Here is a 121,896-nt window from a genome sequence, read left to right as displayed (position 1 = left end):
ACATAACAGTAACAATGTCATTTCCCTTTTTGGGTGTAGTATCAATTACATATTTCTACATTTTCCAGGTTCCTAGTTGGTGCGCAAGCTGCTTAGGCCAATCTTACAAATCCCAAGGTTGGGCCAGGCTTCCTTTTGGTGTGGATTGGGAAGCTGAAAACATATTTCAGTTTAGCTCAACTGGCGTCAGTACTGGTTTACCCCTTAGTCAAATGTAACTTGTGTTAACCTGGTTACACTTGCTGTTAACGTCCCAAAAAAGGAAGACCATTTCACTCTCCAAACATTTATTCACAACATAACAGAGAAAACAAAGTGGTCACTCCCAAAAAAAGTGATAAAGTGATAAATTCAAATACAACACATACCAAGAAATAATTAAATAAAAACAAAAAATCAAGAACTGGTTGACGAAGGACCATGCCAACATGATTCCACAAACATGGCGTTGCGATATGGGTTCCAGAATATATGCCCAAAAGGACCAGATCCAGGTTTGGTAAGGGTAGCAGGAAGTAGTGAGCGTTGGAGTGCCAAAGATTATGTGAACAAACAGAAGATGGTGAGAAAAAAAAAAAAAAATTAGATGTTCGCAAACAAACACAAATACATTAGGTATAAACACTGGAGTTTTGTTCAAACTTACCTAAAAAATCTGGCCACCACATCATCGCGTATGGCCCCCCCACATACTGACCTTCGACCAACCTCGGGGGGGCCATCCTCAGGTAAGGCATCCTCTGGCTGCATTGGGACACCACTCCTTATGGCAATGTTGTGAAATATCCCACACAGGACCACAATTTTAGACACCATATCCGGCACATACATGAGCTCGCCACCAGAGCGGTGGAGGCATCTGAATCGGCCTTTTAAAAGGCCGATACAGCGCTCCACCACTTGCCTGGTGGCTGTAAGTGTGGAATTATATGCACTTTGTGGCCCTGGTGTGGGAGCCAAATAAGGAGTGAGCAGCCAGGACATGCAAGGATATCCACTGTCTCCTGTGAACAAAAATAGACCACATCAGGAACACTGTGTATCAAGCTTAACATTGTTATGTACTAAAGGTCTCCACTTACCCAGAAGCCACGCATCACCAGCTTGTAGGTTGGTTAATTTCTGCCATATCCCTGATTGCCGGATGACGAAGGAGTCATGAGCACTTCCGGGTAATTTAGCATTCAGGGACAGGATCTGGAGGGAGGCATCACATACCACCATTACATTCAGGGAGTGATAGTGTTTACGGTTTCTAAATATTGCCTCCAGCCGTGCTGGAGGCTGAAGTGGTATGTGAGTACCATCCACAACCCCTATGATGTGTGGGAAGCCAGCTATTTGGTAAAAATTGGCCTTGGCCACACTAAGGGCACCCATATCCAAAGGCATTTTAATAAAATGATGGAGGTGCTTGAAAAGTGCCTCCATCACTGCCCTCAGGATCCGGGAAAAGGAGGATTGGGAGATGCCCGCCACTATTCCCACCGTTGTTTGAAATGATCCTGAGGCACAGAAATGTAACACCACCATAAATTGCGTCAGTGGTGGTATTGCTGTTGGACTGTCAATTTGCCGCTCAAGATCACTTTCTATTAATGAGAGAGTGTCTATGATGATTTTGGGAGGTAGACGGTAGCGTCTTAAAACCTCATCATCGGGCATTCCAAAAAGGGTGACACGTGTTCGAAATATCTGGGGCCTTGCATGCCTACGATGCCTACGCCTGGGACGAGTTTGAGGTTGGTCGTCTTCCGGGAGCAGGGCCAGAACAATTCGCCCCAGATCTACCTGAAATTCAAAGTTTACAATGTAAGGCTTTTGAGCCACCCCAAAAGTAACAAAAAACAACTTAGCTTTCTGATACCATCCATAGCTGCTTACATGCCGGGGTATTGTCATGATACGTATAAACTGTAAAAAAGCCAAAAATGAGACATCAAAAATTTAGAGGGTGAATTTTTGTTTTTCAAATTGTTGCAAGCCAACACATAAAATAGGCGAAACACACATTTGGCCATCGATGAAAACGACATTGCACACCGTACGTCAAATAGGGTTCAAATGGACCCCAAAAATGGAAAAGGGAAAAGCAAAACTGGTTTACATGATGAATAAGCCGCCAAAAATGCGTTAATTAGTTCGCAAATGCAAGTCACTACACCAACAGTCAAAAATGCGGTAATTAATTCGCAAATGCAAGTCACTACACCAACAGTCAAAAATGCGTTAATTAGTTCGCAAATGCAAGTCACTACACCAACAGTCAAAAATGCGGTAATTAATTCGCAAATGCAAGTCACTACACCAACAGTCAAAAATGCGGTAATTAATTCGCAAATGCAAGTCACTACACCAACAGTCAAAAATGCGTTAATTAGTTCGCAAATGCAAGTCACTACACCAACAGTCAAAAATGCGTTAATTAGTTCGCAAATGCAAGTCACTACACCAACAGTCAAAAATGCGTTAATTAGTTCGCAAATGCAAGAAAAAAAATGGACTTACCCAACTCGAATATATAAGATTTCCAAAACAAAGGTCTTTGGGTCCGAAAGCCAAAACAAACTAAAAAAGATGAAATTAGTGTTAAAAAAAAATAGCTAACCAAAAAACAGAAGTAGACACCAATTGGCCACAAATTAGACTGCACAAAACTTACCAAATCAGGAAAGGATGGGGAAAAAAGCAAAAAAATGCGAACGGAAAACCAAAACAACTGTAGCAAAACCAAACAAAAAACCAACTCTGCCAAATCCTCCAACCGCAAACAACCAAATCCAAACAACTTAACCGCCAACAATCCAACAACCCAACCTCGACTCCACACACACCAAGCCATAAATAGTGTTTATTTTCCCGCACAAATTAAGGATGAATCATAGGGACGCACAATCAATGATGCGGCCGCAAACAAAAGACGCATGTATAAATACGTCACGAAATCACATTGAATTTCTGGTTGATTTCATTCTGGAAGCAGAGACATGGCTTCAGACCAGGGAAACAATGGCCAAAAATCCGGCGGTAAGGCCTTCATGCATTTTGTCTCAATGATTATTTTAAAACAAATATATTGGTCAAGTTGTGAAGTGGCTAAATCTGCATATTTACCCAAATAGGTGAGGAGGATGACATGGAAGAGACTGCTGGCCCCAGTCAACCCGCCAAAGCTGCCAAAAAAAAAAGGCAGCCACATTTCACAAGCAAGGAGATGGAGGTTTTGATCCAGAAGTGCGTTGACATCCTGCCCCAGGCAGCCAGGAATATGAGCCAAAGCCAGAAGTGGAGAATGTGGGAGGAGGTCGCCGTTGCTGTCAATAGGGTGGGTGATTATGTCCGTCTAGCCCGGGATGTCAAACGGCGGTAAGTAAACACTTTCCCATCCTATAAACAAACCCCATTGTAAAAAAAAGGATAATGGGTCCAATTTCATTCCACAGATGGGCAGACTTCAAATATCGTCTCAAGCAAAAACTTGCCGACAGGGCTAGGCATGCAAGGGGGACAGGTGGGGGTCCCACCCCTGTGTCATTGGAGTTGACAGACTTAGAAGAGCTGGCACAGGGGTGTGTGCAGGCTGTGGAGGTGTTTGGCGTGTCCAACATGGATACGGACATGCCAGACTTTGCGGCTCCTCATGTTGGCCAAGGTAAGTCTTGTGATGTCACCAACTCTGAAATGCTATTGTGCCAATATGTAGATTCTAATGTGAGTCTTTTCGCAATTTTCCTAACAGAGACAGAGGCGGATGAGTCTGCTCCAGAGGGGAGCCTTGGCCGCAGAATTTCTGCTGGCTCTGCAGGGGAGGAACCAGTACATCCGGCTGAGGACCCTGCAGAAGCCAGTCCAGGGCGTGCCCCCTCGCAGGCAGTGGGCCTCCTCACAGAACTCAATTTTAAATCGGATTGCCATACGGAGATTCTGCAGAGGATGGACGCCAGTCTGATACGGGTGGCTGAGGCCCTGGAGCAAAATGCTGCGGCCAACGTGACCATTGCTCAGGCCCTGGCGGAAAATACCAGGGCCAACATCCGCATCGCCGATGCCCTGGAGCAGCTCGTTCGCCAGCACATGGTGGAGCCGACCTCCCTTCCTGCCGGAACATCCGGATCCTACACCTCTGGCACAACATCAGCCAATCCTCCAAATGTGCCTAGCCCTGTGCCTAGTCCAGAGGCCACAACATCTGCCTCTGGACAGGCCAGCCCGATGGCATCCCGGACCCGGTCTGGCGCCCACCCTCACCCAGCCAAACGGGCGAGAAAACGGTGACAGCAATGGCGACTTTTCCCACACTCCTTCTGTGCTTGGCTCATATTCCTTTCTGGTCAAAACTTCCCTCTCCTTTCTTGTGAAATGTTTTTAAATTTTGTATTTACGTTTATGTTAGCAGTTATGTTTTTTTTTTTTTTTTTAACAAATATCTTTGCCACAAAAAAAGGCAACAAAATATTAGGCCAATTTGTTTGGGTTTAAACAATAAATTTAAAACAAAAAACTGAGATTGTATTGTGACATTATTGTACAAATGGGTTACATTTAATCCTGGCCCTAAAGGCCAAAACTGACCCTCTTAAAAAAAAAAAAAGGCCTCTTTAAGGAACGTTTAAAAAATCACATAGCGATGCAAATTCCACAGTAAACCAAAAAAAAGGGGAGCTAATTAAAACATGATGACATTATTGTTACAATAGGCCATAACCAACAAATTGTGGCCAAAATAAAACACCAAAAATGTACGCTAATTGATTGTGTAATCATGACATTAGCAGCTCTGATTTCCACCTGCGTACGCTTTTGTGCTATCCCAATAAACTGCTTTCCAAACACATACCAAGCCGGTTTTCAATCCAACACTAATTACTTTACTGACCAGCCGCGATTAATCGCAGCACCATCGTTGAGTCCCGGGACGGAGGAGAAGGCCATCGCCAATGTGGTCGAGTAATCCTGACCCTAAGCTGTGCGAGCATTTTGAAGGGAAAGCGGATGTTCCAGTGACGTATGAGACGGTCCGAACACATTTGACGTTCGCATCTGCTAATGTATGTACGCCCCAAAAACGCCTCGCCACGCCTGCGTTTTTTCATCTCCACCCCCGTCAACACCCAAAAACGCCCTGTTCTGTCAATCACATTTGACATGTCACTTCCTGTACGCTATTTTAGGAACGAGAGAAAAAAAACTCGCAATCTGCCGTACGCACATGCGCAGTGTAACACCGACGCATGCGCGGTTAGTCAACATCGGAACGCAACGAGCGTACTGTTGTTAACGTGCGGCTCTGAATTAGGGCCAAAGTCTTCTTCACCACCTCCCCATCACACATTTGCTTTGCAAGAAAAGGCAACTTGACATCATTCACATCTGTCTTGTCATTTTCTAATACTGTAGTACCTATGTATTGCAGATTGATGCAATTTAGTAGTAATTTTTATTGATGTTTTGGATTTCATTTACATTTACAAGAAAGGTTATATTTTATGTTATGATATGTGAGTGCATGGGATCCCTCATCACATTTGTTGAAATATGTGTTTGTGCAATTTGTTATCAGCTACCTGTTATACTGCTGGCTACTGTATTCACAGTAATAGGGCCCATACATCATCAATCACACAAAAAAACTACATTTTAACGATTCTACGTTTTTTTCCTCCCTGATTTAACGGTTCTCCAATCCACTGATATGTGCCATACATAGCCGATATGCACCAGCCATTCGCAGATCATTTTCACCAAAGAATGGACCTGCCAATCTAAAAAGGCTCATTGTTTTACTAGTAATGGTTTGCAAAATGGCTGAGTGGTACCATACATTGGCAATCTACAGCTCCGATTGCTTGGCGAAATCCACTATGTTAAACTACTTGATTTACTGATTCTGACCACTTTTTGGCCGGAAATTGGTTATCGCCAGTGAACCCCATATAATACCATTTTTTTTTTTTACACAATCATCTGCAAGCTGCAGAATTGCCCCAATTGTTTACTATTGTATGGGTCCCTTAAGTTCTGTTTATGCTGCAGTAAAACTGAGCATGCTTAATATTGTTGTGTTGTTAGTGTTACTAGCGTTGGAAGGCACACTAACAATGAGAGGGTCATTCTGGACAAATGCAGAAATTACAAAATATGAAAAGGTTGGAAAAGGTTGAAAAGGTCATTTTGTAACAATTCTATGTATTTTAAAAACTGTAATAAGCTAGAAAAGACTCAATTTGAATAATAATGACTTTATTTCTTTATTATCAATACATACAGTTTGTGATATAAATAAATATATAAAATATTAACATTGACCGTAAAGTATTAAAATGTCTTCAAAAGTAATATTTGTATGGAAAATAATGTAAAAAGGTGACATAACTAAATAATTATATATATATGTGGCTAGTAGAGGTGACATCCAGTAACGGCAGTAACATTGCTTAACATTGACTTGAACAGGACAAAAACATAATCGCTTTTTTGCTTTAATGGCTTTGAACAAAATTATTCTGAACCAAAAACATACGAAATTACTAGTAAAATCATAACAGAAACATGTTATGGGTCATTTGTAAAAAATGTGATGTAACTGGTTTATTATAAGTGTAACTTATTGCTCTATTTGCAGTAAATAAAAACTGTGCAAGCTATAATAAAAGCACCATTAATGACTAACATACAAAAAAGTCAGATTAGTTTTCACTTGGAAACATCTGCAGTCTTTTTTATAAATATATTTACAGATTTTTTTCACTTTAGTCCTTTTTCATTAAACTTTCTTTATTTGTCTTTATACTTTTTTATAAATAATACATTTCACTCAAATTAGCACCATTTAATTAGTATGTCTTTGATATGTATGCAATTATGCAATTAATTTCACTTAAAATATCATAAAAACCATCTTACCTTAGAGACAAAATTAGTAATAGTAGTAGTAGTTATAATAGCACTAGCAGTAGTAGTAGTAAGTAGTAGTAGCAGTAGAAGTAGTAGCAGTAACAGTAGCATTTGTAGTAGTAGCAGTAACAGTAGTAGTAGTATTAGAAGTATTAGCAGTAGTGGCAGTAGTAGTAGCAGTTGTTGTAGCATTTGTAGTAGTAGCAGTAACAGTAGTAGTAGTAGAAGTATTAGCAGTAGTGGCAGTAGTAGTAGCAGTTGTAGTAGCAGTAGTAGTAGTAGCAGCAGTAGTTGCAGTAGTAGCAGTAGTAGTTTGAGCAGTAGCAGTAGTAGCAGTGGTAGTAGTAGTAGCAGTAGTATAGTAGCAGTAGCAGCAGTAGTAGTAGCAGCAGCAGCAGTAGCAGTAGTAGCAGTAGTAGTAGCAGTAGAAGTAGTAGCAGTAACAGTAGCAGTTGTAGTAGTAGCAGCAGTAGTAGTAGTAGTAACAGTAGTAGTAGTAGTAGTAGTAGTAGTAGTAGCAGTAACAGTAGTAGTAGTAGTAGTAGTAGTAGTATATGTATGATATGTATGCAATTATGCAATTAATTTCACTTAAAATATCATAAAAACCATCTTACCTTAGAGACAAAATTAGTAATAGTAGTAGTAGTTATAATAGCACTAGCAGTAGTAGTAGTAAGTAGTAGTAGCAGTAGAAGTAGTAGCAGTAACAGTAGCATTTGTAGTAGTAGCAGTAACAGTAGTAGTAGTATTAGAAGTATTAGCAGTAGTGGCAGTAGTAGTAGCAGTTGTTGTAGCATTTGTAGTAGTAGCAGTAACAGTAGTAGTAGTAGAAGTATTAGCAGTAGTGGCAGTAGTAGTAGCAGTTGTAGTAGCAGTAGTAGTAGTAGCAGCAGTAGTTGCAGTAGTAGCAGTAGTAGTTTGAGCAGTAGCAGTAGTAGCAGTGGTAGTAGTAGTAGCAGTAGTATAGTAGCAGTAGCAGCAGTAGTAGTAGCAGCAGCAGCAGTAGCAGTAGTAGCAGTAGTAGTAGCAGTAGAAGTAGTAGCAGTAACAGTAGCAGTTGTAGTAGTAGCAGCAGTAGTAGTAGTAGTAGTAGTAGTAGTAGTAGCAGTAACAGTAGTAGCAGTAACAGTAGTAGCAGCAGTAGTAGTAGTAGTAGTAGTAGTAGTAGTAGCAGTAACAGTAGTAGTAGTAGTAGTATTAGCAGTAGTAGCAGTAGTAGTAGCAGCAGTAGTGGCAGTGGTAGTAGTAGTAGCAGTAGTATAGTAGCAGTAGCAGCAGTAGTAGTAGCAGCAGCAGCAGTAGCAGTAGTAGCAGTAGTAGTAGCAGTAGAAGTAGTAGCAGTAACAGTAGCAGTTGTAGTAGTAGCAGCAGTAGTAGTAGTAGTAGTAGTAGCAGTAACAGTAGTAGTAGTAGTAGTATTAGCAGTAGTAGCAGTAGTAGTAGCAGCAGTAGTGGCAGTGGTAGTAGTAGTAGCAGTAGTATAGTAGCAGTAGCATTACTGGGCACATTTCCAGTTACCAGGTTAAGAAAATCTTGCTTATTTTTTAGCTTGTACTATTATGGGACACCAGCAAAAATTAGCAAGATTTTCTTGATGAGTAGTATCGGAGTGCATGGGTCTGATAACTATTAATAACATTATTGTTATTACTAACAGTTACTTATACATTTGGTTGTGTTTTACAATTGGAAACAATACAGTAAAAAAAACAAGACTGGGTAATAACAGACAGAGGTAAGAGGGCCCTGCTCGCAAGCTTACAATCTATAGATAACTAACTGTCAATCTATAGATAACTAACTGTATCTGCCCTATCAGTACATTAAATGCCACTGAGATGTCTTTCCCAAAATAAAATGATACAAGGCTGAGTGCTTTCATCTGGGATACACAACTTCGCAGGACTTGTGATATTCTTATCTACATTAGAAAGTATGTCATACCTTATAACACAAGGGTCGTAACAGTGTAATTTGAGAATACCGATGTGATATTGTCACAGTTGTCTGGTATTTACTAAACACACGATTGTTATTGGTTTTACATACTAACAATGTAATGATATTTATTCTATCTGTATAAAGAACATGCATGAGGTCATCACAGCTTAAACATAACCAGTATATTCAATTCCAACACTGGGCACGTTTCAGCTGTCTCTTGCTGTCAGCCTTATTTATTAATAACGGTTATTTTTAGTGTCCATATGTTACGCAGCAGAGTATATTTAATCACTCACATCAGGCTCTGCCCCAGTGGAGCTTACAATTTACATGTCCTACTACTTGAGCACCCAGTCTAAGGGTATATTCATTAGAAGCCTACCACAGGGTTTCCCGAACTCTGTCCACAAGGCACCATAGCGGTCCTGGCTTTAAAGATATCCATGCTTGTGCACATATAGTATAATCAAACTGACCGAGGTACTAATTAAGTCACATGTGCTTAAGTATGGATATCCTTAAATTTTGGACTGTTAGAGTGCCTTGAGGACCGGATTTGGGTACCAGTATGTGTTTGGAGACTCCGATCCATCTGATCACAAAACGTACTAAATTGACCTAATCCTGTTACTTCTATTGGATATTTGTCATACAGGAAAAGAACTTCTGTAGAGCATGTGTTAACAGAATTTGGACAGATATCTTTCATATTCCCATTTTATTACTTCAGGAGTTTTAATGTTTAGTAAACAATTTGCTCATTTGTTGCAGCCACTACACTAAAAATAGCTCAATATGACTCTTATTTACTCGCAAAGTGCAAAATGTGCAAATACACAATAATCAATAACAAGCAACCAGACGTGTGCATTTACTGTCTAACAGTGCTTAGTGCTTGTTCTAATTCCTAATTGAGTGCCTATCTGACTGCACATTTGTATATAGGGATAAAAGCTTGAAATATTAACTATACAAGTCAGCATATACAGCACATGAAGAAATTCACCTAAAGCTCTTTAGGAATAGACACAATACATTGAAAATGTAACAGTTTTTTTTTTAATCCCTGCAGGTTGCATAAAACACAGCTCTGGCACTGATGAAATCTCGGATTTTCAGGACCTCATCTTCCAACCCCTCAAGCTCGGAAAATTTGTCTATCACAGATTGCCGCCCCTCTAGCAGCTCACTTTCAATTTCTGAAAAGAAAGAAAGATTGATTAGAAACAGGCATGGCAATGATGGTGGAGGTTTCCCAATGGCATCAGGGATCATCAGCTTAATAGTAAATGCACGCTCAATGACAATAACCAGAGTGCATTGTACAAGAAAGGGGAATTATTAAAACATGCGGAGGAAGTAAATGATTACTAATTCCAGGTCACCTTTAATAAATGCTGGTAGTATGTAGGATGTGCTGTGGGGGCTGAGAGTGGGCTGCTAAGGCTATAGACAGTTACACCCAGGGTAGATAGTACCTGCAGCTGCTTGGACAACAGGGACTCCCTTATAAAATACCTTTCCTGATTTATCATCCAAAAAAATGTTTACTTTCCCATTAATAGGGGAAAAGAGAGTTATGATGGTTGGATTCCATTTTCCTCCATCTGCTAATTTATCTTAATGTAGATATTACTCTTACTGGTAGGGATTGTCCCTTGTGGGTTAATTCAGTCCACTTAGAAGAATTAATTTATTTGCACTATAACCAAATATAACTGGTGTCTGGTGTGCTTTAATTAATAATTGGGGTCTGACTTTATCCAATGTTTAACAGAAGATGAATAACAAATTCAGTTCCCATTTAATCACAGACTGGGCAGCAGTCAGTCTGTGATTAAATAGAAGGAGCCTATGACTGTATTAGAATCAGCATATTGCTCTGATTCTTAGATGCTTGTACAAATGTGTGGGAAGCTGGCTGCTGAATATAAAAGCAGTAGACGTCAGACCCTGCCAGTGCCATTCAATATGTTGCTTCCATAGTAAGCAGCTGTTCATTAAATTGCTTAAATATTAACTATTTTGCTACGCAAAGAGGAAAGCTCTATTTAAAATATAATAACCTGTTAGCATTTGTCACTTATACCCATTTTACACCAGAGCTAAAACCCGGGTTATTGCAGGGTTAATTCAGGTAGCTCCTTGGTGTAAAAGGGGAAAGGGATCGATTGCTGGGTCGACCGGGCAATCCAACCCAGGTAACTTGTAGGGTTTAACACGGGATTAACTCGTGAAACCCTGCAGTGTAAATGGCGTGATCCGGGTCAGGGTGACCTGGATCGTGCCAAATGCCTGCCGATTGGCCGGCTTCAGTGGCGCTTGGAGATGATGTATTCTCCAAGCGTTCACTTCAACGCCGGAAAAGCCGAGTCTCTGCAGACCAGGCTCCGGTGTGAACGGCGCCGTTTAGGGAATATCCTGGGTCAGCGCCGTGGAAATTCGAATTGGAACCCTGTTCCAACCTCAGGGTCAGACCCGGAATTCCGGTATAAAAGCAGTATTAGGAACATTTGGCTTGTTCTGTGGGACCAGCACACATGGATACACTATGTCTTACCTTTCATCCTTTTTATCATTCCCTCTGATTCTTGGAAAAGACGGTCGGCCTCCATCTTGATGTTTGCAACCTTTTCTCCTTGAACCCCAAGGTTGGAGGCTTGGCCTAAGCGTCTCTTAAACAGCGCATATTTTTCCTTCACAACAGCTAGACCCTGTGTGTCAGATAATCAATGTAATTACTATTTAACAATTTTATAGAATCGGTTAAATTGCTTTATAAAGCATAAAATATATTATTGCTTTGCAAATGTCCTTACTCCCTATTTACAAGCTGTCAATGTGGACAGCAATTAAGAAGTAAGTAAGACTGTGGAGTTGCTATAGCAACCAATTAGATATTTGTATGTACCGTATCTCCCAAACTGCACCAGAAAAGCCAACACCAGCTTCTTTGTAGCAGTTTTCACATTTGGCTTGTTCACACCCATGAGTTTTAGGTTTCAAGGAAAATGCACAGAAAATACTTATTGTATTCATGAGATCTCCAATGGGGAAAACTATGTCAATGGATGAAAACTGGCACATGCAACATGGTACATTGACAATACTTGATTTTAAATGTAATGTAGTTTTCAAACATTAATTGGAATTTAGAACACCAATGTTTATTCCCTATATTGATTGTGCATTAAGCACTACACATTCTACCTAATACTGTGCTGACAGCAATTCTACTTGTAGAAATTTGTGGGATGGTTGATTATCTTTCACTATTGTGTTACATGTCTAATAATAACTATTATCCAGCATCTTCTCCTACTGCCCTTTCTGCCAGCATCGCACTGTAGGTTTTAAATACCCCATGAAAAGCATTTAGATAATAAATGGTAAATAAAAGGAAATGATGGAGACCATACATGGAAAAAATATTGCCAGTACCTGTTGTGCATCCATAGCCTTTCCGTGAGCTCCCTCCGCTGCCTGCTTGGCCTGACCGGCTTGCCGTAAGCTCTCCGCAGTTCTCTCACGCAGTTTCTCTACTCTTTGTGTGAAGGTCTGAAGCTGAGAACGCATGTCTGTCAGCCCGCTCTCTGCAGGGACCAGAACTTGCTCAATCTGCAAAGATAATTTATTCTGATCAGTTTGGTGTAGTACAGGAGCAAATAAACTGTGCATAGACAACAAAAGTTGTAAAATGTATGATATTCAGTTACAACTAAAAATGTCTTAAAAATATGTTTACTATCCCCAATTTCCACTTGGAGCCGTTCCTGGGGGAACTATTCCACGCTGAGCACATTAAGATGCACCATCGGCCGCATTGGTTGCACAATAGGATGCCCCATCGGAGATAGCACCAGCCCTATGGTAGATGCAATTTCTCTATTTCAACATGGCTGTCATGCAACTGCGCCCAAGTCTGGCTAGCCACCCCCGTTTGCTGCGGAGGAGAGGTAAGGAAAGAGAGGCGGTCATGGGCTGACACTATTACGAGCCTCAGGACAAACCACCCTCCTCAAGAGCATCTGTATACCTATACCTTTTCCTGCTACTCAGGGCTACCATCACAACGGCCCCTTGCAACTAACGTTTACTGGAGACCTTTCGGTCCAAAAAAAACAGGACACCATCAGCGTAGTGGCTCTCCTGGACTTTAGGAGGCACCTGCCGCTGCAGCATATTGAGCTGAACCAGCGCTCATCCGAGATTTGGAAATCCATGATACCAGCTATATACACCTCCGTATGGAGATTTTAATAATAAGGATTGTGCTCAAGTAAAAAAAGTGTGGAGTTAAGATTCACTCACCATCATTTTTTGGATTGCAATCCAGTGAGCTTTATATGCTATATATTAAGATAGATATATGCGTTTTTTTTCCATAGTCAAATATATTAACCGGACCCCAATTTGGGAGGTCTTTTATATATATATATATATTACGAGTAGTGTGATGTGACCATTTAATTATGTTATGTCTTTTTAACACGTTTTATTGTCATATGACATTATTTAAATTGTATAAAGATTGAATATTTTCATGCTACATCTTGGTGCCCTGAATCTCTTTTGTCTCTGCCATATCTGGTTATTATTATTATATTTTTTTCATATTAGATCACTAGCGCAACACCAGCAGTATTTATTAGGATGCTGGAACAGCTTTATAGCAGGTATTAACCAGGTTTTCTCTTGGAGCAAAGTAGGAGACTCTTGTCTCCCACCATGTAACTCTTGCACAGTAAAGACAAGATGACCCCTGCACATGCTCAGTAGTGAGCCCTGTGACCCTCTTTGAACGGGGCATGAAGCCTCCCTGGATGGACAGGAAGACTGGATTCTGTACTGGTGAGCACTCCTCTTTTAACAGTAGTGCCAAATGAAATATGTTTTTGCATGCTGGTATAAAAGTAGTCACGCTAATGCATCTATTCCAGTATTCTGCAAGGAAGATCCCTGATATGTCCATTTCCTGACAGCAAATGATGCCTATGTTTGCACCCCCACAGATGCTGAAATCCATGCATCTCCTCATAATACTGGAAGCCATTGTAGGAAAGTAGCTGCATGATGTTACAATAGTGTATTTGTGCTGATAATAAGCCCTTTTATGGTCTATAATGATCCTTATTATGTTTTATTGAATAAAATTGTTATATATTGCTTGTGATTTAACAGAGTAAGCTGAGAGACTAGCTACTGTCAGCACACATGGCATCTGAGTAATGAATGACTTGTCAGGCAATGGTTAATAAGCAAGTTTGCACAGTAAAAAGGGTTTAATGGTAATCTTTATTATAGCATGTCCAGGGCCCACAGTGGTCCTAGTTATGGCCTGCTTTTTGCTGTGTCTCACCTCTTGCATACGATCCTGGATTTGGCGCAAAGATGAGCCTGACCCACGGATTTTGTCCTCCGCCTCCTGTAGGGCTTTCTTTGCTTGTCTTATATTCTCTACCACACCATCCACATTATCTTCAACATCTTTAGCTTTCTTACTAAGGGTTAGGAATGAAAAAAAAAACTGCTATTAACGTATTGATTTACACAACTCTTATATTAGTCACTGTTGCATATACTGCTGTAATATGTGATATACAGCAAGCCAGCACTAAATTAAATACATTATTCAATACATGCTGTTACTGTACAGTGCCATGGACAGTGTATATGGAACAAATGTATAAGTAAATCAATAAAAATCTGCATTTGTGTACAATGCAGCATGCTACAGTTGTCATGACGATGTTGGCGCAGACTGCAGAGGCACACTATCATCCCTATTTAAAGTATAATCTCCTACGGTAAAAATAAAGCTAGTATATGAGAATTAGCCTGAGTATATTGCAGCTTTATCAAGCATTGATGTGCTGTTTGATTCTAAATCATCTATAGCAGAGGTTCCTGGAGTACAAGTAACGATGTTCAGGGTTCATGCAAACATTTTTCTGTAATGGCGGGGCAGGGGTGACACGGGACGGGGCTGGGCAGCGCTGGGGCAGGGTGGATTGGGCGTATTCCAGGTGATAAAAAGACTCTCTCTCTATCCCCATGTAACTCATTAGGATCCTGCTCACAGGCAGGAAAATACAGTGACAGGATCACTGGTGTCTTCTGAATAAAAGCGATTGTCTGGATTTACTTAGATCCAGATCATTTCTGACTATTACACAGGATTATGATATTCATATTTACCAGTTTCCAGTTGATTTAAAATTATAAATTTGTAAAAAAATATAATCATTAAAGTAAAAACAAGAAATGAAAAGGTCCATCCATGTATGCCTGTAATTGTTAGAATGTAGCTTAAAAAAATATTACATAAATTTTTCTAATTTCTTTAATTTTAATATACAAGAAATACATCTGTACAATGTATTCTATTCTTGTGTCTTGTTTCTCTTCAAATGTTGTTTATAGCAGCACGTTTATTGCTTTTATCTAAACATTTATCCAATAAAATATTGAGCTGCCCAGGTGTACGCGGGGGGAAAATGACTGAGAAACAAAAAGAAAAAATAACAGCGCTGTGGATGACCCAAATCAATGATTAAACATTAAAATAATGGTATTGATAACTATTTCCCAAAAAACAATGTATAAAAAAATATACTGTATATATAAAAATATATAATAAATGATATATAAAAAACAGTTATGCCATATGATGATTAATGATAAATGTACCAATTTATTACATAAAATGAATTTAAATAAAAACAAAAATTAGTACATATAAAAAATGACACCGATGTGAAATTAATAAAGAGTGTTTGTTAATGAAAACACCACAATTAATAATAAAATGGTTTTGACAAAATGATAAGTCCGTATCCAATTGTGCAATGTAGGAGACAGAAAAAAAGGAGAGACACTGAGGTTTATGTCCAGATCCAACTGTGTTTAGATGAACAGGTGATTCCTGAATAGATGGTTAGTGATGTGCAGCACTTAAATTTATCCAACAAGTGCAAAGATGTTCAGTATTAATATACTTAAAAGTAGGGGTGAGCGGGTTCGGATTTCTGAAATCCGAACCCCCCGGGCTCCCCCAGATCCAAGGCTGATCCGAGTAAGGCTTGACTTTTCCCGCCTGACTCGGATCTGAAATCGAGGCAAAACATCATCATCCCACCTTCCGGGTCTCGCGGGTTTTGGATTATATATAAGGTACCCGCGTCGGCGCCATTTTCTCACTCGGCTGTGGACAGTGAAGAGGGAGGGTGAGAGTTAGGGCTCGCTGGGCTGTGTAATGTTGTGCTGTGCTGTGCTGCGCTGTGCTGCTGTTGTCCATAGGGGCTGTGTCCACTCCTCCAAAGTCCATAGGGGCTGGCTGTGTTGTGCTGTGCTGCTGTTGTCCATAGGGGCTGTGTCCACTCCTCCAAGTCCATAGGGGCTGGCTGGACTGTGTTGTGCAGTCAGTTGTCCATAGGGGCTGTGTCCACTCCAAAGTCCTGTGCAGTGTCCCAGTCCTAAAGGGGTGCTGTAGTGTTGTCCACAGGGTGCTCTGTCCATCAGGGGTGCTCCCCCCAAGTGCAAAAAAAATAAATATTTTTTCTGTGTTTGTGAATTGTGTGCGCAGTAGCCGCACGTGTATCAACAAAGTAGCGCCAAGCGTGCGCCTGTGTCATAAATAAAGGGCCGGCTGGCTTGACCGTTAAAGGGTGCTGTAACCCCCAAAGTGCGCTCCAAACAAAATAAAAAAATATTTTCTGTGTTTGTGAATTGTGTGCACTGTGGCTGCATGTGCATCAACAAAGGAGCAGCGCCAAGTGTGCGCCTATGTCCCATAAGTAAAGGGCCGGCTGACTTGTCCATTAAATAGTGCTGTAACCCCCAAAGTGCACTCCAAACAAAATAAAAAAAATTCCCTTTTTTTTCTGTCTTTGTGAATTGTGTGGGCTATAGCTTCACCTGCATCCTCAAATCAGCAGCGACAAGCGTGCGTCTCTCTGTTAAAGCGTGGTGTAACCCCCAAAGTACACTCCAACAAAAATAAATCATTTTCTTCTGTGTTTGTGAATTGTCTGCACTGTACGTGCATCCTCAAAGCAAAAGTGACAAGCGTGTGTCTGTCTGTTAAAGGGTGGTGTAACCCTCAAAGTACGCTCCACAAAGAATAAAAAAAAATTTTTTTTTCTGTCTTTGTGAATTGTGTGGGCTATAGCCGCACCTGCATCCTCAAAGCAGCAGCGACAAGCGTGCGTCTGTCTGTTAAACGGTGGTGTAACCCCCAAAGTGGGCTCCAACAAAAATAAAACATTTTCTTCTGTGTTTGTGAATTGCCTGCACTGTATGTGCATCCTCAAAGTAGCAGCACCAAGCGTGCGTCTGTCTGTTAAGGGGTGGTGTAATCCTCAAAGTGCGCTCCACAAAGAATAAAAAATTATTTTTTTTCTGTCTTTGTGAATTGTGTGGGCTATAGCCGCACCTGCATCCTCAAAGCAGCAGCGACAAGCGTGCATCTGTCTGTTAAAGGGTGGTGTAACCCTCAAAGTGCGCTCCACAAAAAATAAAAAATTCTTCTTTTTTCTATCTTTGTGAATTGTGTGCACTGTAGCTGCACGTGCATCAACAAAGGAGCAGCGCCAAGCGTGCGCCTGTGTCCCATAAGTAAAGAGCCGGCTGGCTCATTTCTTAAAGGGTGGTGTAACCCACAAAGTGCACTAGTCTCCAACAAAAATAGAAAAATATTTTCTGTGTTTGTGTGCGCCTTACCCGCACGTATTTATCAATATAACATAAATGGAGGACCAAACTTTCTTCAATAAAAATAAAATAGGGAAAGATCAAGAACCACTTCCTCCTAGTGCTGAAGCTGCTGTCACTAGTCATGACAAAGACGATAACATGCCATCAACGTCATCTGCCAAGGCCGATGCCCAATGTCATAGTAGAGGGCACATACAATCCCAAATGACAAAGTTCAGGAAAATGACCTTAAAAAAAACATTTAAATCATCTGAGGAGAAACGTGAACTTGCCAATATGCCATTTACGACACGGAGTGGCAAGGAACGGCTAAGGTCTATCCCTATGTTCATGACTAGTGGTTCAGCTTTACATGACGATGGAAGCCCTCTCCTCCCGCTAAAAAATTCAAATGAGTTAAGCTGGCAAAAGCACAGCGAAGAACTGTGCGTTCTAAGAAGATATCACAAATCCCCAAGGAGAGTCCAAGTGTGGTGGCGGTTGCGATGCCTGACCTTCCCAGCACTGGACGGGAAGAGGTGGCTCTTTCCACCATTTGCACGCCCCCTGCAAGTGCTGAAAGGAGCACCCACAGTCCACTTGCTGATATGCAAATTGAAGATGTCACTGTTGAAGTACAATAGGATGAGGATACTGGTGTAGCTGGCGCTGAGGAGGAAGTTGGCGAGGAGGATTCTGATGGTGATTTGGTTTGTTTAAATCAGGTTCCGGGGGAGACAGATGTTGTCCGTGGGATGAAAAAGCCCATCACGGTCATGCCTGGGCAGAAGACCAAACATTCCACCTCTTTGGTCAGGCAATATTTCTATCCAAATCCGGACAACAACTGTCTTGCCATATGTACCATATGTAAAGGTGAAATAAGTAGGGGTAGGGACGTTAACCACTTAGGAACATCCTCCCTTATACATCACCTGCAGCGCGTTCATAAAAAGTTACTGTCAAGATCAGAAACTTTGGCTAAGATCGTAAGCAGTCCAGGGACACCTAAATCCCTTTGTCCTGTTGTATCCAAGCGCCTGCAAACCACACTGTCAACTCCCTCCTCGTCAATTTCCTCCTTAGTCAGGATCAGAAGTAGTCCTGCAGGCCATGTCACTGGCATGACTGACTCTCCTATCCGGGATTCCTCCGGAGGATCCTGCATTGCTACTCCTACTGCTGCCGCTGCTGCTGTTGCTGCTGCTGGGAGTCGTTCATCATCCCAGAGAGGAAGTAGGAACACCACTACTTTTACTAAACAATTGACCCTCCAACAGTCCTTAGCGAGGAGGATGAAGTACGACAGCAGTCACCCTGAAGCACAATGTATAACTGAGGCCTTAACTGCTATGTTGGTGTTAGAAGTGCGTCCGGTATCCGCCATTAGTGCAGTGGGATTTAGACAATTGATGGAGGTAGTGTGTCCCCGGTTCCAAATCCCTTCTAGATTCCACTTCACTAGGCAGGCGATACCGAGACTGTACAGAAACGTAAGAAAAAGTGTCCTCAGTGTCCTGAAAAATGCAGTTGTAACCAATGTCCACTTAACCACGGATATGTGGACAAGTGGAACAGGGCAAACTAAGCACTATATGACTGTGACAGCCCACTGGGTAGATGTATCACCTTACGCAGCAACAACAGAGGCACACTGCCGACAACCTCTTAGAGAAACTGAGGGAAATCATCGCCCAGTGGCTTACCCCATTTAGACTCTCCTGGGGATTTGTGATATCTGACAACGCCACCAATATTGTGCGGGCATTACATCTGGGCAAATTCCAGCATCTCCCATGTTTTGCTCACACAATAAACTTGGTGGTGCAGAATTTTCTGAAAAGCGACAGGGGTGTGCAGGAGACGCTTTGGGTGGCCCGAAAAATTTCTGGCCACTTTCGCCATTCAGCGACTGCGTGCCAAAGACTGGAGCACCAGCAAACACTCTTGAACCTGCCCCGCCATCACCTGAAGCAAGAGGTTGTGACCCGGTGCTTCAGAGGATGGAGGAGCAGCAAAAGGCCATTCAAGCCTATACATCCACCTATGACATAGGCATAGGAGGGGGTATGCACCTGACTCAAGCGCAGTGGAGAATGATTTCCGTGTTGTGCAAGGTTCTCCAGCCTTTCGAACTTGCCACACGTGAAGTCAGTTCAGACACTGCCAGCTTGTCAGGTCATTCCCCTCATCAGGCCTTTGCAGAAGCAGCTGGAGAAAGTGAAGGAGGAGCTAAGACGGAGCGTTTCCACTCAGCATGTGGGATTTGTGGATGAAGCCCTTCATTCGCTTTGCCAGGATTCCAGGGTGGTCAATCTGTTGAAATCAGACCACTACATTTTGGCCACCGTGCTCGATCCTAGGTTTAAAGCCTATGTGGTGTCTCTCTTTCCGGCCGACACAATCCTGCAGAGGTGCAAAGACCTGCTGGTGAAAACACTCAGCTGAATCGGAACGTGACACGTCAACAGCTCCTTCTTCATTTTCTCCTGAAACTGGGGCTGCCAGGAAAAAACTTAGGTGTCCTAAGCAACCCGCTGGCGGTGATGCAGGGCAGGCAGGACCAAGTTTGGACATCTGGTCCGGACTGAAGGACCTGGCAACAATTTCTGACATGTCTACTGTCACTGCATATGATACAGTCACCATTGACAGAATGGTGGAGGATTACATCGGTGACAGCATCCAAGTAGGCATGTCAGACAGTCCGTACCTGTACTGGCAGGAAAAAGAGGCAATTTGGTGGCCCCTGTACAAACTGGCTCTATTTTACCTGAGTTGCCCCCCCTCCAGTGTGTACTCTGAAAGAGTGTTTAGTGCAGCCGGGAAGGCGTAGGAGGTTGCTTCCACAAAATGTGGAGAAGATGATGTTCATAAAAATGAATTATCAACTCTTCCAGGGAGACCAGCCTCCAGAACGTACAGAGGGACCTGTGGTGGTGGATTTCAGCGGAGACGAATTAATACTCTGTGAGGATGAGGATGTACACAACACTGAAGAGGGTGAGGAATCGGTGGATGAGGAGGATGAGGACGACATCTTGCCTCCGTAGAGCCAGTTTGTGCAGGGACAGATTAATTGCCAGCTTGTTTTGTGGGGGCCCAAATGAAACAATAATTTCAGCCACAGTCGTGTGGCAGACCCTGGCGCTGAATGATTGGTTTGCTAAAGTGTGCATGTCCTGTTTATACAACATAAGGGTGGGTGGGAGGGCCCAAGGACAATTCCATCTTGCACTTCTTTTTTTTCTTTGCATTATGTACTGTTTGGGGCCTAGTTCTTCAAACTGCCATCCTGTCTGCCACTGCAGGGTCACTCCTAGATGGGCCACGTGTTTGTGCCGCCCACTCGTGTCGCTGAGCATAGTCATCCAGCTACCTCGGTGCAACCTTTTGGACATAAAAACACTATTGTGAGGTGTGAGGTGTTCAGAATAGACTGGAAATGAGTGGAAATTAAGGTTTTTGTGGTTAATAGCATAGGAGCAGAAAAACCCACAAATTCTGTGATTTTAGCTGTTTTTATGCTTTTTTTAAAAAAAAATAAAGATCCAAAACACCAAACCCAGAACCCAAAACACGGAAGGGTGGTTTTGGCAAAACCAATCCAGATCCAAAACACGAAGAAAGATCCAGATCCAAAACCAAAACACAAAACACGAAAAGTGGCCGGTGCATACCCCTACTTAAAAGTATCAGTCACTGTACCCCGACTCCGGTGATGCCTCCCCTCCGTTCAGCTGGTCTCCCATGCTGCACTGCGGGCCGGTCATCAGGTGATCGGGTCCCAGTGCAGTATGGGAGATCATCTGATCGGAGGCATGGAGTACATCACCGGAGGCCCGGATCATGCAGGTAAGTGTAATTAAGGGAGGGGGTCCTCGATCGCGGCAGGCGGGGCATAGCACCGGGGTGGTTAGTAGCGGCGGCCGGTCGGCACATGCGCGGGCACTTTGTCACGGTATTTTTTGCGAAAATACAGTGACTAGTGTGTGGAGGGGATTCGCAGGGACAGAGCTTTATCGCAAGCTCTGTCCCTGCAAGGGATTTGTAGTAAATCCCTGTGATATTGCCTGAATTCGCAATGCAAATTCAGTCATTGATATCACACTACAATCTGCATTCAATATGCGGATTGTAGTAAATAGAGCCCCTAGTCTCTAATGGTGGAGCAGTGCATGGGGAGTCAGGTCTCCCGTATGTAGCAGTGTCTGTCTATTCCCACTGCGTCCTCAGAAGTATAGCGCTGGCGTGAGGTGCCTGCCATGTGTAATGTAGTGGCGTCCTCAGCTTACTGATGTCAATATAGCTGCTTCCAAGGCTAATGATATTCAATGAGCTAATTCACCGGATAATACTGCAGGAGCGCAGAATGGATCCCAGATCAGTGTTCAAAACGATTTTGAACACCCGCGCATCACCGCTCCCACTGGGGACGAGGTGAGAACAAGTATTGCCGGCCAAATCGGGAGCTCCCTACTGTTAACCTGGAGAGGTGGTGAGTTTAATTTTTAAGCTGCTGCAGCGGTGAGTGCCAAAGTGTTTTTCACACTTACCACTATTCTGCTGCCCCCAGTGAGAGTACGGGGTACAGTGACTGATACTTTTAAGTATATTAATACAAAACATCTTTGCACTTGTTGGATACATTTGAGTGTTGCACATCACTAACCATCTATTCAGGCATAACCTGTTCATCTAAATACAGTTGCATCTGGACATAAACCTCAATGTCTCTCTTTTTCTCCGTCTCCCACATTGTACAATTGGATACGGACTTATCATTTTGTCGAAACCATTTTATTATTAATTGTGGTGTTTTCATTAACAAACACTCTTTATTAATTTCACATCCGTGTCATTTTTATATGTAGTAGTTTTTATTTAAATTCATTTTATGTAATAAATTGGGTATATTTATCATTAATCATCATATGGCATAACTTTAATTTATATATCATTTATTATATATTTTTAGATATATATTTTTTTATACATTGTTTTTGGGAAATGGTTATCAATACCATTATTTTAATGTTTAATAATTGTGTCATCCACAGTGCTGTTATTTTTTGTTTTGTTTTTCACTTTTGGTTGTTTACCTTTTAACAGCAGCGTGGTATATTACTCTTTGTTTCTAGATTTGTGTATATTAGATATCTTATTTTTCAGCGCCTGTGGCGATAATCTTTTTTTCTTGTTGGAAAATGACTGAGACCCACTGATCTATAGCAGGGCTTCATTTAGGTAATTCCATTTCTCTCACTCACTTTGACTTCAAATAAAAAGAAACTGAGATCATAATAGTTATTCATTAATACTATAATCAGTAGTATAGGGCCTGATTCAGAGATGTACACTATAGCACAGCCACAGCGTATTTGTATGCAGTAGCTGTGCTAAAGTATGCAAAAGCCACAGGAGGCATCTTAAGTGATAAGACGCCCACTGCCTGCTTCTCTAATCCGCTGCTGCAACAGGGGCTCAACAGCATCGGATCAACTGCATGACCATCGGACATCTGAGTAGCCCTCAGGTTCCTCAGGATGTCTGGCAAAATCACGCTGATGGGGCCAGTGAAGCTGTGTCCAAGGGCGCAGTCCTGGCATTGGTACGCCCAGAAAATGGGACTGACACACTCATGTTTTCTGGTATGCTCCCTGTCGTCACCTCCAGACGCCAGCAGCAAGTCAATCATGTTACGACTTTGCAGCACTGAGACTGATGTCACTGCACATGCGCAGATCAGCAAACATCGGAGATTTACGTAGAAATCGACATTATGTAAATCTCTAAATTAGGCCAATAGTGATTTAGATATTCACTTTCCATAAATATTGATTTACACAGCATGCAATTAAACACACCAAAATGTGTATGACCTAGGAAAGCTAAGCCAATTACTAAGACTTATGGGGATAATGTAATAGGGTGAGAGGTTAGATAATGTGAGAGTTTAGCAGTAATCTCTCACATTGGTCAAGTTTTATCTTCAAAATGGGGAAAACATTTGGATGAGAGTCTAAATAGAGTTTTTTAATCTAATAACCTGCGAGTTTACATGTTCTCAGACTCTATTACATTGGCCGAGTGTAAAAAGTGTGAGAGGTTACTGCTAATCTCTCACATTTTCTAATCTCTCACCCTATTACATATGGCCCATGATGTTCAGGCTTCTCTTAACCTCCATTTTTAAAATAGGATAGATAAGCTCCGTCCTCATGCAGACACACACTAGGGCAATGGCACTCCAGTCCTCATGTACTCCCAACAGGTCATGTTTTGTGGATTTCTTTAATCATGTACAGGTGAGTTAATCTATTTTGCTGAGTCACTAATTATCCCACCTGCTTCCACAGATATATGATGATGATAATATTATTAAAGTTATCTTATATTTCCATTATATATCCTAGAATGGATGTACATACCTGGCTTCCTCTGCCTCACTCTGCAATTTCTTTGCTCTGGCAATATCCTCTTTTGTCTGTGACAACACCACATCCACATTTGGCAACTTTCCTGCTATGCTGCGAATTTCATTCATCTTCCTCTGGAGAGAGGAGGCATCCACAGGTAGTTTGAGGGACAAAACGTACTCGCTGACCTCTTGGATAGTGGCAGGATCAGTGGAGGGCTCTGAGAACAGAAACATCCAATATCACTTACCATATTTAAATATGGATGGAAAATGGTGAGGTCTGGGTGTAGCTTTTTTTCTACAATCTTTTGATGTTGTTTCATAATTATTATGTTATTATATGATATTGCAACATTTTAATGTTGGTTACCTTGCAAAACCACACTCCAGATATTAAGCCTCTACATACAGTCATTTTAAAATATATCCTATCAGCACAATTTAAAAATGTTTATGCTTTCAATTCTTATGCAAAATAGTTTATTTCAATCTCCAAACTGTGCTCTGGCCCAAAAATTAGGTTCATATGATCACTATTATATGTTTTATGTTTTTGGTGCTATTTTATATATATATAAAAAAGTAAATTTTAGGTCAGATGATCCTCTATGGTAACCCAATGTTATCTAAATGCAAGCACTTCTACATGAACATACTGCACATTTCTCATGTGAAAGAAGAAAGGAAGTAAATTCTAGAGAAGGCCTTTCCAACCTGTGGCTCTCCAGGGACTGGGTATGGGATCCCAGGGCCGTAGCTAGGGTAGTATGGCCAATGCCATCGCACAGGGCACCACATGTCAGGGGGCGCTGTTTGGGCCTGTCAAACTTCTGTTTATTATCATTCTCACTTGTAGCTTCCTCTAATTTCATCCCCAGCATCTCCTGGCCTCCCCTATCTCTTCCCTGGCCCTTCCCCATGAGGCCATTCCCCTTTTTTGAGTGTATTATGTCCCTTTGAAAAATGAGGGGGGCGCCAATGCTCTTTCTGGCACAGGGCACCAAAAATTCTAGTTACAGCTCTGTGGGATCCCGACAGTCAGAATACCAAAAGCAGCATTCCAACAGTTAGAATCCCGACAGAATTTGTTAAGTATTATAACCCTTACCCTACCCCTAACCCACTGTTTCCACAACCTAACCCTAACCATTTCCTCCTGCAGCCTAACCTTAACCCTCTCCCCCCCGCAGCCTAACCCTTACCCTCCCCTTCAATGCCTAACTCTAACCCCTATCCCTAAATCTAACCCTAATACTCACTGTCGGGATGTCAGCGGTCTGGATTTTGGAGCTGGGATTCCGACTGCTGCTTGGATTCTGGTGCCGGGATTCTGACCGCTGGCATCCTGACCGCCAGGATGCCAACTACATTCCCTCTCCAGCTGTTGTGAAACTAGAAGTCCCAGCATATCCTCCCACGACAGCTGGAAAAGCATGCTGGGACTTGTAGTTTCACAACAACTGGAGAGCCACAGGATGGCCAGGCCTGTTCTAGACTATATAATATATTTTACAAACTCACACATTTGTTAGAACTATGTGACCGTAGGCTGAATAGTTTTAGCACATGATGTCTAGGAATAGGCCTTGTAGTGGCTTTTGGAGATGTTGGAGGGGGAGGACAAACAAGTCTTGTGGGGCATTTTCTGAGCCAGTGTTACCAATTTATTTTACTCTAAATCATTTAGAGAAATGAGTAAACTACCAGGCGCCTCCTATTGTTATGAAGAGATATTGTTCGGCAAAGTAATCCCACAAATGCTGTCCTGTTATTAATATGATAAGCTGACATTGTAAAAAGTCAGCAGCTCAGCTTATTGCTCAGACATGTGGTCTGATTAAGGAGTCTGCACAGGTAACACCTGAACCTGGAGCACGTGGGTGAGACAGATTATGATGTCTGTAGGACACAGACATCCAGTGCATTGTAGAGTGTCTGCTTAGTGTAGTGTCACAGCTGCAGAATAATACGGTCTGGAACTGCACATAACTTAATAAGTAGTATTATTTTCTATGGGACATCTCTAATTAATTTGTAAATTGCAATTATGTTGCTAAGATGATTCACAGTTACTTACAGTTTATATTGTGATAATGCTCTGTAAACACTGTTTTAATTAGCAATGGAATCTATTTTTCATTAAGTAGATTTATCATCAACACTTAATCACTGAAACACTGGCTACTACAGCAACAATTTCTCAGTTAAACCTGTCTCCTAAACATAATGGACCAAATTTACCCAGCACAATTGATGGTACCATCATATTGGACAAGTCTACCTTTATTTCCGTCACACTGCATGCATTGATGGCTGTGGAAGAGTGGAAGTTTGCACTGATGGGGGAGTTGAGTTCCCCATTGCATACAGTTATACAGAGCAGAGCACAAACTACATGCCATTTTGCAGAGCATAATTGCTGAATATAGATGATGGATAGGGTGCAATTTCCCTGTTGTGTGGATGGGATACATGGCTATAGCCACAGCACAAACTGATTTGTTCTTTTTGTACCAGCTCATAGCGGTTGCAGATCGAGTCTCGTCCTATACCTTTTAATGGGATGAATTTTGTTCGAACTGCACTTCCACAGAGAAATGCTTTCCTAGAAGCATTTTACCAAATGTAAAAGGAAGCCTTAAACAAACAATGCAGGCAATTAATTATGAGAGTCCCCCCCCCCACACTCTCATGAATAATGCAAGCAATAATTGAGGATAAAAAAGGGTTGCTCTAAAATGGCAGGTGATTGGATTTTTGCGCATAGCGTAACTGTGCTAATATTTGTTTTACTGCACTAACTGAGGCGTGAAGAGTAGGCTGCACATTTATGCAAGCTAGGAACAAAACTGCAAACCAAGTTTTCATGTGCTGGGTATCCAATGCAATTTGTGAATGAAGTCCAGTGGCAATAACAAGTTTGTGGACTGAGCCATGATATATCCCGCTATTGTACCAATTTCAGAGCTTTCCCCAAGGTCCTAATAGTCAGGACCTTTGTTGCCACTAGCAGACATGTTGGAAGGTATGTCCCATCCCTATGGTAATGAGATCTTTTATACACTTATTATTAAATCACATGGCAATGTAGAAGTCATTTTTTTAGGAGGGTGCTTGGGATTGGTTTAGCGAATCAGAAAGGCTAAGAACAAAATCAATATGGAGCTTGGGATTGGTTTAGCGATTCAGAAAGGCTAAGGACAAAATCAATATGGAGTGATCACGCTCCCCTTCGTGTGCACATTGCCTCAGGAGGACAATAGTCTGATTTAGAGTTGTACGCTATGCCAATGTTTTCGCAGTTGATCTTTTTTTTTTGCTACACGAAACGCTTAGGAAAGTCTTACTGCGCACGCACAAGCTGCTGTTTGAGACAGCATTGGCAATGTCTCCATGATCGCAAGGTCCTGATATCTGTGATTTTCATACATAACTTGCGAGTACGATCGCATCTGTGAATGCAATAGCGTACAGTTCTGAATCAGGCCCAATGTTGGGAGGTATGGCAAAATTCAATCTATCATTTTCAATTTATTGAGAACTAGTAGTTAGTGACATCACTGTAGCAAAGTGGCTCAGTAATAGCTTGTCTCAGCGAGCTGAAATCCAATAAAATGGGTGCCTAAATGAGTAGTGTAAGTGGTGGATACAATTTAAGGGCTAGCATATGACAACAATGCAGATAACCTTGTACTTTTAGTGTGCAGATTGAAATCACTCTACAACATTGGTATATAGATGACAGGGTTAAAGGAACAAAACTATAAGACTGTAAACACATTGCAACATACCCAAAATGTAAATCATTGGGGAGTATGCTATTAAAAAAAAAAAAGTGTATATAATGATAGTAATATACTGTAAGGCATGTGTATGGAAATGTTGAGTGATTTATAGATACAGTATTGTTCTCTCCTCTTGAATCTCACCTGTCAAGAAGTCTCTAACTTGCTGTATGAACTGTCGGGTGCTTCCTATATCCTGTTCCATGCGATTCCTGGTCCTGGTCACTTGTTCTGTCAGATGTTGGGCATTATCTTTAATCTGATTAGCTGTTTTTTCTGCTTCCCGTATCTATTAAATAGATATTATATGACCGGATTTATTTTTTCAATTTTAGCCACTTTAAGAACTATTAATTAGTGTGTAAATCATTAAGTGAGGATATAGAAATTAGCAATGTATGTTATTTGGGGTATTTCTTCATTTACAAAACAGATTACTTTTTAAAATACCTTTCTTATATTTACATTTTAGAAATAACTGTTGTTAATAAATAAGCTTACATTTTCTGTACTAATTTGCTATACATGCAAATTGTACCAAAACAATGTTCTAAATGTAATATTTACAAGTGTATACTTTCAGGTGATCTAAAAAGTACAGGTTTTGATCTAAGAAATAATACTGTACTTGACTTCTGCCAATCTTATAAAAGAATGCAATCTAGTCTCCTCTGCTGGTAACGCCCCACTCCCTTACCTTATAATCCCTATTGTTGGGTTGACACTCTTGTAGCCTTCAGAGCATTAAGTACTGCAGCTGATACAACCAGCAAGACCTATATTCTGCCTGTAACCACGTTTAATATAACCATTTCTCCAGGCTCTACAACCTGGAGAAAATAACATATGGGATAGTCCAGAGGTAGGATCCCTAACTGACAGGCCCTTGAAGTTGTAATAGCTGAAACACTGACATAAGAATCATTTGCTATATTCAACTTTAATAAACTCTGCTGTGGTAATATGGAAATATACATATGATGCATTGTGTTACATACCAGCTGTGTGTTCTTCAGCAGTTGGCTGTTGAGGTCCTGGAGGTCTTGGGCAGTTTTCTCTGTGTTCCTCAGTGCATTCATGGACAAAGGGATTGCTCCCCTACAAAGGGATCCCACTTTGCACAATGTACTATTGTTCCTTTGACATACCGTTCCAGGACAATTTTCTGGGGTACAAGGATCTGTTCTCATGCCTTCACAGATCTATAATACAAAATGACATGAGGTTATAGTCAACAGTCTGTGTTGTGTTGTTTTGTTATTATTTATTATTACATTTTGTTTATATGGCACCACTAGTGTCCCATAGTCCCATACATCAGTGATAGCATACAAAAACCGATGAAAACACATTACATGGTTATATACTAGTTTACAATTTGACAGATATCACAATTACATGACACAATCCTACCAATTACATGGAGGAGAATGAAGGAGAAAGGACCCTGCTCGTATAGAGCTTACATCCTAGGGGAAAATGGGCAGATACAAAGAGGGTGCGAGGGACAGATTTGTGGGATACAGAGGATGGTTAGTTATGGAGAGGGTTGGCAGGTTTGAGTGACATTTTGGGTTCTAAGGGCACATTTAAAGGCTGGGAGGCTAGACAATTGAGCGTAAGAGGGCATTCCAGAGATTGGAAGCAGGAGAAGAGGATGTAGTTAGTTGTAGAGCAGAGTGGGCAGAAAGGATGGAGTGTGTCTGAAGCAGAGGTTGAAAATGCATGATTGAAGGTTTTGTAGGTAAGTGAGAGGAGTATGAATTTGATTTTGTATAGGATCTGGATCCATGTGAACAGAGGGGGAAGCAAAGGTGAGTGGTTTTGCAAGGAAACTTAGGTAGAGCTGAAGATAGATTGAAGAGGGGCAATGCAGGAGTGGGGTAGGTGAGAGAGGAGTGGGTTACAGCAATCAAGGTGAGAGATGATAAGGAATGAGGTGAAAGTGGCAGGATTGGGAAAATAACTGAATGTGGAGTGCAAAGGAGGTAGTTGAGTCAAGGATGACACCCGGGCAGTGGACTTGGTAGACAGAGGAAAGGTAGGCATTGTCAACCGAGAAGCAGATGGATGGAGGAGAGAGGAACTTGAAAGGGAGAAAGACAATGAGTTCAGTTTTAGAGATCTTGAGTTTCAGGAACCATTAGTTAATCTACTAGGAGATACTCAACAGACGGTTAGTGATATGGAAGAGGACAGACACAAGCAACTCAATGGAAGAGATGAATAGTGGAGTGTCATCAAAATTCAAGTGGCATTGGAAGCTGAAGGAGCTTATTAGCACTCTGATGGTAGAAATAGTGAGGAAGTAGAGAAGGGCAGCACAGACAGATTCTGGGGTAACAAAAGGATAAGAGAGAGATGAGGGGAGGTGGAGGCAGATGTAGATACAAATAAGGAGTCATTTGCTGAAATTAAAGGTGAAACTAATTAGAGTTTAGTGTCATGGAGGCTGATTAAGTGATAATTTTCAAGAGCAGAGGGTGGTCTATGGTGTAGAAAGCTGCTATGAAATCGAGGATTATGAGAATTGAGTACTGATCCTAAGATTTAGCAGTGATGAGGTCATAGGTGACCATTGTGCAGAGCCGTAACTAGACTTTTTGGTGCCCTGTGCCAGAGAGAACATTGGCGCCCCCCCATTTTTTAAATAGGGACATAAAATAGTGCACCTGAAAAGTGGCCAAGGCCTCATAGGGAAGGGCCAGGGAAGAAATAGGGGCCAGGAGTTGCTGGGGATAAAAGAAGAGGAAGCTACAAGTGAGAATGATAAATTGACAGGCCCAAACAACGCCCCCTTCCCTGTGGTGCCCTGTGCCAAGGCACTGGTCGCACTACCCTAGTTACAGCCCTGCCATGGTGAGGGAAGTTCCAGAGGAGTGGAAATATTGGCATATGGATTGTAGTGGGTCTATGAGGGAATGGGAGGATTGGAGGGATCAAGGAGCTTGAAAGCCAAAGGTAGAGAAAGATGGGGTGGATATTCCAGAGAACTGAAGGGTCAAAGGAGGGTTTTTAGAAAATGGGGGAGACAGGAGCAAGTGTGAAGGATGAGAGGAAGGTACCTTAAGAGAGGGAAAGGTTAACAAGATGGGCGAGGTGGGAGGAGGCAAAGGGAAGGAGAGACTAGAGGAGGTGAGAAGTGATGTAACATAAATAGGCGAGATGTTATTGTGTCATATGTTACTTATGATACATGAAAAAAAACATGTTTTATTATAGGTATATATTTGACAGAATTAAGTAAAAGTTAGATTACCCTGTTAATGGTTGGTGTGAGATTTGGGTAGGACAGCTCCTCCTTCAGTGTCTCGAGGTCAGACAGTGCCTCTTGGGTCTTCCCTTCAAGCCCATTTACCCCTTTCCTAATATCCCTGGATTGGGATACATTTGCCCCGGCTGCTGCCACCCTTTCTGCTGACTCCAGTGATGACTGGTATGCAGCACTGACAGTCTTGAATAAACCTTGGAAGAAAACACATGATTCATTCAGATGCAATGTAGAAATCTTCATGTTCTGTGACAGTATGATTCATTTACAAGATATCAGTGTCAGGCATATGTTGGCACAGCATGTAAGTGACACACAGGACACCAGTCTACCTGAGGCATCGGTAGAAATGCTGTTCCCTTGCTCTGTTGTTTTACCCTGATAAAGCACATTAACACTGTTGATCTTGACCCTCAAGGAATTCAAGTCATCTGAAAGGGATTCCAAACCTTCCACAGCCGGCAGGTCGGGATTCAGCTGTCTGACATCACTTCTGCAAAAGAGAAGAAATAAAATATTCTATTTCTCTTCTCTACAAGCATGGTCGCCCACTTGGCAATGAGGTATATATAAATTGTACTTTGAATGAATTCAAAGGAAGGTCAAAAACATTCAAATATACTAAACAGATCGGCATCTGTAATAATTATCACCTTGGGGAAAAAAAAAAATTTGAATTTCAAGAATTTGTAGACCGTTCAGTAATCTTATTATGTACAGTATAACATGATTTAGCACTTGAGACATGAATTATGAAATGAATCATACAGATAAAAAGTGAGACATACTGTAACAGGAAAAGGCCAAAATTGTTGCTGCTGCAAAAATATATTTTTGAATAACAATAACTACCTAGTATTCAAAAATAAAAGTCAATATAGACCCAGTTTATGGGGCTAAATTAGTGGGTTATTATTCTCTAAAAGCTATCTGAGAATATGATTAATAAAAAAAAAATGCAGTTCCATGAATGAAAATAACTTATCTCTCCATGCAATATTAATATTATTTAACACTTTTATGAAAGACATCAATAATCCCTACCGAAGCTATTTCAAAACACCTTTCAACTGCATACCTGCATACAGAAGCCATTAATGCACGCAAGCAGCTAACGCAACTGAATTGGAATAGATGTCCACCTATAATATGTATTTTAAAGTAAACTTTATACCACTTAAATAGTTTCAGACATACTCTCCATACAGCTATTTTGTAATGAATACTGGCAAGAATAATTTACTTTTCACAGTTGCTGATGCATTGGTGTTGTGAGAAACTGTCTGATTGATTTTGATGACAGACAGTCAGCAGCTGTAATTATCATAGGTGGTGACACTTTGAAATTTCTGCTGGCAGGAAAATTATCCATTACGATGGCCCTGGTGGGTGAGTATTTCAAAATGGCAGGATACCTGAGAAATAGACCACTGCTATTCTGCTACTTGTGGTTAGAAGAATCAGGTGGGAGAGGGTTACAATGAAATATTTACTATATGATGGACATCTTTACAGATTAAATGTAAGGAACACCAGTTTTACCAATATGGAATCAATGTTTATGTACTTCTTAGAGCTCCCGCTGCTAGCAATTACACTCAACCATTTCCATGAAAATTTCATGCAGTTTCCTTTTACCTCATTTTTGCCAGTTGGTTTTCCATACGTAAGATCTCACTGTCTGAGATGCTTGATTCACTGGACATCATTTGGATGCGCTTAAGCTCAGATTCAACACCAGCAATCTTCGGTCCAAAGTCCATGTCAAACTGTCCTACATGTCCAGCACTAATGTTTCTCAGTGTTTGCATTTGGGTACCAAAAACTGTAAGCTCATGGTCATAAAACTGGAAGCAGGAGTGGCAGGGTCTGCAATTGGGGAATGTGTCAGTGTATCCTCTCTGGCAGGTATCACACCGCGCTCCCACAAATCCTGACCGGCACAAACATTTCCCGGTTGCCTTATCACAGCCGTTCTCAAGTGTTCCTTGGAAGTCACAGTTGCATCCTGTAATTGTAAATGTAAATTGGTTTCCAAGATTCAGTAAAACAAATGCCCAAGAATATCCCTGATATTGCTGGCTGATTGTGATTCCAATGGAATGGGTATGCAATTCCGGCTGTCGGGATGCCTCCTGTCAAAATACAGACAGCAGCATCCTGATGAATGTATCCCTACAGTAAGTATACTTAGCCTCCACCCTTCTCTCCCTAACCCTCCCTTCTTGTAGCCTAACCCTAACCCTCCCCACCCCGGACCCTAACCCTCCCCATTAGTGCCTAAACCTAGGTCTCCCCTCTTTGTGCCTAAACCTAACCCTCCCCCTTAGTGCCTAACCCTAACACCCCCCAGTGGTGCTTAACCCTAACCCCCCAAGGGGTGCCTAGCCCTAACCTCCCCCCAAAAAATACCTAACACTAACCTAAAGCTAACCCCCCTCCCCGCGGCTAACGGCTAAGACACCCTGGACGTACCTGGTTCAGGCTGGTGTCTGTGTAAGTCACGTGTCAGACTTCCAGCGTCAGGATTCAGACCGGCGGCATCCTGTCCGCGGGTCTGCTAACTACAACCTTGCTGATTTCCCAAAGCAACCTCATCATACACTCTGCATCTGGCCTTATGTAGTAAGGTCATGTACAGAATACTTAGACATAATGGGGCTGATTATGAGTGGACGCATAGTGACTGTGTTTGCTTGAAACTGCTGAAGTCTGATTTACTGCGCAACCATCATCATTAGTATTAGTGCCGTCACGTCAATCATATTGTCGTTGCTCCAAAACGCTGTTTTCACGCAAATACAGATCTTAGAATCAGACTGAGATCTGCAAAAATTGCGAAACTTTACCTCTGCACATGTGCTATATGCTACAATTCACTGTTTGTGTCTGTGCAAACAGATTTGTCTAGATTCAGCCCCAATACATCCCCAAAACCTGGACTGTTAATTTGCCTTAAAGACCAAGGTTGAGAAACACTGTGCTACTGAATAAACAGGTCCTCATGCATGACATCATATAGGTGATGAGCATCTACCACAAACCTCGGCATCCAGACTGTAGGTTTCCGTACATCTTTTCTGGGCACTCAGTACACAGCCGGCCACCAAAGCCATTCCTGCACAGACACTGGCCAGTAACCTAAACAGAGCACATTAAGATTTTGTAAGATATAAGCTACACAGAATATGCCAGGTGTCTGCTAATAAACATCTGTGCCTCAAAGAGCAGTTCTAGTATGATTCAAAACACTACTTAAAATATGTGCTAAACGTATGCTTGGTATGGTGAACTCAATAGATTCTAGCTTGTGTCCCAGAAGCATGTACTATTTTCATATAACAAAAAAAACTATTATTTATTTACCCCATTTTATCTGTATTCATGGTAGGTTCCATAGAGCAATAAGGTAATAGTGCTTCACAATAGGCAGCCTTCAGTCACATGTATTATACAGACCTCTGGTTTGCCTCAATTGTATTTTGCAAATCCTGTGCCCTGATGGACTGAAGACTATTTCTGTTCTAACCTTACTAACTGGATGTCATTCACAGACAGTGTAGATGTACCCTATGAAAATACTAGAGAGCTTAGCTGCCGGGTGGTGTTTTCACGTGTGTTTATCACAATGCCCATATATGTTTTATCTGTCTAAATATTACTGTAGTGACACGGGGCAGGAGGCTGGAGAGACACAGGGGACAGGAGGCTGGAGGGGACAAAGGGGGCACGAGTCTGGTTGAACCTCTCTTGTATGATGATGACATTGGTTATATTATTACACAAACACGCATCTTCCGGAACATGTGATGTCCTACATATATAGTATATACCGACTGAAGACACTGTCTGCCCATAGAGGATCAATTTCATCAGAGGTACCCCATTGCAGAAAAACCGCCATATAGGTAAGGTGTATTTTTATTTCATACACACAAAAAACAGTATAGATTTTATTTTTTAAGGGGGGCATCTAAGGGACTTTTTGCCCTGGTCTTTACTTAGTCTAGAACTGGCCCTGGTGCCTTGCTTACTGGAGCCAATGGTCCTGCCCCTGGACTTGACATCATGGGTTTAGGGGGTGGGGCTGGCACAGGGTGTCACAGAGCCCTGTTACGCAACTGACTATATTTACCACTTCCACAAAACTTATTTGGCTAAAGCCAACCAATGATTAACCAACTAGAAGCCATCATTCTACCTACCTAACAGGGATCTATTTACTAGCCAATCACCACAAATCTGGGCTCTTACATAGGGGTCTATGTACTAAGCCTTGGAGAGAGATAAAGTGGATAGTGATAAAGTATCAACCAATCGGCTCCTAACTGTAACTTTACAGGCTGTGTTTGAAAGATGACAGTAAGGAGCTGATTGGTTGGTACTTTATATCCATCCACTTTATCTCTCTCCAAGGCTTAGTACAGAGAACCCATAGTCTTGAGCTTAATCAGCTTTCACCTACTCTGTATGAACACAGTACAGAACCTAGACCTGACCATGCAGTAACCTGTCAGTCACATGATCTTCTCACATGACACAGCTGTGTACATAACTAAATGCAAAAACTACCCCAATGGTAATTAATATATTGGTAATTAATGCTTTAAATGTCTTCACTTTCTAAACTAATACTCATGTATTATATGGAATAATACACTCATGTAATGTGAAATATAAAGATATAGAAGCGGCCATGGAATGATATCAGCTGTATCAAAAGATTTCATATGGTCAAGCAATTAATTGGTGAAAGTAAACTCCTTATATATTGCAGTAAAGGCATGCATTAATATACAGTAAATGTGATGAATTATATACACTTATTAATATTATTGACATCACCTCTCACCTGATTACACTGGAGACTGTAAGAGTTCCGGGGATGACAGCCACACATCTGACAGCCTCTCCCACTGACAATGTTCCAGTGGTGGGAGGCGCACTGGTCACATCGCCGACCTGTGACATTTGGGAGACACTGACATTGTCCTGTTTCACTGTTACATGGCTGGTCTCTTTCTGATCCTTGTGGGTTGCAGTCACACTCTGAAATAGAATGAAGGAGACTGCTCATATAGGGCCAGACTAATGTGTATCATCACAGTAGTTTAGTTCAGTAATTTATCATTTTTATAATTTAATGAGCAAGCTTTTGAGTTAGGTGTATTGTTAAGTTTGGTATAGTAGTGGCTTGTGCAGATTTAAAATTTAATAGTTTTAAATGTGTACATTGGAGTACAGTACTGTTACATTACAATAATATAAGGCCCAATACTGTATTTACAATACAAAGTTGATGCAAGTACTTAGTTCAGGTTTTTTAACTTGAACTTAAATAATATAGTACTCTGATGCAGGCTCCATTACTATATGAATTGTGTACAATGAATACAGTTGATCTCACTTAGTACATTGTGGGGATATTTTCATTAAAAATGCGAAGTATCCCATCCTAAATATTGTTTCAATAAATAGTAAGAAGCAAAGAAGAGGAAAAAAATCACTTCACATATCAGCAATTAATTTTTTTTCAAATGAACAGTATAATCTAGTACTTAGGGTACTAGTTTATACTGTTACTGTCATCTACTGTACATACTGTATTCCTGTGTTGGGAATGTCTTGATGATATTTACTGCCCCCTGGTGGATATAAAAATCAGTCTAAAAATGCAAAAACATATCCACCCGCAATGGTAAACTAGAGGGATATTTTAGATATGGTTTAATACCTTTGATGGTAAATAATTTTTATACCAGGAGACAAACCCCCCTTCTCGAAAAGTAGTTAAATAGTATATAGGTTAGGGCTAATAATTTTATACTGTACTGCAAGACTTCTCCCTGTCACTTACTGGTACAGCCTTGTGGGTTATTGGCGCTTAGTAGGTAATATCCTGGCTTGCACTGGTCACAGCGCTCTCCACCAACATTTTCTTTGCAGATGCATTGTCCATTCCTAGGATCACAGCTTCCGTTATCTACACTTCCCTCTGGATCACAATCACAGGCTTAAAAAAAATTAGACATCCAAAGTTCATGTGAGAAATAAAATATAAACATGAAATATATGGGATAAAAGAAACGTAGAAACGCAATCTATTTAGTGCATACTGTAGTGCCACAAATGTGATGACAGAGCTACAGACAGAAATGTAGTAGTGACTATGGTCTAGAACAGGGAACTCACATATACAGGCATCCCGGTGATTGATGTCCCGATTTGGATTCCTGTAGTAGTCAGGTCTACACTTTTCACAGTTCTTCCCCGTGGTGCCGTCTGCACAATCCTCACACACACCCCCACTCACTCTGCCACTGGCTTCATATACGGCAGGATCAAAGTGGCATTTGTCAGAATGATTGTTACAGATACACCCTGAGATGGAGAAAGCGCGGATTATTCAAGAGTAAAATTAATACAGAACCACAAGGTGGATCATCATAGATGTACAATGAAGCATTCACAGTTCTAGTTCATTTGTAGTTCTCAGCCAATGGCCTATGGGCCTGATTCAGCAAGGATCGCTATTGTGATTACGCACGCAATTGGCTGATTGTTGTGTACTGGGCATCCGTATGCATCGCAGTGCACGTGCACGAAGACTCCACTGCTATCGGGACTGCGATCGCAGTGACTACACAGACCCATCGCAGAGTGATTGACAGGAAGTACCGTTAGGGGGAGGTGACGGGCATTGGTCGGCGAAACGCAGGTGTCCAGTGCGTTTCAATGCCGTTGCAGTGGCTTGCATAAATTAGCCACTGCGATGCCATACGCAGCTTGGGCTTTCCACTGTGTCCGATGAGGATAGCAATTCCTGAGTAAGGTCAGAGCTTGTGCAAGTGTGCCTGAGGCTGCGACGGTACACAATGTTACCGATGGTTTTGCAGTTTTTCTATGTATTACGGATGTGTGTAAGGTAAAGGGGGCGTCCCTATGTTATGCTGCGTATGACATTGCGATCACAATCATTTCCATATCTTTGCAGTCAGACTGCGTGTGTAATCGCTATTGCAATCGCAATACCGATCCTTGCTGAATCACGCCCTATATATTCTAATAGGGTATTTAAGATTAAATAAAGGGATAGTTTAGCCAGCCTAATAAAACACTATGGGGTCCATTTACTAAGCAATGTTAGGAGACAGAGGGGTCTATTTACTAAGCAGTGTTAGGAGACAGAGTGAAAAGTGATAAGAAAGTGATAAGGTGCCAGCCAATCCGCTCCTAACTGCCATCTCACAGGCTGTGTTTGAAAAATGACAGTTGGGAGCTGATTGGCTGGCACCTTATCACTTCTCACTCTGGGGTCTATTTACTAAGCAGCGTTAGGAGACAGAGTGAAAAGTGATGTCTGTAATAAGGTGCCAGCCAATCAGCTCCCAGCTGTCATCTCACAGGCTGTGTTTGAAAAATGACAGTTGGGAGCTGATTGGCTGGCACCTTATTACAGACTTATCACTTTTCACTCTGTCTCCTAACACTGCTTAGTAAATAGACCCCTAAGAGCCTCATTTCTCAACAAGTTTTATAATTCGCAATGAGTGATAAAACTCGTTACATATGATAAATGGTATTCCAGCCAATCAGCTCCTAACTGTCATTTTTTAAACAGATGACAATTGGGAGCTGATTGGCTGAAACACCATTATCATACGCAACAAGTTTTATCACTCGTTGTGAATGATAAAGCCCAAAATAACATAAAATGTCTTAATAAATCAAAAACTTACAGAAAATTAATCAGAAGGGGACTTTTAAATGTATAAATAAATAGTGGCATGGTATAAATGTAATCAGTGGGGTATACTGTGAACACTTTTACATACATTAAGGGGTATTTAGTATAAATAAAATCACTTGGGAGAACTTGGTAAAAATGTATCATTATGGTTTATGGGGACACAAGAGCACATATAAAAGATGGAGAAATCCTGTACCGTACCATTTGGTCTACACAGTGCAGTTCACATAAGTGCCCACAAGATGGTATTAAGACACTGATTTCAAATGGTAACCATGTCTCCGCTTTAATTCTAAGAGTAAAGTGACACTGTTAGCTATTTAAAGGTTAATAGGCACTTATAATCTACCATGCCAGTTCACAGCTGACTCAGACAATGTTGGAACATACTTTTAATCTTATTTCAATTGGTAGATATAGCCGCACAATCTCCCTTAAATAATTATGTCTAATACAGTCATTTTGTCAGTGAGAATCCTAAAGCTGCATACACACACAACGATTTTTGGAACGATTATCGTTAAATGATATCGTTTAACGATAATCGATTGAAAAAATCGTTCACTTTCTGAGTCAAACGATGAACGATTATCGTTCATGCGTATTCACGTTTGTAGTTTGTAGTTCAGTCAGACTTGTCAACTCAACGATTTTCATTAAGGGAATATGCAAAAATCGTTTGTAGTTCAAAAAAAATTGTTCATTACACTTTAAAAAATCTGACAGATAATCTGACAGAAAATCGTTCATAAAATCGTTCATAAAATCGTTGGTAACAAAATCGTTCTGTGTGTATGCAGCTTAAAATTTAGAGTAGCTTTTAGAGTAGAATGGACGGTGGGCAAGTCTAACTCCTGTTTCTGCCTGCAATAGGGCTTATTATACTTTGAAAAATAGGTCCCTACAGCTTAAGCTGCCAGACAAATATTGTGATCCCATTATTTACCTACATTGCCAGCTACATCATTTGCTAGTGCAGGTGCTGGGCAGGGAAGGCATGCAAAGGGAAGAAAGTAGTAAGTGTCTGAGACCTACTTTTGCACTCATTGGGGTTGTTTTCATGAGCCGGCCTCCAGGGCAAGTCATTGTACTGGTCAGCACAGCGCTCGCAGTTTGTTCCAGCAGTATTATGTTGGCACACACATGTATCATGTACCTAAAGTGATAAAACACAATACATACATTCAATTATAAGTGTAATGTCATCGGCAGGGATATTTTTCTGGAGAAATAGATTCAGGAATTGTGAGTGGAGCTACTGGGGGTGGAGCTATAGAAAAATAATTATATATGTATTATATATACTTATATATATTTTATATACATACAGTATATAGTTTTTAGAAAAGAAGGCACTCAAAAGGTCCTTTAAATTAAAATGTATCTTATGGAAAATACATTTTGGCCCAGGACATTATGTCATAGTTAATGAGAGGTTCAAGCTATTTCCTGCTGAAAAATAGCACTGGTTATGAGTATTATGCAGGGCCGGATTATAGGCAGGGCAGATGGGGCGGTCGTCCAGGGGCCCCCACACTGTGGCAAACATTGCCCTGACTGGAATCACTGTGCACTCTCCCTGGTGCAGCTCCCGGCAGCATCGCAGTGTACTATATCATGTATGCAACGCTGCCGGGCAGGACCGTCATCATGGTTGTACAGAAGCAAGGTGCCCTCACTGATAGAGGACACGCTGGCACTGAACTCGGGGAGTCTAGTAGTTGATTGCTGTACTCTGCTCCTGGCAGCTGCTTGATGATGTCGCAATGCTGCAGCTGCCTGTCAGAGCAGAGAGATGAGCCAGGGAAAGAGCCAGCGAGAGGCAACTGACTCAGCGATGGGTGAGTACATTATGATTTGGCGCTGGAGCACAACAATTACCAGGGGTGGACAGAAGATTTAAGAACTGGCAGAGAGCTCCGTGGGGTGGGGGGGGGAGCATACATTTAAATACATAAAGCGGGTGGTGTAGGGGTTTTTGTGGCGCACAATAAAAATTTAAGCACTAGGGGTGCAGAGGCTGAGCACCTTGGGAGGGGTAGTGGGGCATTGAAAAAAGAATACAGATCTGGAGCAGTGTTTGGAGCACTTTACATAGTTTACATGTGGGGGTAATGATGACCAAAATAAAATAAATAGAGAGAGGGAGGCACAATTCAGGATATATGGAGGGAAGCACAATTCAGAACATATAGGCGGAAAATATACACACCCTGGAGGTGCAAACACATAGCTTGTTTTGTAATTTACTGTAACGGAGGATGGAGGAGTGGGCTGGACAAAATAGAAGGCCGGGAGCTAGAGAAGCTGCCTTGAAAGGTTTGCTGGTCATTGATTGCTGGACTAGAGGGGGGGAGTGGTCAGTAACCAGGAAAATTAAGCACGACTACTATCTGTGACTGAAGAGTCCAGAGACAAGGTATGGGGGATAGTAGTGGCGGCGGTGGAGCGTCAATTTTCTTGGTGGAGGCCCCCACATCTTAGTTGCCCCAGGGCCCCCCACAAGCCTTAATCCGGCCCTGGTATTACGAAACCATACAGCCTCTCATGTATTGATAATTATAATCTAGCATCAAAACACTGTTTCTTAATTTTTCTACTAAGAATTGTAACTGCATAAAAAAAAACATGAAAAAATAATGAAAGTAATAATGCTACAGTATTATGAAGAATGTTGCACTTAGGTTATATAGAAAAGAAGGCTTGTTTCTGAACAAAAGAATGGATGTACTGTGCAATTCATTATGCACAAATGTGTTTATTTGTCTGCCTGGTGAATATATACATGTATGCCTATCACCTGCTTATTTTCAGTGTACATTTGTTTCAGCTAAAATTCAGCTACCTCATGTTTCATTTTTGTCTTAACAGCTTTATCTGGCATTTGGGTTAACTCCAAAGGGGGCATATTTACTAATGTGTGGGTCTTTCGAATTGGAGATGTTGCCCACAGCAACCAATCAGATTCTAGAATCTGATTGGTTGCTATGAGCAACATCTCCATTTCTAAAAACCTGCACTTTAGTAAATATGGGTGTGGATTGAAAGATAGACATTAAAAAGGTCAACAATGTCTAGGTAGACACCAGATGTTAGACAGCCAATAGGTCGACAGGGACAAAAGGTCGACAGCGACAAAAGGTTGATGCAAATATGTCATCACATGTTTTTTTTTCTAACCCTAATCCATCCATCCCTTCTAGTGCCTAACCCTCCCTCCTGGTGCCTAACCCTAATCCTCCCTCCTGGTGCCTAACCCTAACCCTCCCTCCTGGTGCCTAACCCTAATCCTCCCTCCTGGTGCCTAACCCTAACCCTCCCTCCTGGTGCCTAACCCTAACCCTCCCTCCTGGTGCCTAACCCTTACGTCACGTAATTGCCTAACCCTAAACGTCGGGGTAAGTGCCTAACTCGAACTCGAACATTAAACCTAACCCTAATTTTTTGTATCATTTTACCATTTTGTGTCAACCATTTTTGTGTCGACCTTCTGACCATGTTGACCATTTGTACTTGTCAACCTTCTTACATGTCAACCTTTAGTGCATCAACCACTTGTCCCTGTCGACCACTTGTCCCTGTTGACCTATTGACTGTCTAACATCTGGTGTCTATCTAGACATTGTCAACCTTTTTACTGTAGATCGATAGACCAGATCCCAGTAAATATACTCCAAGTTGTTAAAACTGATCCTTTGATATATCAAACAGTGGAGAAGTGGATCAGTACAGAAGTTACCCATAGCATCCAATCAGCATCTACCTATCACTTATTTAAATGCTTCCCCAAAGTTGATTGGTTGAGAGGCAACTTGTCCACTCTTTTCACTGCTTGATACAGGTTTGTTTAGCAGGAGAAAAAGACTCTGAGGGCACAGTGTGCAGCAGCAAGTCCCAAAATGTGTTCTCTACTCCAATTGAAGCTCATTTTCTACATGCATGAGTACAGAGAGATTGTGTCCTGTCTCTTATGTCCCATTTATTACGAACACATTGATCCATCAAATTGCTCCCAGCAAAAACAGCTAATTTTGTCACCCCCCCTCCATTTCTTGCTACCTTTAAATGCAAACCCCTATGCTTGCCAACAAGATTGGACACCAGAAATAAACCCAGGACACCCCAAGTGCCAATGCGATTTGCTCTGCTGGACCCATTTTTGCAGCTATAGTACATAAAAATGACTTCTTGTAACATATCCTTTGTTAGTAACTTATTTTTACTATGACTTTTCAATAACTTGGCCCCTGGGAGCACTGTTTTACCAGACTTTGCAGCAGATTGTATGACAGCTCTCACTATATTAATATGCAGAAAAATATTATTGTCTGTGAATAATAAAATATGCCTTTAGGCTTTTCTGAATTTTAATTGGAAAAGTTAAAATAAATCATATGAATATTTTCCTTTTATCAGTGTCAGGACTCTATTAAGGGCGTTATTGAAAATTGCTGCACAGAATAACAAATCAAGGGGGATATAAAACCGAGAGAGATAAAGGGCTGGATTCAGCACGGATCGCAAGTCTGCACGCACCCGCACGTAGCAACAATATGAAAATATATGTGATCGCAGCACTATACCAAAGACGCCCCCAGCTCATAAAGCCGCCCACTTCCCATTACATACATCCACAAGTTAGCAAAAACATCGGTAGCATCGAGTAACATCGGACCCATATGCAGAGTTGTGGTTGACCTTGACAGGCCACACTACCTGCAAAGCTTCTTGTAGTCATGCAGACCTCAGGCTGCGTATTCTGTCGCTGCCGCTGGGGCTTAATTATGCACGCCCTTATAACGGCGTTCAAGCGTACAGGCACACCTGCATTTCCTTTGACCACCCCCCCTCCTCTCCACCCCCAAACGGCAGTTGCTGTCAATCATTTCTCTGCTACACTGCATATATACTGCGTTCGCATACCCGATCGCTGTGGCCGGCTTGGCATGTGCACTGCGAAGCATACGCATGCGCAGAACACAAACATCGACTGGTTGCGTGCGTCCGCAGCCTTGTGATCCAACCTGAATCAGGCCAAAGTACCAAACAATCAGCTTCTAAACGCCATGTTACAGACTGTGGGGTCTATTTACTAAGCCTTGGATGGAGATAAAGTGAACGGAGATAAGGTAACAGCCAATCATCTCCTAACTGCCATGTGACAGGCTGTGTTTGAAAAAGGACGGTTAGGAGCTGATTAGCTGGTACTTTATATCCATCCACTTTAAGCTTAGTAAATAGAACACCCTTAGCTTGAAAAATGACAGTTACGAGCTGACGGTTGGTACTTTTTCTCTCTCTATTTGATCTCTCACCGTGGCTTAATACAATACATCTCCCCCCAAGTTCTGTAAATCTTCTTATGCAGTGAATAATAAGTCGCTGTTATGGGTTACAGAATCTATATGTATGATCCAGTTTCACACATGTGAGTGTGGGAAGTTATGCTCATTTTACCTGAATGTCACCAAATGGGTCTCTTCCTGGTTCACTGCCGGGCACACATCGGTCTGCATGGCCGTAACAGAAGCAGCTGCCATGAACACGCATCTCATTGATAGCATAGAAGGCGCTGGGCTCTCGATATCTCTGTGGTGGCAGGTGCGTTAGCTGAGTGAAATTAATTCTCAGGTTGGTGAGCTCTCCAAGCTCTGAAAAAGGTAAGGAGATATTTGTCTAGACTTGGTAAACTGTACTTCTGTATTTACTGTAAACGTGCCATACATCATAGAATGCAAATGCAGATTTATGATTTCATACAGTAGACTATTACAAAATGAATGAAAGCTTGTACAGACAAGCATATTTAGGAATCCTTCATGCCACATAAAACAGCACAAAAATCAATGATTTCTGTGTCTATACTTGTCTTCTGTTCACATGCGCTAATGACTGATCACAGGGCCTGATTCATCAAGGAACGCAGTTGCTAATACGCACGCAATCGGCTGATTGTTGCATACTGCGCATGCATCGCACTGCGCGAACAAGCCACTGCGATCACAGTGACTACGCAGACCCATCGCAGAGTGATTTACAGGAAGTGCCGTTTGTGGGTAGTAACGGGGGGGTAGGGTGGACGGCCAAACGCAGGCGTGCCAGTGCATTTGAACGCCTTTGCATGGGTGTGCATAAATTAGCCACTGCAATGCCCTACGCAGCCTAAGGACACATAGCGTGAGATGCAGTTAGCAATTTCTGAGTAAGGTCAGGGCTTGTGCAAGTGTGTGTGAGGCTGTGATGATACTCAATTGTACCAATATTTTTGCAGTCTTGCTAAACATTAGGATGTGTGTAAGGTAAAGAGTGACCGTCCTTATGTAGTGCAGCGGCGGCATTCGCACTGAATTAGCATATTATCGCATTTGAACTGCGTGCGTAATCGCTATTGCATTCACAGTTGCGTTCCATAGTGAATCAGGCCCACAGTGCATGCATAGATTTCTGACAATTTGGGTTAGCTTATGGTTTACATGTGAACAACAGAAATGTGCAAACACCTGGACCGTCAACCTCTGAGAGTGGTGAGTTTTTTATACAACTCAGGTTAATTAACTGTATTAGTGGGAATCAGATCAAATGATGATGATGATTATTATTAAACCCAAATTCAAACATGGAGTAGCATTATGGTCTTGACCAATCTTCACATGACAAGAACGACGACACTACACCTATATGAGATTATAACAAAACAATGCTGAAACATTGCAGGGCCGTAACCAGGGCCGTAGAGAGACTGGCCAGGCCCGGGTAAAGGAGGGGGAGTGGCCTAATCGCGGGAGGCGTGGCCACGCCCCCTTGAAAAAAAAAGAAAAAACAGAACTTTTTCAGCACCGCGTAACGGTGCTGCACGCAGGGGAGGAGGGTGCTGTAAGCCCCCCAGCCCAGCGTAATGCGGAGGGGGGGTCACAATCAGTGTGATCGCTCCCCCCCACAACCATAGGAGACTGCTCCGGCTGCTGTAGCAGCCGCGAGCAGTCTTATACAGCAGCCCAGCACAAGTTGTGTGCTGAGCTGCTGTGAGGGAGGGGGGGCGACGCCGGACTCGGGCCCGCTGGGCCCCTCTACCAAGCCCGGGCAAACTGTACCCGCCCCCCCCCTCTCGGCACCCATGGCCGTAACTAGGGTAGTGCAGCATTGTCACGGCACAGGGCACCGCAGGGCAGGGGACATTGGTTGGGTCTGTGAATTTTCTGTTTATTATCACTCTCACTTGTAGCTTCCTCTTCTGTTATCCCCAGCATATCCTGGCCTCCCCTATCTCTTCTCTGGCCCTTCACCATGAGGCCATGGCCCATTTTTGGGTGCATGTCTATGTCCCTATTTGAAAAATGAGGGGGGCTCGCTCTGGCACAGGGCACCTAAAAGTCTAGTTATGGCTCTGATATATTGTGTTTGCTAACTGGTTGCATGAGCATTGTTGAGTTTGTTGTGAAAAAAGGAGCATATTTTATTCATGGACGTCAATGGCAAATAGTAATATTTGTAAAATGGATACCATATAAAGGGCGCTTAATATTTTTTGCATGGTAACATGAGCCTTGTATTAGGATGACCATCTTCTCTGACACTGGGCTGAATTCTAAGTACCAATGTAACTTTCTGTACTCGTCTCTTTATTGTGTTTCAGAACCGAATGTACTGTAAATAAAGGGATTATGGCAATCCAAACCACTACTATGGTATGATAAAAGACATAGTTTGTATTCTTACGATGGATTTGTTGACTTTTCGATACAGGAACTGAGAAAGTCATTGCCAATGGGCTAAATCGAATCTAGAAAAAAGAAATCAGAGAGGCTATTAATGTACAATTAGGATTATAACTTTCTACTATCCATGTAAACTCTGCAAAAAAACGAACAGTAATCAAGCAGAATATTATCTGTGTCTGAACTGTCCTGCTTTGGTGAATTGCATAGTTCCAACAAATGTGACATCAGACTTCTCATGTAGGTATACACATAATTATGAAAAAAAAATGTATTCACCATTCCTGTGTCTGACAATTCCCAAAAAATAGATAATTGTTACACCATGTAAGTGGTCATGTTTAGCATCTTTATGTGTTTACAATGTCTGATGAAGACGGCATTAGGTACAGTACATACAGTAACATCATAATTGTCCTGACAAAAGTGAGATTGCAGTAAACAGATAGTTTTCTATCAGTATTACCTTTCCCCCATGTATGGGGTTCCCCTGTAGCTCCTGGCACCTCACATCCTCGAGGTTTTGGGGACGGCCTTGTCTTATTTGCGGGAATGAGGCAGCGCAGTTAAAGGCTAAGTACTGATACACTTGCCATGACTTTCCAGAGTCTGAAGATCGCTCAATCAGCATTCCGGCTGGACGTGGGCTCTGTAAGGAACAAGTGAGAGGAGGAGAGGGCCAGAGAGGAGGAGAGGGACAGTCAATTAGGGAAGACAAGCACCAGGATTGAGGAAAGAAAGATCAAGTAAACCATCTTATGTAGTGTTTGAAGTAGCATGCGTCTGTAACACATAGCATCCGTCCTACCCTATCAAGGATTTGCTTCCATTTGTCAGAGATTCCCAACATTATTGTATTGGTATCCCTTATCTCTATGAATGAGGCTCACCACCTATGGTTCTGCGGTTCTATGGTTCTGAGGGGGGGTTATTAATAAATGTATTCAATTTCCGTCATTTACAGTTTTTTCCCAAATTAAACATTTAACAATTAATTGTTAAGTAATTGTTCTGCAATTGTAATGTACTGTCTAATGAATCAGAATTTGGGATCAGGTACAAAATAACAACAAAACGTGATTAGTAACTCACAAAATAGGTGGCAATTGGGCATTTGCATGTAGGATGAGGGTTCTCTGGGTGTTTCATAGACGTGTAGGTGGAATTGCGGCCTATGCTGAGCATACGCAGAGATCTGTCTGATTTCACACGGATTTCTTGCACCAGGTATAGGGCTGGAGCAAATGCATTTTGATAGTGATGACAGCTACTTCACAAGCCAACCTTACATATTGGGAATATCCACATTTATTTCCATGCACACACTGCAGCCACAAGATCAATGGATGCCTTTCTTAAAAACTAGTGTTATGAATTATGATGCAAAACTTGAAGGACATCACCACAATACTAAAGTCAGTGTAAAATATAGACCCGGCTACCAATGGTAGCTAAACTGGTCATCACTTTTTTTGGTGTATTTTGCTATGTGAAAGGGCTAGACCCCACTATTCCACATGCAACCACCTATGTAACATGATTAGAAAGTGGAAAATGCAAATTTCTTCCTGGGGCTTATAAACCTTGTAACACAGGTTGAGTCTGATTCTGAGCCGCACACAAAGTGACTGTAGTTGCATGCTAAGGAGAAGTTCTGTTCAACTAATGTGGGGGCTTGTCCGTGTGCAAGCGAAAAGCCACGCCACCCATTGATTTTACAACACTACAAGCATCATCATTCATATCTGCACTTGCACCAGCCCCATGCTAAGTGCTAGATATACATTTGAAACAGGCTTCCCTTCCCCATACGCACAACTCGCACAGAGCTTTTGAAACATGCCCAAATGACTCCCATGACACTCCCAGAAGTCAGGGTGGTTACGTGTGACCATTTTGATACAGCTCATTTCCCACCCTAAAATGCCCTATTTCATGGAAAGATAGAGCCGGCCAAGTTCAGTCAGACTCAGAATAGGAACGATATACACAAATATGCAGAAATTCACATCTCCGAACATTAACAATCTGTAAATCAGGACAATGTAAGGTAAGTCACCGAACTGCACAGGCCCTAACCCTCTATTGCCAGTACATGAGTGTTTGTGAAACTGTTATTCAAATTGTTGGATAGTCTATCAGCAACTTACTCCACAGATTAGAATGACATGGAATCAGGCATGATGGACACTACCATACAGAAGTTGCCAGGGAAGCTATGGTCACTACAGCTAACACCAGGTAGCTAGCACCTGTTCCTTTGACTTTATAACACTTTAGAATAATATACTATTTGATAGACACTTTCATTAGAGCATAATTGTCTTTATGGTTTTTCTCCCAGTCAATGGGCTATAAAAATGAAAATAAATAAAAACAAAAAGAAAATTCAGAACAAATAATACACAACAAACTCAAAGGGGTATATTTACTAAAGTGCAGATTTTCAGAAATAGAGATATTGCCCATAGCAACCAATCAGATTCTACTTAACATGTATCTAGCACCCTCTAGAAGATAATAGCTAGAATCTGATTGGTTCCTACAGGCAACATCTTCAATTCTAATAACCCGCACTTTGGTAAAAGCACCATAAAAAGTTGAAAGAGAAGCAGGTTTATAGTATAGAAAATACTGTATATAGTTTCATCAGCTCTATAGAGCAGATACAGTCTTTGGCATACTACAAAAACTACATTTGTTTACATGAAAAATGTAGTTATTTTTGGTGTGAGATTGCCTCATTTACCCTATTACTGGCTGTTAGGAATCTTGATGCTATATGTGTCCAATAACCACTGAGTAGTAGTAATTTATGAGGGTGCGACAAATGTAAAAGAGACACAGGTAATGCCTAGTCCTGCATGTGATCACATGTCTGCCTTGGAGGCTGAAAACAAACATGGGACCTACCCTGAAATCCAAAGTGACGTCACTGAGCTGAAACTTCCTATCCAGGTCAAACTGCAGGGAGACTGGATTAACTCCTGTGGAAAGCATAATACATCACAGACACATTTATCAGATTATTCCTAATAACAAACTAAGCATGTGGATTACTGAGTTGCACTAATATAGCTTGTTTTTGCCTTTTTATTGATCACCTTCAAACCATTTAAAAGATCTGCATTTTCAGTAGCAAAGTCTGGTTCATTACATATTTCATTACATAAGATTTGCATTAAAAGCATACATTAGCTATATCACAACTAGGCTGCTTAGTGGTGAGCTATGTTAGAGATTGAAACCACATATTGGGCCAAATGTAATAGGGTGAGAGTTTAGAAAAGTGAGAGTTTCTGACACTTTTTAAACTTTGCAAATGTAATATAGTCCAAAAACAAAGTAACAGAGCGAACTTGCAGGTTTTTTTAGACTTAAAAAACTGTCACGATTTAAAATCTCATTCAGATGTTTTCCTATTTTGAAGATAAAACTCAACCAATGTGAGAGTTTACTGCTAAACTCTCACATTTTCTAAACTCTCACCCTATCACATTTGGCCCATGGTGTCTTCTCATTTCAAAGCAAAAAAACTGAAAATATAGTGATGTTGCTAAAAGTAAATAATGAAACATACATTTAACCTCTCAAATAGCCGGAAACAATTATTTAAAAAAGAAAGTAGGTTGAACATTTTCATAAAGGTGTGTTTGACCCTGTATAACGTTCCTGCATACGTTTGACAGGTGCCTCAGATCCAAAGACCATTCTCCTTCCACTGTCCATCTCTCAAGCATTAAATGGACACTTGTCAAAAGCAATTTAAAAAAAAAAATTATAATTTTTGCATCGACATGATAATGTATGTAAAAGGGCTTTTGTTCCTTCCATAGAAGTCATTGCAGAAAGCGATGCTTGAGAGATGAGCTGCCTACAGTTTCCCTCAACTTAATCTTACAGTCCTATATTGGCCACATGTACAGCAATCTGGAAATATTGGGCCTGATTCATAATTGTACGCTAATCCCAGTGCGACATTTTACACAGCTGCTATGCGAAAATATGTCACAGCTGCCAGGAGATGTACCGAGACTCCCACCTGCGGCTTTGCGAAACCAAGCATCTGCATAAAAAGTCGCAACAACTGCGTAATATGTTGCAGCATCAGTTGCAGATCATTTAATTATCACAGTCCTGAGTAAGCATATGGTCCTGCAGAACAGGCGATGGAACTCAGACGCCGTCATCAGTGAAAGTGTGTACAAAGCCGCAGTCACTGAATCCAACAAGCCTATGAAACGTCTGTGACACGCCCACAATTTTCTAACCACCTCTCTGTTAACACCCATTACCATTACCACCCTCAAACGGCCCCTAATTGTCATACATTAACTTTACTTACACGAAAATCTCTGTGTATGTCTCTCTTTCATATTTTATACATCTCCCTACGACGAGTCCAGAAAGAAGGAGAACAGACCTTCACCTACACTTTAAGGTAAGTAAAGTTAATGTATGGCCCAAGTGCCATAGGATGACAATAAACCTGTTTTCTATACCATATTTTGGGAACTATAGGTGTGTTTCTTTATATTGTTCAACTTAGACTGCTGGGATTGTGCAATAGTAAAGTACCATCTGCCACTATTGTATATGGTCCCTAATTGTCAATCACTCTGCAGCTAAATCCTCTTTGCAAGTGACATCATGGCGGCACCTGAACACATGCGCCATGCGATTTAGACACTGTAATAAAAACATCAGCCAACTGCGGAATTTCGGGATAGCGTACATCTCCGAATCAAGCCCCTAGTGTGTTGGACAGGACAGATGTATTGGGAAAAGATATGAAAACATTTTATACACCATGATCATCAGGAGAGGAGGGGGGGAAAGGAAGTTTTCATCCCCAGAGTTCTATTAACAAGATTCTCCATAAATATTTATTTAGCAGATTACACATATACATTGCCTTCCTTTTAGAACATACCATTCTCAGATTGCCACCAACGAAGGTGACCGATTGGAGACACCACATTAATGATCCGGTGACTCAGTGCTGAATACGGCTCTCTGGAATCACAGCGACAACATTGCAATTGGGTCTGAAAGAGACGTAATATAATTTACATTGTGTGATCTGACCAGCAGCAGAATAATGAAGAATAACATAAGGTTCCGAATAATGCAACAATAAAACCATCACTTGGGCATAAAGATACCTGCAAAATGGATAAAAGCTACAATGCAATATCTACAGCATATTATTTACCATCTAATCACAGTTGGAAAGGGAGAGTAATTTACACAAATCTGTATTTATATATCCAAAGGATGTCAGTATATATCCTTAATATGCAGGTAACTCTATTGGGTACTGTTTTGTCAATGGCCAAATTTATCTCCTAGAAATCATCACTGACAGTGGCATATGTAGATGCAATATACTGACATACAGAGATATGATAACAAAACAATATTTATGTTACAATTATAAATGCCAACTTATTAAATAATTTAATTTTACTTAATGCAATAAGAACAATTATGTTGTTTACAATTACATCATATGGCCAGAATATCTTATATAAAATGTTATGGTATTTTAAATGGAATAAAGTTGAGACAATCTGGATTTGGTCCATTTCAACTTTAAAATATACCAGCTATTACCCACATTGACATTTTATCATCCACCACAAATCCAAACTTGGACACATTTCACAACTTGTTTACCCAGTAGACACTCTCACTCTATCACTCATTCATTCATGAGAATCATGTGCCCAAGTCATCAGTAAGTGTGACCACTCTGTGTAGTGCAGTGTCACACAGTCAACTTTGTGCTTAGTTTCCAAACAACCCAAAAAGGGAAACAAAACAAATTGTTCGAAACAATGTACAAGTACCTATAAAGATACATAATAATTTAAGATGGCATTTGGTGACATTAGTTTGCAAACAACATTTTGCATTGAGGAATGGAAAAAATGGCAGAATCAGGAAGACACTTTGGGCCTGATTTAGAGATTTACGTTAATACAAACACAGCTACGATTCTGCACAGGACGCAGCTGCGAAAATACGCTAATGCCCTCCAGAGTATAGCCGAGCATAGGGATGCCCACTGCTGCCTTCTCATATTTGTCAGACGATGTGCTGTACAACAGTGTAAATATTAGTACCATCGATGTATAGCAGACAGTCACACAGTTCTCATCAGTCGCAAGCACTGCAGCTCTCATGACACGCAGAGAGCTCTCAAACTCCTAAGGCAATCGCAATGGCTAATTTATGCACACCCATGAAATGACATTCAAATGGTCAGACATGCCTGCATTTTTCTAACCACCCCGTTACCACTCCCAAACGCTGACTACCTGTCACTCACTTTGCAAGTGGTTCATGTGTGCGAAAATAATCACAATGCAATCACAGCGCAATAGCAAATAGTCACTCGTTCTGCGAAAATATTGGCATTACGTCTGTCTCTGAATCAGGCCCTCTGATCAAACTGTAAGTATTTGCCTGGTAATACCAGAAAACTTCTGTACACTTTTCCATGATCATTTGGCCACAGACGTTACTAATCTGATGAAATTAATGCCTTTCAGTCCAATTGGAGTATTTAATATATATATTTCTCAATATAGACTATGAAACAGAATTTTTCATTATGACAAACTTCCAGCATGGATGACTGACTGTTATATCAAAGCTTAATGTCAATTTTACAATAAATTGTCATGGTTCATTGAGCTACAGTACCGACCAGCCAAAAATATCCATGAGAAAATGCAATTTTACTCTACTAAAAAACTGACATAGGGTCTGATTCAGAGTTGTATGTTACTTCTGCCGCAGCTTTAGTTGTGCGGAAATTTGCTAATGCACCAGCGGCTGGTACTATACGCAACAGCGGCCACTGATCATGCAAACAACGACTTCCTGAGTGAATCTATGGTCACTCAGAATGGCCGCCGTAACTGAGACGTCAGAGCCATGTTTCCTGTGTATGGGATCGGAGATGCAGGATGTGATATGCCCTCAAAACGGTCAAGACATATCAGCATTTTAGCTGCCACTCCCCATTACCTCCACAAAATGTTCTTTGACTGTCAATCACATTGAGATTAAAGACTCAAAGCGTACAACTACAGTAATGTGCCTTCACGCATGCTCAGTGTGACTCAGAAGCATTAGCAGTGTGACTCAGACGCATGCGCAGTGTGACTCAGATGCATGCGCAGTGTAATTCAGACCCTTACTCAGTGTGACTCAGACGCAAGTGCTTTGTGACTCAGATGCATGCTCAGTGTGACTCAGACGCATGCTCAGTGTGACTCAGAAGCATGCACAGTGTGACTCAGATGCATGCGCAGTGTAATTTAGACCCTTGCTCAGTGTGACTCAGACATATGTGCAGTGTGACTCAGATGCATGCACGGTGTGATTCAGATGCATGCACAGTTTGACTCAGAAGTATACTCAGTGGGCCTCAGATGCATGCGCAGTGTGACTCAGATGCAGGCTCAGTGTAAGTCAGACCCTTGCTCAGTGTGACTCAGATGCATGCGTAGTGTGACTCAGACGCATAGTCAGTGTGACTCAGTAGCATGCGAGGTGTGACTCAAATGCATGAGCAGTGTGACTCAGACCCTTGTGCAGTGTGACTCAGACGCATGTGCAGTGTGACTCAGACGCATGCGCAGTGTGACTCAGACGCATGCGCAGTGTGACGCAGTCGCATGCGCAGTGTGACACAGACGCATGCTCAGTGGGACTCAGACGCATGCTCAGTGTGACTCAAATGCATGAGCAGTGTGACTCAGACGCATGCGCAGTTTAACTCAGACCCTTGCTCAGTGTGACTCAGAAGTATGCTCAGTGTGACTCAGACGCTTGCGCAGTGTGAGGCAGACGCATGCGCAGTGTGATGCAGACGCATGCGCAGTGGGACTCAGACGTATGCGCAGTGGGACTCAGATGCATGCGCAGTGGGACTCAGACGCATGCGCAGTGTGACGCAGACGTATGTGCAGTGGGACTCAGACGCATGCGCAGTGGGACTCAGACGCATGCGCAGTGTGACGCAGACGCATGCGCAGTGGGACTCAGATGCATGCTCAGTGGGACTCAGATGCATGAGCAGTGTGACTCAGACGCATGCTCAGTGTGACTCAGATGCATGCGTAGTGTAACTCAGGCCCTGATTCAGAGCCGGACGCTCTGACAGAGCGCTCGCTCTGAATCAGGGCCGTCCCTCTGAATTTAAGAGCGGCCTCCTGGCTGCTCGCATAGCTATGGGTTACCACCCACAGCTATAGCGAGCGGCCAAAAAGATGGTCACTCACAGACAGCACGCCCCCTTTGGTGCGAGACCCATAGCGACGGCTTGGCCATCGTTATTCGGGTCTCGTGCATGCGCATGACGGAGCCGCCTCCATCGTGCGTATGCGCACTTGGCCAACATCGACCCGCTTGCGATCGCTCAGCGCTCGCGAGCGGGTCTGAATTAGGCCCTCAGACCCTTGCTCGGTGTGACTCAGAAGTATGCTCAGTGTGACTCAGACGCATGCGCAGTGTGAATCAGCGTATGTACGTATAATATAATAATAATAATTAAAATAAAACAACCTGAATTTTAAACAAAATATTTTAAAACATACTGTATGAGTATTTCTTGAATTTTGCTAGATATGTCTGAAACATAATTATAAAATATATTAACTGTAAAATCCATTTAATAAGATACATCTAAAAAACATTTAGATACATATCCATACAGTAGATGCTGTTTAAAGGAGAAGTGACCTTTACTGATGGTTTATATTACAGGGACAACATGTACATGAATCGGCTTCCTATGTCCTTTAGAGTAATAGAGTGAAAGTTATCCACGATAATGAAGTGAAATTTATCAAAGGACCACAAACAAACCTTTGTATTGGCTTTTGCCTGCATCCATTACATGAACTAGGTGAGAGGTTACTGGGTAAAAAGTCAGTCTGTATAAGGAGCAGCCTTTTCTGTGCAATTGCTGTGAGCAGCATGCTAATAATTCCCACAGACACAGCTGGTTTTAGCAATGTACAGTTTCACATTTCTCAAACAGAGTTTTGACATTTGAAATATTTGTACCACCATACTGTAACCTCTGTGCATGTTGTAAAATAAAAGAAATGGAATTTCACCACATTACTTTTTAAAGTCTGTGGGCCTGATTCAGACCTTCTCGCAAGCGGGTCGATAGTCCCCCACTGCGCATGCGCTGCCTCCGGCGGGCGCATGCGCAAGGCCCGTCCAGCGACGGCTGCTCCGTCGCTACGGATCTCGCTACAAGACGAGACGGCTGTCGATGTTGATTGACAGCTCGTCCCGTTTTAAAGGCGGGGAGGGGGGGTGGCAGCACAAACGCAGGCGTTCCCTTAGGAACGGCTGGCGTTTGTGTGCGGCCCTACTGACATCACTAGTGATGTCAGTAGTGGACTTCCTGCTCTATTAGAGCAGGGAGTCCACTCGGGCTTGCGAGAGCTGAGACCCTACCACAGGGTCTCCTCGCAAGCTCGATGGTCGTGATAATCGCGATGGGCTCCTGGTCGCTCGCAAAAGCTGTGGGTGGTCACCCACAGCTTAGCGAGCGGCCTAAAAAAAAAACACCCTGATTCAGAGCGAGCGCTCGCCAGCAGTGAGCGGCTCTGAATCAGGCCCTCTGTGTCAAATAAACAATGTAGGTGACAAGGGGTATCACTGACAAAGTACTTTGTCAGTGATATCCCTTTCACACATAAACCCTGGCTTTAACCCGGCTTGGACCCGGGACACTGAGCCCGGGTTGAAGGCAGCCTGGGTTTTCTGTACTTACCCCCATTCACATATTTGTGACAACCCAGATTATTCCTGTGTCATCAGTCTTCACACCAGACGGTTAGGACTAGAATAGGGAGCTGCAGAGGACCTGTGATGTCACATCCACATGACCGGGGCTGAAAGGGGGAGGGGCAAGTATGAGAACGGGGGGGCCAACAGTGTCCCCTCGCGGGTTCGCTGCGCTTGCCACGCTTCGGGCATGGTGGCTCGCTATTTATTCCCCCTCTATGCCCTAGTGGATGGTAACACAGGAACGGTCCAGCCTCCTGCAGCGGTCATGAGGTTGTTACGTCACATAGGTCCTTTAGCCACATAGGATCTAGCATCAACCCACACCAGACCGGGGTCTCCTGTCAGGCAGTTGATGCTTGGAGATAGCGAAATCTCCAAGCGCCACTGAGCCGACCAATCAGAGCCTTTGAGACATGACCACGTTATGCCATTCACGCTACAGGCGATAGTATAGACCCAGGTCAGTGCACGTGCACCAGCAAAACCGGGGTATTTAGACTACATATGTGTGAAAGGGGTATTAATTGCAAGTGCACCTAGAGGAATGGGGGGACAAAGCACATGAGCTCTACCACCATTTTGGCTTGGTAGTGATGATTAATTGGGGGAGCCGATTTGTAGTGAGGGAGTGTAATTGTGCTGTCCAATAGTTTCTTCTCCCATCTTGGTGACTTTGCTGCCCCACCATCCCTAACTGGTGCCCTGAGGTGAATGCTTCCATTGCCTCCAGGAGTTATACCACCGAGTACGTAGAGGATATAGAACTACAAAGAACTTCAGTGACAGGAGTCCAGTAAAGTTCAATCAAGTACATAATTAACAACATTCTTTAAAGTGCTGTGTTGTTTGTTGCCACTATATAAATAAACATTAATAAATAAGATAGCCTAGTGTTACCAGATGTGTGCATGTTTACACTATTAACCATCTGCACTGAACAATTCCTCTTACGTAGTTTAATTATTTCAATTCTCGCTATTCATGTTTACGCTTAGGGCTTTATATCCTAATGCATATTGGATAGGTGCATTGAAAAGTCAAATACAGTACATAACAATATAATTGTACCATGGTGTTGCCTGTAGTCATGGAATGTCTGCATAGACCGTACCACACATAACATGTTGAGATTCACGGTCGTGGCATCCTGTAATAGCACCATTGTCTCTGGAATGTCTTGTAAAATGCTCGTAACTGTGTGTTTCTATACTATTCATATAACCTAATAAATTAAATTTCTCTGCTGCAAATTGCAGAGAAAAAGTGGCACCCCGTCTTATATGAGAGAGAGAGAGTGTGAGAGAGGGGGAGGGAGGGAGAGAGAGAGAGAGAGAGAGAGAGAGAGAGAGAGAGAGAGCACTAGCATAGTGTTTACAGTGACGTGAGCCGCTGCAGGTGAAGAGCTTCTGATGACTATTGCTTGTGACATTGCTAATCAGGAGGAATTCAGGCAGTCTGAAGTAGCTCACAAATGAGGCACGTCTGTCCTGATAATAAAGGATATAAACAGTTAGGGGTCTATCTGCTAAGCCTTGGAGAAAGATAAAGTGGATCGATATAAAGGGTCTATTTACTAAGCCTTGGATGGAGATAAAGTACCAACTAACCAGCTGCTAACTGCCTTTTTTCAAACACAGCCTGTGACATGGCAGTTAGGAGCTGATTGGTTGGTCCTTTATCTCCGTTCACTTTATCTCCATCCAAGGCTTAGTAAATAGACTGCAAAGTACCTACCAATTAGCTCCTAACTGTCACTTTACAAGCTGTTTTTGAAAAATTACAGTTAGGAGCTGATTGGTTGGTACCTTATCTCCATCCACTTTATATCTCTCCAATTTGCAATTGCAATTCTGTCTGCTCAGCTTGTAACCAATTTTGCTATTTTAATTTTTAAAATAAAATTTATGGTTGTAAAATTGTGTTTCCGGCCATATTCCAGACAAGGAGATACTATAGTACTGATTCCGGCACAGCATTCCATTCCTCTGTCTCACTTACTATAATATCACCACATAGGCAACAAATTCATCAAAGTCCCAGCGGGACTGACCTCAATCAGCTGACTACTACATAATGCTATTTCCACCATGCCTCATAGTAGTAAGAGCAAAATCGTACTCACTCATAAATTGCAGTAACTTCAATCATAATATAACCTTTGTCCTAATATTTTGAATATTTGCTACTTCCTAACAGTTTGTACTGTACTAGTACATATGGTAACACGAGGGGTTTGTAATACCATGATAAGACTTTATAGTTAAAAACAGATTGTTTTACTTATTGTTTTGTATTATAAATAGGGAAACATACTGTATGTTTTGTATTCAAACTTAAAATCTGACAGCTGCAACTAGGCATGTATACCACAGGGTTTCATTTACTAAGCGCTGGCTTTTCAAAGCCACTTGTGGCCACTAAATTTCAAATGCCAAAAATATTATATGCAATATTTTACAATGAATATTATTGCCCTCTTAAATCCTGCAGCCAGAACCGCCAACAAGCGACTGCTTTGAAAAGCCACCCTTGGTCCATGAATTGCTTAGGTATTGCCACATTATGGGCAGCCTCAATGCTTGTGATTATGTAGATGTGTGTTTGAGACCATAGTCATTACTATAACATGTTGAGGAACACTGCTCAGTCCACTGTAAGATCTTACAGGATTTTGTAATTACTTTTGTCCCTTTTTAACAATGACACTCCCATACCACCTGTAGCCATACTAATAATCACACAAGTCAGTCACCACCAAGCAGATATAGAACATCTGTGTGCATTGCACACCTCCCTGTACAGGTTGCATGGTGCACCCTGAAATTTCCACTTTTCTGCAAACAGACTCACAAACTCCTCGGAGCTTGATATACACTACTTGCTCCATCTATTCTAGATTCATCAGTGTAAAAAACTGCTGTTTTACTCTGTACATAGAGGCCTATTTACATTACAAATAATAGGGCTTCTTCCTATTTAACAAGTCCCTTTATTATTCCTTAATGACGATCTATAAATAAAAATATATGTATTTAAAAAAGCATTACATTTTTAGGTAATTATTTCACCTATTCAGAATACACAATGGTGAATGAAGGAATGGGTTTGCCTGATAATAATAATAATAATAATAATAATAATAATAATAATAATAATAATAATAATAATCATAATACCATGTATTTTCTGTATACATGTTATTATGGCCATATATACCTTTCACCCTGTTGTTTCAGTCATGGCAAAGTCCAAAAAATGTCCTTCTAGCATATATAACTACTGTTAACGCTGTAGTAAACACACTATGAGAAATCAAATTAGGACATCGAACTCCAGACATCTGCTACCTGCTATGTGCATATTGCAAAATGTACATAGTACACATAAAATCCATATACATAAGAGCTGCACAAACAAGACTTTACAAAACTTATAGATAAACAGGTATATTCCCAAGAGTAGTTAGCCCCTTACTGGCAATTCCAAGACTCAATAAACCCGATATACTCATCTCTACGTATTCCCATACAATTTATTAATTCTATGCATACATGTCCTTTTCCCCTTGTCTAAGTACTTCTAGCATTTTGTATAAATCTATAACTACATTCAGCAGCATCTGAAATTATTTGCAATTTTCTTAAAAAGTGTTTTAGATCTGTTATGTTTGCATTTTACAATAAAGATTTTATATAATCTAAGATTTGCTGTTGTTTTTGTTGTTGTCCTTAAGTATAGTCCATATCCGCTGGATGCATATTAAGCACTTCTCTGGACAGTAAATCCAACTCTATAACATGTTTATGTGCCTGTGGCTGAGTTGCTTTGTGACCCAGACTGCAAATTTAAATTGTAAGCTAAACTGAGCATGGAGGTTGATTGTTTATACCATGACTATTATTATGGGTAAAGAATATTGTAATATTTACATTATTCCATTTTATATGGTCAGTAGTCACAGCCAACTATTTATCCTGCACTTTTCCTCTCCAGTATGATTAAAGCTGGGTACACACTAGGTCGACGGGTTGCCCAACCCGCCGACCTATCTGACGATTGGTAAGTGTATACACACTTACCAATTTGTCTGCCCAATGTACCTGACTTTACAGCTCAAATGGGTGGGCATTTATATTGCCCGCCCAGTTGAGCTGTCAATCACCGCCAGGTCCCACTGCATGTGTACTGGCGATCGGCGGGCCGCCCGTACACACCAGCAGATGGGCAATATATCTATCAGATATGTCGGCCATCTGCTGTGCTGCACAGTAGATCAGATATGTCTGTGAACGACGTCGTTCACAGACATATCCGCTGTACACACCCGGCAATGCACTATAGATATATCACCCGTTCAAACGAGCGGACGATATATCTATCAGTGTGTACCCAGCTTTATAACAGACCTGCACAGCCTTCCTCTGCACACAATGCTATGCTTGTACTCTCCAGTGTCTTTTGCAGCTGTCATAACGAGCTCACTTTACTCTGTATGTTGAACGCTATTAAATTATGTTGCTATGACAGCAAATATAAAAACATAACATTTGCAAATGAATATGTTGCTGGGCAGTTTCCTGCCCATGTGCACAGCACTCCCTGCACTCATTATAGATACACCAATGTACTAGGGCCAAGCTGCGGAATTTGGTAAATTGGACAATTAAGCAGCCCTTATAGAAACTCACTCTATGTTTCTGCGGCAGACTTGTGTGCAACTGTGTTACATGTAATTACATGTAATTAGTGCAATGCAAGAAAACATTAGTGAAGATAATCTGTTGATTATTTAAAACAAAACCAGGAAAGAATGAATGCTTTAAATTGCAAGTTAGTGGATACTCTTCTACTACATGATCTCTTATGCTGTATGTATGTGGCTTTTGTAACGTAAATGCAAAGTTGCTTTGCTTAAATCTAAGTAAAGTTTACTGAATTATGAGATGTGTAAAAATAACACTTTTTCTTCATTTTTAAGCTAATTATTCTTATTTATTCTGATTAGTTGTGTTCAACATTCATTTGCTCCCATTTGATCTCAAAATATCACTTTTACATAAGAGATGGAAAAACGCAGGCGTGGCGAGGCGTTTTTGGGGCGTACATACATTAGCAAATGCGAGCGTAAAATGTGTTCGGACCGACTCATACGTCACTGGATGATCCTCTTTCCCTTCAAAATGCTCGCACAGCTTAGGGTCTGGATTACTCGACCACATTGGCGATGGCCTTCTCCTCCGTCCCGGGACTCCACGATGTTGTTGCGATTAATCGCGGGAAGGCTGAAAAGCAATTAGTGTTGGATTGAAAACCGGCTTGGTATGTGTTTTGAAATCAGTTTTTTGGGATAGCACAAAACCGTACGCAGGTGGAAATCAGAGCTGCTAATGTCAGGATGACACAATCAATTTGCGTACATTTGTGGGGGTTTATTTTGCCCTCAATTTGGTGGTTAGGGCCTATTGTAACAATAATGTCATCATGTTTTAATTTTCGCCCCATTTTATTTTTGCCTCTTGAATTTGCCTCGTTATATGATTTTTTAAACGTTCCTTAAAGAGCCCTTTTTTTTTTTTTTTTTTTTCCCAGTTTTTGCCTTTTGGTCCAGGATGAAATTTAACCCATTTGTACAATAATTTCACAATCCAATGTCAGATTTTTTGTTTCAATTTATTGCTCAAACAAAATAAAAAAAAAAAAAAAATTTGGGAACATCTTTTTTTGCCAAAGATATGTCCCAAAATCAAACAAATTGGCCCAACATAACTGTTGACATACACATACAAAAAAAATTTAAAAACATTTCACAAGAAAGGAGAGGGAAGTTTTGACCAGAAAGGAATATGAGCCAAGCACAGAAGGATTGTGGGAAAAGTCACCATTGCTGTCATCGTTTTTTCACCCGTTTGGATGGGGGAGGGAGGGCGCCAGACCGGGTCCGGGATGTCATCGGGCTGGCCTGTCCACAGGCAGATGTTGTGGCCTCTGGACTAGGCACAGCGCTAGGCACATTTGGAGGATTGGCTGATGTTGTGCCAGAGGTGGAGGATCCTGATGTTCCGGCAGGAAGGGAGGTCGGCTCCACCATGTGCTGGCGAATGAGCTGCTCCAGGGCATTGGTGATGCGGATGTTGGCCCTGGTATTTTCCGCCAGGGCCTGACCAATGGTCACGTTGGCCGCAGCATTTTGCTCCAGGGCCTCAGCCACCCGTAGCAGACTGGCGTCCATCCTCTGCAGAATCTCCGTATGGAAATCCGATTTGAAATTGAGTTCTGTGAGGAGGGACACTGCCTGCGAGGGGGATTGCCCTGGACTGGCTTCTGCAGAGTCCTCAGCCGGATGTACTGGTTCCTCCCCTGCCGAGCCAGCAGAAATTCGGCGGCCAAGGCTCCCCTCTGGAGCAGACTCATCCGCCTGTGTCTCTGTTAGGAAAAAAGAGAAAAGCCTCACATTAGAATCTACATATTGGCACAATAACATTTCAGAGTTGATGACATCCAAAGATTTACCTGGGACAACATGAGGAGCCGCAAAGTCTGGCATGTCCGTATCCATGTTGGACACGCCAAACACCTCCACAGGCTGCACACACCCCTGTGCCAGCTCTTCTAAATCGGTCAACTCCAATGACACAGGGGTGGGACCCCCACCTGTCCCCCTTGCATGCCTAGCCCTGTCCGCAAGTTTTTGCTTTAGGCGATATTTGAAGTCGCCCCATCTGTGGGAAAAAATGGAAGCCATTATCCTTTTGTTTAAAATGGTGTTTGTTTTTAGGGGGGGCAAGTGTTTACTTACCGCCGTTTGACATCCCGGGCTAGACGGACATAATCACCCACCCTATTGACAGCAACGGCTACCTCTTCCCACATTCTCCCCTTCTGGCTTAGACTCATATTCCTGTCTGCCTGTGGCAGGATGTCCACACACTTCTGTATCAAAACCTCCATCTCCTTTCTTGTGAAATGTGGCTGCCTTTTTTTTTTGGCAGCTTTGGCCGGAATACTGGGCCCGGCAGCCTCTTCCATGTCATCCTCCTCACCTATTTGTGTAAATATTCAGATTTCACAAAATCACAACTTGCCCAATCTTATGTTTCAAATTAATCATTGATACAAAATGCATGAAAGACTTACCGCCTGACTCTTGGGCATTGTTTCCCTGGTCTGTCGCCATGTCTGAGGTCCAATCAAGAAATACCCCAGAATTTGAATGTGTTTTCGTGACGTATTTATACATGCGTCCTTATTTTGCGGCCGCATCATTGATTGTGCGTTCCTATGATCCCTCCTTAATTTGTGCGGGAAACAAAACACTATTTATGGCTTGGTGTGTCTCGAGTCGAGGTGGCGTTTTTGGATTGTTGGAGGTTACCTTGGCTGGAGTTTATTGTTTGCGTATAAAGGAGTTGGCGGTTGGAGATTATTTTGTTTGGTAGATTTTTTTCCGTTCTCTTTTTTGTTTTTTATTTTTTTTACCTCGTTTCTTGATTTGGTAAGTTTTGTGAAGTCTAACTTTTGATCAATTGTTGTTTCATTGTGTTTCTTCATTTTTGTAAATTTTGGATCCATAATTTCATATATTTTAGCTTTTGATTAATTTCGGACCCAAAGACCTTTTGATTTGGACTCTTATATATTTGCTCTTGGTAAGTCCATTTTTTATCTTGTATTTGTGAACTAATTAGCGCATTTTTCACAGTTTGTATAGTGACTTGTATTTGCGAACTAATTAGCGCATTTTTACTACTTACTATTGGGACTTGTATTTGCGAACTAATTTGCGCATTTTTAAATGCTTATTAATCATTTTAATTTTTTTGAGGTTGCCCTTTCGCTTTTTGGGCAAACATTTCAACCCATTTTGATGTACTGTGTGCAATGTCGTTTTGCTCTTTTGCCAAATGTGTGTTTCGCATATTTTAAGTTTGGTCTAGCACAAAATTTAGAAACAAAAATGCACAGAGTGAAATTTTTCAAATAATTTTTGTGATTAATTTCAGTTTGGACGTATCATGACAATACCCCGGCATGTAAGCAGCAATGGATGGTATCATCAAGCTAAGTTGTTTTGAATTTTCTTTTGGGGTGGGTCCAAAGCCTTACATTACAATCTTGCCATTTCAGGTTGATCTAGGGCGGATTGTTCTGGCCATGCTCCCGGAAGCCGACCAACCTCAATCTCGTCCCAGGCGTAGGCATCGTAGGCGTGCAAGGCCCCAGATATTTTGAACACGTGTCACCCTTTTTGGAATGCCCGATGATGAGGTTTTAAGACGCTACCGTCTTCCTCCCAAATCATCATAGACACTCTCTCATTAATAGAGAGTGATCTTGAGCGGCAAATTGACAGTCCTACAGCAATACCACCACTTACGCAATTTATGGCGGTGTTACATTTCTGTGCCTCAGGATCGTTTCAAACAACGGTGGGAATAGTGGCAGGCATCTCACATCCTCCTTTTCCCGGATCCTGAGGGCAGTGATGGAGGCACTTTTCAAGCACCTCCATCATTTTATTCAAATGCCTTTGGATATGGGTGCCCTTAGTGTGGCCAAGGCCAATTTTTACCAAATAGCTGGCTTCCCACACATCATAGGGGTTGTGGATGGTACTCACATACCACTTCAGCCTCCAGCACGGCTGGAGGCCATATTTCGAAACAGGAAACACTATCACTCCCTGAATGTAATGGTGGTATGTGATGCCTCCCTCCAGATCCTGTCCCTGAATGCAAAATTACCAGGAAGTGCACATGACTCCTTCGTCATCCGGCAATCAGGGATATGGCACAAATTAAACAACCTACAAGCTGGTGATGCGTGGCTTCTGGGTAAGTGTAGACCTTTAGTACATAACAATGTTAAGCTTGATACACAGTGATCCTGATGTTGTCTATTCTTTTTCACAGGAGATAGTGGATAGCCTTGCATGCCCTGGCTGCTCACTCCTTACTTGGCTCCCACACCAGGTCCACAAAGTGAGTTTAATACCGCACTTACAGCCACCAGGCAAGTGGTGGAGCGCTGTATCGGCCTTTTAAAAGGCCGATTCAGATGCCTCCACCGCTCTGGTGGCGAGCTCATGTATTTGCCGGATATGGTTTCGAAAATTGTGGTCCTGTGTGGGATCTTTCACAACATCGCCATAAGGAGTGGTGTTCCAATGCAGCCAGAGGATGCCTTACCTGAGGATGGCCCCCCCGAGGTTGGTCGGAGGTCAGTATGTGGGGGGGCCATACGCGATGATGTGGTGGCCCGATATTTTAGGTAATTATTGATCAAACAACAGTGTGTATACCCAATGTGTTACGGTTTTTTAACGTTCATCTTTTTTTATATTAATTCTTGCACCATCTTCTGTTTGTTTGCATAATCTTTGGCACTCCCACGATGACTACTTCCTGCTACCCTTCAAAAACCTTTCTGTGGAAACTTCGGGAATATATTCTGACACCAATATTGCAACGCCATATTTGTGAAATCATGTGGGCATGGACCTTCGTCAACCAGTTCTTGATTTGTTGTGTGTTTGTTTAGTGTTTTTGGTATGTGGAGTTTTTCTGATTATCACTGTGTGTTTTGTTTGTGAGTGACCACTTTGTATTTTGATTTCTGTTGTGAATAAATATTTGGAGAGTGTAATTTGTTTCCTTTTTGGGCACGTTAGAAGCAAGTGTAAACAAAATCCCAAATGTTAATTTTACCTAAGGGGTAACCCAGTAATGAAGCAAGTGGAGCTAAAATGTAATATGTTTTCGGGGTACTAACCAACACAACAAGGAATCGTGTACAATCAGTTGCCTTCGTAAGATTGTCCTAAGCAGTTTGGCCACCAAATAGGAACCTGAAAAATGGTGTAAACTATCATGTTGACCACCACAAAAAAGGAAAATGACATTGGTACTGGGAGGTGTTTCTTGTGCCTGTTTGCATTCAAAATACAACACACAATCTGTAGTGAGTTTCTGGGGCAAACCTTGCTTGAAGAGTCTACTTATGTCAGTGTAAAGAATCTTGGATTTACTCCAAACGCATGAGACAGAGCTTGATTTTAAACAGATTTATTAAGAAACAATTTTTAAAAAAATACAAAAAAAAACTAATTCCGAAGGAGGACCAACAGATGGTCAAGGCCCTGCATTAGCCCGGTGACCTGCTCCCGCATACGGCCCACACAATTCACAATCTGTTCCCGACGCCTCTGTTCCTCTGTGGGTGACAAAAGTTTGGGGATTAATAAATCGATAATGAAGCAACATTGTAAAAAAACAAGCAAACACAAACTTACAAGCTTGTGGGCCAAAAATAAATTACACGGATAAAACCCAGAACCCCAAAATGTCGTATGCCAAAAATACAAGGGCCCTAAAAAAAGGCACACAGGTGTGATATGTGTATGGTGACATCAGCAGGAACAGGTAAAGACAACCCCCAAAAATACCCTAAGGCGAAAAAAAGAAAAAAAAATGGGGACGACACATGATTACATACAAACAGTTTGTGGTGTCCAAAATAAACTTTAAAAACATACCGTTCTCCAAAACGAGAGAGCCAGAAGCCACTCCCTGGACCACCTCGGAGGTGGCTACATTCCCCAACCCGAGGGGCAAGGTGTTTTCGCCATCCTCGGAGGGGGTATTTGGAGGAGGGACGGATGGAGGAGAGGGGGAATTGGGCTGGAGGGGAAGTAGGCCAGAAATTTCGGCCACAGGGTCTGGGGAGGAGGGGGGAATAGAGGAATTGGGGGTTGGAGAGAGGGGCGGGGACCGGCGTCTTGTGTGGCGATGCCGCCGTAGTGTTTGCTGTGCCCCTAAAAAATGACCAAAAAATTGTTGTTAGTTTCAACAGGAAACAAACAAAAAAAAAAAAAAAAAAAAAAAAAACACAATAGGACAGACATGAAAACATGCACATGCAGATATGACTACAATGACACAATAGGACAGACATGAAAACATGCACATGCAGATATGACTACAATGACTCAATAGGACAGACATGAAAACATGCACATGCAGATATGACTACAATGACTCAATAGGACAGACATGAAAACATGCACATGCAGATATGACTACAATGACTCAATAGGACAGACATGAAAACATGCACATGCAGATATGACTACAATGACTCAATAGGACAGACATGAAAACATGCACATGCAGATATGACTACAATGACTCAATAGGACAGACATGAAAACATGCACATGCAGATATGACTACAATGACTCAACAGGACAGATATGAAAACATGCACACGCAGTTAGGGCCCACAAGATAAACTTGAAAACCACAGTCCAGAACACTTACTTTCCGCAATCTGCATGCGAAAGCATGCCAGCAAGCGGGGCGTCCGCCGGTGCAGGTCCGACCACCTGCGCTCCAGCTGGCCAATATGTCGGCGTGAGCAGAAGGAGCGCAGGTGTCGACGTACCTCCGCATATGCGGAACGCTTGCGCCTATTGGAGATGGGTGGAGGCTGACTGGTGATCCTCCTGTCTATCACCTCCGTCAGCACCAGCAGTTCGCGCCTGGTGAATGCGGCGGATCTCATGATGGCAATGGTGTTTTTTTGACAAAATATTTTTAATAAAGCACCACAAAAAAATTTGATTGGCTAATGTATTTGGGAAATTAACAGGACAAATTCTATTGGTTAGTGTATGAGTCATGTGTTCGACAGGGCCACAAATCTCTTGAGAGTTATGATAGGCTTGATGCAGTGACATGCATAAGCAAATTTAAATAAAGAAATGAACCACAGAAAAATTGTGGGGAGACAAACAAATAGAACAATTGTTTAATTGGGGCTAACATGTCTTTGGAACAATAAAAGCGAAGGTTTCAGCCGTACGTATTCTGCGAGCAAATACAAACACGGACAAGATTAAAGTTTATTGCATTGTGTTGAAAAAAAAAAAACAATTAAGCTAATTGATACATTGATTGGCATGATACGATTGAGGGAGGTAGGCCGAAAAAACGAGCAGGTAATCGGAATCTGACAGTCCCACTTCCGGTTTGTACTTGTGCGTGCGTTCCCTTCAAGCCATTTCGGGGATGTACGCTCGCTATTTGGCACGCTCGTTAGTCAGAGGAGGGGTCGCCTGAGTTTGGGGCGGATTTTTAGCTGCGTAGGAAAAAACGAGCGAGTGCTTGAATTTAAATATTTTTTTACGTACGGCGAACGTGCGTACGCCCACTTGCGAGTGGGTCTGAATCAGGGCCATAGTCCCTGGCTATGAAATCATCAGTTTTGCTAAATTATGAATATTAAACTTAAAATTAATACTCACCATCAGTACACCATTAACACAGCTGATGTAAATGTTATCTGGCATGTCATTAATGGAAATGTGCATAGTGTCTTCCTGGGCTAGGGACACCAGTAAAGATTTCTAGCCTATACTCTATAAAAGGGTAGGTGTTGTATCAGTGAGATCATTATCAATTTAATGTTCTCCCTTTAGCTTAGTTCATTCCTCACTGCCTCTGGCATACAGTATAAAGGTTTTAAGCCTAAGCCCACACTGATTGACTTAAACATGGACCACAATAGCCAAGTGGCATTAGTATCACATGGTGGGCTGAGTCTAGATACTAATAAACCACAGCCTACCTGCTAATTACAGTTCTTTTAAAAGAATCATAGAACTTGATCTCTTCCCTAGGGCTTGTCGCTTACCAAATTTCCACTTATTATGGCCATTAATTTCCTTTTGCTTGCAAATTATTATTATTATTATTATTATTATTATTATTATTATTATTAGTCCCAAACAGCCCATGTTTCACTTTTTTGAAAGCAGCAAAGACAGTCATAGTGCTGACTTGTAGGACATACAGTGGTATGAGATAGGTTTTGCCCCTTCCAGATTTCTTCTTTACATATTTGTCACATTTAATTGGTTCAGATCTTCAAACCAAACTGAATATAAGACAAAAACCCTGAGTAAACATCACATAGTTTGTAAAGGACCATTCATTTATTGAAGGAAAAAAACTTATTTAACCCATGTGAAAAATTAATTGCTAGAGATGCTGGTACTGCTTGCATCCTGCACCACTACTCACATGCAGTCAACGACTGGTGACCTCTATGCTCCACTCGATGGGTTGAGTCTGTGTATGCATAACTGTTAGTATGGCTGTATATTTCACATTTCTGCAGAATAAACCACCCCACTGGTTAAGTACTGGGCTGTTCATTGACTCAGGACAACTGCCATACCACTGCCAGTTGTACACACATATTCCAACAAAGATATAATTAAGAACAGTTCAACACACACCAAATGCAGGGTAAATTACGAATGCACAAAATATCCACTACACAACTAAAATGTTTTATTTAAAAGCTTAATATACAATTTTGCCACACAGTTAGCCCCCATGTACCCTTATTCTCATGACATAAATGAGGCTAAAATGGCAAGTGTTTTAGGTGCACCTCTATTTTGTGGTGTGGTCCAGAATAGACGTGCACCTTGATGTACCCTTGGCAGAACATCAAGGTGAATTTTTGTAAAACAAAAGCACATCAAGTGCAATTTATAAATCATCTATATTGTGAACTCGAGTAAATGTTATACAAATAGCATGAATGAGCATCACAGTCAGTAGTGGTCATAAGTTAAATTACCAACAAATGCCCTGTCTGGAGTTTGCATGTTCTCTCCATGTTTGCTGAGTTTCCTATGGGTACTCCGGTTCCCTCCCACAATCCAAAAACATACTGGTCGTTTAATTGGCTCTAGTGTTTCCATGGGATATAAAATATAGATTGTAAGCTCCACTGGGGCAAGGACTGGTGTGAATGACTAAAATATTCTCTATAAAGTGCTGCCTAATGTGTGTGTACTTGATATACAGTATATAACTGTTAATAAATAAATGTAAATTGTGAACTGATAACGGCAATACAGTGGGAACTGTGCACTTGCCACAATTGTAAATAAGTTTACGATTACTTGTTTTTTATAAGAAATAAAGAAGTTTTAACCCTTAAGGCTTGAATCTCGGGATTGTCTAATTTTAGGACAGATTAGCTGCACAACATGTCTCCAGTGATGAAATCTTCTCAGACATTGGACACAGAGTAAATCTACTGCAATCCTGCAGGCATAATGTTTTGTACCGAACAGCTGGGAACAAGTGAGTCATACAAAAAGAAATTCAATGTTGAATTCAAAAAAATAATATGCAGTCTGAAAAGTACAACATTCCCCACAGGGCAGTTACAATGTTAAGTGGTTTTCTATGATATTCTATACATTTTATTATTTATACTATGATGTTTCATTTAACTGTATTATTTTACTTATTTTACAAGTCAGAGGTGTGGGGGGTCCAATGAACGCAATGTTTAAAATAGATATATAAATTTGTCCCCCCCATACTGTAAAATATTAGGATATTATAGAACAGTCACCAAGGATTTCCTTATAAGCACAAAATCTTTAATATAGGACAAATATCTACAAAAGGACTTCTAATCGCCATAACAACTTGTACATTATTCCTGATGGTACTGTACGCAAGTCTTACTAATAAACACTGACGTTATGACATCAGAAATCACAGATTATCAGCCCTATATACTATTACACAGCGATTACAAAGATTTTCTCTCTTATAGCAGATTTTTATATGGCACATTTTCTTAGCAGCGATACTGAATGGCAGTGGTAAGTCATAACGTTTCTCCTGCCAGTTCAGCATGCATCTGTGAGTGTCTGAATCAGCTCTCCGAACCATACTTCCCTGAAGCCAGGAGGCTTAGCACATACCAACATCTAGCAGCTAAAGCTGCAGTCACATACAGCTGCAGACTGAGGTTGTGAAATTCTAACTTCAAAATGACATGATAACATTTTGCTGATACTTGGCACATGCCAACATATCAAATCTACCAGGACCATGTTAAAGCAAAGTATCCCATCTCCTATATTTGACATAGTAAAATATTTGACAGAAACTTATTACAAAATATGGTCATATTTGTAAACATATGTATACATTTACCCTTTTGTAATAGGACTATGGGGCACATTTGTTAATAGGTGAAGAGCCCCATTGCCCACTTTCATCAGTGAGTTATACTACTTTTGCCTGGAGATGAGGGTGAGGGAAGGGGCCATGAGTATAGACCGGGTAAAATGATGGAGTAACTATACAAAACTCAGCACTGGCTGAAAACATTTATAAAAAATATCTACAAAAATATCTCATATAGACGGTGTTGTCATTAAAGGTATTTTTATTACTATCTATTTCAACCCAAAATTATATTGCGCAAAAAAGACATTTAAATAAAAAGTTCAGAGATACGTTTAAAAACATCCACCTCTAGTGTTCCTTGTATGACTTACTGGATTTAGGACCTCCTCCTATATGGTGGGCAGCAATACTCACCAATAGTTGTTAGATTTCCCCAAAGTCCATAAGCACTCAGTCTTTGTATGCAGGTGTTCTAGGGGTGTCCATAGGTGATGAGCAGATGATCCTGAGAAATAGTGGTCCAAGTATATATCCGTGGGTAAGAATCAGCATCCATATATAAATCCAAGGTGGTGGAGATAAAAGCTCAACACGTTTCCCTGGGTAGGTATAACCCTAGATTCCTCAGGATTGCGGCTTATCACTGATGGACACCCCTAGAGCACCTGCTTGCAAAGACTGAGTGCTTATGGACTTTGGGGAAATCTAACAACTATTGGTGAATATTGCTGCCCACCATATAGGAGGAGGTCCTAAAGCCAGTAAGTCATACAAGGAACACTAGAGGTGGATGTTTTTAAACGTATCTCTGAACTTTTTATTTAAGTGTCTTTTTTTGCACAATATCATTTTGGGTTGAAGTAGATAGCAATAAAAATACCTTTAATGACAACACCGTCTATATGAGATATTTTTGTAGATATTTTTATATATGTTTTCAGCCAGCGCTGGTTTTTGTATATTTGTTACTATCAGATTATAGAGGACTCACAACCCTCTTACGAGCTGCTGCTGACAGCGCACATGAACCTACTTTGTATATTTTTAAAATGAGGGAGTGTTCATGCATTTGCAACACATTTAGAAATCATCTGCTGATACTTCTTTAGGAGGCTTATTGTACTAGTGCCTATAGGGAGCTTGGTCACACATATCTGGTGGTAAGGATTGTCTCTTGAGTAGACGCATCCATAGCTTCCCATTGGAAATCAATGTGGTGACCATGTTTTTGCAATTGTGATCTCACATAAAAGAAAGTGATTTTCATTCCATTTGCATGAAAATTGCCATATAATGGTATCTGGCTCATGGGCTATTAGAGCAGGGATGGGGAACCTCTGGCCCGGGGGGCCGTATAAGGCCCCCGGAACCATTTGATCTGGCCTTTGGAGCTTTTTTCTGATAGCCTCATCTGGCCTAGAATGGCACCCTGCAGCCACATTCCATGCAGCAGTGCCGCCTGGAGCAGTCTTAGGATGATTCAGACGGTCACACCGCTGCCCTTCAGGATGATCCAGGCACTGCTGTAATCACTGGCGATTGTGGCCTAGCCCCCGTGTGACTTTACACGAAGGGGGCTTGGCCTGAACCAGGCCCACGAATAATGTTATATATATTAAAATGACCCTCAGCAGAAAAAAGGTTCCCCACCCCTGTATTAGAGGAATAGCTACCTGTTTAGGTATGAGGTTTGGTTAATGAAATTAGTCTCCAGCTTTAAAATAGCTCATGATCAGTATTACAAGTAAGATCTAAATTACTCACACACTATGGGGCATATCCAATTAGCCGAGGGTTTTACCCGCAACTAATTGTCAGGCAAAAGTCCAGCGACGCGGGGATTAGCTACTCAATTAAAGAGCTTTTTCCCCGCGTCATTTGAATAGAACTCCCGCGAGAACTGCGGAATCAGTGTGTTAAACTCTCTCGCGCGAGGTCGAATAGGGAGACCTCACGCGGATTTTACCTCGCACCTACATGAGGTGCAAGGTAAAGTCTGAAAGCGGGGACTCATGCACGGGGTCTCGGGGACACCCGCACGTGGAATCCCCGCTAATTGAATCCCGATCAGCGCGGTAATTAGCCGTGGGGCTAATTGGATATGCCCCTATAACTTCTCCAACAAGTGGGGCCAATGTTTCACACAAAAATATCAACCCAACTTTGTAGCTAACAATTTGTCCTCCAGACTGTGGGCCTGATTCAGCAGCGGACGTAATGCTGATGTTCACACTGTTTCAGTGATTGTTTACTATTGCACATGCGCATAAGTCGCACTGTGCACGTGCCACAATTGCACTGCGAGTACGCATGTACAGAGGATCCATTTGCAAAGTGAATGACAGACAGTCAGCATTTTGGGGAGTGGTAACAAAATTGCAGGCGTGTCGGACCATTTAAACGCCATTGCATGGGCATGCATAAAAAAGCAGTTGCGGCTTCCTACGCAGCATGAGACCTCTCTACGTGTCAGGAGAGCTACTGATTTTAAGACAGGTCAGACAAGCAAGATGGCCTCTCAATGTGCGTCGAAGGGACCAATGTTTACACTGATCTGCGACATTGGATGGATAGGACAAGGCAGTAGTGGGCATCTTTATGCCGGCTGAGCTTTGTCAGGTAATAGCATATTTTAGCAACTGCGATCCGTTAGCGGTTGCAGTTGCGATTGCAATTGCGTCCACTGCTGAATCAGGCCCCGAAAACATAATTTTAAGCAAAAGTTAAGTGTTATGGTGTTACAACGATCAGTTTTGTTATCCTTGAGATTTAAGTTACATGCTGGCCAAATAACATGACAAGAGCTAATAAAACAAATTGACATTGCTGACAGCTGGTGACTGATAGAAACCCACTTCAACCATGCCACTAAATTGATATATTATTAAAATACCAGATCCTTTCCAAGTGTTGTCAAGCATCAAAACTATGGAAATATAATCTGTCAGCGTATTTATATCAAGACACACAACCTCATTACCGACTAAGCATATTTCAAAGCATGTGTTGCTAAATTTGGAGTAGCTGGAACATGGTTTACACAGCTTGTAATAAAGACCTGACTTTGCCTATATGAGTATCTGATTGCGTTTTGGCATTTTGACAAAATGGCTGCCTTCTAGCATATTCCACAGTCACCTTGTTTTGCAAGACTGTAGCCAAACTGGATTGATTCCTAAATTGGAGCCCACAAATTTCCACCATGTTGTATGAAAAGGTCTATGCTCATATATCTTTCAGTCACAAGGGCAACAGGGAGGTCCATTGTACTACCTAATTCCTTGCTTTAGTAACTGAGGCCCTGGTGTGTGCCATTTCACTACACTTCAATATATCAGGTGTAGAACTGTGCCTTGACCACTGTAAATGTTCTCTCTTTCAGAATGACCTTTTGCACATTGTTATAAAACCTTCATATATAATAATAATAATAATAATAATAATAATAATAATAATATTACTCATGCACCACAATCAAAGCAGCCATTGGTGAATCACAATTTCGAGACAGTGGAAGGTGGAGACCTGAAAGAGAAAAGTTGTGGCAGCAGCTGCTGTCACCATATAGGTCTCAGACCCTGCTAAAGGATAACCTCACTGCCTATTAAGAATCCGTTCATCAGCGAACCCAGCAAAGTGAATACGGCTGGTGCTGGCTCCAAGACAGTGCCCTTACCCACTCTAAATGGTGCCCTCCTCTTTACCTCTTTACCTGTTGAACTCCCCACCACACTACTTTTTACCTTAGCAGGAAGGGATTGGGAATAGCATCCTCAGCACCACACTCCAGCTCATCACAGAAATCGGAGAGCAGCATTTGGCAGCTTTACAGGTACGGAGCTCCCGGGTGCATCTCCTCCATGTGAGTGGCTGATGCTCTGTGTGGGGGCATCTGGATGATAGATATTATGTCACTCAGGGCTATATGTACTAACCCGTGGAGAGAGATAAAGTACCAACCAATCAGCTCCTAACTGTACTTTTTCAAACACTGAATCTGATTGGTTGGTACTTTAACTCCATCCACTTATTTCTCTCCAAGGCTAAGTAAATATACCCCACTAGACAGTGTTTTATGTGCCCCCTAACCATTGGTGCTGTAGGCATAATAGTAGCACTGACCCTGGTTGCAACACCAGTTGTTGGGCTTCTATGAATTGTTAGAGAGCAAAATACCTTCCACATGAAACCCAGGTACTGTATGCCAAATCACTGGTCCGTGAGCCACTTATAGATACGGAGCACACTTTATTTAACTGAGACGACTCATAAATAAATGAATATGACCTGGCTCCAAAAGATATACATTATTTATATACAATCTATATACAATCTATACAACATGAGCAAATCATTCTTACAGGTATTACTTCATATAGTTCAGTTTTAAGTTTACAACAAATTTGCCAATTGTTTGATTTTTAATTCACTCATGTCTGAAAAACACATAAGGAAGCCACAAAAATAAAGCAATGTTTTTGAAAAAAAAAGCCAGAGTAGGACAATAAATGAAAGTTCTCTGAATATCGACACCCTATAAACATACGTGCAACATTTAGGCATTGTGAGCTTTTGCCCTCACAGATATTAAAACTCATCCAACTGTTTCACAACATCTTTGTTTCAATAGTACATTTCCTTCTCGACACTATATTACTTTTTGTAGCATTGGCAATGTTAACTATATTTTTATAATGCTTGGACTCCAAATGTCCTTGGTTTTCAAAGCACAATGCTGACTTTCAAAGACGTGTCCCTGACAAAATGCTCTTGATATTTTACATTGAGGGCAGATTGAGAGCATTACTTGCTGAGTAGATGAGAAGTACAACATAGTAAAAATGAGATGGTTACATACCAGTGGCCATGGAACATTTGGACGCAGTGAGAACCATTTTCGGTGGTAACAGTGTGGTGTCTAGTAGGAGGCAACCATGTCGCGGCCAGCGACTACGTCCAACGATGCAGTTGCAATGGCACCGGCGGCCATGTTCTGATGAACATTCTGAGCAACCAGAGGGCTGATGTAATGTCCGATGGTGCAACTGATGTACGTTTGATGGTGTGACTTTTTACGCACATCAGTGGATTAGAGATGCAGTAAGTGAGCGTCTCAGTAGGAGGCCCATCAGCAGCGGCATTAGCATAAATTCGCAGATACGCTGCTCAAAAAGACGCAATTGCGACTGCAATAGCGTCCACCTCTGAATCATGCCCTAAATTAAATATAGGTATGGAGAGGGCACATTTATAAAGGTGTTCTTTACTTTGCAGAAAGGCGCACACCTAGTTAAATAACTTGTTTTTTTCAACAGCTGAGAGCTGGTGGACTTTAGGATTCAACGATTGTTTGAATGGTATGCATTAAACCCTTCAGTTCTAGATTTCAGTGGCAATGCAGATTTGTTGGCACTCTTTTCTTAATGTAAAAAACAATCTCAAACTCCTAAAGTACATAGAGCCGTATTCAATTTGAGCAGAGCCGCGATACTTTTTCACGTCCCGGACTTTTCGCCTACTTTGTAGGCAAAAAAGTATTGCGCACGTGCCCCCTTTACCTTGTATTCAATTTGAAAGTACGTGAAAACGGGACCAGGCGAAACTTGAACAGGTGGAAAGTACTGTCAGAAATGGGGAAATCAGCCTGACACCCCCCAAAAGATGCTCTGACAGGGGGGTTCTCTATGGTACCCCCCGATTTGGCTTGCTGAAGGTATTTGGTGGTTTTAAACAGGCTCAATAGTTGCTAAATAGCGTTTTTCTATACGTGGTGCAGAATAGTATTCAGGAGTATTTTTTCCAGAAAATAAGTTATCCCAGCAAATTTGGGGTACTTGAAAATGGGGGTCAGCATATTTAAAAATTGCTAAAGTGAAGTTGAAAAAATCATGAAAAATCTACCTGCCGCAAGCACCTGCAATCAAAAAAACACTTGGGGCATACTTGGGGACCCCCCCAGAGTCAAGTTTGCTAGGTTTTACCTTTTTTTTTTTTTTTGCCCCCTTTTTCAAAGTCATTGTTTGGGGTGTCCTTAAGTGTTTTTTTTTTTTGACACAGTTTACCTTTGGGGGACTGTCTGAAGGCTGCAAGGGGGTTCCTGCAACATTGCACCCCAAAACCCCAATTCTGCACTGTTTTCCGCCTACTATTCATAGGCGAAACTTTTCAACCTGTAACATTGCATTGACTTTCCACCTAAGTGGAGAGTCTTTCAAATTGATTACAGGGTAAGAGCAAAACAGGCGAAAATGACGTCATCGGCGAAAAAGTATCGCGGATCCGGACTTTTCGCCTCAAATTGAATACAGGCCATAATGTAATAAAATGAGCTCCAATTTATGATGTCCAAACAGATTTAGAGTTGGGATGCATCATAGCTGGACTCTGATTGACCATACTGCTTCCCTATTTCCCTGCTCTTTTAAACCACACACTTATACCCCTGCCCTGCCACTAACTGGCTAGCGGAGCTACCCAGGGGAGGAAGGGTAAGATGGGCTTACCTACCCATCCCCCTTTTCATTTGCACTGTGGACCACCATGCGCCTATCCCCCTTATCGAGCCCTGGTGTTTTCATACTGAAAGCAGAGAACTAGAGTGGAAATGCTAAGTAGTAACACACTGTGTGATCAAATAAATGTGTTTGAAATCAAAATCGTGCCATCTTAATACAGTGTTTAGTCTGGTGTAGAGTTACATGACAGCCTATTGAAAACAGCAGATACTGGGTTAAGTAGTTTTTGGCTCTGATTAGAAAATAACATCTAGCATTTCCAAGCCTATCCCTTAGGCCTCTGGCTTGTAAACTCTTAACTCGCTACTTCTCACGAGGTGGGAGTTATATAAAATAGATATTATGGATTATTTATATGTACTTGCAGAATTATCACATATTAATTTCCATGTCACGGGCATGTCATGACAACTTGCTTTGCTTCATAGTAGGATTATCATATAAAATCAACAGAAACTCTTTTAAGAAAACCTAAATACAAAAAAAAAAAAAAAAAACATGACATGCTTTTGCTTAATACAAGTACAAATTGTGTGATCTAAAAAGTTTCCTAACTTAATATATAAAGAAATATATAAAGAAAAGAACTGTATTATAATATATATATATATATATATATATATATATATTACTAGTTGTACAACAACTGGAGATGAGAAATAGTTTAATAAAATATTTCAATATGTTCTGCACAGCACACGTCTCATGCCCACCTACAGTACTGTTACTGAAATGGGAAGACACTGAAACTAAAACTGGACGATATCCATGTGTATACAAGAAGAGGAGCACATATATAAAGTAAGAAAACCATAAAACAGAAGATGCTCATTTAAAAGCCACCTACAGGAAGTAAAAAGACAAACTGCAGTACGATAACACTGCCATGAAGCGAGGTGTATACTTTGTCTTGGGTTGCAACTCTAGGAGCAGCAGAGACAAGGTTCTAACCTCACCTCCTGGAACCCAACATGCCCCTTTCATCTTCTTTTCACTTCCCCTAGTGTTTGGGTGAGTGGTCGCTCTGCAATAATACATTACAGAAGACATTCGCTAATCTTCCTGCAATCCCTGTACTGTGATGACTGACAATGTGAGTGGTGAAGAGTAATGAGAGCGAGTGAAAATATTCTACCAGTTGTGCTCCTTTTCCTCTCACCATGGGCGGGATGTACTAAAGGAAAATTGCGGTAAAACCCCGTTTTCGGGGTTATTACAGCATTTCCTATATGTACTAAGGGAGGGATGTACTAAAGGAAAAATGCAGTAAAACCCACATTTTCTGGGTTTTTACCGCATTTCCATATGTACAAAGCCCTGGCCACCCTAATATCGGTGCGGAGGGTAACACCAGAAAAACCTGGCGTTACACTATAGAAGCCTGTGGGCTTCTTACCGCACCCTGCACCCAATGCTTCATCGCCACCACGCCGTCGCCCAGCCCTCGCCCTCACTCACCTGAGTGTCCTGTGTGCAGACCTGTGCTCCTCCTGGGTCCTCCTCCTCCTCCTAATCTTCTTCCGGGTGCAGGGAGGAGGAGGAGGAGCCCAGGACTTTCTGCACAGGTCACCAGAAGGAAGTTCCTGGGGTCCCAAAACAGCCATTTTTGGTGGTATCCACAAATCTTAAGTATCCCCTAAATGTATCTAGGGAGGACTGCAGCAGATATCAGTGCTATCTGCTTCAGTCTCTCGTATTCGACTGCAAAAGCAACCCCCATAAGTTTCTATGGGGCTAATTAAGTGGCATATATGCCAAGCTCAGAAATGTGAAGCATTCCAGAGCTTAGCCCCAATAACTAACGTCATCTTCAGATAGCTATTGTAGCCTATGGGCTACAGTCCATGGTATTTTCTGGGAGAGGGATGGCCGCTGGCACATGAGTAGTCAGCAGACCTATCTTGCACATTAGCGTAGAGCTCCTATCCCTGCATATGTTTTATTAATACATTTGGGCAATACGTAATTTCTTATTGCCAAGGTAAGCGGCAATAGGAAATTATAATTATCGGGTCTAAAACGCGATGATACAGATATGTATTTGTAACATTTGTTTATGAGCCACATGTTGCACACTGCTGCTGATCTCCCCAGTAACTTTACATGAGACATTATTGTGCTGCATCTGCTGGAGCTTGCAAAACACCACACTTCCATACTATTCATTCTGGCACAGTTTCCAGACAGCACACATGGAGGACGTGGCATGTGTGGTAAGCATTGACCTCTGTGTCTGTTACAAAACTGAACTCCACGTGCACAGCCAAGTGGCAATATGTCAAGAGATTAATGACCATTTATAGACGGGCAAAGTCCTAAAATTGTATTTTGGTCCAATGATTAAAAGCCACAAACTCTACAAAGAGAGAACACAGTCTGGAGATAACTACAAAGATTTTGCATTCTAATTACTGAACAAATATAAATAATGCATTGATCAAGACTTGCATTTTAAAATGTAGCATGAAACATAATTCTTAAAAGCATGCAAATTATATTGTGCGGATACTATAAATCCATAGACCATGCCCAGCCAAGATGTCGGTCACGATCCACCGGTAGCTCACGGAGCTCCTGCCGGTAGGTCGCGACCAACTTGCTACTGCATCTGGGAACATTCAATGCTGGTCTCTGAAGTGATCAGTGGCTGAAGAAGCCTCTGATCGCTTTAGAGGCCAGCGTTCCCAGCGATGCAGTGCGTGGGTGACGTCATGACATCTATGGCTGGATGTATCAAGTATGATGGTAGCAAGCAGTGTCTACAGCAGGGGTTCACCACCATGGTCTTCAAGGAACACTAACAGTCCAAGTTTTAAGGATAGCCATATTTGAGCACTGGTGTGTTAATTAGTACCATAGTTATTTTGATTTAACCATCTCTGCTCATGCATAGATGTAACTAAAACCTGGACTGTTAGTGTGCCTTGAGGACCGAGTTTGGTAAACACTGGTCCACAGTAATCTTACCCTAGATTAATTGCAGCCCAGATTAAAACCAAAATGCACTAGATTATTGTCTACCCTTCCATAATAAGCAGCAAACCAAAGTTCTTAGCTAATGATTAAATAGTGGCTCCCTTTTGCTTTAAATACATCAAATGGGAATATATATAAATGCTGTGGACAGATTGCAAATATGACTATAATAATGCAAATAGCTTGTAGCAGCCATATTACTATAGCATTAGTGGGAGGGATTCAGATGCAGACAGATCCTCCTCCAAATAGGTGCACGTTCCTATTTCTTGCAGTGAGTATGGGATGCATTTTGCTTCGGGGTGTATTTACTAAGCCTTAGGTGGAGATAAAGTTGACAGAGGTAAGGTGCCAGCCAATCAGCTCCTTACTGTCATTTTTCAAACACAGCCTGTGACATCGCAGTTAGGAGCTGATTGGCTGGTACCTTATCTCCGTTCAGTTTATCTCCAACCAAGACTTAGTAAATAGACCCCTTTGTGTGTGCTTACATGCCCTCTCCAACCATTGTTACACCTAAGAACAAGAGGTTGTAAGTGCAAAATGCATCTTTGTAGGCATGGGAAAGGATGCGGAAGAATTTTTGGTGCAAATGCGGATTTGAAATAACTTACTTTATGGAAAAAATATGTAAATTGCATTTACATCCAATTATTATGTTTGTTGTTCAGATACCCACTGATTAACAATTTTATATAAAGTGTGCAGCAATATATAAATTGGTCAACAAATTATACTAGAAAGAGACTTTTCTCCAAAATTGGTTTAGTCTGCTGAAATATTGCTAAGTATGAAGGTGTTAATCAGATTTTACCTAAGGGCTGCAGGACTGCAGGGCTGCAGCTTCCCCAGTAACATCCTCCACCCACAGGCAAGGCCAAGCAGTGGCATTGACTTCACATTAGAAGTGCTCCCTGCTAACCACAGCTGAACAGGCAGTCCCAGGGGGATGTGTTTTCTCCCACTGGGTCTGCCAGTCCGGACTGCTATAACAGAGAGTGCTTCCCATGGGAAGCCACTCCCTGCAATTATGGCAGCCCATACCAGCTTCTATTGGCTGCAGCAGATGCAGTCCCTAGAAGCCAGAGAGTTTGCTAACTTGTGAGCATGAGCGGGATTGCGATTCTGCGCATGCGCACAATTACAGACCCCCTGCCAGGACAGGTAAGGAGCCGCTGCTGGTGTTACTTTTCAACTATAAGTTGTTCCCAAGCATGGAGCAATAATTAAAGTGTGCCCATTTATCCTCTTTCTACTGTAATACCAACATTTTCATTCTTTTACAGAGCTATAAATATCATCATGAATTGATCAATTATTATTGATTTCTCAACAAAGCTTTGTGCCTGGCTATAGTGGTCTAAGATAAACAATCTGGAAATAAAAAGCATTTAGGGGTAAATTTACTAAGATGTGAGTTCTATTAAGAAGTGATGTTGCCCATAGCAACCAATCAGATTCCAGGTATTATCTTCTAGAAGGTGCTAGATAAATGAGAAGTAGAATCTGATTGGTTGCTATGGGCAACATCACTTCTTAAATAGAACTCCCATCTTAGTAAATTTACCCCTTAAAGTTCAATGTAATGAAGGCAATAGTAATTTGCTGTTTGGCACAGCCTTGGAGTATATTGACAAAGCAAAAGACACCACTTCTCGCAGGGAGTGAGATAAAAATTTGAAGCGGCACTAATATTAAGTGCAAAAAACATCAGGCTTTGCACTTAATATTAGTACCACTTTAAATTTAGAGGTTAAACCTGCTAAGAAGTAGCTCCATGCAAAAACACCACTTCATAAATATACCCCCTTGTCTTACAGTCTTTTTAAGTTCACTTCCAAAATTATAATTTGCTGACCATTCAGCTATCAGTCATGTCTGTCTCATTATTTGAACTTATAGTGGATTGCCAACTGAAACACAAGGCAATCACGTTAACTGAATAGGAGACACATGTAACTCTCTACTCCTCTCTGAGGGATAGAAAGACCAGACGCATTTTACAAAATAAGTCTGCATTTCCTCCCATGTAACTCTGTGCAGGGGGCAGTGTCCTTTGAGCTATTTTCTTTGTGAACTGTTCAGACCTATTTGTTAAGAAAGCTGAAAACCAATCCCCTAGTCATACAACCCGTACTAAATCTTCATCAAGGGAAAGTTATGTAAGTATATGAAAGGTTACTCACTAAAATAGACTTGATGATAATAGCTATATTTAAAAATTTCAAGGAAGACAGATTCGCTCAACAGAATTAACTTAATAGGAAGTTAAAACAAGAACACAGATTACATTTTAATACAATATACTGTATGGTACCTGATTGACACAAATAACAGGATTATGCAGAATAGATAAATGGTTATTGTGAAATGAAACACTGTAACAGTAGAATAGTATATATTTAGCCATCTTGATGTAAATACTTATATTGAACTGTTTTAAATAAATCAAGGGTAAGTAATATATTCCCATGAATCAGAAAACACATGGGCATAGCTAGTGGGTGCAGGCGGTGCCATTGCTATGGGGCGCAGAACTTAGGGGGCCCACCCCTGGGACCTGACTCAACTGCACTCAGGTTATAAAGTTGTCTACCAAGTTTTCTAAGCGCTGTGTAGTATAATGTGATGTGAGGGCAATGTGTGGCATGTGTGCCGGCAGCAGTACAATGCGACATGTAGGGGCTGTTTCTGGGTTGCATGCAGCTGCAGCCACAGCCGCATCTATATGCTAATGCCGCTGCTGATTTCATTAATACTGAAATGCCCACTTGCAGCGTCTTGCAATGGTGCAGTTCCGACTCGATGAGTCTTTAGACGTACCATCTGACGGGACCATCGAAAGTTGCACCAGCCCTATGGCTGAGTATGGCCTCCTGTGTGAGCAGTAGTGCGTCTTTGGACACAGCTGCTTATAACGTTACGCCCTAATCTCTTTAGCCACCCCCCTTGTTACATACCAGGAACGCCTACTGAATTCCACAGACCATGTCTCCTACTGTGCATAAGGCCAGAGTCTACTGTACTGCTAGAGAGAGGAGTGGGCCCACACTCAGCCTGCACATGGGTCCTCTCCTCTCTTAAACTGCATCTGGGTAAGGGCCCTCCAAAATGCTGCTATGGACCCTACAAAGCTCTGACTAAGCCCCTGAGAAAACAGTGTGAGATTCACAACTTAAGCCCATTTACTTACATTATTATTTATTATTTAGTTACATGGTGTGATAAGGTGTCTGCTACATGGAATAAACAATACAATAAATGAAAGCATGGGATAAGATAACTACCAAAACAATAAAAATATAGGCAAGGTGGATGGTATAGAAGTGGAAGGTAGGGTAGAATGAGTCACTATGGCTAGTAAAAGCTATAGTAACAAAAAGTCACAAAGAGCACTCAATGCTGTACCCAACAAATGGGAGGAGAGGCAGAATCAGGATAAGAAAGGTGCTGGAAAACATTGAGAGTGTTAGGAGGAGTGAACTGTGGGCCCTGCCTAAGAGGGATTACAGTCTTTGAAGAAGGAGTCTAACCAGGCAGGTGAAATAGGGGAGAGGGTAGGTGGGTGTTTATTAACTTTGTGCCATAGAAGTAATGATTATGACTTACTTGCCTAGAGGAGAGATGCAGTTGACTGGTGGTGGGGGTGGGGCCCAGTTCTTCACACCATTAAAATCATGCTCATACTGTAGAATTGCATCACATTGGCCCCGCCCCCTCCTCATAGAGCTGCAGTTCCCTCCATTATGCCCCCATCCTGCCCACCTCAATAGGAAGTGGTAGGGATGCAGGACAGCTGTCTACGCTTATGGGAGTCAAGGGGACTCCCTGCAAATTTGGGAGAGTAGACAAGTATGGTTTATAATAATAACTATAATTTAACCAGCAATTTTTAGACAGGACTAACACTAATATATAGAGTTTTTTAGATTCTTGTACAGCTTCAAATTAATATTTTTTAGATTAAGTTAATTAGTGCATATAAACATTATTTTGTTATTTGTTTATTAAAATAAACACCATGGCAAAGTCATACATATAAACACCAAGGGTAGTCAGAAAAAAGATCTTGTGCAAAATATAGCATTCTCTTTGCATACCTCTCCATAGGGAGTGCAGTAGGTGTCTGGCCTCTCCATTCCACAGGTTGAGGACGCACTCAAGTAATTAGTTCTTCCAATAAGAAGATCTCCCACTGCGGGGTAGCATGCTCCATGGGAGCAATCCTGCTGGGCATTCACAAGGAATAGGCAACCTATGACAGAGACAACACCAATTTTAATATAGTAGCATAAGTCTGTAAAAAAAAACCAAAAAAACTAATTTTATATTAACAATAGAATACAAGACCATCGATTATCAGAAGACCTATTTGATAGGGACACCATCAGTTCTTCTGGGCTGACACAAAATTGTTTATTTAGTTGTTATTGGAGATATTTTGGACAAGTCATTGGAAGTCATTGGACAAGACTTTGGAGGTAATTGGTTATAGGAGGTGATTAGATGAGTCATTAGAGGTTATTTGACAAGTCATTGTGGGTGATTGGACAAGTCATTGTAGGTTATTGGACGAGGCATTGTGGTTGATTGGACAAGTCATTGTAGGTGATTGGACAAGTCATTGTGGGTGATTGGACAAGTCATTGGAAGTCATTGGACAAGACTTTGGAAGTAATTGGTTATAGGAGGTGATTAGATGAGTTATTAGAGGTTATTTGACAAGTCATTGTGGGTGATTGGACAAGTCATTGTAGGTTATTGGACGAGGCATTGTGGGTGATTGGACAAGTCATTGTGGGTGATTGGACAAGTCATTGTAGGTTATTGGACTAGGCATTGGAGGTAATTGTACGAGTCATGGCAACTTGCATTAAATTTGTTGCACTATTCAGCTATAATATATATTGAACGGCACGTGTTGCAATTGTTTCCACAAATTTTTATTTTATTAATATTCTCCCATTGTCAAATTGAGTCGTATTGTTATTTTTTTGTATAGAAAGTTATCAAAACAGACATCATAAAACCATACTTTTTCTCCCTTACAAATGATAAAACAGCAGCTTTTAGGAAGAGTATAAATCAGCAAATATACAGGACAAAAAGCTGAAATTACATTTCAGTAACACTTTGTCATTTTATTGACACTGAGGCCTGACTAGCAATGTCACAGCAGACATGCATTTTCAACTTTTTGCTCCTGGGGGAGCTAATTGAGGGACACTGTAGTCAGCACCTTAAAGAGGATGTCTTATTTTGGGTGTTTGCTCAATTTTCCCTCCAACTCTTTAATGGCAGTGTTCCAATGAGAGGGATCTTTGCAGTGGCAGTACTAGTGGTATTATGCTGACCATATGCTGAACATACATTGTCAGATAAAATACCTGTCAGACCGACAGACATTTTATCTGACAGATTGAAACCATCAGATATCGTGGCCATACACTGTGAGCTATGTCACACTATATGGCTAAACAATATCTGGGTTCCTTCAATAGGAAGGAAGCATTTCCCCGTTCCTCCCCTGTGAAGGTAAAGGGCTAATGCCAGGCAGCACTTACACTGGCAGATGCGACCGACCTAAGATCGAATCAGTCGGGAATGCTGGAAGATTTGTCATGCCCAACTGTCCAATCATCATTGTCTGGCAGCGGCTATGCATTATGCGATTATCGGCCTGCTCCACAGATTATCAACTTGTCGGACTGATAATTGCATAATGTATGCCCTGCTTTAGTCCTCTCCTCTGTACAGATCTAGTTAAAACATTAAACAAAATATCTAGGAAAAGAAATCTGCACTTGACATTTGCATAAGAATGTTGGCCATGTTCTCTGATTTCCCTCATAAATGGTAATAATACCTCTTCCAATGAAAGGCATGCCCTGTTTACAACAAAGCAATACAAAAACCATATTACTTAGATAACAACTTGTAGTGGTTATGACCTTACTGAAATATAATATCCTATGAAAGGTTTCATGAGAATGCAATATAAAAATCCTATATAGTGTTAAAAGAAAATAATCCATGCAGAATGGAGAGAAAACTAAATCTAAAGTCTCACCTGATAGTATGATGCTTAACCACATCCTTTGACCTTGAGCTCTACACACCTGTGAATGAAAGAAAGAATGCTCTTTATGGATATAGGATTTTTCGCTTTGAACTTATTTGCTACAGAGAACCAAGATATTTCATAATAGTTTCACAATACATAAGTGATGCTAATTCATGTATAAATTCCTATTAATAAAGGGAACTTTGTCATTTAACTCCCTCCACTCCGGTGTGGTTTCACATGGAAGTAAGACAAAGTATGGTATTGTAGCCAAGTATATACAGGTAAAGAGTGTGACAGAAGCTCGGCTTTGCTTATTATAACACAAGCTGAATGGTGTAGTGGTCACACTCCAAGGTGGCCCCCATAGAGAATGTTTCTAATGGTGAATGTGAGGCTACTTTTCATGCCTGTCTCGGGCAGGTAATACATCTACAGCTCAGATTCCCCGTTCTGCAGATCCGATCTGGCGATCGACGGTCATCGGCGGATTGGGGAAAAACGGCATGTTAAAAATCCCTGACTCACCAATCCCAATCATTTTTGTTGAATCGAGGACTTCTAACATGTTGGACTTCCCCAATTCCCCGATCCCAGCATCGGTAGAACAGAGAATTGGGGCAATCTATTGCAGATGTATAGGCCTCATAAGGCTATGCCAAACACATATTGAGGACAACCTGTGCACTCTCCTAGCTGTCTGTGCAGATGAAAAGGTAGCATCTGCCAAAAATCTAAAAATACTCCAAGAGATAAACCCTGGCCTAAATCCTATTATTATTTCATTATTTATAAGGTGCCAACATATTATCTATATTGTGCTGTATATTGATGGGATCGTGAAATGGTTTTAAGCTGGGTACACACCTGCACAATCAGCGGCTGATCCTGATCAGCTGTGCAGTCTGTCCCCAGTGTGACCCCCAGTCAGCCGTCTGTCAGCCGAGTACACACTGTGCAGACATAGCTCAGTGTGTATGGGCTTCTATGGGATCGGGTTGTCGGCCCGATAAATAAACAGCACGCGAGATTCGACCACGTGATCCCTGCCATTGCAGGAGCGTTATAAGCCGTGTATCGGCTAACGCTCCTGCATCGTGACAGCGTACACACACCTATATAATCCACAGGCCATTCTCTTGATATCGAAAAAACGGCCCAACGATTGTATAGGTGTGTACCCAACTTTACCCAAATGAGATTGCAATCGATGAGGTGTAGGGGATCAATTAATAATAATTGAAGAGGCGAATGGATGAAGGTGTAACAATTTCCTGAAAAATTTATTTTTAAAATGGATGAAGGTGTTATCCCCTAGGGACCATAGTAACAATGTTATTTTAAATGTCGATAATTTATTTACTGATATATTTTGTGGATAGAAGTTCTACAGTATGTCCACTTCTTAAGTCTGTTTTTAGTGGATAATTTATCTTTAGCTTTAAATAAACATACAGTAACATAACACCTGTATCCCCTCGCCTCGTCAGTTATAGCTGGATGTGGGGATGCTGTAGTGTGTTACCATTATCAGACACCAATATTGATCAGCCACTGCCAACTAGTTCCCTATGATGAGGTCTGTGCCATTGTAAAAAGCAGGTTACTTTAATGTACCTGTAGAAATGTTGTCACCTTATCAATTGGGTCTAATATGTCTATTATCGTAGGTGGATATCCACTAAACTGTATATCATTTTCCAACAGACGAGGTAGTTATAGTAAAATGAACCTGACTTTTAAGTACTGCTCTTATCAACTATAGTTTTATTTAAAAAAAAAATAATAACATAAAATTTCGTACAATATCTAATTCACTACATTTTTATGTTATGCCTGTCTACAAAACATCTGCTGAAGTCAGCATTCTTCATATACATATCGGGGATACGACAATACATAGCCATTGTTTGTCTCCATAAGCTTGCATGGAAACTCCCTAACAGGGAGGAAATGTCTCTTCCAACTCCCTGTGGATCAATTCTCTCTTTATGTGAAACTTCAGCCTCAGGTTAATGAAATGAAAATGCAGAGAATAACTATGTATAGCTTGCAGCGCTATTCTAGGACTCACCTGGACTTTCACTTTTCTCTGATCTCTGAGTCTGGGAGCTTGTTTCCTCCTCCACCCAAATGCCTACTGCACTTCTCCTCCTTCAGCTGCCTTTTTAAAGCACGGCTCACCTACAAGCCTCCGCAGTGTATGTGATAAGGGAGTGTGTCAGTATCCTCATCAGACGCACACACCCAAACATGGTTACTCATCACATACCATATCCTAGACACAGCACGCCTGTAGCATAGTACACAGGTACAGATCTAAGGACAGGACCAAAGCACACTGCTAAACATCAGAGTACACTGCTAGTATTTCTGTCATTGTGACATCCAATCATAATGAGTCTACCACTCTCTCACAGGAGTGAACAAAACTATAAGGAGTTACAGGAGAGGAGCTGGAATGTACTGTACGCTCTGTTCCTTTAACATCTATAGATCACATATGACTACAAACTTAGGGACTTGGTGTGAATTTTCAGTTCTGACTGAGGCTCTACTGAATGTTAAATATACTTAAGAGTATCTATAATGTGTTTCTTAATAATGGTCAAGGTTGCAGAACTCAGCAGATTTAAGACTTCATTTGTTGCAGGGGATAAGAAGAGCTACCTACTATGTACTAAGGTGGTAAGTGTGGAACCGACTGTCTAATGATGACATGATAATGACCCAAGACCAAGAGAAAGTTACTACACTTTGGGGAATATTTACTAATTCAAAGGGCCATATCATAATAATGTAGAAAATCAAACTGTGACATGTATTCTCTCTGTAAAACTATGGAAGGGAGATTAAAAGCCCAACTATATCCCCCATTGTTAAATGAACTTTATTTTAGTGTTTTATCTATTTATTTTGAGAGAATGTGTGTATGTAATTGCAGATATACCAATATGATTAACCAGAGTGAGATCATCCTTTTTCAACAAACAGATCAGATGTAGGGTTATGAGCCAGAGTATATGAAACAGATGGGCCCATCCGAAGTGGCCCGCAGTCAAAAGGTTGGGGACATGCACCGCCGCAGCTCTGCTTTGCTAAGCAGAGAGCAGCGGTGCAGGTGAAGCTGAATGGATGCGCGTGACATCCATTCAGTGCAGGGAGACGTCTGAGGGCAGCTCAGCTGCTGACGGAGTGATGGGCTCACCTTAGCCTAACACAAAACAGGAGGCATGCCATGCATGGGGGGGCATAGTCTATGGAAATTAGGCCACGCACCCTTTTCGGGCACTTGCGCCTTTGCAGGGAGTTAGGGGCACAGACCGGTACTGGCACAGGGCGCTGCTCCACCTGGAGCCGTCCCTGATTTCGTCCATAAATTGCAGTGCAACACCAGAGAGTGTTGAGTAAATGTGCACCATGTTGTGTACTGGGAAGACCATCTAAGCAAATCAGTTCAAAACTCAAAAATCAGTTCAAGTGTTCTGCTGTGTGCATATAGTGCGCTTTATATTTGAGGTCCAGATGGAAGTTTGATTACAAAATAAGCGTTCCCTAGATGTTGTCATCTTCCACATTATGGGTAGATGTACTAAGCCTTGGAGAGAGATAAAGTGGATGGAAATAAAGTACCAACCAATCAGCTTCTAACTGACATTTTTAAAACACAGCCTGTAAAGTGACAGTTAGGAGCTGATTGGTTAGCACTTTATCTATCTCATCTTTATCTTTCTCCAAGCCTTAGCACATCTCCCCAATGAGAGAATTAGGACGGAGTGCATTTCATATGCAAGGAGTTAAAGTAAACACCTGAGCCTGTGGGTGTCGGCCTCTAGACAAGAAGGGGCTAGTTGTTTAGTGAGGTAGTGTTGTTGGGTTGGGTTAGGTTTGGTTAGCCTATAGGATTGGCAGAGGGTGGGTCAGTGCTATTTCAGAGTTGCTGCTTGGCAGCCATTTTATAGAAATTTCTCTGGTCGGCTGTTTCCCGCCCTCCCTCCCTTATTCATTGAGTTATTTGGTGTCAGCTTTTCTTGTGGCGGGAAAGAACGGTAGCAGTCGCCATCTGTCTTTGGAGCTTGAGGTGCTCTCCCTTCCAATACATAGCTTAGGCTGATTTTACCCTACTGGGGTCAGCGGCAACCACCTAACCTCACGTTGGGCCTCACGTCGTGTCATTGGGGTGGGTGGTGGATACTTTGGGCGTGGTAATGGGCTGGCTGCTCGCCTCCCATTTAGAAGATCGATGTGAGTATGCAGATGGTGATCTTGCATTGTGGGGCCGTTCTTTCTGCGCCACCATACTTTGTCTGTCTTTCTTTCTTATTCTATTAGTTAGTTCAGTTATACATTAAATAGTTTAATTAGTTTAAAATTAAATAAAGCTGACCTTCCTTTCCCCTTATATAAGTCTCTGTGTCATTATTTCATTATGACTATGGTTGATGATTTACCCTGCACCGTTAGGAGAGAACACTCATCAGGCGATGGGGAGTTTATGATATATTTGCAACACAACACTTGACTACACTAAAGGGCTTTATACTACATAAATCTGACCTCTTTGATGTGGATTAGAGATAGGTGGAGATCATACATGAAGCTACATTTGCCTGTCCAGATTGTAGAATCTGTTAGGTACTGAAGATCATTAACAAGCACAATACAATGGGGGAGATGTAAGAAGCTCAGAAGCGCACGTTATGTGCGCTGATACCGCTTCTACCCGATGTGTGATCGGGGGTTTGGCGGTAAATGACAGGGGCACCATGCATTAATAGGGCCCATACATCAGCAATCAATTGGGGCAATTTCTAGTTTTGCAAATGGCTGTGTAAAAAAAACTGCAATGTTTGGGGTTCAACAATTGCAGATTCCAACCAAAAAGTGATTGGAATCGGTAAATCAAGTTGTCCAACATGTTGAATTTCACCGACCAATCGGGCCTGTAGATTGCTAGTGTATGGTGATTCGCTGACCATTACTAGTAAAATAATGAGCCTTTGTTATTTGTTAGAAATGATCTGTAAATCACTGAAAACTATTGTAACGTATGTGTGCATATTGCTGCATTGGAGAATCGTGAAATCTCTGAGAAAACGCAGAATGGTTGAATTGTTTTTTTTCTGATTGCTGATGTAGGGGCCCCATAACAGGTCATAATGAATGTGGACACGTCCTGAAAGACAAACAGTTGGTTCTCATTGGATGTGGCCGCCCCCAGGAGTGGCCACATAGTGCTACTGTATGTTCATGTCACTGAACTCTCATACCAAGAGGCAGCATTGACTCCTATGTTGCCACATTTAACCAATACTATTTGTTCAAGACTACTACAAATAAATCAAGGTGCCAAAACAAACCTGCTGTAGACTTGCAACACTGAACATAGAATAAAATCAAACTTGACATATACAGTATAATATATTGCTTATGATCTGTCCAACTCTAGCCAGAATGAAACAGAAACCTACTACCATCTTGTCAAGTCGAAGATTTAGCTAAAAACAATTTTGCATACATAAAGATAATAATATGAAGATTTTTAAATAACAAGTTTTTTTTTTTACTATAACAAAACTTTAGAATATTCTTTCCAGTCAGGTATAAGGATAAGAGTTTAATTAAGAAATGCCACAAAACACAAAACAAACAATAACAAAGATACAGTTTTAGACAGTATCAGTATTAGAGGACATTTAGCCAGTATCTATTGTCTTCATGTTAAACTATACAGACACAATATTCTTCATTTCATAGTTATTAATCTCATAAAAAGTCACAGTGGGATTAAAATAGTTAATGTTACATTTAAGATGCAGAGAGCAGCGCCCACATGACATACAGTAAATAATATGCCCTCAAGGTATAAAAGAACTCATGGTCTGACTGTCTGATTTCCTGTACCGCTCAGTGTGTAATCTCCGTATTTCTGCACCTCCCAGGGTGTGTCAGTTGTCTGCATTCAGGTATGGAAAAACAATCTACTTCAGTTACACATAGCTTACAGTGAGGTCACTTCCCTAAGTAACTGCAAAACAAACAATTCCAGGGAAATACAGTTTAGCTGAAGTTATCCTCACCAAGTTAAAATCCTACCAGTGTTATATATACATTCATTAAGACATTAATGAACATCATAAATGTATTGGATTATACATACACAGTGTACCAAGGATGTCTTCAGGTGGGTACACACCTAGCAGATATATCTGTAGATGATGGTCTTTCATATATACTGAATGACCATCATCTTCCAGGCAGCCTCGGGTCCCGCTGGCCAGGGGCGGATTCATGTGTACGGCTGGTTGGCTGATCGTGCGTACAAAATTGCCGATGGACAGATATGTCTGCAGATATATCTGTCCATCGGCTGTGCAGCGCAGTCGACGCGATATGTCTGTGAACAACATTGTTCACAGACATATCGATGGTACACACTGGCTGACGTGCACCAGATATATAGGCCGCTCAATTAATCGCCCAATATATCTGTCAGTGTGTACCCAGCTTTAGAAATTCTGAGACTGTTGGATTTAAAGGCGTATTCCCAGTTAGGTATTACAATCTAACTTATAGTAGCTGCTTGTTCTCCCTGGTAAAGCAATAGCTGCTGGCACATAGGGCCTGATTCAGACCCGTACGCTAAGCCGCGGACGCATGCTATGGGTGATTATCGCCCATCTGCGCATGCGTATGCGGCAAAATATCCATGCTCAAACCAGTCATTGTGTCCGGGAATAGTGCGCTCGTAGTACACAGATTGGACGCTATTTTGAGTGACAGTGCCATTTGTGGGTGGTAACAGGGGAAGGTGCTTGTGAACGGGGGAGTGGTGGTGCGAACGCAGGCGTGACTACGTGTCAAATGGTGTCTTATGGGTGTGCATAATTATCAAAGAAGCGTCATTGTACACGTCACTTAGTTGTATTTCAGCCTGCTGTGATCGCAGTGCTTACAGTGTGGTAGGGTATACCTCAAGCGCTGCTTGCAGCTCCGATGGCTCTCAATGGTTTTGATTAATCATACACTTCCTGGAGATGACGTGTGTTAAGAAAGAAAAGTGGGCGTCTTTAGACTGGCGTGCGTTCGCTCTGCCATCGCTCTCTAAGACATAGAGGGCGTCCTTACACCAGACAGTGCGATCGCGGAATTTGCATACCCGGCCCCTTTTGGCTGCAAGAGACCGCAGCTTAGTGTCCGGGTCTGAATCAGCTCCATAGTGTGGTGTGCCATGGTGAAATTAAAGACAATATTTTAAGCGGGTTGGGTATGCCGCTGGTCAGAATACCGACAGCGGCATCCCGACAGACAGAATCCCGACACCTGTAGGTAAGTATAGTACTACTAACCCTAACCCCTACTCTAACCCTCCCTCCCCGGCGCCTAGACCTAACCTCCCCCGCTAGTGCCTGCCAATGCAAGATAGTAAGCTGTCAGAGGTGAAGTGCAATATAAAAGAGATGTTAAGGTGCCAGAAGTGGAAAAGGTGCAATCCAGAGATAGAGGATGTCCAGATCCAATCAAGAGCTCCATAGTAGAGATGTGCGCCAAAAAAATATATAAACAGCTAAAACCACATAATATGGGCCTATTTTTGATCATACAGCATTATTAACCTTAATTACAATCACTTCCATGCAATTGTAGCTCATAATATTGATTTCACTATTTTTCACCAATATAGGCCAAATGCTGCAGCGAGCTGGCTGGCTAAAATAAGCGACAGATATAGCACATCTATGAAACATTGCCATACAGCAGTGGCAGACAGGATGGCAGTTTAATAATGTCAGTCAGCAATGCCCCAAAGTGTGCAAAATGTAAAGAAAAGAGGTGCAAGATGGAATTGTCCCTCCCACCCACTCTTATGTGGAATATTAAAAAGGACATGCACAGTTTAACAAACCAAGCACTTTAGCGACTAGGACTGACACTTTCGTGGCTGAACTCCTTGGTTTGTTTGGGCCCCCACAAAACATTTTTTGGAAGGACTACCTTCAATTATTAAGGAGGAGGTTGATGATGAGGGTGTTGGTGGTGGAGATTGCATGTGCTGGTTGAATCTGCTGGTAACTGATACTGGACTGCTTGTTATTAATTTACAAATCATTATAATTTTGTTAAACAAATTGCATGAACTCGCTGCAAATAATGTAACAGGGAGGAGGTGCCTAGATGGTTAACGTCCCTTCCTCTGCTAACTTTGGGTTTACAAATGGAACAGATGCCTTCACAACTGTTGTCAGAATTAAGATTAAAATAATTCCACAGTTTTTCTGGCTTTCTTTTTATCATAAGCAAGAACTGCTGCCACTGGTGGCTGAGTTACGCATACCACATCCTCATCAACAACATCCACATTAGCATCAGATAAGACACAAATTTCCCCCTCATCCTCCTGTTGCACTTCCTCCACACTATCATCCTCATTTTCTATTATTTCACCATCTAATACTAGCACAGCTGTCATGGCATCAGTGATCCGCTGTGAAACTGGGTGACAGCTGTTATACTTACTTCCTCTATCAAAGGACTGTTTAATACTCAATTGTTTTTTAAATTACTAGTAGTAGTCTTCTTGGTCCCTTTCTGGGATGAAGATCCACCCCCAGCAGCAGCAACAGGCGTAGCACTCAAGGATCCTTCTGAGGAATCCCAGATAGGAGAGGAGTCAGTCATGCTTATGAAATTGGATGCAGGAGTACTTCCGATCACGAAGGAGGATGTTGATGATGATGATGCAGGTGTTGGTGGTGGAGATTGCAGGTGCTTGGATCCAGATAGAAGGGAGCAGCTAGGTGACACTGGACTGATTGTTGTTCGGTTTTTTTATCCCCAAAGTATTAATAATAATAATTAATAATAATTTTATTTATATAGCGCTTTTCTCCCATAGGACTCAAAGTCGCTTTACAGACATCAGAAAACATGGTACATTGTACAAGGATTTGGTGTTGCAAAAAAAAAGAAAACCACACTGAGATAATTAAAATCAACCGAAACCTAGAGAGCACAATAAGCATATTGCAGGGTTGGTGCAGACATTTGGAGAAATAACTTCCATGGGTTATATGTTACACCCACAAAGGTACCAAAGGAGGCAGCCGTCTTGGGCGCACTATGTAGGAATACCCTGGGTGGAATAGGTCACGCCTAGAAGAGATAACACAAAATGAGTGGTTGCCGCATCCTGATGCTAGGAGTAGGGTCCCAGCATAATAGTCAGGTCCATGTATTTTTCATCCATCCATGAGTGTACCAGGTGAGGCAGCCATGGTGGGCGCGCTATGAAGGTTGCACTGTGGGTGATAAACCATACAAGGACCCAAGGAATATATTGGAAAACTGACACATGTATGGCAGTATGATATACCCTTTGTGAATAGATCCACATGAAGTACATCCTGCCCATGGAGGATGCACTTCAGTGGATGTATAGCACACCAGTATAGCATACAGTGGATGTATAGCACACCAGTATATCATACAGTGGATGTATAGCACACCAGTATATCATACAGTGGATGTATAGCACACCAGTATAGCATACAGTGGGGTGGAAGTACATTTTACAAAACAGGGATTAGTAAATACTGCAAACAGTGCTGCAGTTCGGGCATGAGATTTACGGGTGACTGAAACATTTGAAATATGAAATGCACTGAATTAATAGATCCACGTGTTTGTTCATCCTGCCTAAGAATGAACCATCCGAGGCAGCCATCTGGGGCGCAGTGCGTAGATTACACCTGGCAGGGTGTGCAAGTAGCGGAAGTATAACGTCCAGGTGGAGAAAAAAATAAAAAAGAATAAATGGTGACCGCATTTTAAGTTAAAACCTTGTTAAACTTAATCAGAAATTAAAAAATGATAGAGTGATCTGCAAAAAGCCACAGCATCTCCTTTGCTTGAGTGTGGGGGTTTGTCGCATCCAGCAGTTTGTGGAGTTTGATTTGGCTGCACCATGAGACAGCAGCCAAACCCAGTCTCAGGGGAGTGTAAATGAAGGTGGAGTGGCAGCATTCCTGTGTGTTCGGGAAATGGTTTACATTTTGGTTAGAAAGTAGTCAAAAGTCCAAATCCAGTTCAAACTCCGGTTCTAACTCCATGCATCAGATGGCATGCTTAATATGCAGGCTACAGTGGCAGGCAAGCCTGTGTGTGCAGGCTTTAAAATGAGTCCCTTTTGCAGGAAATGCTGGGTCAGCTGGTACTGTGGGGGGGATTGTTTGAGCAGTTTGTTCAACAAGCTATTTAATGGTGGGGCGAAGATGCAGCATTACAGTTGGAAAACAAACTTTCAATACAGACCATTCTTTCAGTGAAAGACATCAGATATGGAAGATGGCATTAGTTTACCTGGAAAGAGATGAAAGATGGTATTAAAACTCAGCTCCAGTTCTAACTCCATGCTTCAGATGGCATGCTTAAGATGCAGGCTACAGTGGCAGGCCAAGCCTTTGAAATTTGAAATACCCTTTCCAATTTGATGAATGCGCTGCATGTGATGCAACAGGGAGGAGGTTCCAAGATGGTTAAGGTCCTTACCTCTACTCACTGTTACTTGCCAATGGTTACAAGTGGCTTGGCAACCTGGGCAATAACTGTTGCCTGATTTACAGTTTTTACACAAACATCCTCAGCATCAACATCCTCTTCATCATCAACATCCTCATCATCCTTGTTGTTATCGCCAACTACATAAATATCCTCCTCATCCTCCTGGTGCAATTCCACAGAAACATCCTCGATTTCTACGTCAGCATATTGACTTGTGCTGCTCATCCCCACATTTGCAGAGGGCACACAAATGGTGGAAGGAGGATCCAAAAGGTCAGGCTCACACATGGCAACTGCGGACACACTTGGACTCTGCTCTGGGATTTGTAATTTTTCGGAGCACACAGTTGGTTCCGGAGTCTTACTCATCTTAACAATTTTAATTTTTTTGGTACCTCTCCTACAAGCAGAGGGCTAAAATAATCACTAGAACCACCAGTCATAAATAATAAAGGCTAAGGCCTTATTCTTTCCTTGCCACTTTATGTAATGAATGGCATATTGCCAATTTTTTGTTTCTCTAAAGCTGACTTAGCTTTAGATTTTTTTTGCTTTATCAGGGTAAAAGTTGATTTTTTTAGCCTGAATTTTAGCCTGAATTTTTTGCCTTACTTTAGCCCTGGTACATCAGCCTTCATAAATGACGTTGACGGCCTTGCATCATCATAATGACCGCTGCTGGCAGCTACGAGACGGGTATGTGGATCCTGCTCTCCGATTATGTGACTCTCCTCCATTTTCATTGTGGTCTTACAGCAGTGTCACCAAGCAATTATAGCGCAGCTTAATTGTTTGTTTTTTTTCACACTGGGGGTGATGAGCACCCCTGAAAGAGGCAGCAGCCCCTTGACAGACAGCAGCACAGCACCCCTGCACACCTATGTGCCTGCTCTAGATAATACTTCAACCTTATGTCCTATTGAAGAAAAGCACTGGGGACCTATCTATCCTTATTTCAGGACTCCACCAGGTTTCTTACCCACAGCAAGTATGAGCCATCTGTTACTCACCAGGATCAGTACAGCCTATTGTACCTCAGCTACTGTAGTGGCCTGGTCTAACACTGCTAAGGCTACCCCCTCCCTCATCTTCTACACACATTTGTCCAGATTATTATTATTAGTATTATTATTATTATTATTATTATTATTATTATTATTATTATTATTATTATTATTATTATTATTTTGAGGGGGGGTTATATATATCAGTATCTTCTTCCTCTCTATTATTACCGATCATTATCATTGTTGGGATTACAGTACTACCTAATAATGTACATCTGCAATAGAGATGTAATATTGTCACAATAAGGGTACACAGTGTAAATGTTATCAGTGTGTGTCTGTGTGTGTGTATCTGTGTGTGTGTGTCTAAATGTTAACACTGCCCACATTAAATGCATACACAAATGACAGGGTTATTGGGAGCAGAGAGACATTTAGGGCCTGATTCTGAGTGTGGCGCTGTAGCCTGTCTTTTGTCATTTTTGGTTCTGCATCTATAAGCAAATAGCACTACAAACCCTTCCGTGTATAGAGCCATGTGTCTGAATGTGCAAGTACACCCACTTTGAGTGTCTTTAGACGCTAAAATACCACTAAGTGCTTCTATAGACACCACCATCAAGAGTATGGCCTCCAATGTGAGCGATTATGTATCTGGGTTCCCAACCAGTTCAGCATAATGTCATATGTGCTGGGAGGAAGGGGTGGGCACAGGTGACCTGCACAGGGTCGGGTACTTCTATATGCCATAATGACCTATCCTTCTGCTATTTTTCAGTTGATCTTTATTGCATTATTAGGCATATGTTTCTTCCATTTCATAATTTCAATCATTAAAGGCACTTGGGGAGAAATTTATTATCTTAACATTAACAGACATTATGCAGTGCTGTTTATTACTTTGATGTTTGATGTCTTAGGGTCTAATTCAAATAGAGGCAAAAAGCCGCGATTGGCGACAAATTTTCACCGATTTGCGCTTTTCGTCTGTTTTCAAAGTATGTCTGTATTCAATTCCAGGGAGTTTTCACCTAGGCGAAAACTCCATAGGTAAAAAAGTTTCTCCAGCAAAAGGCAGGAGAAAAGACATGCAAGATCCATATTTTGGGGTACAAATGTGGGGGCTTGGTTCAGAACCCTTTGGACACCTCCCCTAATGACTAATTAGTCAAAAAAAAAAATCCTAATTCTCCCCAAAAAAGACAAGTCATTTTTGGGGCGAAAATGTAAATAGTGTTGGAAAATGGGTTGACATGACACAGGTGTTTTTCAGATTTCAGGAAGCTGCAGCAGGTGTTTTATTTTAGATTTTTTAAATCTTTACTTTAGGTACACCAAAATATACTAGTACCCATTTACATGTACCCCAAATTTAACTACGGTACTTATTTTTCACAAGAAAACATTGCATTATATCAATTTTTCACACATATGCAAACATGCATATAACAGCCATTTGACTAATTTAAAGATCACTAAATACCTTATTAGGGCTATTAATACTCTTCTATATTGATTTCCAGGGTCAGTGAGGATTTTTTTGGGGTACAGACTGATTTCCCCAAAATATGCTGTCCTTTTCTCTACTTTCGTTATTAAATACATTTGCCTATCTGCCTTTTTGCCTGTTTTGGAATTAAATACAGAGATAAGCAGGGACGAAAACATTGCGCTTTTTGACGACCTCTGCTTTTCGCCGCTAATTGAATTCGCCCCTTAGGCTGCAATGTATTTAAACAGCAGTCGGTGTGAGGTGTTGTGCAGACTTACTCTTCCAGCCATCTGTTGACCTCCAGTATCATACTGTAGTTCTTTGGGTGCATGCGGAGGACTAAACAATACAGTGATCTTCGGGCCTGATTCAGAGCCTCTCGCAAAAAGCGTGCGCTCGCTCTGAATCAGGGGTGTGTTTTGTTTTTTTTGTTGGGGCCTCTTGGCCGCTTGCATAACTGTGGGTTACCACCCACAGCTTATGCGAGCGGCCATGATGATGGTCGCGATGGTCAAGACCATCGTGACCATCGGGCTTGCGACGAGACCCTTGCGGAGCCACCCCCCTTCCCCGCCTTCCAAACGGGGCAGCTGTCAATCAACATCGACAGCTGCCCCTTTTGGATGCGAGCGCCGGAGCGAGTGCTTTTTGCGCTCGCTCCGGGGCTCGCGCACGCGCAGTGCGCATGCCGAGCGTGTGCACTGGGCCACCATAGACCCGCTTGTGAGCAGGTCTGAATCAGGCCCTTTATCTTCTGGACTGGGTATGTACAAGCCTCTAAGGCTACGAATGTGCATTAACCAGATGGAATTTCCGGACCACGCCAGAACAGTAATGTTGGTGTAATGTTTTTTTGACAAGCAACAAAAAGCTTATAATCGCTTGATAAGCAGCCAGCGCTACAGTATGGTGGCAATGAAATTACACCATATGTTATGTACTGCTGGAGAAATCTTTAATTTAAAAAGGGGTTATCCCCTCTTAGCACATCTGCCCATTGTCTCTGTCAAGTACAGAGGAGAAGATGTATAAAAGTTTGCAAAAGAATGGAGAATAGGACAAGTGGAGAAGCTGCCCATAGCAACCAAACAGCTTCAACATATTATTTTCTAGGATGTACTTGATAAATGCTAGGTAGAAGCTGATTGCTTGCTAATAGCTATGGGCAACTTCTCCAATGGTCCATTTCGCCTATCTTTAGTAGTTTTGATACATCTCTCCCACAGTCTTCTTTCTTTGCTTACAGTTATCGGCCATTCATTACATTTTACAGATGATTTTTCCTGTGTACGTTGTGTGTTTGAGTAATAACTAATCACTTAACACTTAACATTTAACTAGCAACCTCTAGAAGATAATAGCTAGAATCTGATTGGTTGTTATGGGCAACCTCTCCACTTCTACAAACTCTCACTTTACTAAATTTACCCCCTGGTTTCTGGAATTAAAGGCTTAGAGAGAAACTAAATATTCTCAATAAAAAAAATATAAAAGGATACTTTTAAGTTCCACTATAGTGATTGTATCTAAATAACATTTACAAGAGCTGTCACCCACAAAGTATTCTGAGTATAACAAGGATCCAAACTACCACCTACATCCACTGTTTTGCTTTGATTTATATAAAAAAAAATCGCAATATATAAACAGATGTACTCAGGCCTGGTGCTTCCATTAGGCAGCTTTAGGCAGCTGCCTAAGGGCGCCAGGACCTGGGGGCGGCCCACTGAGGCTGCCTTGGAGAGAGGGCATAGTTTTTCCTCTCTCGGAAGCCACTCCTACAGGGGACCCGGTGAATACCTAACGGTGGGTTCCTATTTACACCCACTTCCCCTCCCCCCACCCACGGAGAAGGCAAAAAAAAATACACACATAGAGGCAGCGTAAGCTGTGTCCGGCACCGGCGACATCCCTGTGTCACTGGCCAGCCCACTGTGCTGCTTCACCTCCAGTTTTCAGTGTCTCAGTGTCAGTGTTGATTTTCCCTATGCTTCCCTCCTGTGCATCAGCTGCACAGAAGGGGCGCAAAGGGAAAATCAACAGGTGAAGACAATGGCCCTGATTCAGACCCACTCACGAGCGGCTGTCCGCTCGCAAGTGGGTCGATGGTCTGCACTGCGCATGCGCACGACGGAGGGAGCTCCGTCGTGCGCATGCGCGAGACGCGACGAGCGAAGGACTTTCCTTCGCTCGTAGTGTCTGATCAAAGGGGGCGTGCTGTCGATGTTGATTGACAGCACGCCCCCTTTGGTGGGCGTGCCGGGGGCGTACCTGCCAGACGGAAGCGTTCCCAAGGGAACGCCTACCGTCAGAAGCCGGCCCCACTGACATCACTAGTGATGTCAGTGGGAGTGATTTTGGCTCTGATAGAGAAACTCAACCGCAGGCTTCTGCTCGCAGTGGCGATGGTCGCGATGGTCAAGACCATCGCGACCATCATCCTGCACGCTCGTATATGCTGTGGGTGGTGACCCACAGCTATACGAGCGTCCAGGAGGACGCTCCATTTTAATGGAGGTGGGCCCTGATTCAGAGCGAGCGCTCTGGTCAGAGCGTCCGGCTCTGAATCAGGGCCAATGTGTGCACTTGGAATTAGCCCCGCTAATAAAACATTTATTACTCAACAGTAGACATTTTTTATTGAAATGCTGATTTACTAAGCTCAAGACTGCTGTGAAAACACAGTCTACATTAGAAAACACCATCTTTATTTTCACTTAATGTTTAAAACCTGCCACAAAACCGAACAAAAAAAGGATTTGCCTCTGAAAGGCGGGATTGTGGCAGGATTGGGGTTTAGAAACTAACAAGGATCAACGGTAGGTTCAAGGGACCTTTAGTAAATACTGTAGCTTTCACATAGAACCCAGAACAGCAGGTGACTGCATTTGTTTTGGTGACTGTTCAGACTATGGCCCTCATTCAGAGCCGTACGCTCTGAGCAGAGCGCACGCTCTGAATGAGGGCCGCCCTCCATAATTATGGAGCGTCCTCCTGGACGCTCGTATAGCTGTGGGTCACCACCCATAGCCTATACGAGCGTGCAGTTTGATGGCCGCGATGGTCTTGACCATCGCGACCATCGAAACTGCGAGCCGGAGCCTGCGGTTGAGGTTTTCAACCGCAAGGCCCGGAGTTATTTTGGCTCTATCAGAGCCAAAATCACTCCCACTGACATCACTAGTGATGTCAGTGGGCCGGCTTCTGACGGTAGGCGTTCCTTTGGGAACGCCCCCATCAGGGAGGCACGCCCCCGGCACGCCCACCAAAGGGGGCGTGCTGTCAATCAACATCGACAGCACGTCCCCTTTGATCAGTCACAACGAGCGAAGGAAAGTCCTTCGCTCGTCGCGTCTGGTGCATGCGCACGACGGAGCTCCCGCTGTCGTGCGCATGCGCAGTGCACAACATCGACCCACTTGCGAGCGGACAGCCGCTCGCGAGTGGGTCTGAATCAGGCCCTATGTGCAGTGGCATTACTGTCGGAAGGGTAAGCACTTCTCCCACATTCTGCCCACTTCCTAGTGAAGTGGGCAGAATGGGGAAATGTCCACGGCGATCACGGGTCCCCGTGTAGGGGGCGGGGCTTAATGACGCGTTTCTTCATGAATGGCGTCATTTAGCCCCGTCCCCTATGTAAATGTGCACCAATCGCAGACATTTACTGTGAAGGTGCGGGGCTTAATGATGCAAACTATCAGGCCCCGCCCAAATTACAACTCACTTGCTTCTCCTCCCCGGACATCTCCCAGGGAGGAGAAATTAAAGGTGGGTAACTATGACTAGTGCTCTCTTGCTCTTATGCCCGTCACTCTGTTTGAATTCCTAACCATCTGCTTGTGACTGATTTTGCAATAATCACCGCCTGTGAAACTCGCTCAAGAGACCTAAAACAAAGAAAAATATATAGGGCCTGATATGTGTATGGAAATAAATTTGTATATCTGTATGTACAGTTGTTTGCCTACTGTGGCGTGCCCTCCCCTTAGGGGCCACTTCTGTACAAGCTGTTGTGCTGTTGCTTGCAGAGACTTTTCTTTTTGCTCTGTCTCAATAATACACATACAATCAACCAATTAGAGAGTCAGTGATGCCACTGTGCCCTCCTCTGCTGTCTAGCATGGCTACCCTGTGCTATGCATTTATGTTATTGCCATGTGCCATGCATATATGTTCTTCCTGTGTGTGTCATTCATGCATGCTTATGTTATTCATGTGTGTATGTGTGTGTGTTTCATGCAGGTATGTTATTCCTGGCAGGGGTGAATTTATAATGGATGCGGGTGTGCGGTGTACGCGGGACCCGAGTGCGGGGGGGGGCCCGCACCTCACACCCTGCACCCATATTATCTAAAACTTACCTCTCCGAGGTCCAACGTTGGGTCTCCCAGCGCTGCTCAAATCGCCCGAAAATGGGCGCTGCGGCCATTTTTCCGGGGTTTTGCGCATTCACTTTGAGGAAATCGCCAGGAAAATGTTATTCTAATGTGTGTTACGTATGTATGTTAGTCCTGCGTGTTTTTCATGAATATCTGTTGTTCCTGTGTATATGTGTGTGATGCGTCTATTTTATTCCTGTGTGTATGTATGTCATATTCCTGTGTGTGTATGTATGTCATATTCCTGTGTGTGTATGTATGTCATATTCCTGTGTGTATGTATGTCATATTCCTGTGTGTATGTATGTCATATTCCTGTGTGTGTATGTATGTCATATACCTGTGTGTATGTATGTCATATTCCTGTGTGTATGTATGTCATATTCCTGTGTGTGTATGTATGTCATATTCCTGTGTGTGTATGTATGTCATATTCCTGTGTGTATGTAATCATATTCCTGTGTGTGTATGTATGTCATATTCCTGTTTGTATGTATGTCATATTCCTGTGTGTGTATGTATGTCATATTCCTGTGTGTGGATGTATGTCATATTCCTGTGTGTGTATGTAATCATATTCCTGTGTGTGTATGTATGTCATATTCCTGTGTGTATGTATGTCATATTCCTGTGTGTGTATGTATGTCATATTCCTGTGTGTGTATGTATGTCATATTCCTGTGTGTATGTATGTCATATTTCTGTGTGTATGTATGTATGTATGTATGTCATATTCCTGTGTATATGTATGTCATATTCCTGTGTGTGTATGTATGTCATATTCCTGTGTGTATGTATGTCATATTCCTGTGTGTGTATGTATGTCATATTCCTGTGTGTATGTATGTCATATTCCTGTGTGTGTATGTATGTCACATTCCTGTGTGTATGTATGTCATATTCCTGTGTGTATGTATGTCATATTCCTGTGTGTGTATGTATGTCATATTCCTGTGTGTATGTATGTCATATTCCTGTGTGTGTATGTATGTCATATTCCTGTGTGTGTATGTATGTCATATTCGTGTATATGTATGTATGTCATATTCCTGTGTATATGTATGTCATATTTGTGTATATGTATGTATGTCATATTCCTGTGTGTGTATGTCATATTCCTGTGTGTATGTATGTCATATTCCTGTGTGTATGTATGCCATATTTCTGTGTGTATGTATGTCATATTCCTGTGTGTGTATGTATGTCATATACCTGTGTGTATGTATGTCATATTTCTGTGTGTGTATGTATGTCATATTCGTGTATATGTATGTATGTCATATTCCTGTGTGTATGTATGTCATATTCCTGTGTGTATGTATGTCATATTCCTGTGTGTATGTATGTCATATTTCTGTGTGTGTATGTATGTCATATTCCTGTGTGTGTATGTATGTCATATACCTGTGTGTATGTATGTCATATTCCTGTGTGTGTATGTATGTCATATTCCTGTGTGTGTATGTATGTCATATTCCTGTTTGTGTATGTATGTCATATTCCTGTGTGTATGTATGTCATATTTATGTGTGTGTATGTATGTCATATTCCTGTGTGTGGATGTATGTCATATTCCTGTTTGTGTATGTATGTCATATTCCTGTGTGTGTATGTATGTCATATACCTGTGTGTATGTATGTCATATTGCTGTGTGTATGTATGTCATATTCCTGTGTGTGTATGTATGTCATATTCCTGTGTGTGTATGTATGTCATATTCCTGTGTGTGCATGTATGTCATATTCCTGTGTGTATGTATGTCATATTCATGTGTGTATGTATGTCATATTCCTGTGTGTGCATGTATGTCATATTCCTGTGTGTGCATGTATGTCATATTCCTGTGTGTGCGTGTATGTCATATTCCTGTGTGTATGTATGTCATGTTCCTATGTGTGTGTGTATGTCATATTCCTGTGTGTGCATGTATGTCATATTCCTGTGTGTGTATGTATGTCATATTCCTGTGTGTGCATGTATGTCATATTCCTGTGTGTATGTATGTCATATTCCTGTGTGTGTATGTATGTCATATTCCTGTGTGTGCATGTATGTCATATTCCTGTGTGTATGTATGTCATATTCCTGTGTGTGTATGTATGTCATATTCCTGTGTGTGCATGTATGTCATATTCCTGTGTGTGCGTGTATGTCATATTCCTGTGTGTATGTATGTCATATTCCTGTGTGTGTATGTATGTCATATTCCTGTGTGTGCATGTATGTCATACATGCCTAATCTCAGCCAAATATATATATGCACTGGAGGTCTTATGAAAGTAGTAAACTATTTATTCCCACGTTTCAGGGCTAATATGCCCTTTTTTCAAGGTAACAAGAGGTACAAAAAACACAGTCTTACATTTATATAGCATCACCCATTACTTCTCACTGTAGCTTCGGGAGTTGCCCGCGTCTGCACGTTGCAGCGCGCGTCCCCCTGTGATGACGTACAGGTGCCTGGCATTCTCATGTCTCCATGGTGACAAGACACAGTCTGACCGCACCGTACATCTGAGGTTGAACATATATCAAAACATAAGTGCTCACACCATCACCGCTTATTAAAAATATGGCAAAAAAGCATAATTGCGGTAATTCTCATTCACAATGGAAAAAACACATAGAAGCAGACTGTTGCACACTTATTACTTTCATAAACCCTGAATTTTACACCATCCTTATGGTTAAGTTTCACTGGCAAATAAAGGCACATAAGTCAGTACTAGTCCATGTTCTTAGGAGACCTACTGCACTCAGGATGTATAATCAGTCACTATAACCTGTCATAATGCATTCCAGCATATTTTATCAATAATGATAAAGAGGTTTGCACCCCGAAACGTTGAACAGCTTACCATAATGTCAGTCTGAACATTTGTAGTATTCGGTAGAGTCCCAGAGTGCCGAACATTCTTGCTAGATATATTGGTATCCCACGAGTCTAAGCACCGGACAAGCAGCGTATTTCAGTAGCTGAGTGCCAGTCCATTGTGGATGTAGACATATGCACTTCATTGCAGAGCAGGTCCAGAGAGGCGGCGGCAGCAGGACCAGCATGGACTGGAATGGCACTGGCCGTGTTACCCCCAACGCCCTGGGAAACGGCACCGGTCGTACAGCCCTCCTTATATCCCTAAGATTGAGACCCTTACCACAGCCCAAAGTTTCCATTTCCCTCCTGAGGTACCATAAACCAATGTTGGCTATATTCAAATATGATATGTAATATAGAATACAGTGGGCCCGATTCAGATTCGGGAATAGAGTAAGTAGCTGTGCATCTTGGTAAAACCATGCTGCACTGCAGGAGGGGCAGATTTAAAATGTTCAGAGAGATTTAGATTTGGGAGGGGTGTGTCCAAACTAGGGGTGTGCACCGGCCACTTTTCGTGTTTTGTGTTTTGGTTTTGGATCTGGATCTTTCTTTGTGTTTTGGATCTGGATTGGTTTTGCCAAAACCACCCTTCCGTGTTTTGGGTTCTGGGTTTTATGTTTTGGATCTGTATTTTTTTGAAAAAAAGCATAAAAACAGCTAAAATCACAGAATTTGTAGGTTTTTCTGCTCCTATGCTATTATTAACCTCAATAACCTTAATTTCCACTCATTTCCAGTCTATTCTGAACACCTCACACCTCACAATAGTGTTTTTATGTCCAAAAGGTTGCACCGAGGTAGCTGGATGACTATGCTAAGCGACATGAGTGGGCGGCACAAACACGTGACCCATCTAGGCGTGAAACTGCAGTGGCAGACAGGATGGCAGTTTGAAAAACTAGGCCCCAAACTGTACATAATGCAAAGAAAAAAAAGAGGTGCAAGATGGAATTGTCCTTGGGCCCTCCCACCCACCCTTATGTTGTATAAACAGGACATGCACACTTTAACAAACCAATCATTTCAGCGCCAGGGTCTGCCACACAACTGTGGCTGAAATGATTGGTTCGTTTGGGCCCCCACAAAACAAGCTGGCAATTAATCTGTCCCTGCACAAACTGGCTCTACGGAGGCAAGATGTCATCCTCATCCTCCTCATCCACCGATTCCTCACCCTCTTCAGTGTGTACATCCTCATCCTCACAGAGTATTAATTCGTCCCCGCTGGAACCACAGGTCCCTCTGTACGTTCTGGAGGCTGGTCTCCCTGGAAGAGTTGATAATTCATTTTATGAACATCATCTTCTCCACATTTTGTGGAAGCAACCTCCTACGCCTTTCGCTGACAAGGTTCCCGGCTGCACTAAACACTCTTTCGGAGTACACACTGGAGGGGGGGGCAACTCAGGTAAAATAGAGCCAGTTTGTACAGGGACCTCCAAATTGCTTCTATTTCCTGCCAGTACAGGTACGGACTGTCTGACATGCCTACTTGGATGCTGTCACCGATGTAATCCTTTAACAGACAGACGCACGCTTGTCGCTGCTGCTTTGAGGATGCAAGTGCGGCTACAGCCCACACAATTCACAAAGACAGAAAAAAGAAGAAGAATATTTTTATTGTTTGTGTAGCACACTTTGAGGGTGTCACCACCCTTTAACAGACAGACGCACGCTTGTCGCTGCTGCTTTAAGGATGCAGGTGCGGCTACAGCCCACACATTTCACAAAGACCGAAAAAAAAAGAACAATATTTTAATTGTTTGTGTAGCACACTTTGAGGGTGTCACCACCCTTTAACAGACAGACGCACGCTTGTCACTGCTGCTTTAAGGATGCAGGTGCGGCTACAGCCCACACAATTCACAAAGACAGAAAAAAGAAGAAGAATATTTTTATTGTTTGTGTAGCACACTTTGAGGGTGTCACCACCCTTTAACAGACAGACGCATGCTTGTCGCTGCTGCTTTAAGGATGCAGGTGCGGCTACAGCCCACACATTTCACAAAGACCAAAAAAAAAGAACAATATTTTAATTGTTTGTGTAGCACACTTTGAGGGTGTCACCACCCTTTAACAGACAGATGCACGCTTGTCGCTGCTGCTTTAAGGATGCAGGTGCGGCTACAGCCCACACAATTCACAAAGACAGAAAAAAGAAGAAGAATATTTTTATTGTTTGTGTAGCACACTTTGAGGGTGTCACCACCCTTTAACAGACAGACGCACGCTTGTCGCTGCTGCTTTGAGGATGCAGGAGGAATCTAGACGGGATTTGGAACCGGGGACACACTACCTCCATCAATTGTCTAAATCCCACTGCACTAATGGCGGATACCGGATGCACGTCTAACACCAACATAGCAGTCAAGGCCTCAGTTATACGTTTTGCTTCAGGATGACTGCTGTCGTACTTCATCCTCATCGCTAGGGACTGTTGGAGGGTCAATTGTTTAGTAAAAGTAGTGATGTTCCTACTTCCTCTCTGGGATGATGAACAACTCCCAGCAGCAGCAGTAGCACTAGGAGGAAGTGGTTCTTGATCTTTCCCTATTTTATTTTTATCGGAGAAAGTTTGGTCCTCCATTTATGTTATATTGATATACACTTGCGGCTAAAGCGCACACAAACACAGAAAATATTTTTTCATTTTTGCTGGAGAGTAGTGCACTTTGTGGGTTACACCACCCTTTAAGAAATGAGCCAGCCGGCTCTTTACTTATGGGACACAGGCGCACGCTGGGCGCTGCTCCTTTGTTGATGCACGTGCAGCCACAGTGCACACAAGTCACAAACACAGAAAAAATATATTTTTTTGGTTTGGAGTGTACTTTGGGGGTTACAGCACCCTTTAACGGTCAAGCCAGCCGGCCCTTTACTTATGACACAGGCGCACGCTTGGCACTACTTTGTTGATGCACGTGCGGCTACTGCGCACACAATTCACAAACACAGAAAATAATTTTTTTTTTGGTTTGGACTGGAGTGTACTTTGGGGGTTACAGCACCCTTTAACGGTCAAGCCAGCCGGCCCTTTACTTATGACACAGGCGCACGCTTGGCACTACTTTGTTGATGCACGTGCGGCTACTGCGCACACAATTCACAAACACAGAAAATAATTTTTTTTTGGTTTGGACTGGAGTGTACTTTGGGGGTTACAGCACCCTTTAACGGTCAAGCCAGCCGGCCCTTTACTTATGACACAGGCGCACGCTTGGCACTACTTTGTTGATGTACGTGCGGCTACTGCGCACACAATTCACAAACACAGAAAATAATTTTTTTTTTGGTTTGGACTGGAGTGTACTTTGGGGGTTACAGCACCCTTTAACGGTCAAGCCAGCTGGCCCTTTACTTATGACACAGGCGCACGCTTGGCGCTACTTTGTTGATGCACGTGCGGCTACTGCGCACACAATTCACAAACACAGAAAATTATTTTTTTTTTGGTTTGGAGTGTACTTTGGGGGTTACAGCACCCTTTAACGGTCAAGCCAGCCGGCCCTTTACTTACGACACAGGTGCACGCTTGGCAGTACTTTGTTGATGCACGTGCGGCTACTGCGCACACAATTCACAAACACAGAAAATAATTTTTTTTTTGGTTTGGACTGGAGTGTACTTTGGGGGTTACAGCACCCTTTAACGGTCAAGCCAGCCGGCCCTTTACTTATGACACAGGCGCACACTTGGCACTACTTTGTTGATGCACGTGCGGCTACTGCGCACACAATTCACAAACACAGAAAATTATTTTGTTTTTGGTTTGGACTGGAGTGTACTTTGGGGGTTACAGCACCCTTTAATGGTCAAGCCTGCCGGCCCTTTACTTATGACACAGGCGCACGCTTGGCACTACTTTGTTGATGCACGTGCGGCTACTGCGCACACAATTCACAAACACAGAAAATTATTATTTTTTTGGTTTGGACTGGAGTGTACTTTGGGGGTTACAGCACCCTTTAACGGTCAAGCCAGCCGGCCCTTTACTTATGACACAGGCGCACGCTTGGCACTACTTTGTTGATGCACATGCGGCTACTGCGCACACAATTCACAAACACAGAAAATAATTTTTTTTTTGGTTTGGACTGGAGTGTACTTTGGGGGTTACAGCACCCTTTAACGGTCAAGCCAGCCGGCCCTTTACTTATGACCCAGGCGCACACTTGGCACTACTTTGTTGATGCACGTGCGGCTACTGCGCACACAATTCACAAACACAGAAAATAATTTTTTTTTGGTTTGGAGTGTACTTTGGGGGTTACAGCACCCTTTAACGGTCAAGCCAGCTGGCCCTTTACTTATGACACAGGCGCACGCTTGGCACTACTTTGTTGATGCACGTGCGGCTACTGCGCACACAATTCACAAACACAGAAAATAATTTTTTTTTTGGTTTGGACTGGAGTGTACTTTGGGGGTTACAGCACCCTTTAACGGTCAAGCCAGCTGGCCCTTTACTTATGACACAGGCGCACGCTTGGCACTACTTTGTTGATGCACGTGCGGCTACTGCGCACACAATTCACAAACACACAAAAAATATTATTTTTTTAGCACTTGGGGGGAGCACTCCTGATGGACAGAGCTCCCCCTGGACAACATTACAGCACCCCTTTAGGACTGGGACACTGCACAGGATTTTGGAGTGGACACAGCCCCTATGGAGAACTGACTGCACAACACAGTCCAGCCAGCCCCTATGGACTTTGAAGTAGTGGACACAGCCCCTATTAACAACAGCAGCACAGCACAACACAGCCAGCCCCTATGGACTTTGAAGTAGTGGACAACAGCAGCACAGCGCAGCACAGCACAGCACAACACTACTCTGCACTACACTACACTACACAGCCCAGCCAGCCCTAACTCCCACCCTCCCTCTTCACTGTCCACAGCCGAGTGAGAAAATGGCGCCGACTCGGGTACCTTATATAGGGTCCAAAAACCGCGAGACTCGGAAGGCGGGATGATGACGTTTTGCCTCGATTTCAGATCCGAGTCAGGCGGGAAAAGTCGAGCCTGACTCGGATCGGCCTCGGATCGGGAGGCTCGGGGGGGTTCGGATTTCAGAAATCCGAACCCGCTCACCCCTAGTCCAAACTGAAATATAAATTGCAGTGTAGGAATAAAGGTGTCCAGCATTTGTTGGCTACATGGAAAAGCTGCCAGTATTTACACTAGATGCAAAAAACTAACGAGGTGCACCGACCCCCGTGTTTTGGATATGTATTTTTTCTAAAAAAAAATCATAAAAACAGCTGAAATCACATAATTTGGGCCTATTTTTGTTTCTACAGTATTATTAAGCTCAATAACATTTATTTCAAGTCGTTTCCAGTCAATTTTGAACACCTCAGAGCTCACAATATTGATTTCATCCAGTTTAGGCCATAAGGTTGCATCGAGCTAGCTGGCTGACTAAGCTAAGCGACAGCAGTGGGCGGCACTAATATGTGGCAGTTCACCTTCCAACATGGCACAGAGTGACACTGCAGTGGCAGACAGGATGTCAGTTTAATAAACTATAACAATAAAAATGTCAGGCAGCAATGCCCCAACCAGCACATAATGCAATGAAAAGAGGTGCAAGATGGAATCGTCCTTGGGCCCTTCCACCCACCCTTATGTTGTATATATTAAACAGTACATGCACACTTTAACAAACCAATCACTTCAGCGACAGGGACTGCCAATTGTGGCTGAAGCGATTAGTTTGTTTGGGCCCCCGCAAAACAAGCTATCAATGGGCAGCTGACATTGCTGTCAATGATCTCTCCGTGCACAAACTGGCTTTACAGAGGCAAGATGCTGTCGTCATCATCATCCGACTCCTCCCCCTCAACAGTGCATACATTATCTTCAGACAATATTAATTCATCCCCGCTGGAATCCACCATTACAGCCTCAGGTGCCTCCGTAATTTTTGGACGTAAGTGGCGGTAAAGGTATTTCTCATTAAATTTGTAGTTCATTTTGATGAACATCATCTTTTCCACATTTTGAGGAAGTAGCCTCCTATGTCGATTGCTGACAAGGTTCCCGGCTGTGCTGAAAACTCTTGGAGTACACACTGAAGGGTGGGCAGCTCAAGTAAAGCAAAGCCTGTTTGTGCAAGGGCCAGATTGCCTTTTTTTCCTGCCAGTACTCAAACAGACTGTCTGACATGCCTATTTGGCTGCTATCATTAAAATAGTCCTCAACCATTCTTTGAATGGTGATCGTATCAGATGGAGTCACGGTAGAGGTCTCATTAATTGTAGGCAATTCTTTTAGACCCAACCAGATGTCAAAACTGTTTGTGTTGACTCATCTGCATCACCAGCAGGTCTTATGGGAAAGTTTATTTTTTTTCTGGCAGCTGCACTTGCTGGAGAAACTGATGGAGGAGCCATCGCTGCATCACGTGCCACTTGTGATGACAATTTGCTTACCAACAGCTCTTTGCATCTCTTCAGATCTGTGTCCATTGACAACGTGTGACTTAAACCTAGGACCGAGCACGCTCGCCAAAATATATTGCTCCGATTGGAAGATCCTGACAACCCTTGGATCCTGGCGAAACGAATAAAGGACTTGATTTACAAGTCCGACAAACTTAGTGGAATCACTTCGTTTCAGTTTTTCCTTCAGTTTCTCAAACTGATTTTCCAACAGTCTAATGAGGGGAATTACCTGACTCAAGCCAGCAGTGTCTGAACTCACTTCTCAGGTGACTACTTCGAAGGGTTTCAGCACTTTGCACAACACAGAAAGTATTTTCCACTGAGCTTCAGTAAGGTACATTCCCCCTCCTCTTCCTATGTCATACTTTGTTGTGTAGCTTTGGATGGCTTTTTGCTGTTCCTCCATCCACTGAAGCACATAAAGCGTGGAGTTCGACCTTGTAACAACCTCTTGCTTCAGTTGGTGACAGGGCAAATTAAAAATTTCTTGCAGGTGTTGCAATCTTCTACAAGTGCCTGCTGAATGGCAAAAATGTCCAGAAATTTTGCGGGCCACAGAGAGCATCTCCTGCATGGCTCTGTCATTTTTAAAAATATGTTGCACCACCAAGTCTATCGTGTGAGCAAAACATGGAACGTGTTGGATTTCACCCAACTGTAATGCTCTCACACTATTGGTGGCATTGTCAGAAATCACAAATCCCGAGGAGAGTCCAAGTAGGGTAAGCCATTTTGCAATGACTTCCCTGAGTTTTTCTCAGGGAAGTTGTCAGTGGTATGCCTCTTAGTGAAACAGGCGATCAGGGCCGGCTCTAGGGGTGTTCGACTAGTGCGGTCGCACAGGGGCACCACCCGTAGAGGGTGCACCCCTCCCCAGCATCCCGATTTCAGCAGGACAGTACTGTCCGCAGTACCCCCCGCGGGCCGAAGTGGCCCGCGGGTGGTGAAATCGGGAACCTGTGCGGCGGTGCTGGACCAACGGAGTGTGAATGGATGCCGCGCGCATGCTCGCGGCAACCATTCACTGACGGGAGAGGGCTGGGGGAAGCCCAGCCAGTGACGGAATGCTGGGCTTTACCCCCAGCCTGACGTTATTTGGTGGCGTGCCTCCAAATAACGTCACGTAGGGGGCGTGGCCTATGGTAATTAGGCCACACCCCCAAATTTGGTCACGTGCAAGGGCGCCTTCTCATGGGCCGGCACAGGGTGCTCCGACCCCTGGAGCCGGCCCTGCCGGTGATACACAGAGCAGCCTGCCTCTTAATAAGCCGCTGTTTCTTAGATGCTGCTGCTGTTGCTGTTGGTGGTGCTGAAGACAATACACCCACCCAGTGTGCTGTTACATTCATGTAATCTTGTGTTTGCCCTGTTCAACTTGTCCACATATCTGTGTTTAAGTGGACAGTGGCTACAATGGCATTTTGGAGGACACCAAGTTTTTTTTAACATCCTTGTACAGGCTGGGTATTGCTTTTCTAGTGAAGTGGAACCTAGATGGGATTTGGTAGTGGGGACACAGGACCTTAATTAACTGTCTAAAACCCACTAATGTTGGATATCGGACGCAGATCTAATACCAGCAGAGGAGTACCATGGAACCATAGCACACGGAGAAAGTGCATGTCTTAGCGCGCCCCCCCCTGTTCCTGTACTGAACTGCACCAATGGGGTATGGCAAGCCTGTGGGGGAATATTGAAGTGAAAAGAAAAACAGCAGTTGCAGTATCATGCTGGGGCATGGAGGTCCCATTGGGAGAATGGAATGCTTTAGTGATACACTATCTGACATTAAGGGGTAGCTCCTTTGGCACTGCGTTATTTATGTATAGCATTAGGATCTGACTTTTATCTCATTTGAATCATTGTTATTAGTCAATAGAGAAGATTGTATTATATATTCTGATCATTTAATTTAAATTGACAGAATACATGTGCAAAAGTGAGATTCCACAAGGTGCACAGCTTATGACTGCAGCTACTGCCCCAAGCTCCCTCTGGGAAGCTCCCTTTTCTGCTCCTACTTCACAAATATACATTGCACCTATATTAATGTGAGTGCTACTAATCATGTTCTGTCTACCACCAGTATTACTGCAGGTCTCCTAATATTTTTAAAATACCTTTCAAACTACATTTGTGGTCATGCCTGGGAACACCTCCATTACTTTAAATAGCAAAGCAGTGACTTTGTTTAATCTCATACCTAATAACTGAAGTTTTGGACTTTACCTCAGATGTGTCACTTTTAAATCCATTGAAGCACAATGAATGAATGAGGAAAGAAGGAGGGAGGGGATCAAAGAGGAGAGGGGAGGGGCAAAGTGTCTATCAGAGAGGAGTGGTGAAAGAAGCCAATAAGAAAGGAGGGTAGAGGGGGAAGGGAATTAAAAAGATGAGAAGTGAATGCAATCAATGTGACAGAAAATGGGAGGTGAAAGAAGATGATCACAGAGGAGGGAGGGCCTGAGGGGAGGTAATCTGGGCAGCTTTAGGGAGCATAAAATGTAGAAACAGATCTCAGAACCGTAATTTATTTAGGATATAGAGCAAAGAAACCGAGATAAAACTAACAGGCGGCCATCATACTGTGCAGTGCCCCATGAATTCCAGAACCCTGGGTGGCACCCCATGTATTTTGGCACCCGGAGCTCATGCTCCACCGGAACCACCCTCGCTCCTCCCCTGAATACCGGCATAGATGTTATGGCATCATATTATGGCAAATAGATTTTTATTGTAGCATGTCCAAAAAGAGAGACAACAGATATCAATCAATTGAAGGAGAACTCCAAAATGCAATCGATAAAACAGTTACATCACAGAAATTAGAAAAATTTAGTACAGAACACAAACATGCATGTGTTAAAAGGTCAAGAAAAATAACGTAATTGTAAGATTTATAGTACCCTAATTAACATTGATCATTGAGAACAAATTATCATTATAGAAACAAAAAATAAGATTTACATACAAAATAATTCACTGGGCATGTCTTGGTCAAAGGGTGAGCAAGAATTAAGTAAACAGGTAAGCAGGATGCAAGTACAATGGGGGGGTCCTCCGCATAGAAGGCCTGATTCAGCAAACTCCAAAATGCAATCGCTGTGCAACTGGGTGACTGCTGTCATACTTTCTCCCCCTTGCAAAGATTTGTTTAACAGTCAATTGTTTTTTTGAACTACTACTAGTAGTCTTCCTGGTGCCCTTCTGGGATGTAGGTCCACTCCCAGCAGCAGCAGCAGCAGCAGACGTAGCACTCAAGGAATCTTCTGAGGAATCCAGGTAAGGGGATGACTGAGGGCCTGATTCAGAGCCGAACGCTTCGGCCCACGGGTGGAGTATTGTCCCGCTGAAATCCGGATGTTGGTGAGGGGTACACCCTCTATGGGTGGCACTCCTGTTCGACCGCCCTGGTTGAACACCCCTAGAGCCGGCCCTGCATGAATAGCCGCCGGCACCTGTCTGTCCCTCTTGGCCTCCCTCCTTAGCGATAATGGCAGCGTTGCAGCACTGGGGACACCAAGAAGGCACAGTTAAGTAGGCAGGCTGTAGCTGAGAAATGCTGGCTGCCGAGGCCTGTAGGGACTGTCGAGCAGACCACCCATGATAAAGGTAGGTAAAAGAAGGATATAAAGTGGGGTGAGGGGGAGAAATCAATTAAATATATAAGGGGTGAGGAGTGAGATATAAACAAAATATATAAGGAGAGGGGGTGAGTGGGAGAGAATTTGAAACATATGAGGAGGGGGCAGAGGCCAATATATATATATATATATATATAACCACATTGGCTCACAGGAACATATGCCCAGGTGCCCTCCACCCTCCACACAACACACTTGTGAATATATAAACCAGGACCGTCAGCTCTCTTAGGACTTATAAAGATCAATAAACCACGGTATTAGTGGCTCCTTTGCTATGACAGTTTTCCTCCAAAGCTTTATCCTTGTTGGAGCAAAGGAGCCACTTATAGCGTGATGTGAATAAGTCATATGAGTGACGCCTGTCCTGGTATATGTATATATCACAGGATTAATCACACTGCGGTTGCCAGGTGGGTGGGTGAGGGAGTATGCCACCCCCTCCACAGACACCGCCCCTCAACAGACCCACCCCCATTATGGCTGCTAACAGGTTGGTGGGGGGGGCTGTCTATTTTTTTAGTCCCGGGCCCCACAGTTTCTGTTGGCAGCCCTGGCGGAGCACAGCCTGATAGCCCGGGACTCAGCAAGCAAATGGCGCTGCTCACTGCCAGGAGGGACTTATATACAATTCAAAACCCACGAGAATACGACATTGGGATGATGACGTTTTGCCTCGTTTTGGAATTGGAGTCAGGCACGAAAGCCCGAACCGGACTTAGATCCCAGCCCGGATCGTGAAGTTCGGGTGGGTCCGGTTCTCATAGAACCGGACACGCTCAACTCTAAAAACACTGTATGTATTTGCACCCCTTACATTGCAAAATAGTTTGTCCACGTACACAGTTACTTGCTCTATTCCCAATTCTGAATCAGGCCCAATATCTTAAACAATTGTGCATGTCACAGAATCAACATAACATTTTTGTTTTGATTTTTTTTATATTCTTTCTATACTACTGCAAACTTTTTATGGATCCTCTATTTTCCACTCAACTCACTTTTAATCCAGGAGGATTTAATCACATGTTTATGATGTTATTACTGCCTTTGATTCATCTCTTACAAATATGTTTTGCTACCAATTCTTGACCACATATTGCTCAGAGGCATCCATGCATAATCTCTCCAAATACAACCACATTTTAATTGTCATCTCTGTCTTTAGCTTCTCAGCCTGCAGATGTCACACCTTTTCCTCTGCTTTCTCTAAATTGAACATTCATCCTGTCAGCACTATTTTACTATCCATTTATCTTGCTAGGCAGGGCCGATTCTACCATTATGCATGGTACGCAGCTGAGTAGGGCGCCACATAGTGACCATGTGGGCAGCGGGCAGTCTGTGTCTCTGTGACACAGCTGCACCGCACGTGTAGCGCTGACCAGACGGAGTTCGGTCAGCACTACACAGTGACAAACACACAGCCACCAGCGCCGGCAGCTCTGTGTTTGTTTTGATTAGCAGCCAATGAGAGTCATTCAGACTCTCATTGGCTACTGCGCCCACTGCTGGAGCTGGGCTGGAGCTTTCCGGTTCCCACAGTGGGTAATGGGAGAGACGTCATGACGTCTCTCCCATAATGCAGAGCGGCCCGGCCCAGGAGGATGGACTGAGGAGTGGATGGCGGCGACCGGAGTGGGAGCGGGGATTCAGGTAAGTGTTTTTAATTTTACTACATGTGTGTCTACTCGGGGGAGGGGGGGTTGCTACTGGGGCACTGCATAGGGGGGGACCTCCACTGGGGGCACAACAAGGGGGGACTACTAAAAAGGGGGGACTACTGCAAGGGGGTGGCTACTACTGGGGCACTGCATAGGGGGGGAACCTCCACTGGGGGCACAACAAGAGGGGGACTACTACAAAGGGGGGACTACTACAAGGGGGTGGCTACTACTGGGGCACTGCATAGGGGGGGAACCTCCACTGGGGGCACAACAAGGGGTGGACTACTACAAGGGGAGACTAATACTGGGGCACTACAAGGGCGAACAACTACAAGGGTGGGGACTACCACTGGGGGCACTACAAGGGGGGGACTACCACTGCATCGAGGGACCACTACTGGGGGCACTATATAAAGGCCAATACTGGGGCAATGCATAGGGGGGGAACCTCCACTGGGGGCACAACAAGGGGGGGACTACTACAAGGGGGGTGGCTACTACTGGGGCACTGCATATGGGGGGAGCCTCCACTGGGGGCACAACAAGGGGAGGACTACTACTAGGGGCACTACAAGGGGGGACCACTACAAGGGGGTATGCTACCACTGGGGGCACTACAATGGGGGTACCACTGGGAGCACTGCATCGAGGGACCACTACTGGGGGCACTATATAAAGGGCAATTCTGGGGGTACTGCATAGGGGGGGGAACTACAATTGGGGCCACTGTTTAAAGGGCACTGCATAAGGGGTACCACTATTGGGGGCACTGCATGGGGGGGCTCCTACTGGGACTCTATATAAGGGGCATTGCATAGGGGGTACCACTACTGGGGGCACTACATAGAGGGGAGTACTACTGGGGGCACTATATAAGGGGCTTACTACTGGGGGCACAAGGGGCACTGCACAGGGGGTACCACTACTGGGGGCACTGCATAGGTGGACTACTACTGGGGGCACTATATAAGAGGCTTACTACTGGGGGCACAAGGGGGACCACTACTGGGGGCAATGTAAAAGGGGCACTGCATAGGGGGGTGTAAAAAATATACTCGCTAACCAAGAAATTTGGGCTATGGTCGGCCTTGTTGCTAGGACTTTATTAACTGTCATTAACCCATACCTCACAACTTTTATCTTTTTCAAAGAGGGAAAAGGGGGCTGAGTCACGTGTCACCCACGTTCGTGTGGGGGCGTGCTGCGTGCCACTCTCTGAGATGCTGGGCTGCCCCCAGGCTCTGTCTACACCGTGAATAGAAACCGTGCAATGTGCACAGCATCTATTCAGGTGCTGCTCTGCTATGCTCCCCCCAATTCCCCCACCACAGGAAACTGCAGCCCGTGGGTGGGACAGGACCATAAAAACGGGACTGTCCTGCTGAATGCGGGACAGTTCAGAGGTACGTTGACCATTTGTGCACCACCCTGGTGTGTTCTGCACCTTTACTAGATGGACATCATACATGATTATATAATAGATGAGATTGATAATAAACCAATCTAGTGTAACGAAAAACAGGCTGGAGTATGCCTAAGACCTTGTGGGGCAACCCACCAAAAATGAGGCAAGTGGGGCCTGGATTTTGAACTGAGGTGGGTCAGTCGGATACCTACCAATTACACTGTCAGTACGACATTTATGGGGTTAAAGCGAAAGCAGCAGCGGCTTTACTGACAGCAGCAGAGGGCAGGCTTTTCAATGCTGGTCACCTGGAGATGTAGTTCAAACACCTAAGGTGGGTGGTGATACAGATGTGTCCTTTCCTACTGTTGCTTCACTTGCACAAAATAGCCCCTCTAGGCGCGCCAGGTGCTGTGTGACTCGGCCACACCAAGCCTCTTTCTTGCCCAAAATGTATGTCTTATTCCAGAGGTTCCCAAACTTGGTCCTCAAGGCACCCCAACAGTCCAGGTTTTAAGGATATCCATGCTTGATCACAGGTGACTTACTTAGTACCTCAGTCAATTTGATTTAATCACCTGTGCTCAACCATGGATATCTCGGCTTTGTACATGTGTAAAACCAATTCCTTTTGCCATTAAAGACAAAGCCTAGTGTCTCTGGTACACTGTGAGTGGCTTTTCACTGCATCAGCAATGCGATTAAGATGTAAAATTTAAAGAACAAATACGGAACACCTCTTGGAGTGACCTAGTCGTTCTAGGCGTCTCATGCTATATGGTGTATGGACAACCAGTAAGTGAAGAAGACATCTATATGTTGCGGGTTAGAAATTCATTTGCATCACATATCTGTGCATCTCATCTCCATGTTTTGTGTTTTTATCTGTATGGATACAAAAGGTCATGTAGACCAAATAGGCCCTGAACTGCTTCTGCCCCAAAATGAAATCTGATATAATATATGGCAAAGCTTAACAATTCAGTGTAATCAATAACTCAACAGAAGTAAGGGGTCTATGTACTAAGGCTTGGAGAAAAATAAAGTGGATGGAAATAAAGTACCAACCAATCAGCTCCTAACTTTCACATTACAGGCTGTGTTTGAAAAAAACAGTTAGGAGCTGATTGGTTGATACTTTATCTCCATTCACTTTATCTCTCTCCAATGCTTAGTAAATAGACCCCTACTACTCTTTTGATTATAAATTTATACTTTAAAAAAAAAAATAGATTTGTATTGTAGCATGTCCAAAAAGAGACAAACAGATATTAATCAGTTGAAAGGAGAACTCAAAAATGCAATCGGTAAAACATTTACATCACAGAAATTAGAAAAATGTAGTGCAGAACACAAACATGCATGTGTTAAAAGGAGGTAATTGTTAAGGTGCATACACACACAACGATTTTTTGAACGATTATCGATAACTATATTGTTTATCGTTCAATTGTTGGAAAAATCGTTCACTTTCTGATTTAAAACGATGAACGATTATCGTTCATGCGCGTTCACGTTTGTAGTTTGTAGTTCAGTCAGACTGACCAAC

General features: G+C 42.4%; 1 protein-coding gene across 1 annotated transcript; it reads right to left on the bottom strand.

Moving 5' to 3' along the window:
• Positions 1-6,280: 6,280 nt before the first annotated feature.
• LAMB3 (laminin subunit beta 3) lies at positions 6,281-89,008 on the bottom strand. Its single transcript, XM_088475445.1, has 23 exons — positions 88,937-89,008; positions 86,869-86,917; positions 84,899-85,053; positions 51,411-51,525; positions 49,391-49,464; positions 46,944-47,126; positions 46,479-46,542; positions 44,220-44,413; positions 39,798-39,918; positions 37,205-37,393; positions 36,870-37,025; positions 35,865-36,061; positions 34,057-34,153; positions 32,651-33,020; positions 31,345-31,505; positions 31,001-31,206; positions 28,740-28,943; positions 27,886-28,030; positions 23,967-24,174; positions 14,201-14,342; positions 12,283-12,459; positions 11,402-11,555; positions 6,281-10,040 (listed from the first exon to the last, which is right to left on the bottom strand). Exons 2-23 carry the CDS (start codon positions 86,891-86,893, stop codon positions 9,901-9,903), a joined length of 3,477 nt encoding a protein of 1,158 aa, XP_088331571.1. The 5' UTR covers positions 86,894-86,917; positions 88,937-89,008; the 3' UTR covers positions 6,281-9,900.
• Positions 89,009-121,896: the final 32,888 nt, after the last annotated feature.

The sequence above is a fragment of the Taudactylus pleione genome, unplaced genomic scaffold (assembly GCF_031769625.1).
Source record: "Taudactylus pleione unplaced genomic scaffold, aTauple2 ptg000172l, whole genome shotgun sequence".
Lineage (NCBI taxonomy): Eukaryota > Metazoa > Chordata > Amphibia > Anura > Myobatrachidae > Taudactylus > Taudactylus pleione.
Note: the sequence above shows the minus strand (reverse complement) of the source record. Positions and strands in the feature narration are given on the sequence as shown.

Coding starts and splice junctions, on each gene's coding strand:
- LAMB3 (XM_088475445.1), bottom strand. CDS start 86,893: ATGTGGTTAAGCATCATACTATCAG. Junction 46,543..46,943: donor ACCCCATACATGGGGGAAAG/GTAATACTGATA, acceptor TCTTTTTTCTAG/ATTCGATTTAGCCCATTGGC. Junction 33,021..34,056: donor CCTACAGTCTGGATGCCGAG/GTTTGTGGTAGA, acceptor TTACAATTACAG/GATGCAACTGTGACTTCCAA.